This window comes from Ammospiza caudacuta, chromosome 8 (assembly GCF_027887145.1).
Source record: "Ammospiza caudacuta isolate bAmmCau1 chromosome 8, bAmmCau1.pri, whole genome shotgun sequence".
NCBI classification, from domain to species: domain Eukaryota; kingdom Metazoa; phylum Chordata; class Aves; order Passeriformes; family Passerellidae; genus Ammospiza; species Ammospiza caudacuta.
Genome location: NC_080600.1, coordinates 30,066,522 through 30,210,700, shown reverse-complemented (window position 1 = coordinate 30,210,700; position 144,179 = coordinate 30,066,522). Strand labels below are relative to the sequence as shown.

Here is a 144,179-nt window from a genome sequence, read left to right as displayed (position 1 = left end):
TTTGTGTTGATTAACGCTTGCATGTAATAACTAATTACATCTAGTTCATGAAGCTCAAATTTGGTGTTACTTTATGATGAGTAGCTGGTGCTAATCTATACTGGTGTTGAAAGAGCCAAGTGCCCTCTTCCCTGTTCCCATTTATTGAAATGTCAATCCATGTGCACTTACACAGAGATCCTGAGCAGATAACATTACTCACCATTTCCAACCTCCCCAGAGAAGTGTTTTCACTGCAAATGTTCCCAGCCTCATATAACACTGAGTTGTTCTTGTCCAGTCATGTCTCCAGAGTGAGCTGCTCACTATCAGCTCTGTGCATCTGTAGGCCAGAATCGCTCTCATGAATAAATAAGAAGGCATGATCAGTTATCAGGAGCATCAACATGCTGGAGAAGAAAGCACACTAGGGGAGGGAAAAAGCTTTTATTACTTTTAGATGCCCTTTTGGTCTTATTAGAATGGAAACTGTGGGGCTAGAATGTGGAGATAAAGAAGTGCTGGCAACAGCGGATTTTATTGGAAAAAAACCATTATATATACACATTGTCAAATTCCTGTTTTCACCTGGAAATCCTGTGTGGCCTTCAAGCCCTGCTCACAGAGTGTGGCAGCACCAGTTCCAGGAGGGGCTGTTAGCACAGGAACATCCTCCCAGCTTGGCTTGTGGAGGGCCTGGAGTACCACCAAGCCTGGGTTTGGGTCCCAGGACTGCAGCCAGCCTGCCTCCTTTTAGCCAGTGCATTACAGAGCTGCTTCTGTCCCTCCTGCCTGCACAGTGACCATTCCACTGCACTCAGCTGGACTCCAGACAGAGAACCTGCTAAATAAGAAGCTGCAAAGGATGTAGAGCCTGGCTTTGCATGTGTTTGTTATTCCTACCCATAGGCTGGAACTAGCTTTCAGATTTTCCTATAAATTCAGATATTCCAATGCAAGGACTTCAGGCTTGATTGTTCTCTGCAAGCCTTTCCTACAGACCTAAATAAAGAATTGAACAATACAACAATTAAGGTGTGGAGACTCTGCAGAGACCAATCCTGGATCATTGCTAAGAGTGCTTAACGATCCTTAAATTCATGAGGAAGAGAGAGGACCTCATCTCTCCAAAGAGCCCATTTTTCCCATTTGGACCAGGTCCAAAGAAAAATATGGCAATTTTCTTTCAGGGAAATTTCTGCAGGTTTGAAATTCTGCAAAAAAAAAACATTGAGATGAAAAGTAGTTAAATGAGTTGTTTGGTTGGCTTTGTCTTCGGCTGAATTTTCTGATGTCTGATAGATTGTGAGTTCTGAAGCGTTTTCCCAAATCTGGACAATGATAGCAGTGTAATCCTATGTGGACTCCACTGTCTAGCAAAAGCTGTGGTCATGCACTAACACAGAAAAATTCTCCTTAACCTCTTTCAGGTCTCTTCTTTTTACAAAATACATAGAAGCTGGCTATATTTGAGATCTCTATCCTCTGCCAAATCTGATGACAATTCAATCCTCTAAAAAAAATTCATGCAGGTAGAAGATGAATACACATACCTACACAAACACAGGAAGTATGGTCACACAAGTCAAGCACAGTGCAACAGAGCATTGGTTGATCCAAGATTTTCCTTCAATGCTGATCAATGTCAGCTATTTGAGGAAACATATTAGAACATGACGAGCGTTCAATGATACTTCAAGTATTTTTTCAGCCTCCAGGAAATCCTGTTAAAGGTTTTCCCAAACCAAAGGGGATACCCATTAAATGATTTTTCTCCCAATAAATCTGTTCACTTATGTTTTACATGCATGGAAACTTCTAGCGTTTACAGCAACTGCAGCAAGGAACTCCACAGCCTAAGGATACATTTTGTGAAGATGACTTCCTTTTGTTTTCTCTGAGACTGCACCATCACAGTTTCATGCCCCCATATTGAAAAAGGCATGGTGTTGTATTTCATTAGATTTAGAAACAAAAGATCAAACAAACAACTCTGATCTGTACAAGAAAGTACTTGGCCTGCAGGCTACTCCAGAGACCAGCGTCAGAATCTCACTAGTCACATTAGATGTTCAAAAACACACAAATCTGAAGGCTACTAATACTTGGTTTACCCATTCCTTGTGTCAAGACTTCTGAAAAAAAAAACCCTGAAACCCAGAAAAGAAAAGGTATAGGAATAAAAGTTCTCAGTCCAAACTCTCTTTCTACAAGCTATCCATCACACTGAGAAACATCAAAGATATTTGATTCTGGCTTTGGAGACTTTTATAAGCTCTTGTCCTATATAAGTAGCTGGGCCATTTTCTCTATGTACAATATATTAATATCAACCAGTGATTACTGCAATCAATGGAAGCCCTCCAGTTCAGCTCAAAATAGTTAATCAGGCTCCAAAAGCTGATCTTTGTTAATCTGCTTTGAAAACCTAAAAATCAAGGCTTATTTTCTCTTTTGAGGCCTCTCAACATCTTGAAAAACTATTCAATCGGGGCCCTCAGATTACATTATTTATTAATCTGCTCTGCAAACCTAAAATAGAGGAAAAAAATAAGATTATCAATGTCTCAAAGAATGCAATTTTCACTGATCCTCTGTGTAGGAAAACTTAGGGCTGCTAATACTGAATATAGGTCAATAAATCATCCTAGTAAGAGTGACCTAATTAACACTCAAGCACTGATTTGAATGCATGAAGCTCATTATCTTCACTTGAGGTTCACTCCCATAAAAAATTAAAAAAAATTAAAACTAAAAAACTCATAGAAAACTTTGTGGAAGCAAAGTTTCTGGACAAGACTAAAGGCAAATATTTCTTCTGGTTTCCAGTCTAAGATTCCTCCAGAACAAGAGGAGAGAATAGGAAACACTTTCAATGAGTCTGGTGCAGAACAACTGATGATGGCTCTGTTTGTAAATGCACTCTTTGCCTGTTTGAAAGGATCCCCAGAGCTCAAAGCACAGTCTGTTGCAGAACCCAAATAGCACAGTCTGTTGCAGAACCCAAATAGCACCTCTGCAGTGACCTGTCCCCATGGAATACACAAGCCCAGGCCAGGCAGGCAGTTTTCCAGACCTCAGGGTCTTTGGAGGAATCAATTCCATTGCTCTGCCTCCCTGATTCAAGGCCAAAGAAATTTGTATGATCACCTATGTACCTAAACCCAAAAATCCTTCCTTAAATTATTGTAATGGCTCGAGACTAAACCTATACATTTTCCTTTTACAACTCCTTCTTCCCCAACACCAATCAGCTGGAATAAGAGTTTTCTCATTGCTTTTGTACTAAAAGTTGAACAGTGAACAAGGGAATATACTTTGGCAGATGAACAGGGTAGTGTTGCTTCTGAGTATCAGGTGTCAATTGAGAAAGATTTGGACCAGAAAGTGACCAAGGCCTGCTCTTTGACAGACAAGGTGGATTCTCCCTGTGGCACAAATGCCCACCATTGCATCCCCAACTATGCATCAGACACAAGTGGCAATAACCCAAGCACAGACACTCAGCTCTTGGAAAGAACAGAATAATTTAGAATAAACTAAGTGCAAGGTAGTTTAGGACACTTAATCTGGAAACTAGGAATTATTTCTAGTAGAGGAAGGAGACAATTTCTGGATAGATGAACAAGACAAATAGAGATTACTGGTTTTGAAGCTGAATGCTGATGTATGACAGAGATTATATAGTGCAAAAACTTAAGTTTCTGCAGTGGACCAGAGCTCTTCTGTAACCTGTAGTCCTGTCTTCACAATGTACCGCTGTGTATAAACTCATGTACTCTTATTCAGACTTTGGAAAAGGTGTATGAAACTGGAAAATTGAATCCATTTATCTCATTAACTGAAAAAAAAAAAACCTGAAGTGGAATCCTGTTCCATACAGCTCACTTGACTTAATTAACTAAAGCCTGAATCAGTGCTTGTTTGCAAATACTGTCATTCTAAATCAGAAGCCAGACCCAGCAATTGTTCATTTTCTATTAGAGTCATTGAGGAGGGTACCATTCGATTAGCCTATGGCTTTATTGATTAATTTATCATTTCTTTGTTTGGCATAGATTTTGATTGATTTTCTGTGCTCTTAGCAAATGAGTAGGTTGTCATGAATACAAAAGCACTACACACACAACCAGCACCACAGCTCACCCATCTGTTGTTCTCCTGATGCTCTAGTCACTGAAGCTGCCTCTTTTTGCTGTCACCAGCTCTCAATAACTGCTGTGTGAATTAATGACTGCACCTGGGCTACCAAAAAAGTACAGCGTCCTTACTAGAGACACAACAGGACAGAAGAGCAGGTAGTCACAGTGCCCCTTCAGTATGAAATTAAGGTCTATTTAGACACAGGTCTCGTTGTAGCATGACACCAGATTGCTGCAGAGCTATGACATTTTTAGAAATTGCTGCTGATGAGCAATAGTTAATATTTTAGGAATAAAACAGAGATATGCTGGGCAAGACCATACCCATGTGGTCACACCAGCTTGTCCTGTTCGATTTTGGAATGGTAGAAACTCACACTGGTTCTGCAAAAGGAGCCTTGCCTCGTGAGTGGATTATGTGTTACAGCCCCTCTGTGGGAAATGGATTTGTAGAGTTTTTAGGGTTTGATAGAAGGGTTACACCTTCTTAGGATCAAAAGAGTTACTCCAAAATCATAGCCAGTAGTATCAGATAGACACACAAACAGAAATGAGAGGACCTCTTAAATCTGAATATAGAATAATGAGGTATTGAAAGTGATTTGATCTTATTGATAAAGTTCAACAGCTAAGGGACCTAGGTTTAGTTTGTGACTCTTCCTCCTGTGTCTTTAGGAAGTCAGTTCATCATTTGGGGCATACATTCATCATCAGCAAAAACAAGTATTGCACTCTCATCTCCTGGAAATCATTGTCTTGAAGACAAGCACCTTAATGCTGTGCTCAGGCCCTCATGGACCCATTGTCCTGGCACTTTGTGTTTAGTTATCTGAACCAGCAAGTGTTGTTAAATTACTGTTCTGTCCACAACATTGCAAGAAATCAAATCCCAACTGAGAATCCCGAGTCTTTTATTATCTCCTGCTGCAGTATTGGAAAAATTAGAGGGGCTGTGATAAGAGAAAATTAAACTGACTGTTGACAAGAAACAAACTGGAACTACTAAGACCAGTTAGAAAAAAAATTTTAAAAAATTGGGGAGAGGGGGAAAAACTACAGAATTAACCACTGTGCTTTTAACTGTGTGGCAGAAGCAGTGTTCATTAGAGCAGTACCATTAGGAAATGAAAATGGGAATTCTTATTTTGTATATATGTGCCTTTATGTACTTACCTATATGTATTCACATATTTATTCCTATTTGTCCATTAGGATCTCTTCAACTGACAGTCAGGAGTTCTTTATCTATCTCTGAAACATAGTTCACTGAAACAGAATGTACTATAAGATAATTTCTTACTAGCAGTGGTTTGAAAATATAGAACAACAGACAGCTTGAAGTGTACCCAATTCATCTGTGATAAAAAGCAGAACAAAGACAGTATTTCCAGGGTATAGAAAGTATAAATGTGATGCAGATCAAGTGTCAGAACCTTTTTCCATTTACACCCATAAAAGTTCAGTATTAAATTGAAAGGGTTATACTGAATTTTAACAGCATGGTATAGCCCTGTTCTATTGTTACTTCACTCAAACCTAATAGTAAGCAGACCACAGAAAAACAGAGAGGCACAACACGGGGTTTCATCCCTGATTAAAAGATTTTTGAGCGTGACAGAAAGCACAAAAGCTGCTGGGAAGTTGGGTATCCAAATCCCATGTTTTAGCGTTTGTAGCTTGGCGGGATTCTGATGTACCCAGGATGATACTGAGAAGCCAGATGAGTCACCCTTCTAGCCCTTTTCAATAAAAGACAATGAATGTAAGGTACTGCAGAAACAGAGAAAGTGGGATACTCCCCTTTTCACCTCATGAAATAAACTGTAATGTTAACAATCCTGGAACATCGATCTGTGCTGCCTTGCATTATAGAAACCCCATCAAAAACTAATTAAGAGCCAAATACCATGCCATCTACTTCAAGATGTTTCTAAAAGCATTTCATGCTTCTCTTGAGCTAATTTTGTGAATGCTATGAATGCTATGAAAATAAAGCATTCATCATTACTCCCAGACACACAAAGACAGAGGTAGGACCTCAGCAGCCCTTTCTGCCTGACTACTAAAATAGCACTTTCCTTCCAGGTTTAGAACTGATTCACAACAGAAAAAGTCAGAAGGTCAACAAACACAATTAGATTCAAAGCACAGGCAAGCAAATCTTCACTTCAGGCCACATCTCCAAGCAGCAGCCAGTTGGCAGGGAGAAGCTCAGCAGGTTAGCCTTGTCCTCTCTGCCCACTTGCCAGAACAAATGGTGCTATTTCAGTCGGCCGTGGCTGCAGGCAAGCGATTAACTCTCAGGCTGATGAATTGAGAACAGGACTAAATGGAGCAACCCAGTTTTTCCATGGGGTTCTCTAATCACAATTCACCACCCAGGAGGAAGAAGTGTAATCTTAGGTTTCTGCAGCCTTTCTGCTGGGTAACATGATTATATTGTAAAGCCATAATACTGTATAATGCTTTATAATGCTGTATACCTTTATGGAGCCTGAGGTGGCTGCAGCATTCTAGCAGCATTGTAATACAAAACCCAACCCACATTACACACAGAATATATTTAGCCCCTGTTACAGAGAAGTTGAGAAGACTAAGCTGTTCAATAAAGAGTCTACAAAACCTCCCTGCAATGATGCAATATAAGAAAGATGAGCTCAGGATTTGACAGAATACAAAAGTGCAGGAGAGAAATCCTAAAATTAAAGAGAAATAAGGGGGAGTCATCATCTGTGAGGTGAAGAAAACTATATAGGCAAGTTGACCAGGACATGGGCAAAGTGAAAAAGGATTTCCAACAGACTGAACTGAAGCTAGAAAAAAGGAGTTGTGGGGATAAGAGGAGAAGGCAGGTATTCAAAGAAAGGGACAAGAATGGTTGAAGTGTAGAGTAAGTAGAGAAAGCCTGAGAAAGCAATAGAAGAGCAAGAGAAGAAGGATTGAAAATTTTGAAAAGAGACAGGGGAAGTGAATTCCAGTAGAAAGACAGAGAAGAGCTGAAAGAAACAAAGAAATGGGTGCAAAGAAAAGAACTTAATTACATCCCAGGAGATATGATTCTTTGGAAAAGCCAATGGAACACGCTGGGGCATTCACACCTTAGTTCCTTTTTGATATTGGCTTTCAACAAGAGGTTCTGCCTTTGCTTCATCCATACCCCTAGAAAAAAAAAAGTTGAAACAGGCATTAAGATGTTAGGCATTTTTTAGTTCATTTTCCCTGGGACAGAACTAGGACAGGAATATTTCTCTGGGACAGGAACATTTCTCTGGGACAGGAACATTGCTCCTCACAGGGAGGAGCTTCTGACTGTCCAAGTCCTCTGACTCAGAGATAACTCCTCCCTTCAAGAAGTCCAACCCCACAGCCCTGGCAGCTCCCTGTGTTGGGATGCATAGAGCTGGATAAACCCATGACTCCTCAGATCTGCCTGGTTTGCCTTGTCTGTGATTATATCACTTTGCCTGGCTCAGAGCAGCTGGCAGGAACAAGCCTGGTGGGTATGTTCACATTACTCACCTTTCACCTCACCCCAGACCAAGCTCCTCACACCCATCCATCAACGTCCCCCAGCCTGGAGAGGCAGAGATGCTTCTGTCTGCCTGTTAACAGCAAACAGCCCTGGATTGGAGGCCTGCAGACTCCCTGGTGTTCAAAGGAAGGAATTCTCTCTGGCCTGTCTGGCCACCTTTCTGCAGGCTGGCTTTCAGGTGACTTTCTGCCTGCCCTGCTGTGCAGTGCTCACAGAATGAATAAACCTGTTCTGTACACAGGTCTTTCATCTCTGTCTAGGCAAGCTGGAAATGAAAGACTGGGCCACAGCATTCAGCTAAGGTTTCCAAAGCAATTGGCTTCCCATTCCCCATGGATAGACTGAGATTACACCTAGAAACAGTAATTGCCACAAGTTTGCTGTGATCAAGCCAAGGGACTGTTGATACATATTCTCCAGGCCCTGCAGTATGTGCAGACTGTGTCTAGAGGCAAACTGCTACGAAATTTAAACCAAGGTCCCCAGACCACACAGCTAAAAGCCTTGTGGTTTTATAATTTATATTTCATACAGAATTCCTGAGGGAACAGAGCTGGTTTAATTCCCCCCACCAGCAGCACTCCCTAAAGCACGAGTGACCCCCTTGGAAGAACCTCTCACCATCTCACTGCTAAGGGAGGAAAAATAGACAGGCTGATGTAGAAGTCTGCAGTCTGCGTGGCTAAATGAGCTCCAGTAACTGCAAAATGAACAAAGGAAACAAACAAACAAAACAAAACACCAGCAATGAAACCAAATAAATATCACAAACAAACAAACAAAAACCCACACAAAACTCTTTGGAATCAACTCTTATGGTCATTATAGTCCTGATTCCACTGGTCTTTACTGCAAGATTTTATCACAAGCCATTTATAAAGGGGAGGTGGGAGTAAGAAGATTATTTTTGCTTTCATTTCCTTGCCCAGGAAAGGGATCTTTGAGGTGATCTAGAGTAAATGTTGAGGGGAGGGAATGTATATGCACAGAAGGGAATCTTCCACCTTCAGGACTAATCAAACCTCTGTAGAAGTTCAGAAACTTTCCAAAAGCCTTTTCCAGTTTTTTGATCACTCCAGAAATCTTGTTTGCAGAAATACACTGCAAGTCTGATCTTTAAAAAGCTTTTCACTGCGTCTAAACAAAGCAAGATACAGACCTGTGGCAGTCTGCAGTGTACTCAATGTGAAATATCTGAGCATTAGCAGAACTTGCTCTGCAAAGGCAGATCTTTTGGGAGCTCGTGGGACCACCTGAACTGTCAGTAACCTGGAGAAGCCTGGCAAAACACAGATTCACAATTGCTACTAAGATGGTTTATCACAGTTTTCTATTGAAAGTCTTATAAGCTCAACACACCCATTAGTATGAAAATTGGACTCACTCATATCTGCTCAAAAGCAGGCTGGGGCCAAGTTGAAAAGGCATCTTGTGCATTACACCTCTGCTTAGAAACCAAGGCCTATTGGTAAAGTTCATTTTGCAATAGGAAAGAAATAAAAGGAGAAAAATTCCCTCCTCAAAGTCCCTACATGGCCTCTGCCAGTTACACACACAGTAATCCCTTCAAAGAACAAAAAAGTTCATACCTTCTCCTAAGCCAATGCTCAAGAAATGTAGGCTTTAGTTCATATTTGCTTTTCTCTCCTGCATCTTTTTTACAGTTAACATATTAAAATCAGAACTGGAAATGTAACAAACATCTCTTCTCAAACAGAGCAGAGATTTGAGAATATTATCAAAGTCAGTTCATAAATTCAAACAAGTCCCTTAAATTTTACTTGGATTATTTTGGTCTTGTGTGTGCATCTGTATCATCACACTTGAGACACAGGGCCTCACACTCGATTGTAACACTTTTAATGATTTGTCATGTGACTTGGTAGGAAAAAATTTCTCCTTGTGGTAATTTAAACAACCTGTCCTTTATTCTTATTCCTGTAATAACTTAACTCCTTATTTCCTACTGAACAGACAACACAGCCCAGAGATGTTATCCTTACACCACGACACGGGAGTTTCCAATGCCTCCGAAGTGGCCATGGGAAATTGGGAAAGGACTTGAGAGAAAGAGGACAGAGACTCATTCTTCTCTTTCAAAAGTGCAGTCTCAAGGCGTGGCACACAGCATGCTCAGGTGCTCTGAGATGGATGCAGTGCTACCAGGGCTTTAGAGGAAGGGGAGGGCTTTGAAATATCTGGGAAAGAAGCCCCCCCTGCATTACCAGCGTCAAGCAGAGCACTGTTCTCAGCAGGCAGGTAATGAGATCACACCACATTGAAAGTCAATGAAGACTTTGAAGTTCTGACTTTACAAAGGGAAAATGATTCTTACATTTTTTTGCCTTTCCCAAGTAGCAGTTCTGGCAGACACCTGAAAAGAAATGGTAACTAGACGTAAATATAAACAATTACTGTGTTTTACCCCTGTGTTATCCCAGTGGTACTTGGCATTTTAGGAGTTTAAAGTTTAATTACATTTTTGCTTTTGGTACATTGGATAGCCATTCACCTATGAAGAAGAGCATCTGAGAGGGTTTCAAGCTCATTTAAAACACTCAGAAGCAAAAACTGCTGAAGCGTGCGAGGCTGGCTCTGTGTTTTGATGTGCTATAGAATAATGTATGGAATTATTTATACATTCCCTAAGTGGTGTATTTTTCATTGTGCTTTCAGCTAACTTGCAAACTCCACCGGTCCCATCTCAGGAAAGCTCTCTCCACACTTGTTAATGCTTCAAGTAATATGCTGAATTTTTCCTTGCCCCATAGCACTATTGTGGGGAAGGAGATATTTGAAAGTCTGCTCAAATTGCAGTGTTATAAGAAAAGGGGGAAAGAGATGATCGAGAACATTTCAGTCACTTCATTGCTCACAGAATTTCTTATTTATTCAGATTACCCACTCCCAGCTTCCTCCCATCTCCTTGGTTTCTGATGCCTTTCCTGCCATTACCTCATGAGACAGGAGCTGGGGACCCTTCATCTTGAATCTCTTTGAATTTGTTCATCAGCAAGAAATCCCTGTTACAGCACTGAGCTCCGATGGTCATGTCCACAAAGTCACAATGTGCTCCTCACAAAAACTGTCAGGGCAGGCTGTTTTGAGGGACAGAAATGGCCATGTAGAAGTCAGCTTTTGATCTTCATCAGGTGGGCAAGGAGCCAGGGGAATCACCAGAATCACTGCAGAGGTTTCCTGCTTGCCTGGTTACATCCTGAGTTCCACCACCCTCGTGTGTTTGCCTCCTCCATCTCTCTCTCGCTGTCCTGAGCATCCTCCTGCTGCCAGGGGCATGGAGCCCCTGCTGAGCTCAGCTCCACCAGCCTGTGCTCCAGAGCAGGGGAATTGATTTTGCTAACACACGTCTAAAAACACAGCTTCTGCTGCTGTGGTAAATCAACACAGCACCGCAGGATCGGAGCAATAAAACACGGAGCAAGCTGGGGGTCTATTTCCTCTGCCTGAAGGGTGCTCCATCATGCCAAGCTATGATTACTACAGCCCCACACCAGCAATCTCCTCCATTTCTCAGGTCCAGTTTCAGTAGTTTGCTATAGGAGTGCATAGTTGTTTGTTTTAATCTAATCACTATTTGTTTTCAGTTACCCAGGAAAATGAGAAAATCTTTCACAATACACAATGTCTGGGATCCTTTACCTCTGCCTCTGAGTGGGCTGGTTGCTGAAAGGACCTGGCCACGCAGGCTCTGATTTGGGGAAAAGATAGAAAATGTGGTAGTGGGCACCAAAAACATAAAAAACAGAATGAAGAAGTATAGGAAAATGTGATATACTGTCAAAAATTTTATATGTGATCAAAAAGAAACTGCTAAATAGATGGGCTAAAATTTCTTATACATACATGTATATATATATGACTATATTTATATATGTAGTTGTTGTGTACTTATGTATAAAAATATGCATGTATGTACAGAAAATGCCTCCCTCATCACATGTGGGCTTCTCTAGAAAACCCATTGTTTTCATTCTAATCTGGGAGGGAAGTAGATAGCCTGGTGTGATTTTTCAAAGGAAAAACGGAGAGCAGTTGATGATGCTGACTCCTACACTGCCTCCTGCCTCATTCAGTGGGGCTTTTTTCCTCACTCAGAGCTGTCCAAGGGATTCACACATGCACACATACGCAAATGCTTCTGTCTTTGCTCAGATGCTTGAATGATTGTTCTGGCCAGCAGTTACCCTCTCAGTAACAGGGAAAGCTTGTCTTTCACCAGCAAACTTTGTGAGAAGCCTCTGGACTTCCTCACCATTGTTTCAGGTTTTGTTACTTTTTCTTATTTAGCTGCAGAAAATTGTTAAAGAGAAGAAGTCCAGCTCCCCACAGTGCCTTTCAAAATCATTTCAAATGTACCTTACTGGGCTGAGACAGCTGTTTTTATCTTCTTAGGAAAAAAAAAAAAAAAACCACGGAAAAAAAAGAGAGAGGGAGAAAGAGAGAGTTCTTTTGCTCCTTTTTTTTTCCCCCCACTCTACAGACTCTCTTTTAAAAGGCACGTGTGTTTCCACTTCTGACCAAGGTTTCACAGCAGGAAGACAGCATCTCTGGCACCACCAGCAGCCTCCCAGCCTCACTCTGCATCCTTTCCCTTGCACATGGAAAGGCTGCAGAGCTGAAGGCATTACCTCTGTTTCCCTCTGCAGCAGCCTGGGACAAACCCCAGGGCAGCATCACAGAAGAGAGGTTACAAACACACTTCCATTTCAGGATCACAAAGCCCAGTGCCCCATGCACCAGGACCAGTTCTTGTTGACTCTTTGGAAACCTCTCTGGGAAATCACGGTGCCTGTATCCTGATCCATGCATCCCAAGCCACATCATGACTTCGTGTGCTCCTCCAGAGCTGCTCCAGAGGAACAGCCAGGGTTAGGGGAGCACAGTGACCAAGCTGGACAGTCCTACCAGGTACCAACACAAAGTTTCTCACAGTTTCTCACAGGAATTCCTTCCTTTGCAGAAGGAATCAGGTTGTCTGCAAGATGGAGTTGAGTGCAGGCCAGCTGGATTAGACTATGGCAGCATTCAGGCTGCTGAACGTGAAAACCTTTACAGAACCAGGAATCTGTCACCTCACACAGGGCTACCAGGTCGATGAGCAAGCTGCCTCCCTGCTATCCAGCTTTCTTTTCTGAGGACTCACTTGTCACTAGCACGGGATGTCCCCAGCTCACACCAGGGAGAAGAAACTCAATAATTATGGTTTAGTCAATTAACCTTTTGGACTCCAGCTCTAATGGGGCTACTGCTGACATCAGGAAAGGGATAAGGGGTGTCATGGGATCAAAGCTTGCTAAACCAAGGGCCAGATTAGCAGAATTTTAAGGCATTGGAAAATTATAGCAAATATGATTTATAATCATAGCTGTTACAGAGCAGATCCAATGAAAAAAAAAAAAAAAAAGTCCTTTGACAAAAATAAAGGCAGCTACAAAATAGCCTTTCTGAGGCACTAGCATTCCCATGTAGGAGTCTGAAACCAAATCTATACTGCAATGAAATAGTTTTCTGCAAAACCATGCTGCAGTCCATTGGCTAGGTCATGCTCATGAGCTGAACTGTGACTCTGGGATCTAAAGGCATCAGTCACTTCTGCCAGAGCAGGGTTAGTAGTTGTGAAGCAGGAACCAGGATCTGATCTCTGCAAAGGGACATAGACAAGTTCAGTCAATATATTATTTGCTGTGTCTACACTGACAGCTGGATTGGATCCAAGCCCTCTGGCCACCCTCTGATTTACTGGAGCCTTTTAGTCACTGCATTTCTGCTTTAGCTCAGTGGTGAGCCAGAATTAGCAAGTCCTGCCGAGATCCCCAAAGAAGGGTTGTGGTAGGTCAGAGCAGCTGTAGCCATGGGGAGAAAAGGCAGGTTTCTGTCAGTGTCCAGTCAGGGATTGTGCAGCTCTGTGGGAATGTTTTCCAAAGATAAACTAGGTAAACATCTCATTAAGACCCTTTCCTGTTGGCCATCAGTGGATACTCACTTTCTCATCTTCTCAGAGAAATTCCCATACTGGATTGCCATAGGACCAACATCAAGTTCAGCTATGCCATTCCTGCTGAGACCTGTCTTGGTTCACCATGTCACAGCCAGCGTGGCCTTCCTGCAGGCTCTCACATCCTCCAGTCTGGAAAAAGCACAGAGTCAGGGCAGCAAGAAAACAGATATGTCTTAGAAAGTCCTCCCCAAGCTTAAGTAAAACACAGTGAGCTGTGAACCCACCCAGGGGACACTCAGACTGATCACACTCAAAGCTCAGGCTCAAAATCAGGCTGGAGCAGAACATCATGTTGGTGATCAGTGCATTATTACACAGCAGCTGGGCTACAATAATTGTATTCCTCCTTAGCCTTGGAACAGCCCAGATAGTACAGCATGGCTTATCCCCAGGAAAAAGAAAGGTTACATCAAGCTGCTCCAGTCTCAGATTAAAAGCATGTGAGCAGAGGGGCAGTCAGCAGTGCCCACCTGCCTCCCGGTGACATACTGAGCCACTTTAATTTGGAAAACTGTCTAAGCCCCATATTTCATGGTATTTCTTTTAATGTGCTGGAGGGTGTTTGCCATGTTAGGCTATATAGCTCAGGGCTGTTTTGGGGTCTGTTATAGAGCACAGTTTGTTAAAGTTCCTGTGCAGGTGCTGGGGAAGATCACAAGCATTACCCACCATGACAGGGACACATGCACCTCTCCTCTCAGCCCATCTCACCAGCCTCTCCAATTGTACAGGAGTGATCCCTGTGCTGTTTTATACATTTTGAAACCCATTAAGGCTGACACTTATGCAAATGTAAGTGTCTCATCCTTATTAAAGGGGACGTTTAACTTTGAGCTCCTATAAGAATATGTGTGTGCTGTGGCCATCCAGGAGCCTCTCACACCTTCTCCCTGCTGAGACAAATGGGGCATTTCAAGCAGCCACCCATCTTCTTCCCTGTGAGACCATGAGCTGTTGGCACAATGGGCAGAGGAAAGCCAGAGCCATACTGACACCAGCTGACTTGTTCTGTGCCTGCACCAAGGAACGTTGCACAGACATTTTAATCTTCATCAGCACAAAGCCCTGCATCTGGAAAAAAAAATAAAGCACAAGGGCAGGGCAGAAGAAGCCTGAAACATTAACATAGGGCCACTTCCCCACCCCTGTCTTTTCATATGAGGAAAGGATGTTCTATCGGGACTGTAAATGGGGCCCCCAGTTGTGAGAGATGCTGAGATGTGCAATTTTCCTTCATGCTCTGCCTCTCACAGCTGCCACTAAATGATAGTCATGGAAAGCTAAGCTGTCATCCCTTTCCTGGAGTGACTTCCACTTACTTTGCCTACGTGTGGCACTTAGGGATATGGTTGGCAATGTTAGGATAATGACTGGACTTCCAACCTAAATTGTTCTATAGCTGTATTTGGTCACATTGCACTGTTCATTAAGAGATCTCAAAAACCTTTTTAAAAGATGGTTCCTGGCACTGACATCCTTGCAGAGAGGGCAAAATGAAGTGTATTGTGGTAAGGGACCTTGCCTGTGGTCCCAGGGATTAGGGGTAATTGGAGATGGTTTTGGGTTTTGAAGTCTCAGATTAATTCAGGCTGCATAATCCAGGCTGGTACTAGGTAGCTGCTGGCACTGTCAGCTCTTGTTCCTGCAAGGAAATAATTATTTGATCATAAGATTTCTCATACACATATATCTGGTATGTACACATGGCATTAGTTATAACTGCTTCAATTCTAAGCCACATGAACTCATTAAAATTCATTCCAATTAATGCCAATGAGCCGAAAACAAACCCAACACCTGCAAGCCAGAGAGAAATCAGCAGTTACAATACTTTACATATGTCACCCTACCTTGGAAGTTTTGCTGGAGCTTTAATGTGCAGGCTGTGAATTGAAAATGAAAATTTCTCTGCTCAGGCAGATCTTTACAGCTAAGGAGTTGAGAAGGTTAGGGAAGCCAGTGCACAATTAACCTCATGTGGCACTCTGCATGCAGCTGGTCCAGCACTACTTGCACAAGTTTGGAAATCTTTCCCTCATCTTACAGCCAAGGAAAGTGAAGCACAGAGGGAAAGGCACAATGGCACTAAAATTGTTCTCCTGTGAGTCCCACCTTGAGGAGGAACATGCACACAGGTGTTGACTTGATCAGGGTTGAAGGGGCAGAATCTGCAGTTCCACTAGCCCACACTGCTTTGTCAGGGAGCTGGGAGACAGGAGCATCCTAGAAAATTGTCTGCCAAAAGCAGGGGCATGCTGGTGGTGAGAACAGCCTGACAGGCTGCTGAGGTGCAGCTGCAGCTGCAGCCTCTGCCCCAGAGCTCTATCCATCAATTACAGCTCTTGGGTAGGGAAGAGAGTTTGGAAGCACCAGAGCACACAGGTTATTCTCAACAGCCCCAAACATCACATCCTCTCCCAGCTCTGCCTCTGTACTAGAGATAGAGCTGAGTCCCTTCCACAAAACCATCTCCCTTCTGAGGGTGCCACACAGCTCTAGAAAGGTTTAGTCATGGGGACCTCACTTTTGCCTCATGCACAGGAACATGCAAATTGCAATGACAGCACCGTTTCTTTGTGTCACACAAAATCTGGGCTGATGGAGCTTCTTGGGCAGGAGACCTGAAAACAAAAATAAAAGATAGAAACTTCTGAAATTCATGTGAACTATTCCCCATGTTTCTGTAGCACTTCAGAGCAGAGTGTGCCTTGTGTTTGTTCCCTCTCCTATCTGCAGTGTTGATATTTGCTTTAATGATTTTTTTTTTTCATTTCTTCTCTAGGTGTTCACTGGGAATTGTCAGCATCTCTTTTTCCCTACCAGGACTGAATGAACCACAAGTGCATTTTGTATTCAACTTAGCAGACTGATTGACTTTAGACTAAGTTTCACTATTTCTCACCTGACTTTCATTACCTAGAATAAGATGGTAAGCCAACCTGAACTGAAAGCAATTAAGGGAGTTTTGGAAGGGGAGGGTAAAAAATACATGAAGAAAAAAAATCATTCTCTCTTCAAACACATAATTGTACAAAAATAACAGAACATGCAAATGACTTATAGATGAGCCAATCTGGCTCATTTGTTGTCACTTTGAAGATAGTAACTTCAAAGGGCTAATATTTGTAATCTACTGACACAGTAGTACTGCTAAAGTGTGCTATTTAGCATCTTCCAAAAACACCTCCTGGGTTGGTCTAAAAGTATCTGAAGGAAACCCCGAAGTCACTTCTCATTCAGACATTCCCCAAAATATCAAATCAAGCAGGATATGGGATAGACTCATGTGAGTTAACATTCCAGCTCTTGGATTTCACACAAAGTCAAGTTCAGCTCCTTTGCCAGCATGACTGGCTGCAAGCTCAAGGGTATATGGTTTTAAGAGCTCTGTTCAAGGCCAAAATATTTCAAATGTACCTTGTCCAAACTTGGATCTGCACATGAAAGGCAGGATTTTTTGTGTAGCCATTACCAGTATTAGGAGCTTTCAGTATTGGTAGATTAAAAAAGTTATCCCAGAGAGCTATAAGGGATATCACAGAATAATAATGTTGGAAATTATCTAAATGTATTCCAGTCTGCTTTGGAAAAAAACCCAAACAGACTCATAGGGACTACCTGAGTGTTGAGAATGCCACTCTGTAGCTCTAATTACTTTGTAGCTCTAACTACTTCATCCAATATTTTTTTTTTCAACAAGTGCCATTAAAACTCTGGTGGCAAACATTTGATGGCAAACCCAGAATTATTTTGTATAAGGATCAGGGAGAGAGCATACAGCAGGGCATGGTACACTTTGCCTCTAACACAATATAAATTACACTCCTTCAAAAACTCACTCAATGGCAATTTCAGCCTAGATCTGATGCTGCTTGAACCACAGGAAGAGATAACAGGCTCCGTACATGGCCCATCAGTCCCATTAACAGTGAGAGGAAGCAGCAGAGAAAAGTGGCAATGACAGCAAATCCCCAGGAATGAGGCAAGGACCAGCAGAGCAGGAGGAGGGATGCATGGCACCAGCTTGTTCAAGTCCTTACCCCTCATAGCTGATAAATGCCTGCCTTTGAATCACCTTTTGGTCACTCATCTAAATAATGCTTCCCACAGAGCAGAAGGCTTCAGTGAAACAAGAACTAATTTCTGACATGGAAGACTTTCTTCATCTCAGCAGCACAACAAATGAATTAAAGATAAAAATTGAGCCAGGGCTTTACTTTGGGGCAGGTCAAAAGCACAAAGCACAGAGATTTTCCTTTCCCCAAAACTTACAGGGTGTCTGCTGTGAGATGTCCATGAAAGCAGTGGATTTCTGGCCACTGTGTTTTACTCATGGTGCATGGACTGGAACCATACTGGAAGTGTGTCCATAGCCTTTGGGGACTTTTGGATGAATGACCATGAAAAAATATTTTCTCTCATTTCCAGATAACTGTGCACTGCAGGGATTTATCCTCTAAACAAGAAATTTATCCTCTGAATAAGCTTCTCTGTCACATTAAAAATAGTGAGACCTCTTAAAACAAAGAGGAATTCAGCTTTGAGTAGTGTTTTTAAGCATTCAGCATCAGGAAAGGGGATAATTTATGCATCAAATAAGGAGCTGTCACTTTGTTCTGTGATGGTGAACAGTGTGAAATTCATCACTGATGCTGCCTCCCAGCAGAAACTGTAGGGAACATGGATGTGAGTAGAGTGCCCTGGGTAGATGGAGTCTGCAACTTACATCCTCATCCAGTTTCCTCTCAGGCCATGAGACTCCAGCATGTCCCTTGGAAATTTCCAAGCAAGAATTTCCATAGATGAGAACGAGGCAGAGGATACAGGTGTGGAGCTGTCTGCTCACCTGGATTGTTTATAGGCTCTGTGTTTGCTGCTGCTACCCACATGCCTTCCTGACAGGTGAGAAACAGTCTGAACTCCTCCCATGCTGGATCTTTCATCAGTGTCTAAGAAGGAAAGTTATCCAATGTCTTGATTCATAAGGAATGTGTTCTGAGTTTCAGCAGAGGGCCATTATTCAGCTCTGAGAAAGCAAATAGTAACAGTCTGTCCTAAACCCTAGCATACATACCAAATGTATCTGTTTCTCTACCATGCATCATTAAAAGTCCTCCGGCTCTTTCTAGGGCACACCTTATTTCCAGCTCACATGACAAACAGCCTTTGGACAGCATGCCACGACACTGGCTGTCCTCTGTGCATTGACAGTGGCCAGACAACCCCTTCCCACTACCTGCTAATTTCTAGTGATGCCAGGTCCAGCTGAGCCAAATGGACATCAGCTGCTCAGAGCAGTACTTCTGGAAACAGTGGGGGTTGAGATTTTTAGCAAAGACTGTCCTTTCCTTCTACCTCTACAGCTGTCCTGTGACCTAAAGGACAAAAAAAAAAGCTTAATTATTTTTTCATTAATTGTTTTATAATTCACTGGATTCTCTGATCCTGTTCCAGTGCCTTTGCACAGACAGTGCTGTCTGTGCAGCAAAGGTAAGACCAGGAACAGCAAGAGGAAGGAAAGGTTTGAATGCCTGACTCAGTATCATCATGAATCCTTCACTTGGGAAATCAAACCTGAATGTTCCCACCTGTTTCTGAGATTTTAGCAACCCTTTTCGCTCTAATTGTTTCACTGATGACTGTAATTAAATGAAAGTATGACAATTGTCCCCAACACTTATTTGCCTGGAAGCTGTCTGCTTGTGCTTTAGGCCCAAAGAAAGGCTGTTGTGCCCACCAGTTCCTTCAGTATTTAATTTTTTTCTAGATATGGCTCTTGATCTAATAAGAAAATCTATTATCTCTGTCTGCCAATTTTTATCTCAAGTATTTATGGTGATTATGTTACATGGGGCTATAGAGTTACTTATCTGTCAATATATGCTCACTAATTTATATGTTCATAATTTTTTTTTCATTTACCTGCAAGGCTGATTTTTCCTTTTTCTTTTAAGATCTATTTAGCAATAGATCTTCTTTTATGACAATGTTTCCAAGCCAGGTTTGGTGCAGAAGCAGAGATCCCTCCTCCTCACTTTCCCTCTAAATTGTGGAAGTGAAAACACAGAACAGCTGCAGAACCACATTAATACAGCTGGTCCCACATTCCACACACCACTTGGTGGTTCCTACCTTCAGAGAGCTGACCTGAAGTCCAGAAATGGAGAGAAACCCATCCCAGATCAGATCCTGCACTTGTGAGCAGGACAGACACAGCTGGCAGCCACAGTGGTCTCCTCACAGAGAGTTATCTTCATTAAGGACACTTCAAACTTAAATTCTGGGCTAAACAATTAAAGAAAAATCAGGCTGGAAGCACAATTTGGGTTAAAGGCAAAGGCAAGATAAGAATTCTATGAGAATCTGGTAGGGACAAACACAAAGCCCTTAGGATAATAATGGAGGATCTCCTATCAGATCTACCAGGAAATCACCTATTTGACATTATGCAAATCTTATAGAGTAAAATCCTGAAATATTAGGCTTATCAAGGTGTAGTCAAAAGGCCTTTCCTTTCTTTTTTTTCCTTTTACTGTTCTGTCACACAAGAAACTCATGAGATCATAGGCCCTATACAGGCTTGAGCAGAGCCTCTAGCTGGAGTTTTACAGATTAGAAAATGTGTAAGGGAGGGGATATCAGCCTTTAAGGGTGCCTGAGTTGTGCTCATGCAGGGAAGCAGCTTCTGGCTGCTGGGAGCTTTATCTTCCATGCAGCTCCTTCATGCTCCTGGGGAGCTGGTCACCCTTTTCCCACTTGTCCTATTTCACATTCTGATGGCCAGTTTGGTTATTTTGGGAATGTTTCAGCACCCTTTCAGGCTCTTCCAGCTGGGATAAATAGAGAGAGACTTTAAGGGAAAAAAACAGCTCAACAAAAACACTGTCCTCTTTATTTCTGTAAACACAAAAGCTCCCCAAACCTTTGATTTGGATTTGCTTTTAGAGGATGCTTGCATGTCTGCAAGGCGCTGCTGGAACAGCAGAGCAGAGCAGAACGGACCCACATGCTGGGCAATTACCCAGCTGCTAATTCCCACAGCCAGAGCAGCCTCTGATCTGGAATGTGCTGGAAGGACTGGAGCTGCCAGCCGCTGTGGGCACACGGGGGAGGTTTGTTCCTCTAACTTCAGAGGAGCCATTTCATCTGGGCACCGCCAGCCAGTGGGGCAGCCCTGTCAAATGCAAACCAGCAATGAGCAATGCCTATGAAAGAGAGATACCATGAGAACTCTTGGGAACAATGAAAGGCTCGGGCAGGTTGCTCTGATTGTGCAACCTACCCGGGGCCTGTCAGCTCTGATAACAATGGCAGCCATCAATTCCTGCAAAAATGGCAATAGCATGAATTGAAAATTGTGAAGAACCATTTAGGGTCGAAATGAGATTTTCTTCAGAATGCGTTTGTCGGCGTGTTCCCATTCACTTGAAAAGCTCTGGACAGATCAGAACCAACGTGAAGTAGCCAGGGCTGGGAGGGGTTTTTTTGTTATTATTCCTCCTCCTCCTTACAAAGCAGTTTTAAATGCCAAGAGTTTTCACAAAACAACAGTGGTTTCAGAGCTGCCAAAGGGCAATTTGAAAGTGAAAGATATTCTCTTCAAATTACCTTGGAAAATGATACATGTTATGAAAGGGGTTTGCTTTTTGGAGTGTTAAAGAGATACCAAAAGTCCAATTTTATCGTCAGATTATGGAGGCAGGCAGTAGGGGACTGTGTAAAATTGCCAAATATCCTCTTTAGATTCCACAGATGTCTATTTGCCTTTCACTGACACCTACAATGAAGTATCAGAAAGAACTGAAAGGCACAAAAGAGATGTGGTTGTTTGGAAAATCTGTTTTGTTAGAATATTAACAAAAAGAGTCAGAGCTTACACAATTGTTACCTATTAATAGTGAGAAAGAAAGAACTGCTTGAGACAATGCTGGTCAAAATCCCTGGAGAGACAGGAGCTACAAGAAATTTTTGTATTGGTTAAAGGAGGGTTGAGCCTGAAGAGGAAAATAAGTCTGTGACCCTCTTTATCAGCTTTAGATAACAGTATTTAGAATGCAGGTTTTTAATAGGGTTTTCTCCCCACACCCTTTGGTGCATGGAAAGGGGATTTTTTCTTTTTCATTTTTTCTGAACAGCATGACATCTATTATTCCCCAAGGGAAAGAGCAAATCAAGTCAGCCTCCAAAATGTATGTTTTCTAACTTGTAGAATGGGTGGATGGAAAATAACAGCACAGGCCTTTGAAAAAGGAAAATTGAGTCTGAAATCTGAATAGGATGAACATAATCGCTGTGTTCAGTGCAGAGGAGAAGGCAAACCTCAGGATTGAATTTTGCCCCAAGATGAGCAGGGAAATGTAAACCTGAGGATGGGTTCAGTCCTGCTACACAATAGACTCCATTTGCTTATAAGTCCCAGTTCTATTTTCCCTCTTTCTTGTTCTTGAATTGGTTTTTATCCTTTAGAAAAAGATGGATCAGTAAAAAAAGCTACTTTTTGAAGAGCCTAGCACACTTAGTTCCCAGATAGTAGATATTCCTTTCTCTGAAATCACAGAAGAATTCTTTTCTCCTCTGGTCCAGGCTGACCAGTGACAGCTCTGTCCCTGTGGGCAGAGATGATGCTCATCGATCCAAGCCCAAACATGACAGTAATGGATGATGCCCTCTGACAGCTTCTAGGAGACAAATTCTAACTCAGCTAAGAGCAGTCAAATCCAGCTCCCACTGGGGTCAGGTGGTCCACACTGTCGTTTAAGTCCCTCAGCAAGCACCTAGCAGTCAGATGAAGAGGTAAGACTGGTCAGAAGTGGGAAACCTTTTCCATCTCTGTTTCTTGAAAGCAGAAAGTGACAAGCTGCTTCCTCTTCCCAGAGAGTCCCTTTTCAGGTGGAACCAAATCTGGTGGACCCTTCCCAGAGGACTGCCCCCTGGTTCTCCCAGTTGGAACCTTTTGCCTAAATTACAAGCCCCACTGGGAGCATTTTAAAGCTGGAGTCTGTAACCATACAGAATTTAAGATGCACAAATATTTGCTTTGCATAACAGGCAAGGAGCCACAGCCGGGGTTAGTGCTCACTATGAGCCCAGTGGAAGCAGGGGTTGAAATCATACTTACCTCTGAATTTCTCCTCCATCTGTGATCCTTAAAGGAACATCTGAAATACAGGAGCAGAGCTGGATTTGTGATTTCTTTGAGCTCCAAGACTTGCCTTTGAGGGAGAAAGGTTGCAGCATGAGCTGCAACAGTGAAACACCCTGTGTTCATACAAATCCAGGGTATTGCAAAGAACCATCAGGAAGAGAAACAAGCTTCCAACACCAACTCACTGCATTACTTCTAACTTATAGAATTTTGAATTCTACAAATTCAAAATCTTTCACTGGAGAATTTCTTCATGAATCAGAAAGGCCAAAAGAAAAATAAAAAGGAAGGAAATTGTTTCACATTTCCCATTGTTGCTTGCTTTGCTATTGAGGCTTCAAAGCAGGCTTCCAAGCAGATGGCAGATCTGTGTTTTCTGAGGCTGAAATGTACATGGGTGCACACACACTCTCACAAAATATCAATCTCTATCTGTCAGCTCCAATGAGCTCTTTCTGCCTGTGTTTTTCAGAGAAGGCTGAAAACCATGTCCCTCAGCCCATGCTGCAGTGAACTATGATGCAGCTGAGACAACAGAGTCAGATTAAGGGAGATTGAAAGCTTTTGGGGAGAATTTGCTACCTTAGAAAGATTTGTGAAGTTTACAAAGCCAAACACACCAAAATCAGGAGCTATTACCTTTTAGAAAACAAGTCCTACTTTGTAAACATCTGTGTATGTGTGCATACACATGGACATCCTCCCACCACCAGAAACTCTGATTGTACCTGCTCTTTGAAAGCCAAGATTTGTTGCTTCATAACAGCTCCATGAAGTTTCTAAGGAGAAACACAGCTTGCTTTGGGAATATGGCATTCATGATTCACATTGGTGGCCAAATTATTGCAGCTTTAGGGGCTGGGGGCATAGGGGGGCCATTTCCTTGGGTGGAATATTGAAAGCAAGGCAGTTGATGGCAAGCATGGTTTACCAGGAGCCTCACCCAGAGAGGGCCTGAGGGCTGGTGTGTCACAGACATCTTTTATGGCAAATCCTTTCCTCAGGATTTTTCCTCCTGAGAAGCCGAGAGGCCTCAGGAAAAAAATGTAAACAATGGTTATCTGCTGCTGTGGAATGCAACAGGTGCATCTGTGATTGGTCTCATGGGGTTGTTTGTAATTAATGGCCAATCACAGTCAGCTGGCTGGGACAGAGCCCGAGCCACAAGCCTTTGTTATCATTCCTTCTTATTCTATTCTTAGCCAGCCTTCTGATGAAATCCTTTCTTCTATTCTTTTAGTATAGTTTTAATTTAAGATATATCACAAAATAATAAATCAAGTCTTCTGAAATATGGAGTCAAATCCTCATCTCTTCCCTCAACCTGAGACCCCTGTGAACACCACCACACTGCTGTTCCTCTGGCTGCTTCTCAGCCTCCCTGACTACATGCTGCTCCCCACTGGCAGCTGCAACTGCAGCAATTTTTTTCCCTTCCTATTTTATTCTCAGACTCTGCTTTTTCAGTCTTACCATGTACAGGCAACTGATGCTTTGCTTTACAGTGAATAACATGTTTTGCAGGTAGAAAAGACAGCCTGGGGGAAAGAGCAGCTGCTTTTTCCAACCAGAGTCTTTGGGGAGCATTTGTTTGGAGCTGATTAAATCCTTGGGTACCTCCATCATAGGAAAGCCCAAAGAGACCAAACTGGAGAGCTGGATCTTGGTGACACCCACGAGTGAGTGGCCCTGGGCAGGAGCCAGGGTTCCCTGCTCGTGCCTCTCTGGTGGTGCTTGCACACAGCAGTTCCAGTCCAAGACAAGCCTGGGTGTCCTGTGCCATGCTTTGGTTGTCCCCTTCGGGTCATGGAGTGATGCAAATTCTGCTTTCTTCCTCTGCCAGGGGATTTCTAATAATTTTCATCAATATAATAAACCATCTTTCAGTGATTCATTCCTGCTGGAACCAAAAGGTTTAACCCTTCCTCCTATCCTTGCTTCCCCATCTGTCATCTGTGGTGGTACAGTGATGAAGCATGCATTAGAGCCTGGGAGATGCTCACAATCTAGCAGGATGCAGGAGAAGGCTGGCACATCTCCTTTTGGCCAGCTGGAAAAGGAATGCCTTAAAAACAGCTTGGGGCTCAACATGCGCTTCCAGAACAGCAAGAGCATGTGCTACACTATTCACCCATCTTTGATATTCCACTTCTATCATCATCACAAAGAAGTAATCGATTAAAAATTAATATCCCAGCTCTGAGATAGCAGTATTATTTCCTAATAAGTTTCTTGCCAGCCACTGCAAAGCAATAAATCTGACATGGCATGGTCATAAGAGGAAACATACAATCCTTCACCCTCTTTTTAAATATCTACTCAAAATTCATCCCCATGACTGCAGAAGTTTCCAGGTATAGGAAACCTTGTCCGTCCTTCTTAGGCAATGTAAGGAGCAGCAGTTAACAACAGTTAATTGTAATATTTGTCTTGAAACCTTTTGCAGTATTTGGCAACATCATCATCATCATTAGAGACCTCTCTTTCCCCTGGGGTGTTTAAGCATCATCATCTACTCACTGTCCAACAATTATTATTGTGTCAACTCCTGGCAGTCTTAGAAGATAAAAAAGAGTGAGAAAGGTCTCAAATCCTGAGTTACTAGTAGTAGGACCTCCATTCAACCACTTTCTTTAGAATTTCTTGTCCAAAACATTCATAACCCATAACATAGAATTTTAACCCATTATTTATTCTCTCTAAGGTCTTATTCTTCCCGCAACAAAAATATGCTGAGAGCTGATACATTGCTGCCCCAAATCCTCATGCTAAGAGCTAGAGCAGGGGTATCATCTCTTATTACCCCAATGCCTCCCCAAATCTAACTTCTGCAGTGCTCTGGCTGTCATGTGTCCCACAGCCTCAATACTCAGCATTCTCAGGCCATTTGCTAAGTACAAGCAGACTCTGTTCAAAGCAGGGCATTTCTAGGCAGAGGGGGGATTTAACAATCAAAGGAGGAAACAGCAGCAGTCAAAAGAAAAAAATATTGACTTGTCCATTGTGAGCTGAAAAGTCTAATAATAACCCATAAAGTTCCTCTTCTTTCCTCTACTCCCCAGCCTAAAATATGTCTGCTTTTCAGATTAACTCATTGCTACTCAGGCTCCCTGCCTTCATTCCTTTAATGTTTAACACAATATATTAAAGCAGAAAACAATGCCCTCAGGTCCATTTCAGGAAGCACTATGAAGTAAAGTATATCATAATCTGCTTATCTTTTCTCCAAGGGAATCTTTGCTCTCCTTCCCTCATAAACCTTCCTAGTAAACTGGTACTGCTGATTATCTCCTGCTCTCCGTTGGACTGGCTCTGCCATTTGTTTCTATTTAATGTGGGAGTTTTTTTGCTTTGACCTTTTTGCTCTGAGGTTCAGCCCCCAAAGTCCCAATAGCAAATAAGAAAACACCAGAGCACTTGGGGTTTGGACTGGGCACGCTGTGTGAAGTCTCTGAAGACAAGTACTTGAGACCTTCACTCACCTCCAGCTTCTGGACAGAGAATGAGATGAGGAATCACTCATGGGGACAGACCTGTCCCTTGCACAATGTGTGCATACACCTGGTGAAATTGTCACAGATATCTTTTATGAAAAATCCTTTCCTTGGGATTTTTCCTCCTGAGAAGCTGAGAGGCCTCAGGAAAAAAATGTAAACAATGGTTATCTGCTCCTGTGGAATGCAACAGGTGCATCTGTGATTGGCCCATGTTGGTAGTTTCTAATTAACGGCCAATCACAGCCCAGCTGGCTCAGACAGAGACCCAAGACACAAGCCTTTGCTATCGTTCTTTCTTTTTCTATTCTTAGCTAACCTTCTGATGAAATCCTTTCTTCTATTCTTTTAGTATAGTTTTAATGTAATATATATCACAAAATAATAAATCAAGCCTTCTGAAATATGGAGTCAGATCCCCATCTCTTCCCTCCTCCTCAGACCCCTGTGAACACACGGTGACAGTGAAATCCTTCATCCAGCAGCTCAGCGTCCCCCAGGTGCTCCTGGCAGGGTCTGACAGCCCCAGGAGAAACTGGATTCCATTTCACACTGGGAAGGGGCAAAGCTGAGAGCAAAGATGACCAAGGGCAGAGGGGGGACCCAGCCTCCCAGGTGGCAGCCAGGCTGCAGCACAGAGCCCAGAGCCCCTGTCTCTGAGCCCTCTGCCTAAACCACAGGGCTATTAAGCTAATAGGCATTAGTGTATGATTTTTCCCACAGGAGCATTTATTTCCTTGTGTGGTTAACTGCTTTGTCTTGTATTTCTCACTGTCATTGCTGTGTTGGCATTCTGCAAACCTCCTTATTTGCTGTTCTTTGCCCTTCTCTCGTGGGTTTCTGTCTGCACTGGGATTGAGGTAGACTGAGGTGTCTTTCATCTCACCTGCTAAAGTAATGATGTTTGCCATGAGAGAGAGGGTTTGATCAGGGAGAAGGAGGGGGAGGATTTAGAAGGAGAAAAACAGTATAAAGAACATGAAGGAAAAGTAACTCAGGCTGAGAGAAGAGATTGAAAATGTTGGTTGATTTGACATGTGATGCTTTGGAGAAATTCTTGGCCATATCTCCTAAGCAGGAGCCTTTGTGCTCCCTTTCTGGCAGCAGCAGGAGAGACACAGCAGCAGAGACCTGTGCTGCAGACAGTCAACAGAATATCTCATCCTCCAAAAAAGCAACTGCTGTCCTTGTTCTGAGGGATAAAATGCCCTGCCTGGATTTTGTGGGGTTTGCAAATCCTGGAAAACTGCATTTGGCTCCATTTTATGTATTGCTACTTCTCTTTAGTTTTTGTGCTTTGCCTTTTCCTAGTTCCAGCCAAGCAGTCTCTGTAGCCTCAGTAAAACACCCCTGCTGTTTATGCTTAGGGGAAGAGAATGCAGGAACAGACAGCAAGTCTCCTTTCTGATGGAGTTGTTTCCCTTTAGGCAACTCAGGATTTGATTCCACACAGCCATGGAGACACAGAAACCAGATCTGGGGATGAGTGGACATGTGTCCATCCCTGTGACCTGCCCTGCCCAAGCACTGCTGGCACTGCTGTATCAGCACAACCAGCTCACAAATGGCTCAGTTACTTCTTGCCTGTACAAGGAGCAGATCCAAAGCACAGCACAGGGAAAGGAGCTGGTGAGGGAAGCCTCCAGCTGGATGAGGAGAAGAAATAATGATTCAAACTCTAGGTAGCTGCCCTGGGCAGTACTAAAGCTCAGGGGAAGCCCTGATGCTGCCTAGAACAAGTGGAGATGCTTTGCTTCCCAAATCACCAAAGCTTCAAGGGTATTTCAGGCCTTAAACCTGCCACTTCACCAGGATGGGATGTTACCCCTGAGGCTGGGAGGTATTAATGAATAACAGAGAAGAAGCTTGGACATACACACATGTACTCACCTGTATGCTGTGGCACCCAGCAGGATGCCTGTGACAGGACACCTCCCTGCCAGGGCTCCTGGAATTCTCCCCTGCAAAGCTGACAGAGAGACACTGTGAACAGCAGTGGGTGGATTTATCATTCATATATAGACACACAAATGGATTTCTAAATCTCTTTACGCATCACGAGGGCTGCCTTGTTTCTGTCTGGGAGCCCCTGGACACATTTACATGTTCTTGAGCACATGGGCCACAGGTTTCACATAAAAAGCACAGAGCATCCACACAGCAGATATGTTGTCAGGGAAGAGGTAACAGCACAGCTTAGGTATGTTATATCAGACTACACTGGAAATCCACGAAAAACAGGGAAAATTCTTAACATCAAACTGAATGAAATGCCTAGGAGAAAATGTAATGTCCCATTGCCTTTATATTTATTTATACTGCTGTGTCTAATTAGGTAGGTGCATAGGTTTTATGGGATAAAGAGATTTGACAGATAAAAAATTGCACAGGAATATAAATGAAACATATTGAGTAGGCAGATTTTACATCATAGATCAGCTGCTTGGAGCTCCTCAAACCCATGAAATTGTGTCAATCACCCCCAGGAGACAGGTCAGTGCTGAGAGCACAAATGAAACAGCAAGCAGCACACACGAGGCTGTGTCTGTTCCAGATCCGTGTGCCACTGCTCCCTCTCAGCCAGATGATGTCGGGATGAAGAGCTGTCACTCAAAGGTGACACTTTTCTTTGGGACTAGACAGTGCTAACAATCAATGCAGTGGCATTTTTTAGCGCTCCTTTCCAATACTTCCTACAGAGGTTACACGCTTTTCCTTTCTGCCACGTACAGCAGAAATGTGTGTTTGGCACATGAGGTCACTTGAAATGCAAAAAATAGAGAAAATAGAAATAACCTTCTCTTTCTACATGGCAGTGATTTAATACTGCCAGATGTGAGCCCAAACTCATGCTTGCCATAAAGCCACTTGAATTCTAGCACAGTGTGACTGGAGAAAGAGAGATGTTACCAAACAGGGACTTTTCCAGAGTGCCCTTAATTAAACCCAGCATGGCAGGACACAGACTTCTGCAGTTTGCATCTGTGGACTATTTTGTATGAAACCCCCGATGCTCCTTCTGGGGATACAACTCCCCGTGTGTCAGCAAGAAAATGGAATAAGCACAGGGAGCAGTGCAAACCGCAGGGCAACACTGCCACCCTGAGCTGCTCCTGCGGAGCTGCACGACAGCAAGGCTGCAAGGAGTTCAGCTGCCCAAGGCAACAGGATCTTTGTGAAAGCCATGAAGAAATGTCTCAAACTGCTTTTGGCTTCAGCCAGACAAGCCACCAAAGTGGAATGGATGTATCTCATTCCTAAACCCAAGTAATGTGTTAACCAGGCATGGCACCCATGGCTGTGCTGTCCTGATAAAATCCTGTCAGGTGTCACTGTGACACCAATCCATCAGTCCAGATTCCCTGTGACAGAGCCATTGCTGGGCCTCCCAGTCTTCTTCACTGGGAGAAATGCTGCAGTTAAAAAAAACACACAGCATGGAGCGTTTGAAGAACAGAGACTTTGCTTGGCATCGTGATATAAAGTCCCACACCTGGACATTTATCTGCAAGCTGTGGCAGTGTTTCTACCCTGACTGTAGGATCTCCTGTCTCTCCCCACAGTGAAATCCCTCTTCTGCCAGGGCCACCCTTCAAGCATCCTTCCTTGCTCACAACCTGCCTCCTGCAGCCTTCCAATGGCTGAGGGGCTGTGCTGCTCCCAGGGCACCTGGCCACCTCTCCACAGGGACTCTGCTGCTTTCTCACAGGAGCTGAGCCACCTTGAAGGAAGAATGTGCCCTTTACACAAGCACGTCAGTAACACAGCAGCCCCCTGAAGTGTTGGTGGAGATCCCCTGTCTGCAACGCTCTGTGCAGTGCTCAGCAGGCTGACTCTTTAACATCAGGCTGAATTTAGGAGAAAAAGGTGTGCTGTTCTTTATAATGCACAGGTCAGTGCTATAAATCTGGCTTTTATAAGTGCCTGGTGTGATCAGTGCTTTCACAACCTTTCAGTGTGGCTATAACCAATCCTGTGGCTTTCACTCACCACAGGGTGCTGCAAATGAAGTACTTTGGTCCAGCAGCCCAGGCACTTTTACATCACTAAAATTTGCTTTGTCACAGAGTCCATTAAGGGGAAATGGTGCTGTGCTGCAAAGCAAGTCTTCTGTACCCCTGTAAAATCATATCAATCTACCAGTCTCACTGCTGGGAGTGACTGCAAACAGGCTGAGGGAGTTCTGCAGAGAGCCAGCACTATTAAGTGCTATTGACTGGACTTTCAAAAAACACAGGGAGTTGCTGGTTCTTTTAAAGTCCATGTTAATAACTATAACACACACACACCCCAGCTCCTCATCAGAGAAGCTGGCCTTGTCTTCTATTTGCACCACACTCCTGGGTGTGATCCATCCTCAGACTTTTATCCTCTGAAGAGTGGGTGATACAACTTGTTCCTGATGGTAAGAAAGCAGAAAAGAAATAACTCTGGCAGCTGTAGGGCTTTACCCTAATTACAAAACTCTTTTCCCCAGCTGAGATGGAGCCTGTTATCTTTCTCCCATCCCATCCCATGGACCAGTGACACCTGCAAGGCAATTTCCAGCCACAGCAGGAGACAGGATGCAAGAAACATGCTTCTTGCTGGGGCTCCACAGCCTCCATCCCACTCCAGGTTTTTTCCCCCTAAACCCAGAGCCGGGCTGCAACACTGCAGGGCTGAGGTCTTTGTGAGCTATTTCTGCTGAGACAGCAATGCTTTTCCTCTGCAGAAACAGCTCCATGGTGGCAGGATCATAGCAAAAGCCCCAAATGCCACAGCAGCAAGTCCTACAAGAGCTGTAAAGAATTGGTTTGCAAGCAAGGACTCACCTCTGTCAAAGCCGCTCCTGAGGCAGCCAGGACCCTGGCTGTAGTGGGAAAGCAAGATCTGAATGTCATAAGGAAGAATGGAGTCTGAAAGAAGCCATAAGAGGAGGGCATTAATTGTTCTCATATCCAACAGCTGGTAGCCCTTTGCCATGTAGTCTTGAATTTGAAGAAGCAAAGTCATACAGTGCTGTCCCTAGTAACACTGAAAGACACTTTTCCCCTTCTGCAGTGGCTCTTATTAGAGAGACATCTTCCTTCCAGCTGTCCCAAAAGGAAAATCAACCCCTAAGAGACATATCATGCTAGCCTACCATGATACTGCATCTGTGACAGGTTTCCTGCTGAGAAAACATGAATAATATTACTTCTGGGGATGAGAAGTCCATCTCATTGCATAGGAAGCTCAATATGTTAGTGATTTCTGACAGAAACTGGACACAGTGGCCATCCAAACCTGTTCAGGGACTAAACAGGACATGGGGTGAGAGACCTATAAACCAGCCTCAGCTGCTGTGCTCTAAGAGCCTGGAACTCCATGACCTCCTGTGGTTATGCAGAAGTCTGGAGCAGGGCAAGGACCAAAGCCAGCCCCCCTGAAGCCCATTGCAGCTGAGCTGCCTCTCCTGACTCACCTACCCTTATTCAGTGATGATCTTCAGTGTTCCAGAGGCAATCCTTTGTCAATGGCAAGGACACCAAATTTACATTTATCTTGTTTACTCTACCCTGGCGTTGGGTATTTCTATAGCTGCCAGCTCTCTGTGACACATGACCAACATTCTTGAAAATGGGACTTCTCAGAAGTGTCTTGGCACCTCTAAAAGCAAAATACCCATGATTTCAGTAGGATGTAGGCATGGAGAGTTCTCAGTGAGTCCCCACAAGTATTTATCCACCTAAACACCGTAGAAAATCCAGCCCAAACATCACACTGCAGCCTCCCACTATGATGTCTGAATAGTTGCATCATTGACATGAAAATGTGCAATTTCCCAGCTGACAGCTGCTTCCACTACAGCAGTGCCTACATTTGTGTGAGCATCAAAGGGGGACAGCCCTTGTACATCATCACATTTGGCCAGAAGATAACTAAGCAGCTTCAAAGCTGAGACATGTAACAACACAGATAACAGAAGGTGGTTTCAAAGTACAACAAAAATCACCCTATTCCCCCTCATTTTCTTTTCTTATTCTTCCTTTTTTTTACCCACTCAAGCAACTGCCTAGTGACTACCTCACACCTGAAGACAGGTGAAGCAGAGGTGCTTTAGGAGTGCTGCTGCTGTGAGACATTCCATGTTCCTGGCTGCCTGTCGTGCAGAGAAGGGCCACTGGAACATGGCTCTCTTTTCTGCTGTTGTGCCAACGTGTCCCTTCTCCTTGAGCCATGGAAAGCCCAGTTTTGTTTTCTGCAGCTCAAGATCTTTCTGCTCAGCAAGTGTGATGGCTGGCACCATCCCTTAGCCCAAAATCAACCCCTTAGTTTTAAAAACTAAGCTGGGTCTGGTCCTTCCTGGAAGGCTGTCATGGTTTGTTGAGGCATCCACGTCCCTAAGATGTGAAAACTGCTTGGATTAACATTACTGTGCACAGGGAGGGGAGGTGCAGGGATGACTTCAGTGCTGTGCACACATCCTCTGTTACCCACACACACACACAGAGGCTGCAGCTCAGTTGCTACAGACTCCCCAAAGAATGGTGCAGCCACAACAGCAAGCACCTGGGGAGGTTAGGTCTTCTTCAAGCTACATTTAATTCCTTTGCTTATAAACCTACACATTAATAAAAAGGGGGTATTGGAAGAACCTTTCATCTCCCAGTGCAAGTGTTTCAAGAGAGCATAAATGAGGCCTTGCAGGAGTTAAAGAGCACCAGAACAGCAGAAAGTTCAAGTGGAAATGAAAAAAAGTCATTACAGATTAAACCGGCTGTGTAAAGCCCCCAAAGCTTAGAATTAAAAGCTTTTAAAAAGCTTTGCATGGACTCACTGACTCATCAAAATTTAAAGGCAGAATTATTCCAAAGGAGATGCTAACAGACTTTTAACTCAATGATGGAGAAAGAAGTGGAGCAGGAAAGGATTTTTTAAAATAAAGAAAAAAAATTCCTTTAAAGCCCCGACAGACTTGAGCTGGTCAAGCTGCTGATAGCAGCACTGCTGAGTGGCTGCAAATTCAGTGTGGAGCATCAGGCAAATGCACAGCTGGGAACTGCTGGGAAGGGAAGGTGCTGCAAAAGGCTTGAGCACACTGCCCTCACACTGCCCTCTTCCAAGGCAGGGATCAGAGCACTCTGCCCTCATCCAAGGCAGGATCAGATCACTCTGCTCTCTTCCAAGGCAGGGATCAGATCACTCTGCTCTCTTCCAAGGCAGGGATCAGATCACTCTGCCCTCATCCAAGGCAGGGATCAGAGCACTCTGCCCTCATCCAAGGCAGGGATCAGATCACTCTGCCCTCATCCAAGGCAGGGATCAGATCACTCTGCCCTCATCCAAGCAGCTCACCTCTCCAGGGCTCACAGCCACAAGGCCTGAGGCAGAAGTCCCAGAAGGTCCTTAATCCAAAGGAGTTCATGCTGTATCCTGTGCTGTATCCACAGCTGCATCCAGCAGCCACAGCACCAGGAGTGCTGCTGGTTGTGACTCTGAACATTGACTCTCAGCAATTGACCCTGTCCTTTCATGTTCTTTAGCCTAATAACTGTGAGGAGTGTTGCATTTCTGGCCTGGATCGATATTTCTTGAGATTCAGAAACAGAGGTACAGACAACCCAACTTTAACCCCTGAGAAACTTCCATAGGAAATTTTCTTTTGGGCATCTCGATTCCTATCGAAAAGCTTGGGATTTAGCTCTTTCTATTTCTGGATATGTTCAGAAGATCACAGCAGTTTCACTTTCTTTCCCCTTGAGTTTCTCAACACACACTAAAAGCCACAGGATTCCCCCCTGCTGCTGGAGATAAAAATGGTGCAAGCCCAGGGCTCTGCTTGGCAGTGCTCCACATCTAAGCTAAGCAAAGCTGGTCAACAGCTGCAACACCTTACATCAAAAAAAGAAAAAGCTTAATTAACAAAATTGTAAAATTTGTAGAATGTTTGTAGTAGAAATACTATGTTCCACTGTTTTGATTTTCTACTTTTCACTTCCACAATAGCACTGTGTTATTAAAAAGCAGGAAATAGATGTTTATAATAAAAATTTAAAAGTTGGAACAGGAAAATACAAAAAACAGGAGTTCTGTGTTTGGCAGACTGATATTGTCCATCAGCTCACTGAAACTGAGTTTTAACTTTTAATCTCAATTTTCTTTTAAGGCAAATTTGAAAGTCTCATGCTCAGAAAAAAAAAAAAAATCTTTCTCAGAAATAGAAAATCAAACTTTTGTTTTAATTCCAATCCACATTCACTCCTACATCACCCAGAGCTGATTGTATCAGAATAATGGCAGAGGGAGACCCAATTCCTGGCTTTTGCCCAAATTTTCAGCATTAACAGGCAGTTCTTGAGAAAGCTGCAATTTCTGCAAAGGGACTTGGAGAATACACACAGAGCTCTCTGAGTCTGCTGCTCTGGCACCTTTGTGCAGCTCAGGTCCTTCGAGTTGCACCTAACCCTGCTGCAGATCCCACAAGAAGCCCAGATAAATCTGCTTATAAAGAGCTTGAGTATCAAAATTAATCACAGTGAAGAAACAGGCCACAAGAATGACACCTGGAAGGAGGAAGTCAAAAACACAGTCTAATTCCAGGCAGAGAAGGCTTTCCTGGCTGTCTCACACACTCATCAGGAAGCCATTTGTTTATTCATTATTATTATTATTTATGATAAATGAAGTGTGCTGTAAACCCAAGGCCGGAAGAAGCTGTGCAGCTGGAATAAGATGCTCCTCAGATGGCTGCTCTGGGGAGACTGAAATGTTTTTGCAGAGCTAATTGCCTCATAAATTGGTTTTATTCTCCTGGCTGAGGCTAATGTCTTCTTTTAAAGTTAATAAAAAGAACTCAATTTGCTGATTGTTCTGGACTGGTACTAGCAAAAAGAGCTGCTCAGGGACTCTGGAAGGGCCCAGACAATTCCTCAAAGCCATTGCAGCTTGGATGCTAAGTGGTGACAAGCAAGGTGTTCCCTGTCTGCTAGTTAATCTACTTTGCAGTGATGCTGTCACAGTGCATGCCTTGGGTATCCCCAAAAACATTTAAGGGGGAGAGATTGTAACTGACAGCCTCCTGTAGCAGACTCCAGTGTTGTAGTGTGTTTTTAAGTTTCTCAGTTTGCTCCCTCATTTTATGTATGTTCTCCCTTTGTTCTCCATAAATGGTTCCTCTCTTCCCAGTTTTCCCGCCACTATTGCCCCGACAGTTGAGTTACTATGGTTACCCCTGCCCCCGTTAGTTGTCAATCTCCCAAGTTACATAACTGCTCCTCCCTTATCCCACCATTTAAGTAAAGTTTTCCTCCCCCCTGGGCCCAGTCAATCACCCCCCACTCCTCCCTGCTTTCGAGAACATTCTTCTCTCTGGGGGTTGTGGTTGGCTGGCGTCCCGGGGCCCCTCCTTTGTTCTATGCTTATTGGATAAGTTCTTGTGTCAGATTTCTTATGTACAGCCCCACATGTTCCCCTATTGGTTAGCTGGGCTTCCCCTCCCTTCTCCACCCCTTCCCTGTAAAAACTTTGTCTCCCGCCGTGTTCGGGGCCGTTTGCTGTGGGTTTTTCCACCTGTTGGTTGCCCTTTTTGCTGCCTGTGGGCTCTTCAATAAACCGACATTTTACCCCCAGCAAGTGGTCGCCTCCTCACTCGTCTCGTCCTGCGTGAACCCAAGTCCGCAATCCAGCCCAGCCCGAGGCCAAGACGCCAAGGGGGGCTGGCTTCTGATGCGCAGGGGCGTCGGCCGCTTCTCCCCTTTTGCTAGCCAGACTTAGGGCCGCGCGCGCCCTCGTGCACTCCAGGGCTGGGATTGAGGGAACAGAGCAGGTGATTGTGCCAAAGAGTGGGATATCAGCAGGCATGATGTGAGCCCAGGTCCCAGCAGTGCTCAAGGCACAGCAGGCTCCTCACACCCCACCTTCCATGGCTCAGGGCCACCAGCCCGTGAACTCACCACTTCCAGTGCACCCCTCTGCAGGTCACAGTCTGAGCAGCCCTGCAGGGCTTTGTCAAATGGAGCCTGTGGAGTCACTCCTGAAGCTGGCACACCCTGCAAGCCCCATCACGGGCAGGGCTGTGTCCTGCCCCACCACCCCAGAGCCTGGTGCACATGGAACTGCACCAGCAGGAACGTTTTGGCCCTGGTCAGGTAAGAAATGAGCTGTTCCCAGCTGTGATCCTTACATACCCTGATATCCAGAGTGAAGCGTGAGCCCCTCACAACACATCCTCCCTGCCTTTCCATTTAGGAAGAGAAGGAAATCCCTATCCATGACCATGGCACATGCAGTGCCTGGATGCTGCATGTGATCATTGCAGACACACCAGCTGCAGCCACCACCCCTGTGAGACCTCTTTGATAATCTGAGATAAATGAGAATGTCACAAACCCACAGCTTCTTACACTGACACAAATTTCCCAGGAGTTAAGCAGGAACTGACTCTGGAAAACTTGAGCTGAAAACTTCAGCAGAGATCCAAGGAGGATGCTTAAAACTCAGTGCCCCTTGGCCCCTCATGCTTTGAAAGGATCAAATCCTCTGCTAGTGCTAAGCACAGGGAATTCAGCTGTGATGCTGAGCTTAATTAAATAGAAATATGAAGTAAGAAAGTAGGGCTAATTAGATAGAAATGCAGAGTTAGAGGATGTGAATGCTGATTAACCTAATAATAGACAATAATGCTGTTAAAGGGAGTTAAATGGATTGCTTAATGGATGCAATGATCTATAGTATATAGTATATAAAGTACTTAACAGTAAACATTTAATTACCTCTTCAGTTGCATTTTTCTTTACTGTGTGAAGAAAAAGTGCTTCATAAAAGAGTTATTGGATGGGAGTAATTTACAGTCCTGCAAAAACATCTGTATTGTAAGGGAAAGAGCAACAATTTGTCAGAGCCACAGCAGAAAGCCTGAGACACAGTGAGCAGTGACGGAGTTGCCAGATAGGGCAGAACAAGGCAAGTTAAATACAAGGCAAGTTAAATGCCTGCCCTCCTGGTATGGTAGAGCACTGCCTCTGTGGGGCAGGAGGCACAGCCTGCCCCAATGTGCCTCCCACAGGAAGGAGGGCTTAGGAAGCAAAGATGGATGGATGTGACACTTCATGAGATGGCTCCAGGTGAAATTCACTGAGGATTTAGGAAGGTGACCACTTGTCACAGAGGAGCAAAGCCAGCTTCTGCTGTGCGCTATGGGGAAAGTTCTTAGAGGGCTGGATGCATCTCTGGTTCATGTGACCATCAAGTGCAACGCTGTTGCAGTTACATTGCATGAGTTCTATTATCATTACATTGCAAGGGTTTCATATTGCTAGAGTTTTGTACCTCCTTGATGTTTCTTGTCGGCAGCTCCTCCAAGCACTGACTCATCCTCACAGCAGCCATCTGACTCCAGTTCCCTCAACCAACCAATCCACTTTTTTATAACACTCTTCTTGTTGGCTCCAGCTGTGGCCTGTTAACATCAGGGCTGCTCCTAATCTTTAATAACTAACCCAGCTGCAACTCTTTAGTAATAAGATTACTTTCTATACTGCCTTCATTTACTTATATTCTATCCCCCTACACAATGCCATGGCCCAGCCACTAAAACACTGTGACTGCTCCCAGCACAGATGAGCTTTTTTCAGTTTGAGCTTTTCCCAGATTTCCCCAGGGGAGCCAACCAGAAGTCTGGCATACAGAAGGTGTTTTCCAGACCTTAGGGATGTTTCACACTGAGACAGGGAGCTTGTGGATGTCACGAGTGCCTCCGTGTGGCCAGCTCCCTGCTAAAGCAGCATCGCCCTCAGCAGCAAATACAGCACTTTCTGCAAAATCAATAGTCAGGTCTCTCCTGGAGGCCTCTAATAGAGATGTACAGAGGCAATCCTGAACATTAGAGAGGGGAAGTCACTCCAGGAGGTTCTCACAGGTCTCTGAATTGGAGATAGGAGAAATTACAGTCTGTGGCACAGGGGTTTCTATACCTGCTTCACTACTGCTGTAATAGGCATAATTGTGACTGTCACAGAGCGTGCCCTAAAGGGGCACATGATCATGTCCCTTTGGGACACAGGACAAGGCTTGCACTCCTTACTGGCAGCACAGCAGCAGTCTCAGTCCCATCACATTCATTTCACACCCTGGGCTGTATCATGTTGCTCAAATGATGAAAACGTGTGCAATTTAATTTCTATACCTTGCACTCCTGCTAGAGTTTTTCTTTCTCCTATCTCATTGCTAAGCAGCTGGGAGAGAGGCAATCATTTGCACTTGGTGGAGCTCAGCCCTCTCCCTGGCAGGGTCACTACTAGAGTGGATTGCTTCCTCATCACTTGGATTTCAAAAAGCAGCCTTGCTTTCATCTCCTCATTACAGCACGGCTCTGTCATCCCCAGTGCCTGATGCAGCAAAGGTGGCACCTGAATTTCTAAATATTAATTCCTGAGGAAGTGCTGAGACAAGCAGAGTACACGTGAAGGAGTCAGCCTCAGTGAGAGGGAGCAGAAGCAGGACGTGAGGTAAGAGCAATGCTAGGGAAAGGAAAGCTGATATTAGCTTGGGGCTGTGCCAGAGTTGCCTACCTGACTTTGATAACTAACAAGTTCCCTTACAGATCTATTCCCCCAGCATCCAAAAAAACAATCTCACCCAAAACCTCTCTGCAGCCCATCAGAACAGCTCACAGAGTCTGCCCATTGCCCCTGGCAGGGGGCTATGCCTTATCCAGGGGGAAGCAATGCCTATTCCATTACCTGCACCACAGGGCCTAGGAGAGCAGCCTGGCCATTAACTGCCTGTGATGAGCTAATTAATCATGGGCACTTGCTGAATTCCTGTTCCCACACCATTATTAATGGCTCTGTGGATTGGGCTGCACAGCAGAGGCTCCTCCACATGCTGAAGCAGCAATTCTGCTCTGCAAAGGGCACCAGCTTCAGCCAGCCAGCAAACAGGAGAAATTGCTTAGTGCTGCCCCAAACTCCCATCTTCTCTTCCTCACCATTGTGGACTGACTCCCAGCTGCCCACTGGGGCTCAAGCTCCTGTCACGAGGTCTTCCCAGGTGGCATGGGCTCCTGCTGAAGGACAGCCCTGGTACCAGCTTGTCCCTTCATTTGTGTGTGTCATGAGGTGACTAACACCAGTCACTGCACCACAGAACACCCTGGCTTCCACCTTGTCACTCCCAGACACTCCAGCCTCACCTGGAGTCTCCTCCATTTTAGAGGCTTCCTTCTCCAGCTGTGTTGCCAGAGGGAAGCCCAGTCTTCCCTCAGTGTGATGAGTCTTCCCTCACTGAGGTTGGACCAGGGCCCCTTGAGCCTGACCCTGCTCCAGATGTGCTGCCAGAGCTTATGTGGCCACAGCCTGCACATGGCCAATGACACCAACTGCTGCTTGTTTGGAGCAACAGAGCATCACTGGGAATGAATTATGCAGCTGAGCAGAGACTCTTGACAATGAATTCTTCACTGTTCCCACTCATCTGTCTTCTCCCCTCTCATTTCCTTCATATTTCTAGATGATAGGAATGAAACTGTGTGAGGCAGGACAAGCAGAAGGCATGAACAGAGCCTCTGGGTCCTGCTCCTGCCCTGTGAGCTTCCACCTGCAGCAGATCTGGCCCAGCTCAGCCTCCCAGATGTTGTTTTATATATCAAGAGCTCTATTATCATTATAGCGCAAGGATTCCATACCGCCAGAGTTTCATGCCTCCTCGATGTTTCTTGTAGGGAGCTCCTCTAGGCACTGACTCTTCCTGGTCCTTGCAGCAGCCCACCACCTTCCAGTTCCCACCAATCAACTCTTTTATACCACTTGTTCTTATTGGCTACAGGTGTGGCCTGTTAAGATCAGGCCTGCTCCTAATCTTTAGTAATTGGGCCAGCTGGAACTCATTGGGGGGTAAGATTACATTCTATGCCCCCTTCATTTACCCATACTGCATCCCCCTACACCCAGGAGCCACCACACCAAGGCAGAGCCCAAGGCACCAACTGCAGTGATAGTTCCAGGGGCACAGCCTTGCTTGTGCCTCTTGCTCTCCCTCTGCCACAAGATGTGACTCAGGTCCATCCCAAGGCCATAGAGGTGAGAGGCTAAACCCTCCAGGCTGTCTGGAAGCAAAGGAATGGTGCAAGCACAGCTTAGACAGTTGCCTGAGCTGGCTCCAGGCTTGTGGAGCTTGTGCATCCTAAAGCAGTGGACTCTGGCAGTCCATTTATCAAAGTGTCCACTGGCACCAGTTTACAGCTGTGCCAAGCCTGTCTGGAACCAACCATCTGAGGGAGTGGCACCAAAACCAGTCAGCTATGAACTGTGAATCCTTCTCATCCTGTCCCTCAATCCCAGTGGCTCATGGGCACAAACACCCCTTTCTACCTGCAAAGGAAATGTCCAATTTAAAGAGAAGAACCCAAATCCAGCCTGGGAACTGAGCTCACACAGGTGTGCCAGCAAGTCAGAGGGAGCTGAGCAGAGTTTGGCCAGGTGGCACAGAGTGCCCTTGCAGTGTCATAGTCCCACCACAGACCTGCTTTAGACAATGAAGGTCACATCACTTTGGGGTCAGTAGCTAATAAAAAGGAAAGATCTCAAATCCTTCCTTACACTACTTTCATTTAGTGTCACAATCAGCTGGAACAGAGATGCTGCTACAAGAGCTTACCCTGCTCTTGTAAGGACCAGCATCACCCTCTCCATCCCATGTGATTGCAAGAACTCCCAATGTTAAAGGTGCCTGGACACCAAACACCTATGAAGCTACTCACCTCTGTGGGGAGAAAAATGTCCTGAATTGTTTCAGCTTCTTAATATAAAGGTAGGAAAAAAATAGAGAAACTGATGCAGGATTTAGGATGACACAAATTATATTTCTGAACATCACCAAGAAACAAGATGGGACAAATTCATCTAGTACTTGTGGAACTGGGTATTACAGCTCTAAATACAATTGGAATTGTTCAGCTTTGATTAAACAAAACAAAAAATTAATTAAAAAACCACTCAACCCCCAAACATGTTTCAGGTCATTGTGATTAAACTCAGAGACTGAATTAACAGAAGGAAAAGAGATTGCTAATACACTGCCAAAGTCGTTCCCACTTAATTCAGCTAAAGAGAAGCAATAAGCCCAGGGCTGCATCTGGCAAGTTTCAAGTAGGGACCATCTACATGAAATGCAGACTAGGGTCACAAGAGCAGAATAAGCTGCAGAAGGAGGTGAAGGAATTATAGCCATAGGACACATCAAAGTACAAGCTTATACAGACCAGTCTTCACAGCTGTAGTTTCTCCATTTAGTTTCATAAGCAAAATTTCCAAAAGAGCCTTTGATTCTTAGCCCCCATGTGTCAACTAGACCCGACGGATTGTGAGGGCTGGTGCCACAATCCAGCTCTGGGCACCATCCAGGACTCCTTTCCATCAGGAGTTGTGCAAAAAGGTGTGAACCAGAGCATGCAAGCAGAGAGGGGTCTGCACCAGTGCCAGGTGTGACAGTACCTGTGTGGCAAGGAGTAGCTTCCCTTTGGTGGCCCAGAGAATAAAAGCTGTTGCTTGTTTTCCTGGTATCAGCACTATCAAGCTGCATTGTGTAGGATTTGCTGATGGACATGTTTGTGCATCTTCTGGCTTTGCACATTTTGGCTGGTGGGACGTGGCCAATGCTGCCATCATCCTCAAAGAGCATGGGAGAGGCTGGGAGGTGAGAGGAGCTGGAGAATGGGGCCAGTGCTGAAATCAGAGGTGCCTGTGTTAGATGCACACAGTCCTCCCTTGTCTGTGGGAGATCCACAGGTCTTCCTAGAAAGGGCTGAGAGGCATCTCTGCCTCCTTCAGACAAGGACATTCACTGTTTTGGGGCACTGACTGCAGACCATCCAGAATACCTGTGACAGAGCATTGCATCTGTCTGGCACAGAGCAGGAAGCTCAGAACTCAGTGCTACTGGCAGGCAAGAAGCATCTGCTATCAGATTGAACATACATATCTTGGCCATTCATATTTTGTTCTCAACCCTATAGAGTTTCTCCCTGGAATTAAGAGGTGAGGGAGTCAGTACATCAACCCAAAATGAAAAAGATAATGAGTCATCCCTCCATCCTCCTCCATCTCCTCAGCCCTGGGCCTTTTCCCTCCAATTAGGATGCAGAACCTAATTGAACTGGCATCCCAGTTCCAGGTAGAATTTGGAGTCCTCAGTCCTGCTGCAAGTCCCCTTGGGGCTGCCTGCCTTGGCCACAGTCTTAGGGTATGGGGACAGGAAAGGGTTCTGCAGCAAACAAAGCTTCAGGGATTGTGGCACAATTCACGCAAAGCACTACCAGCTTTGAGCAGCTGGAAATGAACCTGCACAACCCCATTTACTGCCTCACCTCAACAGCCAAGCAGAACAAAGGTGATAAAAGCAGAGAGCTGAGGAATCCCCATGGAAAACAGCACAGAGTATGTGGGAGTCTCACCTGGAACACCATACTCTCTTCTTCACCCTGGGACTCTTCCTTAATTCTATCAAATAGATATATTACTGACACTGCTAAGATAGAAAAAGGGGTAAGAAACAATGTCTTAACTTCTTTCTCATCAGTTGGGTAAATATTAATTACCACTTCATACTAGGATTAGGCTCAAACTGAAGTATCATAAATCTGTAACCAAACTGAAGCCAACAGAGCAAGAATGACTTTTTAAGTCCAGCTACAAAACCAGTCAATGGCACGGGATGAGAGATGCTTTTATTTTTCACCCAGTAGAACAATCAAGTGGAAGATTATTAAATGGGGAAAACAGCAGCTTTGATGGGCCAGATACCAAGTAATCCCTGAAATGTGTCCAGTGTATCTGTCAGTGGAGCAGAACTGGGCTTCTTTGGGTTCTCTTCAGTGGATATTTGCAAAAAAACACAGTTTAGAGTTAACTGAAACCAGTCATCAGATTAAGAAAAAAGGCAAAGGCAAAAAGACTATTAACGTTAAAACATTTTCTTTCAGCATTTTCAAAACAAAAGGTTTCACATTTTTGCTTCAAAGCAACTTGTTACACCCTAAGACATAACATTTGTTAAAATGCAAGCCTAGAAATTAATGTTTCATTTTGGTATGAAAGGATTTGTTTGTTTCAATTTTTCCCTTTTTCATTCCACTGTGAAAATGGAAAAAAAAAAATTGTCTCAGGTCACCCTTACATTTTTTCTCAGATTTTTCAGTTCAGCCTGCAAACTGAAAAACCAGAAGGGTACAGCCTGCTTGAGAGTTTACTGTCCCTCTTTCTATTTGAATCAGATCTAAACCAAAGAAAAGGGGAAGTTCATTTCACCAGGTAACACCAACCAGAATCAAGGTATGTAGGAGATGTAAAAACACTGAAAATGGGAGGAGCCATGGCTGTTTACAAGGGGCTGAACGACCCAGGAGGACAGCTCTCCTGGCTCTAAACAACACTGCCATCTACAGGTTTCCTGCTCTGCCACCCTACTTTCACATAAGGCAATTTATAAACTGTGGGTCCGATCCTGCATTTTCAGAACCTGACTTGAGATGTGCTGACACCACTTATCTGTGAGCAATGCAAGATCCAGGTAACCCACCCTAACCTGCTCTAAGCCAGGGGGCTTGGGGGTTTTGGGGCCGGGGGAAGCAAATGGAGAGAGACACAACACTCTCCCCACCAGCAACACTGGAGCATCACTCACGTGACCTGAAAACAACATCCCTTTTTTGCAAAGTGCTACCACTTCTGCAGGGACAATACAGTACTGGATAGTTGCTCTGCAAGCTCAATAAAATGAAAAGGCCTTACAAGGATCTTTGTTGGGACAGTCATCTGGTTCAAGCACAGCAGAGGACAACAACAGCAAAAAAATAACCCCACAATAAATTAGGTATCAGCACAGCTTTCTAAATGGTCTAGAACAGTTACTACAAGACAAAAATCACAGCTCTGGTAACTTAGAATCTTGTCCTTTTTTTAAAAAAAACAAAGCTATTATCCACAGGTTTTGCATAAAAATAAACATTTTAAGCTGACAGCATTATGTTAATTGGATCAACCCGCTTTTTTATATATATATATTTATATATATATTTAAATGTATATTCTTATATGAATAATCTTTAAAGGAGTAATGGGAGTCACAAATGCATAAAAATAGATATTTTGAAAAACAAAAAAGAGTAATAATAAAGACAACCCTGATGAAAAAGGAAAAAGTCAAACAGGGCAGTATATTCTAAAGCAACAGCTCACCATACCATAATTTGTGGAGTCCAGTCCTTCTGTATTGTGAGCAGTTACTCCTAAATACTATTGGGGTTTTTTAACAGTGATGCAAAATAAATTCCTGCACATTTTTTCTTTTAAAAAGGAGAAGGGATTTGGGTATATAGGACAGATTTAATGCCTGTTACATTGCTGTAAATAACTAGCATGGATCATCTCCTAAGCTGAAAGCAGGAGGAACTCCAACAATGCTTGCATCTATAAGAATATATTTTCTAATCAAAATCAGATCTGTTCCTCCAAACAAAGTTTTTTGGTTGTTTTTTTAACACAATTTTACCCTACAGTATTTTTCGGTTGTTCTACAAATAATGCAAACAGACTGGAAAAGGTGAGATTTTTCAATACTCTGTCAGCATTTTGTGCAGCTTTGACAAAAACCAACTCCTACCAGTTGGGAAGATTATTTCAGAGTGATCCTGAGCATGGCGTAACCTCACTGTTAAAAGTCCCTTCAGGGCAAAACAATCATGGGGGAGGAGGGGAAGCTGTAAAAAATTAAAATAGTCTGACTTGCTTGCCAGCTGCATCAGTATTCAAGTAAAGTTTATAAAGTACCTTTGTGGGACTTTAGAGTCTTGGAGAGAGCCAGAGCGGCTTATATTAACAAGTGTAATATGCACTTAGAATATGCCTTGTCATCTGCTTGTCTAAACTAAAAAAAAAAAACAAAATTCAAAAACAAACAGAAGCAAAGGAAAGGTAAAGGACTCAGCATCAGTATTAGACTGCAGAGTGTCTTCTTGACACTGACACTTTGATATTCTTGCCTTCCTTTCTAATGCATTACAATAGCATGAAGTCACACAGCCATTTTAAACAAGCATTTCAAGAGTCCAGTTTTCATAGAGGTTAACTTGATCAGCAGCACAGCACTGGAGAAAGCTGATCTAACGATATTTCACTTACAGAACTCTTCAAAGGAAAATAAGAAATACAATTCCACAAAAAACAACGCCAATGAAAAGCACAGAAAGTAATTTGTTTTTTATCAGTGTTTTTGCTTTGATATTCTTACAGAAAAAAAATTCCCTTATCTGTCTTTAAAAGCAAATTTTCTAACCAGTAGATTTAGAGCTATTTTCCATCTACATTAATCTAACTTTTCTGAAACCACCAATAGGTTTGGGGTTTTTTGGGGGGGGGTAATGGATGGGGATGTGTGTACTAGAGGATTCCCTCTCCTAAATTTCAGACATCCAAATGGCATCTATTTGTTTTGTCTTGTTTCTCCTCTTGAATTTGTCCATTCCCCTTAGGTTTTCAAAGGCCATCACTACTGTGAGAATTTAGGTGTCCGCATTTGAAAGAACTTTGGACTGAGCACAGCTTCACACATTTCACCTTCTTCATGCCCTTTCCATGTAGTTTCTTCTCTCTTTATATGTATAAAATCACAGTTTATGTAACATTGTTTTAAAGGAAGAAAATAAAATACACACACACACACACATACATTGTAGTGGTGAACACTATACACTAAATTTTTTTTCAACAGCATAACAGAAAGTTTGGCCTACTGTAGGTTGAAGATGTAGGGAAGGCTGAATTTTTATGGTTGCCATGCAAGCCACCTTCAAGACAAAACAGATTAACCCACCCAAGAGCAAACGCAGCTCCTACTTTCAAACCATTCAACAAATACTGCCTTTCCAGGAATCAGACTGACATCTGACAATTCAGTCAATGCAGTACTTGGAGAACCTCACTGAGTTGCTTCTGCATCAGTCCTTTGAATCCAAATGCTGTTTAAACCAAAGGGGAAGAAGATATCTGAATTGCCTTATTATTATTAATATGTATATATTTCAGTAACACTTTGAATTTCAATTAACTTCTGAAACCTTGCCCTTTGAGAAGAACACACCCTTTAAGTTGACTTTTTTTTTCAGGCTTCTATTCCTTCATTATTCTCTCTTCATTTTCTCTTGTTGTTCTTTTTCAGTTATCTACCAGAAAACTTGCTTTCTTCCAGCAGAAACTCAGCTGGTGGGGCTTGGACTTTCACTGCACCCGTTCTGTGAAATTCTCAGGGAAAACCCCTCGGCATTGGTCAAGTTCCTTATGCTGGATCCAGTCAGACTCCTTCACACCCATCAGCCATCCTTCATCCTGCAGGGGAAGACAGAGATCAGATGCTAAGGGACACATGTGAGCAGGGATTTTTCTTACACAGTGCAGGCCAAGGAGGTGTCAAGGCATTACCAAAGCCATGCTCTTATTTGGCTTGGAGACAGTCCAGGAGGAGTATGGGGAAGAAGGAAAAACTGCTTTTGTTTCCTTTTAAACAGAGAAAAGGCTACATCCCACCAGAGTTCATACCAAAGCTCCCATCTGACCCAGACTGTGCAGACACAGTAAAAAATAAGCAAGTGTAACAGAAACATGTCATAATTTACACCCACTGAAACAGGAGAAATTCTGCCAAAAGAGACTCCAGAGCTACAGGATGGGAATAACCTATCTCACCCTTCACAATGCAAACATGAGGGGTCTAGCATTCTCCATAGCCATAAAAGAGACAGGCACTTCCAGCATGTTACTCACCCCATTCATCTCGGGCACAAGGCTTTGGAAAGGATAAATCAGCCCCAGGAGGTGCTCATCCCTGCTCCAGTCAGGGGCACTCAGATGACTGGCATTTTAGAGGTGGTACAGGCAAAAGGAGTCTTACTTGCTGTGCTGAAATCCTGATCTATGGGAGCTGGGAGCTGAGTAACCCAACCCATCTTCCCAAAACTCAGCAGTCTGTTTGGTTTGATGCAAGGTGAGGTTTGCAAAACTCCCAAATTTTGGTTACATGTGATTTAGGTCTCTCAATAAGGTCTTCCCTAGCCTCCAACCTGTACATCTATAAACACAGATGAATTTTCACTCAGGCAAAAGGAACCCTGCTTGGAAGAACCTGGTCATGAGCAGAAGCAGACTTCCCACCCTCTGCCTGGAGGCTGCCTGGCACTGAGGTTTCTGCACCATCCTAGGCACATGAGGGAGATATTCAGGGTGGGAGGGCTGCACTGAGCTTGCAGCTCAAATGTACAACCTCTCTATTCCCTGCATGCCTTGGAGCTGCCACAGGAGCTCCCCTTCCATGCACATGCCCCACTCATTTGCAGGGGGCAGCCGATGGGTTTAGAGTGCAGCATGAGGCACGGGAGCTGCACAGTCCCCAGGGCCTGCAGGCTCACTCAGCCCTGACTGCTGCCTTAGACTGGAACATTCAGGAGAATAACATGAGATGGGAGCCCATCTGCAGCAGCCAGCTGCAGAATCTGTGGAAGCATTGACATGCCATAAATCAGGGAGACAAACAATGAGGCAGAAGGCACTGGGCCCAAGTGTGTAGAAGGCAGCTCCCAGCACGTCAGGCACAAAAGCTCATCCATTTGCACACAGTGCTGTGCCATAGAGCATGCATGCATCACTCCCACCACATCCTGCTATGAGGGGTCTCCTTGGCTGTAGGGATTAGACACAAGGATCCAGATGGGGCCTTAACAATTTTAAACCACATCACTTGAAGTGCCAGCTTAGAAGCGTTGCTGCCCTCAACCCTTTCTTCTACCAAGAGAGATGAATCCAGGCCCGGGCACACCCACAAACTGAGACCTAAGCTGCAAGGCAGGGATGGGAATCACTCCAGTATCCTAAGCTCCCTCCACTCACCTGCACAGTTCATGCACATGTTAACAGCCAGCAATTCCTGGCTGGGTATGGTTGAGGTTAGGGAAATGAGTTGTAGCACAGGATACACTGTAGAAGGGTTAGAGGGCTTCAGTGCAGCTACAGAGTCATGTTAGCAACACTCAGAGCTCACCCTCTGCAGCTTGGAGAGTCTCGAGTTCATGGCTGTTGCACCCACATCCAGCTAAAGTGCAAACACAGGGCATTGAAAAACTCTGATCCAAAAACGCCATCTGCTCCACAAACGCCATCTCCTACCACAGAAACTGGGGGAGCTGACACTCACTTCCCATCCAGAAAGCTTTCTGAGAAAGAAATGTTCACAAATGCTTGTGCAGGGCAGTCCCACCCAGTGGGGAGTCTCGTCTCCAGAGGGAATCAGTGCCTGTTCCCCAAAAACCTCTCCTCCTCTAGCTGTGTGGGAACTGTTGGCATTTTATGGCTCCATTTCACAAGCATCAGCATGATCTGCCTCCATCGTTCACAAAGCTAACAGCTGGGCCACAAAGAGGATCCACATTTTCTGAGTTAGCGAACTACAACACCTTCCCTTTACCCCTTGTAGAATCCAGATCTTATCTGAACTTGGCCAAACCCAAAGAGCTGATCACTGCTCATCAGTTTGGAGAATTCTCTTTCTTTTCCAAACAGAAACCTAGAGATGTGAGCATTAATTTTATAAACTCAACACCTCTCTCAGTCAAAGTAGTAAAACTGCTGCAGATTGTCAGCTGCGTGCCCTCAAACACAGAAAGTGAGGAGCAATTACTCAAGGCTTCTAGCTCAAATTAAAGAAAAACATGAGCAAGTAAATTCAGGTTGAAGATGAGCAGCAAGACTTGTTCTCTGGAGCTGAGACCTGTTCTAGCCTTTGATTCTGCTGCCATCTCCTGACCAAACACAGTCATTTGGAAACAGCCACTGCTGAGCTAAATGCAAGACATCATCCACCACCAGCTGCTTTCTCAGAGCTCCAACATTTCTCAAAAGAGAAGAAAACATCATAAAGTATGAGTCACTTCTCTCAATGCCACAGTCTGTGCTGTAGTGGTCATAGAGAATATGGATCAAGTTTAGGGGCAGTGAGGAGGCAAAGTATGGGCTCTGTTGGGCACCCTGATCAAGAGAGCCACTGCATTGGCTCAAATGTTTTGATAGGGACAAGAACCCATGGCTACTCCACATGCTTTATGCAGAATAATGTCTCCACTTTCCAGGAACAAGCAGAGACTCCCCTCTGTTGCAAGAAGCCAGTCTCAAGCTCAAGGACAACCAGCTCTCTTGCCAGCTCCCAGCCACAAACTAACGGCTCAGGACTCAGCCAGCCAACTGTTAGTGAAGAAAGAAGCAGCTCAGGAAGCCCCCTTGGCTCCACCTGGCCCATGCTCACACCCTGCCTCCCCCACTCACCTGCTCCTCAGGGTTCTCAAACGGAATCACAAGCACCACGTCCCCAGCCTTCAGCTGCAGCTCGTCAGTGTCAGTGGCCGTGTAATCGTGCATGGCCTGGACCTGCAGGGACAGGAGAGCAGCACTTTGAGCACTGCAGCCTAAAATGCCACCTGAAACCACACTCAATGTTATGAGCCTCCTGCCATTCTTCAGGGGTTTGCCATTCTTCTGCTTTCAGTAGAACTCACAGAAAAAAAAATGGGAATGACTAAAGCAGGGAAGTGTTCCTATAGTAAGATGCTGTAAATTCTCACTTTCAGGACACAATAAAGCTGTACTTTCTGGCTACCACACTCCCTTATGCACATTAAATTTGTGGCTTATCTTCACCCAGAATCACTCCTTCCTCCACTCCTTTGCTGCAAGTGATCTTTGGCATATTGAGAATGCCCACCCAACTAACCTGCCTAGTCCTATACTTTTCTCTGTTAATTCTGACTTTTTAACATCCCTGAACACAGAGTCCACTGTTCCTGCTGGTGTTCCCAACTCTTCTCAATTTGCCAACTTGCACCAAAGTTTAACTTTTCCTGTCAGGAGCACATTTTATCCACTATCCAGAGTCTGTGACTGACACCACCACACCACCAAGACAGAGACCATTCCAGCAGAGAGAACGGATTTTGCTGCACAGTACAGCAAGACCTTTAGATGCTGATCTTCTTACATAATCATTTGAAACATCTGGAACTGCATGAAGCTGCACTGCTGGAGAGGAAGGTTTATCTCTTCTTCAACTTCTGTTCTGCCTTTCAATGTGGCCTAGCCCATGGCCATGCTGAATGAAAGCAGTTAATGCCTTACAGAGGAGGAAAAAACCCTCACCAGGAACTCAATGCTGCACAGCCACACACTCACCTTGAACAGAAATCCTGGGGGCATGTCAGCTCTCTCAGATGAAGCACCTCCTTCCACAGCGCCATTGACAGTCGCAGGGAAAGTTTCCACAACAACAGCAGGCAAAGAGCTCTGATAGGCAGTGGCAGCCAAGGAAGGGGAAAAAAAGACATTGAGAAAAGAGGATCCAAAACTGAAGCTCCAAGTCCACCCTGGAGGATCCAGACCCCAACCATCCCATGGCTTCAGTGGGTTTTCCAAGAACACCCCAAGGGACAGCAGAGGTAGCAGTGAGAAGGCAGAATTGGTGACTGCTGTCTTTCTCTGCCTCAGGCTGCAGAAAGGCAGGGATGAGTTGTAGGTTTCCTGAGACCATAATGCCCAGCATTTCCCAGTTGCTGTGATCACAATGCAATCTCAGAGCCCTCCTGGAACAGACAATTCAAATGTGACTGCCTGTAGGAACAAAGCTGCCATGAGACAGGACCTACCCCTGTCCCCTATAAAGGGCAGTAGTGTCACCAAGAAGAGAGGAAGCCTGGATATTCAGGACACAGCCAGAGCCCAGAGGACAGGGTAGGTAAAGTAAATGGCAACCAAGAGGGAATCCAGCTGACAACACAGCTTAGGACAGCATGGGCTGTGAGCTGACTTCATAACAAGGGACAATTCTCTTACTGAATTTTCCAGCAGAACTTCTCCCTAAGTATTACACAGATAAAATGCAACAACTAAGTCTGGTCTCTGAATAAGAGCATTGTAACTCCTCTGGTGGCAGGGATGTGTTTTTCCAAGCAGCCACACAGCTCCAGTCCCAGTCCAGCCTCCCACGTGTGCTGTGTAACAAAGGGATGGAGGAAAGGGATTGCTGTCCTTGAGGTGTTTACCGATCCTGAGTCAGCTTCAGCTTTAGATGCTTCAGCTCCAGCTGCTGCTTCTGATCCAGCTGCTTCAGCTCCTGCACGGGCTGCTTCTGCAGGCTGCAATACAAAAGTTATCCCAGTGGGAAGTTACTCTCATTCCAGCTACACAAGTGTGCAGAAAAGTGCAGCCCAGCCTGCCCAAGTGCTCTGTGCCACTGCCTGAGCCTTCTGCTCACTAATGGGTGAGACACTGCAGGGTCTGGCTGCACTTCTGTCTTCTCCTTTCTCTGTAACTCATGGAAATCACAACAAAGTCAGAAACCCTTAACTCCAGCCATGCCATAATTCAGAGGAAATCAATGAAATGCCAAAAATTCTCTGTGCCTTTTTCTCTTCACAATCCAAACTGCAGACCTACTTTACACACACACAGTACTTATTATTAGATCTAGATTGCCCACTTGTAAGAGAATACAAACTCTCTTGCATGCCAAAGAACAAGGATCTCTCCACAGTCTTCTTCCAAGGATAACAACCACAGAACATTTAAGTACTCACCTACTCCCGGAAACAAAAGAGCATGGAAAGAATGTGCCCAGATATGAAATTTAGTCCAGACCCAGCACCAACGTGACATTAGCACTGAATCAAACAGACACTGAGCTAACTTACACTCCCTTCAATTTTGGACAGGCCCAAACAGTTCTGAATTTGGATTCTTTTGTGAATATTCTATTACTAAGAATTTTCTATGAATATTCCAGATGCATAGCACATTTGTGTTGATGGAAAGCTTCTACTGCACAAAAGCTGCCACCACCAAGGAAATCCAGTGTCACCCACAAATCACTGCCTGACAAAACAAGCCTGGGGACAGGGGTTTCTGTGCACAACAAAAGACCAAGCACATGCCTATGATAGGCTTCCAGCAGTTCAAGTTTTTATTCTCCTTTATCTGGAGTCAGATCAACTTCTTTTTTAACACAAAATTAAAAGATATTCATTTGCCCCTCCCAAAAATTGCAACAATGCAGGAAGTACATTGGATCTGGTAGCACCAAGGCTGCAAATCAGCCCCCTGGGAGACTGGCCAGGCAGCATCAGGGAAGACTCCCAAGATTTGCCATTTTTAATACATGGGAAAACCCAGCTTTAGAATGCCTACATGTCTCATAAATTTGATAAAAATGTGTTGTCCTGCTTCAGCTGGGATAGTTGATTTTCTTCCTAATAGCTGGTACAGGGCTGTGTTTTGGATTTAGGATGAGAATAATGTTGCCAACACTGATGATGTAGTTGTTGTTGAGCAGTACTCACACCAATTCAAAGACTTTTCAGGTCCTCATGCTGCCCTGCCAGCAAGGAGGCTGGGGGGCACAAGGACATGGGAGGGGACACAGCCAGGACAGTTGACCCAACTGACCACAGGGATATCCCAAATGCCATCATGCTCAGCAGTGTATAAACTAGGGGAAAAGCTGATCAGGCACCACTGCTCAGGAATGAGCTGGGCATCAGTCAGCTGGTGTTGAGCAACTGTTTTTCATTTGCCTCACTTGGATTTTTTGGGGTTTCATTTATCTCTGTTATTTTTCTTTTCATTACAATTATTATTATTTGTTTGAACTAAGATGGTCTCATCTCAATCCACAAGTTTTATTACTTTTATCCTTCCAACTTTCTCCTCCATCCCACCAATGGGAGGGGAAATGAATGAGTGGTTGTGTGGGGCTTCACTGCCAGTTGGAGTTAAATCAAGACACATACACCCCTGCATACAATCATATTCAAAACAAGGCATTGTCCAGATTCCTTAACTTTATAATTCTCATAGTCCCAACCTTACAAAACCCCAGAGTAAAGCAATCACCATGGTAAACCTTAAATGTACCAGCTGGCTACTAGCCATGCACTAGCACAATGCTCCAAGCAGCATTCTAATAACAGCAGCCATAACAAAGAAATAAATCCTTGATTTAATAAAAATCCATTACTTTACCTTAAGCTGGTCCAGTGGTGTCATCTAACACATGCTTTCCTCCCCTACCACATCCTTCCTCATGTCTCCCAATCACCATGTCCACAGGCCTATACTGCCAGAAGATGTTCTAAAGAGCAGAGCTGTTCCCATCCTACAGAGGATTCCCTCAGCAGCTTTGGTAGAGCTAAGGTAAATATATGCCTATAAAATGCTACAAAGGATCATCCTGTTTAATTGGATTCACTCCCAGGTTTTCATTTGGATTCAGTGAAACTGGAACTGGGACAAATGCCAGGCCAGCTCTATCTGACCATGCATGAGTTTTATATGGACAAGTGAAAAGGACCTCAAGGTGAGGGTTTGGAGTTTTGTTGATTTTTAAGCAGCTAATTTGCAAAAATAGTATGGAATAGTCAGAGAAACTGGATCTACATTAATCCCCTGAATTTCAACAAAGGGCATTTTCATGTTAACTATTAATTTTTCTATTTTATATAGTAAGGCATCCTGAGGCCTATAAGAGCATTTACAGCCATGGAAAGATATTACAGGGAGAGGAAAAATTGCTCACTGCTGTTACCAGGTTTAAAACTTTGCTTATTCCAACAGCAGCACCATGCACACCAAATGCACATTTCCCCATCTGCAGAACTAAGCCAGTCCTGCTGCACTCAAGTTTCTATGCAGTTGTTAACCTCACGGCCCATGGGACTAAAGAACCCCAAAAAAAAGTCTCCACTCATCAACAGCTAAGAATATTTATAACAAAACCACTTCAGAAGACTTGAAGAGGGAGATTCCCCAGCCTTAGGAAGCTTTGCTCTCTGTGTATGGTATGCCAAGGTGAGAATTGGTACAGTGAGAACACCTTGACTAGTAGCATTTCCTGGTTGAGCAGATTCTCTTTTGGGTAAAACCAGTTTGCAGGATGAGAGATGTGGTCATAAAAAAAAAAAAACCTTTTACAGCCAAGACTGTAAGCACAGCTCAATCAGATGCAGTCATACCTTACCCCATTCACCTCAAAGGAATGAGATTTTTCCTAGCTAAACCAGTCTCTTCTTCCCTATGACAGATTGACAATGCACATACAGGGGAAGGACAGATGTTAAACACTGATGGCTGGTACAACACACAGGGGAAACCCTTCTTCCTTGACATCACCCAAGCTCATGGGAAGGAGAGTAGGGGCCACTGTGAGCCCTTAGGCCAGGGCTAAGTCATGTCCTTCCAAGTATACTTATTCTAGAGGGTGATCTGACCCTAGGGAATGGAAGGCTGGCAGGACTCAATTCCTCTGCACAAGCCAAGGCCATGAGCTTACTCAGTGAATACAGCCAGTTCCAGCAGCAGGCTGGAGAACCCAGATCAAGCATTTTCTGTCCACACTGCTGGCTGCCAGTCCAGGGACTCAGAAGTAGTTGTGCTTGAAATACCTCTCAAGGAGCTCATCTGCAGCAACCTGAGACCTGCCCAGGCCACATATGTAAGAGAGCATAAACAAGGGCCAGGTTTCTGTTCAGATGCAGGGCATGTGCAGGGTCTCCATGTCAGCAAGCTCCAAAGCTGAGGCAGATGCCAGGCAGGTCTTGGGCCTGCAGTCAACTTCCAGTGGAAACACAGGGTGAGCAAAATCACATCAGCCTTTCTGACAACGATGGTCAATGAACAGCAAACACCACAGACAATTCAAGATGAGTACATATCTAATGGTACAGGCAGTAATGATGATATATTTATGATAGCTGAGATATTAATGCATTGCACACAAGACCAACAGCACACAGAGAGTTCAGGAAATGTGTTCTGGAGAGTGAGGATGATGCCACAGGTGTTAAGTATGAGTTGAAAGTCACAGTATTATGCCAAGGGAAGGATGAGTGGGTTAGCAGGGAAAGGCAAGGCAAACATGTGCTTGGCCCTGGGGCTTCATACAAGGTGCATAAATGGGTCCAGCAGCACAAAGAGCAACTTTGGCCTGGGGTGTGCAGGAAGGAGAAGCAGTGAAGGAAAGGAGACAGGGATGTGAACAGAGCTGGCACAGGCATGTGAACAGACATGATGAGAGACAAAAGCTGTATGAATTTCTTACCTCCCATAAATCCCAAGGTAAAGACTAAGCATGTCAAAGAGCAACAAAAATAAAACATGTTTATACATGATTATTTCATACACAACAGACACTGATCAGACAGAAGCAGACATACACATTCAACAGCACTTATCTCTGCATGTTTTGAAAATATCTGTTAGTACATGAATTTATACATCCCTGGGAATAGAAGATCTTTAAGGTCCCTTCCAACCCTTTAACATTCCATGATTCTGAGGTGTCTTTGGATCAGTAGTAAAATACCTTAACCACTCTGCCATACTGCCCATCCTATAGGAAATAAATCTGACTGTTTAGATACCTAGGTGGTTTTCACTATTTTTTGGTTACCAATAGAAATTATTTCTTTTTTACTCTCTTTTAATGACTTATGAAGCTGATAATAATTAGGTTAGAACACTAAATATGCTATTGTTGAGTACTTTTGAAAAACCCACTTGGTGTAATATTTGTTGCTTACTGGAAGGATAACAATTTCAAGTCAAATTTATACTTGTATCCTATGTAAATATAACCAATAATCTGAGTTCTAACTGATGATTCAGAAAAAACAAGTAATTTTTATTTTTTTTTTCAGAAAGGCTTTTCCTGATATGCAGCTTGTCCTGAAGGCAAGTAGACACAAAATGCCCATGTACCCACATAAAGTTCCAAAAAAGGACAGCTTTGCCATTTTGGTGTGTATCCAATTATGATAATAAATAGTATCTTGCAGATACAGTATTTTAATTTAGGGGAATCAAATGCCTAGTGTTTGCTTGCTCTGACAAAAGAAGTCTTATTCCTACAAAAATCTGTGCCATACAGACCTACTTAACATGATTATACTGGAGATGTACTATAAACAACCCAATTATGTTAATTACAAATTTTAGTGGCATCCACAGGCAAAAAATAACCACTTCACATATATAAAATGGAAAACCTCAGTGAGGACAAGAACTATATTCAGGATGCACTGCAAAGCCTCCAGTCACATAGACATAACACGAGGCACACTCCACCTGCCTCTGACAGAGGACAGGACCAGGTACAGGCCAGAACAGAATTAGGCATCTCCCTTTATGATACCAGACTGTGACAGGCAGGAAGCCGCTTCTCAACTATGAGTGCAGGCTTTGTCATACATAGAAAAAGAAGAGCTTCACATCACTTGAATATCCATTTACAGCCTTATTCACCTTAAGTAACTGCAGATTATCAAAGTGTCTGTTAATTAAAAATTCATTTGAGAGCAATTTATAGCAGGAGCACAGAGCTCAGGCTGAATTCCCATCCAAGAGTAACAACTTTAATACATACAGCATACAGAGAATGCTGCTCTAGGGAGGGACATACATTAAGTGGATCATCAGAGCAAAGCCCAAGCACCCCACAAACACCTAGTGCCTGACTGTGGCCAGGCCAGCAGCCACTGATTCTTCCTGGTCTTTCACACCGAGCAGAGAAGACCAAGGTCCCCATACCCAAGCCCAGCCTCCCACAGCTCAGATCCATGCTATTGTTCAAGGTGGGTGCAAGTCAGTCATGAAGGGAGAAGGAACGGTGAGATGAACCAACCTGGGAGGCGGGTGTGGGGGTCTTCCCCACAGTGGCATCTGGTTTAATGGGATCAAAATCCAGATCCAACAGGCTTGCTCCCTCCTGGAAGGGCCCAGGGGCATCAAACTTGGCAGCAGTGAGGAAGAGAAGTAGTATGAGCGTTAGACACGCGCGTGTGCACGGTGGAGGGAGGGCGTGTGATATCCCGGAGCTGAGGCTGCAAGCGCAGAAGAAATGGTGGCAGCGCAAACACTGGATGCGAGTCCTGACTGCCTGGTGCCCACAATCACAGGCAGCTCACGTGGGGCCCTGCAAACCAAATCTGAGCCTTTTCCACAGCACTCATTCATCTTCCCACCTGGCCGAATGAGCTGACATGGTGTGAGCACCTGATCTGCTGTGGTCAAAGGGATCACGGCCACTGACGAGGCTGAGAAGGGCTGCTCCTCTATCTGCATCTACTCCCCACAGCTCACCCAGCTGCCTTTACACTGACAAGACCAACTTCCCCAGCTACATATAAAAGAGCTACCATCCATACAATCCATCTCAGGAACAAAAATCCAGGCAGAATACCACTGAAACTACTGGAAGGGAAGTCTGAGAGATCTCAGAGCTAAGTCCCAAAGCTGCTAATTTCCTCCTGCCTTCTGAGTCAGAAACACAAAATATGGCAGCTCACCCCAGTTAAGATATTTTAATCCCCTCCCAACTCAAAAATGTTGTTTTCAATAGTTTTCATTTCTAGACATCCCATAAACTTACACAAGTAAGTCTTCTAAAAAGCATACATTTGAGAAGCTTTGCTACTTTATTCAAAGTCATCAGAGTAACTCCCTTTGAGTGAATAATGCTCTACCTAGAGACAATGATTCCATATTTGCTGATCACCATTAATAAGAAATCTACAAAGGACAACTACAAAGGACACAAATTATTAGCATTTAAGACTGGACAATCACTTTGGTGGTTTAGATTTAATCTAACCACAAGATACTGTTTTCCACTCAGCTTCAGAAGAAGCTGCTGTCTCTGGGAAGTCAGGAAGATTTGCCCCTGTTTCCTACAACCTCCCAGCTCACTGGCCCAACTGCTTCAGCTACCTTTTCAATAACACAAAATTTGGCAGGTTGATCTCCACAATTATATGAAAATCCCACAATGGAAAAGCTTCTGGAAAGTAGCAAGTGACACCCTTTAAGGTAAGTCCTCTGAATTCCACCAACATTTTTGCCTCTTCTAATTTTCTCTTGCCCCAATTTTCTTACAGATTTTTCTCTGCCTTATGAATATGCCTTTTTTGAGATCCACAAGGATAAAGAACCAAGCTCTCTCATCTCATCTGACCAGCATGCAAAAACCAACTATCATTCTAGTAATTCTAGTTTGTTCTTCCAGCACATCCAAGCCACCCATCAGAGAGTTTACAACCCGAATCTTTAGCTTTGTTTAGTAGTGAAACCTCAAAAGGCTGCAGCCATGGAATAGTCTTACCTGTCATTCAAGACTTGAATGCAAGGGCTAACACTCCTTGCCTTTACCCAAATCTCCCACAAGACAGCTCATTGGAACTAAGGCATCTGACAGGAACAGCCCTGGGCAACACACAGAGTGCCAGGGGCTGCTGGGCCCTTGAAGTGAAGATTGTTCTGGAAACCAGAGTCCTCCCTCAGAACTCCCATCTGGTCAAAAGTCACAGCAGATCCCATCCTGGCTCAGAGCACTGATCAGGTGCAGAAGAGCATGACTAAGGGCTGGCATTCACATGGAAATACATGATAGAGAGCATGGGGCAGACAGAGCTGTCCATTGCAATAAAGGAGAAGGAAGCACAGACGATGATAAAGAGTTGCTCAGCTGCCTGCAGTCCCCGCCTTCCAGCAGTGATGTCAAATCATCTCTCCACTCTGCAAGTTTTATCTATTGCAATGCCAAATCTAACATGGACTTCCATCCCTCCCCACATCATCTCTGCCCCTCAGCAGCTGGGTGGAAGGTGGCAAACCAGAGGCAATGGAGCAGCGTGACGCAAGGAGAAATGAGGGAATGAGTCACAGATGACCACTGATAGAGATAGGATTTGTGCTTTAACAAGCATTTAGGGAATATATATATACACATTTGTACATACATATGTATGTATATATATATTTAAATAAAGTAGATGCAGGTATCCCATGATACAGCCAGAAATCTGGTCAGGCTCCTATGTACATAAGGACTGCCATTCTCCTAGATCCAACAGAGAACTTTCTACCTGGATAGCCTTTCTGGTAGTGACATAAATCAAAGGGCATATGAAAACATGAAAACGTATAATCTGTAAACTTTTTCAGGGCTTCAGAAGGTGCCACTTGACAATACTGACAGACTGTGTCAGCAGACTTTACTACAGGCACAGTCCTGCCTATCTAACTACATCAACTATTCTTTGCAAAGAGAACCTTGGCAATTCCTTGTGGCCTTTCCCGGGCTTTAAAACACAAAGCACATGAGTGAAGACACAGAGAGCACAAAACTGTCTTCTCCAAGAACTGGCAGAGATGCCAAGGTCAGCAGTTAGGGACGTACATGGGCAGGGAAAAAAAATGTTTCATCCACACAGGATCAGTGGCTTTGGAGAAAGCATAGCACACCACAGGACATGAAGGGAGTCATAATCTATGTGCACTGCTGCTGAATAAATGCAGCAATTACTTTCTGGTATCTTGACCAGGTGCATTTCTCCTGTTTCTTCTATGAATGAAAGCTCTCAAAGGACAACCTGTTACTGCCTTTCAAGTACTCTCCCCTTTAAGTCAGCTCCTAGGTAATCCTTTGCCTTCTGAGGTCCAATGCTGAGCTTGCTTTCCTCTTTCACCTGACCAGGTTTCATGGCTTGACACCTCCAAAAAGAAGAATGGTCTGAAGGAAGAGTTCAGAGTTCAGAGAAAAATTAGGCAGGGCATAGCAGCTAACCTGCGAAGGGGTTGTCACACTTATCTCGGGGACAAAATTGTCATCAAACAGACTGATGATGTTCTCCTGCTTGATCTCCTTGGAGGGGGTGACTTTTGGAGGCGGAGGCACCGGAGGCCCTTTCCTCAACTGCATGCAAGAGAGCACACGGCCACAGCACAGACGGCGACACCCAAAAAAACCAAAGACAGGAACCAGGTTAGTCACAAAAACTGAAGGTGAGGGAAATCACAACCACTGGCAACGAGCAGGGTCCAATCAACTCCATCTGAAGAGAGAGGGGAAGGGCTGAAGGGCAGAACTGAAACAAAACAAAAATCAATAACCACACGCCTCCAGAGAAGGTTTGGCATCATTAGTTACACTTCAGCCGCGGGCAAGTTTCCCTCTGCAGAGGAGAAGCGTAACACAATTAATATGCATTGACAGGACATGCATACATAATTAAACACGTGCAACCTTCAAAAGAACCACTGGGAAGGGAGCAGATCAATTACTGAGAACATGATCCAACAGAACAGGGCAGCACTGCCTCCCTTTGCCATACTTACCATACCTAAGGGAATGAGAGAAAAGACTCCGTTTGTCCTACAGTGGGTGGGTGGCATTGACAGGACAGATGGATCTGCCCAGTTCAGGACAGACTGATCTACCCAGTTCTGGCTCCCTGGTGCACTGATTTTAAGTGTGCTGTAAGAAAGGTCTCTTGATGGAGGAGCTCTTGATGGCATCTCAGCTTTAGGCCAGAACAACTCAAACTTCTGAGAAGCCATGACTGCTGTGAGCCCAACTCTGCTCTCAGTTTCACCAGTGAGCATTGACAGCAATGAAGTCATGTCTCCCAAATGGAGATCCCAGTGAATACATAAAACCACCTCACTCTGTAACTCTAACCCATTCTATTACCCCTCATCATGCTAAATATTCACCCCGACACTGCATCCACAACCCCACGGAAGTCAAGGTAGGTGCTGCCTAGATCATCCCATCCACATAACTTTTCATATTTTGCTTTGTACAAGGGTTAATGATTGTTTCTAGATCAAATCAGACTTTGAGGAGCTGCTGCTTTGTTGCAATACAGCAACAGCAGTATGTCAGCCATACAAGTTTCCAGCAACGCTTAGCAATGACAATGCCTCCCATTTACAATGAAGTTTTCCAGCTACTTGATCTTCTTATTGCATCCAAGGCAGCAAGACCCAGAGACCTGACAATGTGCACCCAGTGTATCAGTGTGAAGCCCAGATCTGAAATCCATTACTCCTAGGCCTGTATTCACACTTCTCCAGCACAAAACTAAGTCCTACACAGCCTTTATTCAGATTTTTAAGGACATGCCCAGTTTTCTACTGGATTATCCTACTTGAGAGAGAGTGATTGTGTATGAAAACACACTTCCCCCCCCCCCCAAAATAGCTAGCTAGGGGAAATAATGGAAGCAAGTGTGTTCACTTGTAACTTTTCGTTTGCAGAAGGTGGTGTATCTATATTCCCTGAGAACAATTCCTGACTGAAAACCCCCTGCCTTCCAGTTGCAAGATGGGACCAGGAGTTTCAGGGAAATGCTCTTCTCAGAACAGATCCACCCTCTGCAGAAATGGAAGGCTCCAATTACTAACTCTCAAGTCAAAAATATTACAACTCTTCTTCTGTTTATTCCTCTGATATGGATAGTCAGTCTCCTTCATTCCAATGCAATAGTGTTTTGGAAATCACCAGTTCCAAACTATTCCAGCATTACTTCCAAAAGCAGTCTAAAACCACATTTCAAAGACAAGATGATTGCATATTGATGTTGGGTTAAACCCATAAATTCATCATGCACTAACAACTTTGTTGCCTAGAATAGAACAAATGCTCTAAAATCCTTCTGACTTCGACCTCACAGAGATTTATCTGCCCAAATTCTGCACAGTTGCACTGATTTCAAAAGTCTCATTACAGAGTTTCAGTGGTGTAACTGAGAGCAGAAGTCTGACCTTTTAAGTTTCACAGATCCCCTCAAGTCTTGTTTCATCATCAAATTATTCTGCCGAGAGCTGAGAGCATTCACTTCTTCCAAAAGACAGAAATAAACTGTTCTTAAAAATTAAATGACAGCAAAAGAGTTTGAGGTTGCTTTGGGTTGTACAGGGAACAGTGCAAAATTTAGTTAGCATTTATTTGATCACTCCTGATCTTGTCTTTCTCTCCACAGCCTTTGCTCACACTCTGCATTGGTATTTCAGACACAAAGAGGCCAGGGAATTGTTCTTGTTCATTGCTTTGTGTTCCATCCTCCCAAAGAGGGTGAGGCCTCTCAGCCTCCCTTGGAGGACCAATAGAGAACAAATCACTTACCCAGAGGTCAAAAGTAATGACACCTGTGAAGATTTCAGTGTTAAAGTCAGGCACTTTGCTGTTGAGAGAGCAGACACTTGTGCTCCCAGCTGCCTGGTAAGCTAACACACACTTGGTTCCTAGATTTTATCCACACAGACACCAGGCTCAGCTCTGAATGTGAAATTCCTGCCTTTGCCTTCTCTGCCTCTGGAGCTCCATCTCTCAGCAGCTGCTGTGAATACGGAGTGGAGCTCTCCTCTTCATGATTCCTGAGGGAATGAATTAAACACAGGCTGGGAAAGAGCTGCCGGGCGGTGGCAGCATTGGCTGCAAATGTCATTTCAGTGCTGCCTGTGGCCCAGCCCAGCCAGGGCTGTGCTGGAATATCTCCTGCTTGTTCCTCAAGGGGTGCCTCCGGCCCCATTCCTGCGGGCAGGCAGGCAAGTGAAGGAGAAAGCACTTGCAGGCTGGCAAAAACAAGGGTTGTGTGTGCTATTTAAAGGAAAGGGAAGAAACCAAACTCGGCAAGATGAGTCCACAGGCAGGGTAAGTGAAGTCTGTCGTAAATAGCTTAATAAATCTCTATATGACTTCTTGTTCCAAATTTTAGTCAAGTTTGGAAATCTCTGGGGGAATAATAAAAAAAAAAACCTGCAACAGAAGGGCAATTTTGGATATTTTATCTTCTCTCCCCCATACACACAGCGTACTCCAGAGGTCCTAACCAGGTTGGTGGTCAGGCTCTGCACTGCTGAGCTTTTCAGAGACCCTGGAGAAGTCCTGAAAAGACAATGCCAGCCATCTACACATCTGACAGGGCTGGAAAAGAAATTTTGCCACATGTCCTCTTCCTGTCCCTCAATAATCGTAAAAATCAAATATGCAGTGGAGAGAACAATATAGCGAGAGGCTATCTAGAAACAGGAATAAAAACTACCCCACAGGCTTGGATTTGGAATCACACTGCTATGCATGGGAACAGCAAGGAAGTTCTGGGTTGCACCCATCTCTTCTCAGAGGCAGTGGGTTTTCTTACCAGTTTGGCCAGAACCCCTCTGAACTTTAATTCTTCCTGGAAGATTTCTCCCAATGTCCCACTTATTGAGACACAAGGACTGGAACCCAATGTAAATTTGGCCTAGTTACTACTTTTCCCTGCTAGGCTTTTCCCCCACTCAGCAACAGAGGGACATGAGAATGGAGTAAATGTTTTATTTTCCCAAAGTAAAACACATAGATGATATGCTGAGCAGCTGTGTCTACTGTTTTGAACATGCTGCTGGATATTTCCTATGTAAGGAAAGGCCTAATGAAGGCCATATGGAAGGTATCACACTCATACAATGGACTATCTTCTTCCTGGAACCCACCTAATTTCTTCCTAGCATAAAAATATAATCCTTTTTTTTTAGCATAATATTGTATCTTGATAGTAAAGTGAAACATCATCCAATGTACAGATGGTCTCCTTATAGTATTAAGCTTTGTTATTTTAACCTTTCTCAGCATGAGAAGTTCTTAAAAATAAACTGGACCACTGAATCCCACTGGTTAATTCAAATGTAAAGAACAAACCTCCTCATCCAGCTACAACTCCATCCTCCCTGGATCTTCTTGGTCATCCTATCAGACAGCAAAAAGTGTTACTGGCCTTCCCCCTGTGAAACCATTCAAAGACAGTTCTTATAATAGAAAGATGGCAAATAAGCAACTTGCATTCTCAGGAACTTTCTCAGGAACCAGTGGAAGAAAACAACCATCATGTGATATTCTGTGTGCTCAGTAGCAGGATGAGGTCTAAAAAAACAACTGATGGAGGTCTTAGACTCACAGAGCTTGTGCCATCAGCAGAGACATGGCCAATGCCATGGGGACACTACCTGAGACGGTGACTTTGGGATGCTTGCCCCAGGTGCTTCCAAAGTGGACGGCTCCAGCTCATGGTTGGCAGTCTTGGTCTCAGGGCTGGTGATGGGAGATCCATCTGGTGGAGGCGAGGGGCTTTTATTTGCTTTCGCTGGGGTGCTGTCACTGAAGGAAGTGGAGAGAGAAAGGAGGAGACAGGGGGAGAGAGAGGGGAAGAAAAAGAGAGAGAAGTCTGAGCCGGGCCTAGGAGGAGCTGTGCTAACCAGCACTGATCAGTGGCCTCCATTATCTCTTTGCTTCACTGCCCAGATACGCAATGAAGACATTTGGAGCTCCTGAGAAGCATCTCTGCTGAGTCACTCGCAGTCCAACACACTGCAGCAGCAGCACTTTGCGGCAGGCTACTCACTAAAAGCCTACAGAACTTACATACTTGCCTCAGACACAGAAAAACAAAAACAAAACAACCAGGCATCCTTCATTTTGCCAGATTTTAATGTAAGTGCCTGACATTAAATTATAGTCTTTAATACTGGGGAAGTAGATGGGGAAAGGAGTTCAGTGCTGCTCATTTAGTTTTAAATACCACCACAGATTAGAATTTTTCTGTGTGGTTGTCTATGGACCTCTGCATGGGTTATGACTAATAGATTCACAACACCTGAACTAAGGCTGCAATCACAGAATGTCTTATTCCTTGATGTGGTATGAACTGACCAAGCTAGTAGAGAGGCAAAGTAGCCAGAGGTTTCACAGATCACTCCAGGAACAGTGAGGTTCTGGCTACTAATATAGATTTCTCTATTATGAAAGGTCTCCCTAGTTGATCTCTAGTCCAAGACTGTTTCTGACACACAGTCAAGAGGGATTCTTCAGGAAATTAAGATGCAAGAAGCATATGCCAGTGGCATTTGTTGGTTCACAGCTTGGACAGATTTGGGCAGATTTTTCAAAGGCAAGAGGCACATGCCTTTCCCTACAGGCATGCCCTGGCTGGGTGTCAAGTCTGCTTCAAAACACAGAGTCATGAGACATTTAGCAAAAAGTTGGTTACCAGAGAATTTCAACTGGGAAAATTCACTGCTGGAGGATATTTTAGCAGAAGTGATTACAGTTTGGCAAAACCATACGCAGATGAAAATATAATATCACAGCATATTGGAAAAGGGCTGTGCAACCTCATCTACAGGGAGTGATATTTGACTCCAGTAAAAGTCACAGTTCCTGTGAAATTCAAGGCCTTGAGAGAAGCTGAAAGAAACAGACCCTTTCCTACAACTTGAGACACTAAACCCTGGCATAGAGCCAGCACTAAAGCAAGGCAGATCTGATTCTGCAGGGAGATGAAGTAATTTATTACCTTGCTCTGTCCCAAGAGAGCCCAGAGCCTCAGACATGTACATCCACTCACACTTGGATGCCTGAGTTGTGGTGGTCACTGGCCAACATGCACGATGGCCTCATTCCTAAACATTGGTTTTCAAGTGGGGGATAGCAAGAGGAAGAAGGGATAGCAAGGCATTTCAACAAACCTCCTCTCACAGGCAAGCATCTCACCCTGCTCAGCATTCCAGCTTTCAAGCTCCCCATCCCATTCCCTCTTCATTCACTTTGCCCTCACACATTCCCCCAACTTTCTCCCCCCATATCCACACCCCACACACACATTTCCCCACAAAGCACTTTTTCTCAGGTCCACATGCAGGCTGGACACTTCTGATGACACTGATGCCAAGAGCACACCAACATGATGCAACAAACCCAAGGACATTACCTGCCAGCAGTTCTCAACCAGGGGCACACACACCAAGGGAGAAAGAGGGACACGAGGAAGGAAAAGGGAGGAGGAGAGACTGAAGAACATGGATGCCAACCCCTGCAGCTCTTCAGTCTGATTGAACAGTGTCCTTCCTCAAAAGTTCCCAGAAATCACTTCAATACCTGGGGTCTGTAAAGAATTCTGAAAAAATCTACAAAGTTCTGCTACAGATTAAAAGTAGTAGTGGTTGGAGGGTGAAGGTAAAGTCCTGATGTAAACAGGAGTCACCAGGAAACATCAAAGAATATCCTCTAATGCTAGATTTGGGGGGGAAAAAGGTACATGTTACCTCCCTTGGAGTTGAAAGCACTTTGGAGAAAATGGGGGACACAGTGATCTACATCTAGAGTGCCAGGACTTCCCAAATGCCCCAGCTACACTGGGAACACTGGGACTGTGGCTATCAGCTGAACTACCAAGACAAGGGGAGACTTTTCCTTCTAGGGACTTGAAAAGGACAGTTCTCCCAGTGAGAAAGGAGTTCAGGCTTATTTTCTAAAGGCCGTGGAACAGTTTTGGAGTGACTTATTTCCAGTGCCTGGCAGTGACTTAATTTGGAGATATATTGGTAAAAGGCTCCCATGTGAGTCAGCCCCTGTAGGATGAGAGGAAGAATTGGGCTGTGAGGGCCCAACACTAAAGCCTTCATTAAGTCACTACTATTTACAGCTTATTTGATGTGTTGGCCAGCCCCCCTAGGAAAATGCCAGTGCTAATTTTGGCTGAGCCTTTTTCAGCCCCCTGAGCAGCACCTTCATTCCTGCATTTGTTGCTTTGTAACTTTGCTGAATTTAGCCAGTGCAACCAGCATCAAGTGAGATGGTCACCAGGATCCTCTGTCCTTCACACGTCCCCAGGGAGCACACACTGCCCACACAGAGCAAAATCTTGTCTCCAGCTAACTGTTTGCTCCAGGAAACACAGGAAAGAGCCAGAGTGCAGGGACTCTACCTACTGACCAAACATGAGCACCACAGTAAAAGCAAGCCAAAACCACAAGGCTACTGCTCTTTTTCCTTCCCATGAGCAAATGGGAAGTGATGCCAATTCCAGGAATATCAGGCAACGAAAGGAAAGGGGTGTCAACTTTCTTCTGCAAACAGAGAGCTGGGTCTAATACAGCTGAAGAGAAAGTCAAAATCCCCCAGCCCTTTTTAGTGCTGCTGAGCTCCCAGACACTCCAAGGTGCTGCCTCAATTGTTCTGGAAGGGCAGAGTAACATCTGCAGATGAGTTTCCCTTGCACTTGTAACAATCCTACATTAGAGGATAAAACCTATTTTCCAATATGGTAAAAACAGATCACTCACATCCTGCCAAGTTCTCAAGTTAAAAAAGAAAAAAAGACTAACATCTCAGTTAAGGCTCACACTGGGCCTTTCAGCCAAAGGTAATTAAATTTTTACCTGTAGAGCATACTGGAGAATTATTTTGAAATAAAAAAATTAAAGGAGTGGGTGGGAGAAAGAAGGAAAAAAGAACCTACATACCTAAACATATGGTGGCACAAATGTACATTCTTGCTGCAGATCAAATACGGAGTTCCAGATCCTCCTTCTCTGCACTAGGGATTGCACATTTCTGTGTGACCCCAGCAGCTGCTCTGACAGCACAAACCCCCAGCAGAGCCCAGGTCAGGCACCTTTATGGCCAGGCCAGGTCAGCTGAACTTTACCGGGGGAGAGCAGGAGCCCAGAACTCATCAGGGGGGGATTTACTAGCTCTCCTTCTCTTGCATAATCCATCCACTCTCAGGGACTGGAAATATCAGACTTCCTGCCTGGTACAGGTACAACACCAGTCCAACCAAGACCAGAGACAGACATCCAGAGAAGTACTCCAGTGAATCCTCCTTTTCCTACAGTAGAAAACCCCAGAATAGTAACAACACAATCTATTGCCTTATTACTTGCATTTGAAGATATAAATATCTAAGCTTGCCCATCAGCTTCCTTGTGAAATTACCACTCTTCACTCTCCAACTTCCCACCTTACAAAATATGCACAGCAGACACAAAGAGAAAGGCTGCATTACTTGCCCTAGTCAGTGGGAAACCAGATCAGGAAAAACAAGGATCTCAATCCAGCAGCACTTTCTTTTATTGCTGGCAGGACACCATCTTGACAATTATAATTTTTTTTCTCCCAGTAAGGATCCCATGGAGGAAGTACCAACACAAAAAGTGAGAAAAACCAAAATCAGAGGAATTTTCCACGTCATTATGGAACAGCTCCCACTTTGCTCCAGAGCATGTTCTTGTCAGAGTCCTTGACCTATGGTAACTCCAGGCATTGTAGCAATCCAGAAAATCAATGCCATCACTGTTTCAAAGGCAAGATGCAGATACTAGTCTTTATACAAGACAAGGTTCTTCCTATTTCTCCAGTCCTGCACAAAATCTTACATGGATGGAGCAAGATAGTGAGGATTCTCAAGAACAGAGCAAGCAAAGAGAAAAGCTGGACGTATCCTTCTCCCACCTCATCATTCTCCCAATTGCAACAGGTAGATAGGATAGGATAGGACTTCTGAGGGTGAAAGACCTGCCTACTGGTCCTCCCTGGCTAGGCAGGGGATGAGAATGCAGCATTTCAGACCTGCTCAAAATGACAAGCCCACTAGGTAAAACTAGAAGCTGTTAAAACACCAAAATTGATTATACTTCCCATGGAAAACCCAGCACTGCATTTTCCATCACACAAAAACAACTGGACAGACAATGCCTGAGTTTTCACACGGCCTTCTTAGATAGGAAAAGAAGCAAGGATTCAAACCAGGCATACAAGCAAGTTAATGGGATTATCCAGACACAGAAAGATCTCAGCAGGAGCCAGCAGGCCACAAACACATCTTATCATGCACAGGACCCCTCTCCCACCACAGGGTTAACACGTGCCAGGCTGTTAGAGTCCAGCAACAGCCTCTCCAGTTTTAGGAGCTCAATGAAACACGTATCGAAATGCTGCTCTCCATACCGGTACCTGCTCATCTTTTTCCTCAGCCTGGCGAACAGTTTAGTTTTCTTTCTGTTGAGGATGGCACGCAAATCATTTCAGTTACAGGATGGCACAGTCAAACCAGGGAGGAAAAGTTTAGCTTCCAAGTACCCATTTAGTGGGTGCCACAAAACTTGGTGTAATTAAGATGACAGGATCTCCTCTCTCTCTCACACACACATGAGTACACACAGACACACTTCCCTTCATTACTAGAAAGCTATGGCCTGGTCTAGAGACAGCAGAAGAAGGTTCTTTATGTCTGTCAAAGACATACATCTATATCTATATATATAAGCAAACTAGAACTTTCCCTGCACTTTGGAATATGGGGCCAGGGTGCAAATGGAGAAGAAGAAAAATGAAACTGTACAGACCACCAGAGTACTGTAAATGTCCTTTCACAGCTCCTCACAGTCCCCTGTGAATATTGCTGCAAAAGAAATAAGCTCCCAATTCTTCTTTTCTTATGTAGTCTGTGCAGTTCTGATACATGGAACCTACTCAGCAGCTTTCCTGCCATGTCTTTTTCCAGTTTACCCAATCACATGAGGATAATCCCACAGATCTCCTCGGTCTTCTAGGCATCTGAGCCCTGAACATTCCTACCTCTTTCAGAAGCAAATCCCAATCATAGGTCTGAGGTTCCCAGAAATACACCAGCTGTTCTGTGCTACACTGCCAGCTCCAGAGACATCAGCCACAGCAGTATTTGTGTAGGGCCTCACATGAATGCCATAATGATGTGCACAGATAACTGTCTCTCTTCTCACACCTCCTCATTCATTTCCTGCCATTGTATCCATCTCCAGTCCCCTTCCCAGTAGAAAAGGGTTAGGGAAGCATCTGCTCCTACTGCAGACCAGAATAAGCTGTCAGATGAGTGAGGGCTATTTCCTCCTGCACACTCTCACCCCAGCCCTGCCCCACAAGGAGAAGCCAGATGTGCAGCAGACACAGAAGTGCCTCACAGGAGTTCCTGGGCACTGCAGAGCCACCCTGGCAAATCTTTGCTACATCCTCCTACAACACCCTGCTCCAGTGTGCTCAGGAGGAAGAGATTCACTCTGGGGCAGGTCTGGCTCCTCAGCTGAGATGCAGAGAGTGGGTGATGAAGCAGCAGCTCTCAGACTGCTGCCCACACAGGGACCCTTCTGCGTGCACTCAGGTTTTAGGGCCACGTGGTCTCCTAGCCAGCCAAAGGGCACAGAACTGCAGCTGAGATACCCACTACAGCCCCAGAGCAAGCTAGCAGGCTGGGGGGAGAGGGGGGCAGAAATTGTACAGAGATGGGGCAGGAATTGTAAAAACAGGTGATTTGTTCATTGAAAGCTCTTTAAGGCCAGAAACCTTGCCACAACAGCAAGGAACATCTCTGAGCCAGGTTGCCACTACTGCCTACAATCAGTTCCTCAAGGAATAGAGAACGGAGGAAAAAGAAGCTGGGCAAAGCAATAGTACAGCCTTCATCTGTCCTGTTACCTCATCCTCCTCCAGGGACCCTGGAGGATGCTGCTAACAGAGACAACACAGCCAATGGCAGCAAGAAGATGGGCACCACAACCTCCTCACAAGGTTTCAGTCTGGTTGGGTTGTGATGATCAACAGACACCACATGGTAATTTGGGGGGAAGACATTTTCACAAATAGCATTCCAACTGGCATCACTGAAATCTGCTGTCAGCAATCCAGAATTCAGGGGCCAAAATTCAACCCAAACCTCCTCTTTTTTTAGAGTTGGCAACCACCACACTGGAAGAATTGCTGGGAGAAGACATGCAAGTCATCAATGCATGACTGCAACAGGTTAAACTGGGAGGAGACACAAGGGAGCACCGAGGTCTCAACAGCTGATCTATCCCTTCTAAACCAATGCACTCAGACCGCAGCGTGCCCTTACTTCATGCTGACTTCACCTCCTCCTTCCATTAACACAGCAGTCGAGGACCTGGGCTGTGCTGCTGCTCTCCCTGCACGTGGGATTAGCAGCAGCTGGAAGCCAGAGCTATTTCATCACTTGTGCACTTGGATGGGGGCCAGTCAGCCCAATCCAGAGCCCAATCCCTCCCTCCCTCCTCAGTGCTAGGGAATGTGCAGAGTTGCACTTAAACACACAGAACAGGACCCAGCTGAGAAAGCAAACTGAAGCCCAGAGGACACTCACTCCTTGCACACACACGGATTGGAAGTGCTCTGAGTTCAGGAGGCCTCCTATGAGTGATGCTGCAACTACTTCCACAACACAGGAAGGAGAAACACACTGCAGCTGGGTACACAGGATGGGCATAAGGCTCTGGCAAAATGGTGATTCCAGGTTTGGTGGGCCAAAGAAGGGGTTGGGGAAATGGGCTCTTGGTGCTGAAGCTGCAGGTACATGGCGGGAGCTTTTGAGGGAAAGAACAGGACAGGTGCTGGGCAACTGGGCCCAGAAGTAAGGGCAGCTCAGTAGCTGGAATTAGATTTTAAAAGCAGAGCTGAGAGTCAGTTGCCTAAATATCAGGACCTAGTGAACGTTCAGGCCTCCAGATGCTATCCTAGAAAGGTAAGAGGTATTGGATTGCACCATGCAGTGCTAAGTGCAATCTTGGGCATGGCTCTAGGAAGTCTCAGGAGGGCACTGGCAGGTGGGCAAATCACTTGCAACTGACAGCTTGGAGGTTTCAACACCCCTGGGCAGGTAGTGAGATCCCTGTCCCACCTCCCCTGCTGAGGGAAAGCCACTACCCACAGTTACTGACCTGGGCTGTGCTTTAACAGGGAAGGCATTGCCTGAGTACTGCTTGTCTAGACCCAGCAGGACATCGTGAAGATTTTGGTTCAACTGCAAAATACAAAAACAAAAGACAGAAAAATAATGAGAAAGGAGCTCAGATGCCAGAGAAGAGCCTGGGCTGGCCTGCACAGACTGACCAAACACAAGCTTGTGGCAGGACAAGCACAGTTCCTCAGCTATCCCAAGAGAGGACAACCTTAAATCTGTTTCCACTTCTCTGTGGGCTGTGCAGTGCTACCGCACTTGAGCTGTCAAAGAGCTGCTGGCATTTCTGGGAATGCTCTGTCTTCCTTAGAGATCATCCTCTTTGCTTCCCTATCACCTGGACCCACCAGGGTGCTGCCAGGCACCACTGCAGAAGCAGGTGGATTGTTTACCCAAGATCTGTGTGCTACAGCTGGAGCTTCACTCAGGATTTGTAGCCAAAAGCTGTTTCTCAGCTTGGGACACGGCCATTTCCATGAACAACCTTCAATTTCACCAGCTGCCTGGGCCATCTAGACCTGGGCAGAACCTGGATGTCTTTGCAGAAATGCACTGTTAGGGGTTAAACTCTCCCTGGCACTGAAGGCTGCAGCAGTGACTCCAGACACTCCTATCCTGGAACAGCCAATCCATGAACGAGACAAGATGTTGGATTTATCACTGGCAGGAGGAGGGATTCCATGAAATCAAGGTTGGAGGCAGTGTGCAGGCAACACCAGCAATTAATTGGAAGCTGTAGCAGTAATAAGAAACAGATGGTTCTTATGGAACCAAAGCAAAAGCCCTGCCCTCATACAAAATTCCTCAAGAAAGAAAATATCCTGACTAGAAAAATCATACAAGAAGAGAATTCCTGTCTAACAAGCATCTTTCCCATGTTTTGTTGAATGTGAGCTAGCAGCAACAAACCAGTAATTCTAACAATCCTCCCTATTCTTAACACTTAGTTCATCCCTCAGTGGAGAAGAGTAAGCTATTAACTGGAAAAGACCCCATAAAATGTCAGCAGGGCTCAAAATTGATGTGTTACACCAAGGCAGAGGGCCCCTGACTGCTGGGAATTGAAGGACTATAATGTTTCCTGTTGCTTAGTGGCTGTTTTGTTGTCAGGATGACATTAGGGAGCACAGGGAATATAAAGGTTTTCCAGCTGGGCTCTCACTCCTGCCTCAAGATTAGTGCAACATTTACATTTCCAAGCAGCATGCAGACCTAAGGAATTCAGGATTTCTCTAGCTCTTCCCTGAAAGAACAACAACATATCTGTAAATGAGACTGGCAATGGGGGACGTTCCCACAGACTGGTCCTGGGGTCTCCTGTGGGTGCTGCCACACAGCACCAGGATGTTGCCAACCCTGCTTTCTGTTGTGATTCCCAACTCAAGGCACACTGGGGGTCCACACAATGCCCACACTAAGTACTTAAATGCCTTCTTTTGGGTCATAGGGCAGGAAAGGAGCCAAAGCAGAGGGGTACTGTGGGGGAAAGCCTTTTTGAGGGACTGGAGTGAGGCATGTCTCAGTCTTCAGTCAACTTCAGACTCCCTGCTGGTTTTAACCCCACACCTGAGTACAGTGAGGGTACACAGCAACTGGGTGCAGGCAGCAGAGGGAGAGGAAAATGTACCAGGCTTAGCCTGGCCAGGTCATAGGTTACAGATCCACAATGCAGATGAACTAAAAATGGCAGCAAGAGACAGGTCAAAGAGTGGCTTCCCTTTCCTCTGCAGATCTGGAAATGAGTGCTGTCAAGTGACAAACTCCCCACTGCTGCCCACAGCTCAGCGGTCTCTTCCCTGTGCTCCATCCCTTTACATTACTGTGTCAGACTGCCTTTGTCCCACGTTGCTCAGAAAAATACTAAGGGTTTTTATTATGCTCCAACATAGGGCCATTTTCTACAACTGTGTTTTAGCTTGAGGTTTTGGGGTTTTTTTTTGGTTTGTTTGTTTTTTCTTTGGTTTTGTTTGAATTTGTTTGCTGGTTCTTGGGTTTTGTTTTTCTTTCATTAACAGTGAAGAGACAGTAAATAGGATAAGCTGTTGGTTGCCTTACCTTGCTCATTTCTTTATGGAAGTTCTCTTCTAGGCCAGCTATACTCTGGAATGTGTTGACATAGAAACCAACACGACTGTCAAATGAAATACAAGACAGAAGAACTTAATGGACACAGTGCTCTCTCAAAATCTTTCAATCCTGCTCTGCTACCTCCCACCCACCATTCCCATGCAAACTCAACTCAGATATGCTACATGTGAGAAGAGAGGGTGGCAAGGAAATGGAACCATGGAGCAAAGGCCAGGCACAGGACAAACATGTCCAGGGGAAGATGAGACTGAGTAGGACAGGATCTGAATTTATGCTGACTGAAGGGAGAGGGAGGTATAGGGTGGTCAGGAAAAAAAGAAATAAAAAATACAAAAGAAGGTTAAAAAAAAAATAAAGCACCAGCAGTAGGAAGTTGGAAAAAAAAAAAGGATAGAGGCTGTGATGCAGACAGCGCTGGGAGAATTAGCAGGGGACAGACATTAATTCATCCAGAAGTCCCTTAGCACCAGGGAATCAAAAACAGCATGAACTGTTTGCTTCAGGGGCAGAAAGAGTAAGAAAGCAAAGGAGAGCACAGAGAGCAACAGGGAAGCAGAAGGATCAGCTGGGAAGCCGGAGTCTGTGAAAAACCTGTGGGGCCTGAAAATGCCAGCAGCTGCCTGTCACCAGCCTGCCAGCTGCCAACAGAGAGTGCTCCACCAGCACCCAGCCTAAGGAGCAACAGCAGGAGGGACAGGAGAGGCTGTCCCAGGCCAGCAGCATTGGAGCTCTGCACAGGGAACCCCCAGATGCCTCTGTCCCTCCCAGCTCCTTCCCCAGCCAGGCCTGCAGGCTGCTGTGAGCACAAGTCCTGGCTCAGGCTGGTGGAAAGGGGAGTGAAGGCACACATCAGCACTCTGCTTTCCCACCCTGCTGCTGCCCACTTTCTCAATCCTCACAGAGCATCACTGTCAGCCTGGACATGACCATTGCATTTAAAAATAAGAAGCTGGGACACTGCTAGGAAGATTTTGCCAGATTTCCACTGTGTCATCCCCATAAATCAGCTTCTGCTGCCCTGCAGTTCATCCCCCAAGCTAAATGTTGGTCTTTGCTTCACCTCTCTTTTCATCACCACAATCTCTGGTATGGCAAACCCATGGTCTCTCAGGTCTTTCTTGAAAATGGAGCAGAGTTGGTAAGGTGCAATATAAAGACCATTCTGTACAAATCTCTAATAACTCTGTGCAAAATAACAACTAAATAAACTACTTAGGGCAATACAGCAGTAGGGCAAAGAGATTAAGAAAAGCAGAGAAATACAGTTTCTCTTTGTGGTAAAATCATGCTTTTCAGGAAAATCATGAAGTAAAGCACAAGAGTGAACCTGTGACTGGGGGGAATCCTAGGACAAACAGAGACAATCCAGAGGAAAAAAAAGAGCAGACACCCAGTCTAGGCTAAGAGGATTTGTGACCCTAGAGCTTGGATATTCATTTCCTTCCAACCAGGCCTCAGGAAAAGTTCCAGCACTCACCTATTCCATAGTGAAGGCAGTTCCTCCTGCAGATCAACATTCATCTCTTCAAACACCTTCTGAGCCTTTACCAACTCTTCTTCAGCCTTAGCAACAGAGAAAGGAAATTGTCAGCTCCAGCACAGCCAAGCACCCTGCAGGGCTGGAACAGCTGAGACTCTTTTCACTTCTTTGGGAGACCAGGCAAAATTCTGGCATGAGGTAACCAGCATCCCAAATGAGTCTCCCAGGAACCAGGGCTGCACCACAGGTGACCCTTTAGGTTGAATTTGTTCCTCTCAGGTTCTCTCAACAAATTTCCCCGTTTATACGCACAGCAATTCAAACAACCACTAATGTGTTTCAAGTTCTTTAAACTTCCCTGACTTCAAAACCTGAAAGGAATTGGTCAGGCATCCAGCCTCCAGCTCAGATACAGATGAAGGTAACAGGGGCCTCTGTCCCTTGCCAGATCTCAGAAAGAGTTGAAACCCATCCCAAATGGCTTTAGAGAAGAATCCTCCCTCTTGAAGACTCTCTGCTGAGGTCAGGTCATGCTAAAGCCCCATCTCCTTGAGGAAGAGAGGAGGTCTGCATCCTTGGCTGATAGAGCTCTCCCACAAAGCTGACTGGAGAAGCAAGGAAGGGTATGCAAAGCATGAGTTGTGCCAGAGGGAGGCCAGGCTGCAGGGCTTCAGCAGCACATCCTGGTTTCCATGGTCTCACACAAGCGCAATCCCTGGCTGGCTGTTGGCCCCAACTCCAGAAGGGATCTCCTTCTCCCAGATGAGAGTTTAAATTTGATCTGTTCATTGGACCCAGACACTGACAGATCCCAACACTGATGGACAATTCTGTCAGTTTTCAGCAACAACAAAAAGGATGTTCCTGGTTTCTGTTGCTGACAGCAGACACCAGCAACAAGCACATGCCCTTTCCTGCATCTGTCCTAGGTCACCTCTTTCTCTTTTCAGTGCCTTGACCTAAAGTTTTCTAATTGAAATATTTCTATCCTGTAATCTATAGCAGCATAGCATTCTGCCATGCAATGAGATGTAGAATGGAAAAAAGCCCTGGATGATCAAATTTGGAAGGTCAGCACAAGTGCCTTTATTTGTGACAACAGCAGGAATTTCACAACACCACAGGCCTCTGCAAAGAGCCCACAAGCTATGGAAGCTGGATCTCCCTACCAGCCTGCAGTCAGATTCCTACACCTTCTATGAAATCAAATTTTATCTTCTTTGTGTCAGCTTAATTAAAGAAATCCAGCTTACTGCTCCTTAGTGACAGTTATATACAACAACAGGAATGATGGGAGAAATGGCTTAAAAATATTTGGCAGTTCCAAATCCTGTTCCTCACAGGAATCACTCTCCATTATATGGAGCAGGATCCTTTCACTCTCCATTTCTCTCCTGACTCAAGAGCAAACCACAGGAGCTCCTACTTTCCAGCTAGCTTCACCTATCACAGGGTTGCTCATTGCTGCCAGAGGCAAGGCTAAGGCTCTGTACTCAAGACCAGGGGAAAAATATTCCCCTGTAAAGAGACACATCTGGGTATTCAGAAATTAAGACCTGGTGAGGAACAGGCAAGGGGAGAAGGGGTCATGGTGCTTCCACCCAGAAACCCCTGTTTCGCTGCTACACTCACTGAAAAACTCAACATTTCAAGAGGGTTTGCACAAAACAAACAAAAAGTCTTTTAAACAGAGACACAGCTTATGCTGAATGAGAGACAATGATCACAAAGACTCATTCTACCTTAAAACACCTTTATGAATGAATGCTACTAATGCAACCATTTTAAAGGGAGTAAAAAAATAAAAACACCAACAAGTCCACCCTTTGGCTTTATCTTTTTCTAACTTCCAAACTATACTGGAACCAGAATCAACCCAGGAGATGATGTAACACCATTGAATGCTGTTAGTTTTTCAGATGTGGTGATTATCATTAACATTCTTTCCCTCTCCCATTTACTTGTGTATAAGGTCAAAGAACCTAGAAAGCAAGGTGTGAATATTGTGACATCCCGAGGCAAAGGCAAAGCCAGGAACAGGCAACGTTCACTCTAGAGCAGTTGTAGGAATCAGGGATCCATCCAGCAGGGCCTGTGGCTCAGCTAGTGCTCTCATCCCCAGCTAGAGCATTGAAATAATTCTTCAGTCCTTAGTCTGCCCAGGGATCTTCTCACCAGTGGGATTTATTTTGCTTGGAAGCTGGAATCCTGGCACTTGATAGCCCTGACTGCTTCCAGCCAGAGCCAAAGCCAGACATCAGCCTGGTCACAAGCCCTTCTAGAGAAAAAATAGGAAACAGGATCTCAGAAAATCTCTGTCTCCTCTCCCTGCCTGAAAGGGGGAAGGTTTGAGCAGGAGATGGACAACAAATACTTTCCTGACCTTCCACCTAGCCAAAGCTCAGAGTGCCAAGCACAACCAGTTCAGTTGTGGCAGGGGACAATTTTTCCACACTGTTTATGCTACTACCACTCATTCTGCTACATCCCAGCCCTCCTGAGTGTCTGGTTATGTCCAGCCTTGTGCTTCCAGGCAGTCTGGTGACCATTTCACTTCAAAGGCCTTTGTTGTGAACTATGGTAATTAGGCACTGCTCAGTAAATAGTTTAGATATCCAAGAGGCAGGGATAAGGAAGAGAGCAGGAGGATTCCCTCCAGGCCCAGGCCCCACCAGTCCCAACCAGACTTGCCTCTCAGAAAGACTCAACTTGCTCACCTTTTCCTGCAGACAGAGATATTGTTCTGTTATCACTGGGATGTTGATTTTTAGTCTGCATTAAACATGTCAGCAGAGCTTAGTCAAAAGGCAAGAATGTGCTGTTCTAAGCCATTTTCCTCTTTGTTTCAAAAAGCACAGTCACTGACATTTCTAACTGGGAGTGTGCAATAGCAACTCCCACAGCAGACTTCACAAAAAATCCTCACTGTGTTGTTTTTGTTTTTTTTTTATCTGCTAAAGGCCTAAAGAGCCAGAAGTTTGCACACTGGAAGGAAGGACTTTGCTTTACACTAGAAACACCATATCTCACTGACCCCATTTTTGCATGGAGGCTGTAAAAGTATCAGGCAAGAAGAGACAGCAACACAGCTGCTGGTAAAAGAAGACTTTTTTGAGGCTTAACATTCTGAAGCTTCTCAATAAATGCAGTGTCATCAGCCCTCCTGGTTTTATTAGGAGGTTAATGAGATTTAGGGCTGTCATTAACACCTTCAGTCTTGAAATCACACAAATGTAAAAACTGAAGCCTTTTCTTCCTACCTACTCATTTTTGTGAAGGCAAGCCAGAAAACCTACAAGTTAAGAATACAACTAATGTTCTTTGTTAAGGGTTTTTTTTTGTTAGTCTCCAACCAAAAGTAAAACTAAAATAAAGAAAAAAGCAAAGAAAAAAACCCAAAATGCTTACACAAATAGAAAAAAAAATTAGGGTTGGCAATAGCATTACTCAGCAGAGGAATAAAAGGGAGCGTTTTGAAAATATCTGTGGTCACTGAATATATTAATGCCATGTACTGGGAGATTAATGCCCCCGCAGCACAGTGCCTGGAAAGATTACACAGTCCCTTGCATGTGCTGTAGGGCAAAGTGACCCAGAACAGTGAAATTATGGAGTGACTCTTGGTATCCTAAGATCCACAGGCAATGGATGAGGGGGCACTCATAGGAACTTCCTCTCTGGGCAGTCTGTGCTTGCTGCTATTATAGCAGTCACCACAGCCAAGCCTGAGAAGAGGAAAAACGCCCATGAGCTGATAGATTCATATATTTATTTGTGACTTGAGGAACTTCCCATACCTGTTTTCTAGTCCTCCAGAAAAACCACCAGTCAAACAGACCAGTCAAGAACCCCAACTGTGCAGGTAGCTCCCAGCTGGGCCAGCAGAGTTACAGGAAAAGCCCCCAGGAGGCTGCCATGTGTCCTTCTCCCTTCAATCTAGAATGAATACATATTTCCTCCCTTTGCTCTGCATCTTAAGCAGGGCTGCTAACAGCTGTTTGTTTCCCAAGCTTTACTGATGTGGTACTGGAGTCTTTTCCCTGATCCAAAGCCATAAAGTGACTGTGAGGGGCTTCATAAGGTGAGAGGCGTTTCTAAACTGCAATTCATTCCATGGACAAGGAATGTGAAAACACAGGCCATTTGAATGAGAACACATGAGCTCACCAGGAATTTGTGAGCAGGTAACTGGTGCTCTCTCCCAGTATGGTAAGGATTTATTATCCCTTGCTCATTGAAAGCATTTTCTTCTCACTGACTGTCTTCTGACAACTCCCTCTTGTCCCTTAAGGTGTTCCAACTGAAACACTGATCAAGATTTCATCAGAAAGTCACACTTCTATGCAAGTAGGATTGAAATTTTTCTTCCCTGCAGTTCCTCTGAGCTGCTTATATCTCTCAAGGTGCTATAGCCTAAGTACTGCTAGATGACACCACCTTGATCTCAGCCTGTTCAAATATGTCACACAGGGTACAAATTGCCCGATCTGGGCCCATCTCCTCTCCTGTGCAGATCGAAATTGGATCTAAAAATGGCTTTTAAACCACAACAGCCAGGACAGTGCTCATGTGGGAATATCACAGGAGAATGTTGCAAGCTAACTCAGCAGCCACAGAAATCACAATGTTATTTTTTTGTGGCTTTACTCAATGACACAAATTCATAGGCCAATTTTTCAGCATTTCCTTTTTCTCTTTTTTTTGAAACGGCAGCAATAAAAATTGACTGCTTCTCTTAGCGTAAAATGGAAGTGGTAATTGGAGGAGCTGTGTAATACATCACCCTCTGCCTCAGAGTTATTCCATAGCCTTTCTTCATCCACATTTCATCTCAGGGGGAGAAAACAACAGCCCAGTATTAACACATCTGACTAGAAATCAGTCAGGCAGCCACAGATTCATTCACTGGTCAGCAACTTCCCCGTGCCCACGGTGGCTAAGGAGTGTCAAGGACTTGTCAAGGCTCTCTTGACAGTCCAGAGAGGACTTGTCAGTCCTCTCTGATCTTGACACTGATGAGAGAGGACTAGAGTGAACGTTGCCTAGAGATTACTTGCAGGGTGCAATCTAGAGCCCAAAATAGCACATGCAGGGTTAGAGCCAGGTAGAACAGCAGTCACCTGATTTCGGAGCAGATTAGTTTGTGCAACGAGGTGAGCTTGTAGCTTCCCTTGACACCACTGAGGCGCAGCTTTCTCAAGCAGCGAAACAGGCTGGGGGAGGGAGCATGTTTGAGTGGGAAAAAAAAGAAAAACAAATAAACAGAGAACAAGAGAGACACAAACATATATCTTTTAGGATAAAAAAATTAAAATCACAACAGAGTGTGTATTTAGAGGCTGGGCCAAACCAGTATCACCAAGGCGAGAGAAAAAAAACAAACATCCTGGGACTGATCAGTTATGAATCCTTTGAAGCATGCCAAGTTTAGCAGTAATTAATGTCCCCATGTGGGCTGGATACTGCAGACCAGCCAGGCAGCTGTAAGAGCAACAAATACAGTTGTTAGTGACCTAGCACACAAACAACCCTACTCCAAGGCATGGCTGTGAAGTTGGAGCTCCTTAAAGAGAGGTCAGGATTAATTAATCATCATAATTATTTGCATGCAACAGCTGAAAGTCCACAGCGATTTATTTTAATAGCAGGATGTAAGTTTAGTAATAAGTGGCAGGGGTCCTGGGTGGGAAAAGAACATCCATATATTAGAGAAGAATAAAAGAGACCACGTAATGCCAAAAAGTATCTGCACTGCTGTTTCTGTTACTATACCATGAAACCTTAATTAAGTCAGTTCCCACTTGTATCCTGTGTCAGAAACATGAATTCCCTCTCCTAGGGGTCTGTCATCACATTCCCAAGTAACTTATACTGGAACAACCCTACTTCAAAGGTCACAGGCGCAAAACTCCAGGCACAGAAACAGAGGTGAACTACCTCCAGCAGCAGAGTGCACACTGAGCCCTGGCTGCTGCCCACAGCCCTGCAGAGCTGTGTGACTGCAAATGTCAGATCCCAGGCTGGGCAGTGAGAGCTGCCCCCTTGGGAAGGCCACACACACAACCCCCTGGGACTTGCTGCTCCCATCTTTGCAGTGCAATGTGTCACCTATTATCCTGTGCATGAGCTTATGGCCTGAATTCCAGAGGGTGGAAGATCAGATCCAGTGCATGCTTTGGCTGATGAGAAGAGTTTGATCAGGTACTGAGAGACCCTTTCACAGGCTCATGAATAGAGCACCAACTCCTAACTCTCAATATTTCACTCTTCAAACTGCACTTTCCTCCATACCTGTTATATCATCTTAGGTGAACATTTGGGGCAACAGTGACTGCAGCAGTGATAAAGGCAGCTAAACTTTGCTGCAGGGCACCAGGTACCAACCTGAGTAGATCAATTCCTACAAAACCATTTGGCTTTATCTTACACTGCAGCAAAGATCCCACTGGCATGCACCAATAAAATAACATGCCCCAGGGAAATTCTGCTCCTGCCCCAGACACAATGAATTACTGCTTTGAACTGAAGGCACAACCAGCTGGGCCTCATGCCTTGCATACAGAATCAAGACTTGCTTTGACACACAAGTGATGCAATGACACTTGGGCCATCAATCTCTCTCCCCTTTTGTCTGTCGAGGTTAATCACAGTGCAAGCAGCACACTGTAGATGACTGATGACTTGCAGGTTAACAATAAAAGTACTGTGGCTTCTAAATGCACATCTTTCACTTAGAGCAGGGATGCATCTTAATTTCTTCTATGCAGGAAAAACACCAGCATCACTTACCTAGCTCATATTCCCCCCTAGCAGAAATAACCCTAAGCAAAAGATGACTTGTCAGCCTGGTTAAAAGATACAGATCCAGGGTCTTTCTTTCCTCTACCGCTTCTACCCTGAGCAGTCACAATTTACCATGGCCCGCACTGAAGAGAATAAAAGATGTCTCCCCAGCCCTGGACTATTCTGTTGTGTCAAGAAGTGTCCTGTGAAAGGAAGCACATGGGTTCAAATACACTCCGGGTATAAGAGGAATCCATAGCTCATTTTAGGGTCAGTATTCAATTAATGCACCTTCTCTAGAACAAAATTAGCACTATTACCTTTTTCAGCTACATTAAAAAAATGTAAACTTTACTTTTAATTAAAATAAATCTCATTAAAAATAAAATCCTTTACTTGACTATTGGGCAAGCCCTGGATCAAGCTATTCAGAGGCAGGAAAGAAACCTGACAAGGAAAAACTCTTATTTTTCTGCTGTTGGCCATATTTATTATCCAGTAATTGTGACCAACAGACAATAGAATGCATTCATCAAATGTGCATAGAGTGCTTTTCCATTGATGTACTTGTAATTCACACTCCTAAGGTTCTCTCTGCTGGGATATCAGAAGGTTTCACAAACAGAACCAACTTCAAGTAACACTGAAACATTCCTACCACTGCTCTAGGATGGAGAGAAAGTCCCAAGAAGCAGACAAACTGTAACATTTTTCTGAAGCACTGCAAGATTTTGCTTCTCCAAGGGGCACACAGGCTTTTCTGTCAGAGGCTGTTGGTCCTGTGCACGTGACAAACCCATGCCCAAGCATTTGGCCACCAAGACATGCAGACTGCTGATAGTGGGTCTGAACCAACCAAACAAAGGCCATCCTGCCTTCCAGGAAAACTAAACAAATGAGAAGGAAATACCTAGCAAAACGTCACCAGTTCACAACACCCTAATGATCTTAAAGGTCCTTGCCAAAATGAATGAATTCTATGAAAACACAATGAACAGGTACAGCTGGCAAATGCAGAGCTCCCAAAAAGAAAGGAAGGCTGCATATCCTCCTGATTCCTTTACCTTTGCAATTTTGGTTTCATCCTTCTTCTTTGCAGTTTGCAGGGCTTCAAAGTGGTGCCTGGCACTGTCGTAATCCACAAGCTTCCTTCCTCGCTTGGCGATACGAGACTAGAAACATGGAGAAAAGAGTCACACCAAGAGTCCTCCCCAGCAGCCTAAACTGCAAAGCCTCCCAGGAAAAACACCCTCCCAACCTCCAGAACACCCCACACTCTGCCCACACAAGGACTCTCCCTGGATCCTCCACACAGGAGGAGGCCCCGGGAGCCATTGTGGCAAGCACCATTTCAGAGGGAGCACCTCAGGAGGAGAGAGAAGCCATCAAGGGAAGGTGAAGGGATCCACCAACAGGCCCCACCTCTGGGTGACATGGGTGTTTTCAGAACTTTAGCTCCACTGCCTCCTAAGCCCCACCATGGGCCTGCATCCTATTCTTCATTATTTTCAGGGCTTCCTGAGGCCTGCAGCCAGTCTCTAACTAACCAGCTCACTAGTTAGTGTGGAAGCCTGAAAGATTTAGTTCAACAAAAGAAGGCATTTCTTCTGCCAGCACAGCTAAAGCACTCATCCCCAATGCTCAGGCTATGCCATGGACAGCTTTTTGGACCCTGTGACAGAAGCTGCAGACGGTGGTGACCGCCAAAGGCAGAGGTTGCTGTCACCAGCATTCAAACAAGGGAAGTGCAAGGGGAAACCTGCAGCCCTGGGTCACCAACATACAACACTGAAGCCAAAACAAATACAAGGAGAGTGCTGACTGTGTACCAGACTTAAATTTAGGAATGGAGTCCTGACAAATCCATGGTTGAGAATCCAGGACAGATAGTCAGGCCTGTGGCCTGATCCTGTGTGGAAGTGAGGAGCCCAAGGCTCTCTCTCCCAGCCAAGTTGCACTTTATTGAGGTTCTGGCCCACTGGGTTTCCCTATTTTAGGAACTATCCATCCCCTCAGCCCCCTTGCCTCCCACACTGCATGCAAACATCCCAGACTATCTGGGTTGGAGCACACACCTTCCCAGCCTCACCAGACACTTCTCCCTGGATCACAGAGCCTGGAGCACGGTCAGTAATCAGCAGCCCAGAGACAGGCTGGATAATAGAGTGAAAAGGCATGGCAATGAGCCAGGAGCATTTCTAATTAACCACAAAACCCAGGGACACACTGCAGAAGGAGGAATCAGCACTGGGATTTACTTGCAAAAGCAGAATCTCCTTCTGTCCTGCCTTGGCAGGGAGCTGTGGTTTCCTCTCCCCAGGCTCCTGCAGATACACTGCAGAGCCGTGCTCAGGGCTGATCTGTGCCAGAGCAGCTCACACACCTCCCACACACACTGCTCTGCTCCTCCAGCAAACACTGCTGCAGCTCTGGGTGAGTCACAGCAGAGCTGCAGGATCTCAGCCACATGCACTCCCAAACTCTCCTCTAAATGCTCAGCTCACTCCAAGAGAGGAGTCATGAAGAAGCTGAGCCACCCCACAGCTGAGGTCACTAGGAGACACCTCCCAAACACCACAGTGCCAGCCAGAAGACAAAGTATTGGAGGGGGCTTCCAGCTGCAGAGCAACCTGATCTGCAGCTTAATGCATCTTACAAACAGACCAGAGGAAACATGACCCCATCTGGGATTTAAGATACCACTTTGCCCCCAGGTCAGCCTGGTAGAGATAGCTGGAGTTCTCCCCACCTCTGACATGGCCACACAGACACTTCAGTTTTTGGGTTATCCCACCAGGAAGTTTGATTCAATGTCACCCATCTTTCAAACAAAGTCACCCCTCCATGTTTATGCAGCTCCCAAACTTCTAACACCCCCATGTTTCTGTTTCATTCTTGCCTGGAGTACAGGGAAATGCTGCAAGGTACAGACACACAGGGTGTGAGCCCTCCTGGAGTAACCACTGAGCACACCACTGCCAGTGGTGGCACTAACAGGATTGTTAGGAAGACTCAAGGCTCCCTTCTATCACTCCAGGACAGCTGCAGGGACCCACCATCACCCAAATGTAACAGCTGAACTACAGCAGTCTTTACTACTTTGCAACAAAGCCATCCTAATTTGAGTCTCCTTAAAAAAAAAAAAAAAAAAAAAAAAAAAAAAAAAAAAAAAAAAAAAAAAGAAAAAACAAACTCAAGCCATCAAAAAAAAAAAAAAACTTTTGCCCTCTGCACTCTACTGATGTTTGGTTTTACAGCTATAGAGCACCAACTTTAGTTCAAGTCAGAAAATCCCCAATTCAACAGGTATTCAGAACTTGGGCTGTAGTTTATCTTCTCTGGGCTCACTGCAGAGACCTGTACTATTATTGCACATTGTGCAAAACCAACAAAAAACTCACGCAGAAATATTAAATGCTATGCAAGAAGAGTCCTACTCCAAGAAGTACAGACACTGACCTGCAAAGAAAGTTTAAAGTACTTTTTCAAGTTAGAGAAGATGGAGAGGCCTTGTTCAGGGGTTAACTTCCAACACTGGATAAATTATTTTCTTTAACACACAAAAATTCCTTACTAAAGGCATGCTCTGTTTTCACACTCCTGCTGCAGATCCCTTTTCAAGTCCAAAGAATCCAAGGGAATTTTTACAGCCCCTCAAGTAAAGATTGATTGAGAACATGCTAGAATGTAACAAAAAAATAACACATGCATAATCTAACTCAAACATTTTAATTACTAGGCTATTAATAAAAACAGGCCTTTTCACAACAAAATTAAAATCATCTTCTCTCCATTAATCAACTTATTTTACCAGAGTAATGCCAGAATTCCAGGAAAAGCAGAAAATTTCATTTTGTGGAAAACAAAAACCAGAAAACTAATACCACAACAACAAAAACCAACTCAAATATTCTGTAAATGACATGAGACAGGGAATTTTTTAATTTTTTTTGCCTGCAAATCTCAAGAATGCTAATTCTTTATGTGAGGCCTAGCTATACTTCTGTGTAGCTGGCAATGTTCAACAACTGATAAAATGTGATTTGGACCAAAGGAGTGCCAAAGCCTGAGTCTGCAGCAAGCATAAAGTAAGGCATCCAGCTGAGGAAGCAGCACAGGGTGCACTTTGACTGAGGCCCATGGCATCACATCCCAGAGAGATCAGCCCTACAGCCTCCAGGAGCTGGAAAGCCACAGCCCTTCCCCACCCCAGAATTCCAGGGGCAGAACAGGCTGGAAAAATGAAGCAAACCCAGGGAGTCCCAGGAGACAAGGCCACTGCTGTTCGGGGCTCATTTTACAAGCCTGTGACCTGCCCCCATCTGATACAGCACAGTCCTCCTGAAGCAATAAATACTGACAAAGGTTTTAAGAGACATGTGCTGGGGAAAGGGCTGCTCTCACTGGAAAGGAGCCAAGCTGATACTTCCCATATGGTGATATCATTACTTGTGCTTCCATATGGTGAAGACATTTCCTGCATAACCTCCAAATGAACGGAGGAGATAGCTGTGGGGGAAGGGAAGGTCACAGGCCAGCATTCAAACCCTGGTCCCTGGATACACTCTCTCCCAAAAAGACACCCATCCAGCACTCTCCCTTCCCTGAAAAAAGCTGGGTACAAACACAGCAGACTTCAAGGACCCACAGAAATTTGCCTTCCACACCAGCCTCTATTCATAAAGTACATTTGGCACTAACTGCTTCCTCAATTTTTTCTGCTTACAAGAAAGTTATAAGACAAACGGACAAAAAGAGATTGAGACCTTCTGAGCTTTTGTTGACACTGCCCCCCCTGCACTCTGATGCAATAGGGAATTTCATGGATCCTCTTGTTCAACACTTCTATTTTCTCTTCAGCATCTTTCCCCTGGAATCTTCACTCTCATTTTAAGCCCAAAATTAGAACAAGACATTTTCAATTAACCCAGGGCTGCAAAGATCTTGGCTGCTTTTAAAGAAGACCTTGGAGAAGCCCAGTACACACTCTCCTAAAGCAGATATAAGAAATTGATCTTCAGAGCTTTTATCTGCTGCAAATCTCTAGATCAAATAGTTCCAAGAGAATCTTACTTTAATATCTGGAAATTGGCCAAGGTATGTATCCATGGTCAGAAGTGCTTGATCCACCAGCTTCTGATGGAAATCTGTCCACAGGAGATCATTGTTCTGAAAACCAAAAGTAATGAGTTAACTATTAAGAACACAGGGCTCCACATTTCTGTTTTTCTCTGTGAGTGCTACAGCCAACAATCTTGGGCATTCAGAGCTCTTAAGAAACAGTAATTTCTTTGGAAAACTAATGATAACAGAGATCTTGGCAGAAATGGCAAAGCCTCATGCTGCTAATTCTGGTGACCTCTCCAAGGACAGAATGCCTTTGAAGCCCTATCTTTCCCCTGCAATGTTAAACTCAAATCTCTACAATGGAAGGTAATTGCCAAGCTGGTTTTGCCTCCTTCTCCCAGCAGCTACAAAAAAGGGACACCTGACACCACAAGCCACTATTTTCTGGTTTTCATTGCAACACAGCTTCCTGGATAATCATGAACAACAGAAAGCTACACTATCAATCTCACACCTCCTGCCTCCACAGCCCAATGGAAGCCACAGCCAAGGCTTTCACCTTGAGCTGTGCCCACTTCATCCTTGACCTTAACTCAGGCACAGCGATTTCCTATCAACACCTTGAATTAGGTGAAAATTACCTTCTCTCCTGTTTTTCCACATGAACAAAGGGTTTTGGCTAAAACATTCAGGAAAACTTCCCACTTTGTGCTTTTTATTTAGCAGGAATAATTCTTCTCTCTCACCTTCTTGCAAGCAAACTATAAATAAGGAATTAAAAGGGAAGGTGGACAGCTGGAAATATTCTTGCAGACCCAAAGGGTAGCTACAGTTAGTTCTAGGATTCATGTCCCGTTTGATGTCTCTGGCTCAAGTTTTCTGAAGGGTCAATGTCTCAGGAGGCACCACAGTTGCTCAGGAAAAAAACAAGGCCAACAGAGACTGCGTAGTAAAACCAGCTGAAATACAACTCCATTATTTACTGCAACAGCACTTCCTAATGCAAAGTTTCCATGTTAATGAAAAAACTGACCTGGAAACGTTCAGATTTTGTTTGAATTATCTGCTTTGAAGTCATTATTTCCTGGGCAAGATACAGATGTTATTTCAGGTGAGATTTCCTGCAGGGGAAAGAAGGAGAAGGAAAGAATCCTTCTCCTGTTTACTCCTTCACCACTTCTCCAATGGCACAGACAGCTGCAGATAAGCCCAGTCCTGCAGCCTCATGGCAAATGAATCCAGAGAGCTGAACAGCCACAGCTGCTGCTCAGCAGAACAGCTGAGCAAGAGAGCAGAGGCTGCTGCCTCCAGCTGGATCCACCCCAGGCACAGGCCAAGGGGATCCAAGCTGCCAAATGCCAGGCTGGGCCCTGAGCTCCACAGGAAACACCTGGGCAAGCTGCACAGGCATCACCTCGCCAAGGGATGACAACACCTGCAGTGGGGGTGACACATGGCTCAGCCAAACAAGGGAGCAACTGGAACAAGGCAGCTGGTGGTGCTGCCATGAGGGGCTGTGGCAGCTACACAACTGGCTGCTCTGAGAGCTTTAGCCATGATTTTATCTGCTCCTTTCTCTTACACAGAACATAAGCAGTACACCCAGCTGGCCCTCCTGAGTTTCTGTTGGAATCCTCTGTCCCCGTTTAGCCACTCAGGGGAAACAAACAGCCTCTGGGCATAAGTGTTCAGTTCTGTGTAATGTACAAGCATTTGGCAACAATCTCCTACAAAAATACAGGGCACATCCTTCCAGCCTTCCTTTCCTCACAGTGCTGTGTTTGTCTCCAATTCTTCTGCAAAGTGTTATGCCTGAAGAAATGTGGTGCACAGACACAGCTTCCAAAGCTCATCTCTGCTGACAGAGCAAGTCTGGACATCCCCACATCCTGGACAAAGTCTTACCTCTGCTATTTTATTTGTGTCATCTCTCCCAGGCCAATCTGGCTCATAAACTTCCTGCAAACACTCTGTCAGCTTCTTGGAGGCCTCGTGCATAGCTAGGAAAGAAGAGGGAACTGTTCAGACAAAGAAGAAAATAATGTGTTCCTCGCAGTTTAATCCTTACCCAGAGGCACAGGAGCATTACAACAGATGCTGAGCTCTGCCTTATGAAATGTCTGACCCTTGATGAAATGGAGATGGAAGGTAACCAGAGGGAGAAAGGAACCAAGGGTGCAGCTGCATCAAGCCCTTTGTGTCCATCCTCCCCTAGAAGAACATGTGGAGGTTCATCTGCTAAGACACCACCACGTGTTTGGCATCAAAGAATCCCTAGCTGGTCCCAAAGGACTCTGAAAGATTCCCCCCCTAACAAAGGTGCAACTCATGCCTGGGGTAACAGCAGGGAGGGGGAGGCTGCAGAAATCTCCCTGGGAGGTGGCACTGGAGGGGAACAAACCTCAGCTGGTGCAGACCTTACCTTTGACAGAAGCCAAGTAAGTGCGGAGGTCCTTCTGCAGCCTCGTGCCTTCAGACTGCCAACATAAGGAGATCACCAGTTATTCTCTCAGCTAAGGAGAGTCTGTAAGAAGCACTCAAGCATTTATAACTAAAGAAAACTGGTCTGGCAGACAGGCTACACACCAGTCCTATGATCACATGAAACTTCAAGCCATCGCATTTTTTGTATTTTTTTGCTCTGTGTTCTAGGAACTTGTAGGACTTTTGCAGCAAATGTAACTCCTCTCCTCTTGTACTCTCTTTGGGTCAGTTCCCAATGCTTCCCCAGACCAGAAGACTTTGTTTGTAAAACTGGCCAGCTTTTTCCAATCCCTCATTTCCTTTGCTGATGGCAGTAGGAAAAGAACAAATGCGAACTCATCCAGAACTTTCGAGGCATGGAAAACAATTTGGGCCATGCTGCTGGAAGCAGATGGATTTCTCACAAAGCTATGCTATCACTGCCACTTCAACAGCTGGGCAGATTTAGCCGCTGCTTAGAGAGCACAGCTGCACTGGGAACACAAAGGATCTCAGCATGAGCTCAGTTGAGACAAGAGGTGCCTGAGTGGTGGGGAGAGCTGATGGGAAACATCTGCTTTTGAAGTCAGTAGCTCTGAGGCAGCTGTTGAAGATGTCCCGTGAGCTCCCAGTCTCTGGAGTTGGCTTCAGCTGTCAAAAGTCATTATGCTGGGGTGCCCCCTCAATGGGGCACAAACTGGGAAGGAGAAAAACGATAGCAGGCTATGAGGTGCAATGGTTCTCTTTTCTGCATTCTTGTTTTGCACAAGATATGCAAAGTCCCACCAATGGATACATTATCATCCTGCTGTATCATTTTTAAGAATAACTAAATTTCAACTCACAATTTGGAGGTTATAAAAAACTGTCAGCAGGGAAAGTCCTCTGCAGAACTTGCCCACTACACACTTGGACACTGCAATATCTGGAGCAGTAACATTCAAAACTGTAACATCTAAAATCAGAAGCCACTTCTAAAATTGTGTGCATGCTTGCTCTAATCCTGCCACAGCAGCAAATGACACAAGCCAAACTCAGAACTCTTCAAGTCTCAATACCCAGTTCCAAAGCCATGGAGACAAAAGTATCCTCTGAGCAGAAAACCAGCACCACAATTAAATGTCTAGTCAATATTTTTAGATAGATCTCCTGGAAAAGGTAGGGCTGAAAAGTGGAGTACGCAAATGCAGCAATGCAGAACCAGCCTTCTGTGCTCTCCAGGCATCCTCACCAGTGGTGCTGCATCCTGCAGCTGGAGTGCTCTCAGTCACCTCTTGCTGATGTTTAAACTCAGCTGTGCACTCAGTGCACATTTGACATCTGAGGGGGCAGGAGATATGTCCTGTTCCAGATTAGATTAATGTAGGGCTGGAAGAGCAGACTGTGTAATTACAGGGAGGGGAAGCACTGAAACAACAGCTCCAGGTAACCCCCCCTCAGCAAAACTTCAGAGCTGTTAACACAGAGCATGAACTCTGGGAGGGAAGCTCCACCCTAGGGTACCACAGCGAGGCTGTTAAGCTTGCTTTGTCACATAGGGCTGAAATGGAAACTGCTGGGTGTGATGGGTTCTTGTCAGGGAAGAAACCCTCTCTGAGCTACTGACTGCAATGGGAACCTACTCTGTGACAGCAAATGTCCCCAGTGCCTGCCCTGCAGCAGGGGCTGTGCCCACCACAGTGTGGTGCAGGCTGAGGTGGGTGCAGCCTGTGCCAGCAGCAGCTTCCCTCTCATGTGCTCAGTGTGAAAGGTGTAAACCAGCCCAGAACTTCCACACAAGTGGCAGCTCATGAAGGGTATCAGAACCCAGCAGCTCTGCCAGGTAGAAACACACCTGGTGCCAGGTGTAAGAGCTGCCACCAGCCTCACACTGTCCCTCCAGTGAGTACTTCAGCTCAGAGCAAGAGAAGGCAAAGCCTGGCACACCTCAGGCACGGGCTGAGCTGCACCTTTATAGCAGGACTCTTGCTCCCAGGTCAGCATCTGGGACAGATCCTCACACCAGTGACTGAACACAGGTGACACTGGGAAAGTGAAAAAGGAGGGAACCTTCAAATGGCCATTTGGGAAGGTAAATAGCCAAAGAATCTCCATGAGGGAGTAGTGAGGGGCAGTTCTGCTGCTTGTCAAGCCTTCAGGAGACGCAGCTGCACCTGCGCAGCTCTCTCCAGCTCTTTTGCCACAAAGCAGATCCATCTGAGCCAAAAAGTTCATACCATTTAGGGACCTTAGAGTGGTGCTCTTATATGAACCTGATGGACGGAGTTAGGAAGTCCAGTGCCTTCCCTTATGTCCACTCAACCACTATTTGAGAGACCCACAAACACCTTGGTTGAAAATGACTGATTTTTAGACCTGCACTCCATTCCTCAGCAGACCACACACAGCAACATGGGTCAAAGTGATCCAGCACAGTCATTAGAGTCAGAGGAGCCTCTAATCAGCCAGTGAACAAGGTCAATGCCTGCTCACACCCTGGCCAGTTCCACAAGAGAGCAGCGCTGTCCTGTCACCAGCCTGCAGCAACAGGTCACTTTCCTCCAGACCTCCATTCCCCACTGGAGCAGTTTGTAATGAAAGGTCACAGAACTCTCAAAGATAACTATACTACACACACCTAATACATATAAAAATATAAAGAAGTTTGTATATATGTATATAAAGCTAATTTTTTATTCCCCTAGTCCTCAGCTCCGGATATCCTAAGAATCCAGCTAACTCACACTCATGGTTTGCCCTGTAAAACAGGCATTGTCTGCATTTATTTTAGTAATAGGGAAACTGAAAGCCTAAGAAAAACCAGCAGACCCCAAGCAGCAAATGCAGAGCAGCCTCCAGCTTCTTTGATTAATTATTTGGAGAATTTAGTTCATGGTCTGCTGCACAAAAAAGGAGAAAGAGTTCAGATGCAAGGGATACAAGAGGCAGTGCTTCTTAACAGGCTCCTCACTGGAACTTAGGGCTTTGGAAATTGAAAAAGCCATCCCAGAGAGTCAGAACTAGAAATGTGAATCTGAGGGTTTTTGTATTTCTCATTTATAAAGGTTATTTCTTAATTGCTTAAAAATTATACCAAAAAAGTCACATCTGGTAATGTCACATTGTCAGAAAGCAGTTAAAATATATTCTGCTGTCTACAAAACAGTATCATTGTGGACATGCTGCATGGACTTCTGGAGCAATAGCTGCTATTGCTGCCAAGAGAAGGAGCATTAGTGTCCAGGAATCTGCAATCAGCTCTGGTTACACATAAGTCAAAGCCAGACTGAAGGATTTTCATTACATTCAGCTGTGGCAAATCCCTGCTCAGCTGGTTTTGCGACACCACCACATCTGCTGAGTCTCAACAGACACGATGCAGCTGCCACTAACAGCTCCAGAAAAAGGTCCTAAATGTGTCAAGCCACAAAAGAGTAGCATTTATTCAGCACCACCTGAGCTACGCTGTGGCACACATTTCCTGCCACAAAACAGAAGCAATGCTTCCCCTACCAACAAGCACCAGCAAAATCCACAAGGTAACTGGTGTTTTCCCTGCTGGGAGGCTGAAGGCTCTAGATAAAAAAATAAAACAAAACACACCCAGTTGAAGATTGAAACCTACTGCTGTGGAAGTAGGAGGGTGGGGGAAAATTGCTACACTGTTAAAATATTTCTGTGCCCTAAAATACAGGGGATGAGGCAGACACGCAGAAGAATAATGACTCAGGCCTGACACAGTGATTGTGCAAGTAGGGGGAAGAAGTCAGATTTAGGTCTTAGCCATGGAAGGATGTTCCCTTTTCAGCATTTGCTTTCTCTGTCTCTTCTGCCCTACACTGTGCTTGGGAAACTGAAACTGCCTTGTTCCATTTTACTTTTTTATTTCTAATCTGTTTCCCAATTTATCCTTCATTCAGTGACACAATGTTGCTCTTATATCTCTGCTTCCAGCAGAGCAGCAAAAATTACATTACAAAGCAGCTGCTAACTGAAGAAAGTGTTCTGCTCGAGCTATTTCTTCTTGTAAAATTGAGTCTAGAACAAGCATTATTTTTACTGATCTCTTCATTATTTTTACTGATCTCTTCACTCTCATGACCAGTGACAGGACTGAGGAAACAGGATGAAGCTGAGGAGGGGAGATTTAGGCTGGGTATCAAGAAAAAGTTTTTCACCCTGAGGGTGGTTGGGCACTGGGACAGGCTCCTCAGGGACATTTTCACAGCACCAAGCTTGACAGAGCTCAGGAAGGATTTAGACAATGCTCTCAGGCACATGGTGTGACTCTTGGGGTGTCCTGCACAGGGATTTGATTTATGATCCTGATGGGCACTTTCCATCTCAGCATGCTCGATGATTCTCCCACTGATTCCATGAAAGAGACCCTGGAAGCCACAATGTCATTTCTTGTAAGTGAGAAGTTCTGAGTTATGGGTCACTTCAACAGGTCTATGTCATTGTTTAATTTAATGGCCTTTAATTGCATTGCAGCAGATGACTGGAGGCTAATACTGAAACCCAGGGTGCAAATTACATATTGACAATTATCTTACCAGCTGTTTGTTGAAGTTTTGCACACACTGTTCAAACTGCTCATCTTTTGTTTCATCTGCTTTACCAAGCTTCTGAAGGACCTGCAGAGAGAGAGGAGAAAGGAGACTTTAAACATAGATACAGAAAAGCATAGAAACAGTTGCACGTTTTTGGTCCCAAGGCCAAAGTTAAAAAGTCACCCTTATTCTTGTGCTCAGGATTTTCAGAATATTTTTCCACACAATCATAGTTTGAAAACAGATTTACAGATGAGTCAGGAAGAACTCAGACCCCTTACATTCTGCTGTACTGAAGAGCATGACTGAGGCTTCTCTTTCACTGATGCAATGTTTTTTCGCAGACAAGGCAACAGCAATCCAGTTATCTCCTGAACCAGCAAGACACAAACCACATCCCTAATATGCCTTGTGTTGTGCAGTTACATTTGTCCTGATTTAAAACTAGTGCCTAGTCCAGACAGGGTGGGGTTCTGCTCCCAGAACAGCAGGATTGGCCTCAAACAGAGCGAGTTGTGCAGCGATCTCAGGGAGGGAGGGAGAGTGGCTGGAGCACTGAAAGTCCCACCTTCCTTCCACCTTTTCTCACTCTGCCCATGCCTGGCAAGAGCTGGTGCTGAGAGCCATTGGGGACCTTACACCACTAATCTGTGTGACACTCAGGCCAAGTGTCACTTCTGAGAGTGTCAGCAGCCACATCCCTGCACAGCACAGCTCCCCACAGCCTGTACAAAAATCCTTATCAGGCTACTTCTCTTATCACCATTCTCTCTTAGTTCCCTCTCCGTGCAGCTAAGTGGATTGCTCCCAGGCTTAGAACAAAACAGCATTTCATGTTCTGGGCTGGCAGGTACATGCATCACAAGAGGTCTGGGCAAACCTGTGGAGGAGGGCAGCAGGTATTTGTCATGCCCCAAGCAACTCCAGCTGCAGGGAGACTGGGATATACCCTGTAATTGGTTAATGCTGACTATATCATATCTCTGAATCAAAACTAAAACCTAACCATGCCAAAAAAAAAAAAAAAAAAAAGGGAAAAAAAGCCTTGTCTCACAGGAACAGTGAAACCAGAGAAAAGCCCTCCCAGCCCTCAGCCACAGGAGGTTTTGGTGAGCCAGAGGTGAGCTAGAAAGGGAGCTGAGGGAGCACCTCAATGAGTGAGGCAGCCCTGTCTGGAAAGGGCACCAGTGCCCAAGAGGCAGAAGGCTCTGGAAAGCTGGAGTCCCCCTTGCTCTGCTGAGCACAGCAGAACAGCCCTTTACTCACAGACCCCAGCTGTAAATTCAGCTTCTTTTGGGGAAAAGGGGATTAAGGCAAAAAAAGCAGGTCCCTGATACTGACACCAGGTCTTCATGCAGACAATTACTAACTGTTCCCAGACTGAGGGACTGCCAGAGAGCCATGACAGTCACCCAAACCGGCTTCCTCCAGCTGCCTTTGCTACCCATGGATCTTCTCAGAGAACACAGAGAGAATTTTTCCCCTGCAAGGCAGGAATCAGTCTTTCATGATTAGTCCCCAAAATGGAATTGAAAAGGATCAGGCAACAGAATGTAGAATAGAATATTTTCAATTTGAAGTGACCTACAATAATAATTTAGTCCAACTGGCCATGCACCTACTGGCCCATTCTCATGGTTTTTTATACTGTTGAGGTGGAGAACACCTGTTATGCCTATTTGGCTAATCTCAGTTTCTCTCTCCCCAACACAGGAATGGATATTCCCATCTCACCCCTGACCACAGTAACGGACTCTAGTGGAAGATCCGATAAATAGTGCAGTCATTCAGCATTCAGCTCCTAAATCCCCTTATTTCAGCTGGAATTAAATGTCTAGGAGGGAATCACTATTTTTCATCCTCCCTCTGTTCAACAGCTTCTCTTCACCTCCAGAAATTGCTGAGGTATTCCAGTGTCAGCAAAAGGAGGGAAAAGGACACACAGACAAAGAGTACCCTCTTTGTCACCAAGACCACCAGAATTTTGAGTACAACTCAACAAACACTGCAAATGCCTGGTAAATCCGTCTACACAGCAGGACACAGACAGCATGAATATTCCCTTCTTCCTCACAAACCCTTGGCACATAGGAGCTTGCTGGAGAGAGAAGAAGCAATATTGTTTGTACTGGCAGAGTCCTGTGCACCAGACACTGGTGTCTCCTGTGCCCATCCACTCCAGCAAAGGGGAGCACATCCCATAGCAGCACTGCTGCTGAGGTTACACATTCCTCTGCCATGCCAGCAGGACACAAGTTCAGTATGGCCTCATCTTTCTCATCAAGTGGTATCTCCTCCAGATGTTGTTCAGCTGCACTCCCCTAGGCTGTCAGATCTATGGAGCAGGGGTTTCCCACCTGCTGGGTGACTTTCTAGGTATCCATAGAGCAGGCACACGATAGCACCCATCACTGATAAAATAAAGTATGCAAGCTGTAAATTCCAAAGAAGAATTACATTCTCTCTCAATGTGCAGATCAATAGAATTACTGGAGATACAAAGGAGATTTTTACAGGGCAATGCATCTGTCTGGCTGTTCAAAAGATGTGATGCTTTCAGGCCTGGAGGGGAGGGAAGGAGAGCATTTAACTGGGAGGAATCTGGAGTATGTCACCAGGGTCAAAGACTCAGAACAGCCTCAGTGCTTCCTGGTGTAAAACACTGAGCAGCACTCACAGACTATTCATTATGGAGCCACATGCCTGCTTCCATCATATCCAAGGAGTTAATTTCCAGTTCTACTGCCCCTTGGGGAACAGGCACACTTAGTCTGGGATCATCTGGCCAGCTGGGAAAATCTTGTTCCACTGTGCTGAGGCGTTCTGCACAATTTCTGTAAAACACTGGGCACTGCAGAGAGCTCTGACTCCCAGCCTATCTCTAAGGAAAAAGCTCCTGCTGTAACAGGAAAGCTCAGGTGAGGAGCAGCTCTGAATGGGGAGAGAGGAAGGGAAGAAACCCTGTGTGATTCCAGTGGTGACAAGGGATGGGTGAAACAGATGACTTGGGGATGCCTGCAGAGAAATAAAGCAAGGAAAACAAAATCAGGTACAAGAGAGAGCCTGTGAGAAGTGAATCCCTGGCTACACAAAAAAAAAAAAATCCCTTTTCTTGCTTCCTACACTACTCCCCAAGTAGATGAAGGCTCGTGCCCCATGTCTGCCAGCTGGCCCTGTGGGCAAGCCCAGCCATACAATGATCCCTTTTTTTACCTGCTATGATGCAGCAGAGAGACAACAGCCCTGGGCTGCAGCAGGACAGTGGTTATCTCATCACAGTGCTCTCCCTCATAGCCAGATCTGCCCTGCACAAAGCCCAGAGGTCAAACCGCAAGCCATCTGAGCAGCACGGAGGACGGCGCCTCAATGCTGGCCCTCCAGCCTACTCCCACACCCCCATCCAAGAGCTGTGCTGGCAAGCCATACTAACAAACCCCCCTGGACTCCCTGAAGCAGGCAGGGATGGAGCAGCTGGCCCAGGGCGTGCTGCTGACTGCAGACATGTCTGTGCTCACTGCTAATAACCCCTGAGCTCACAGGACAGCTCCCCTCCCCAGGCTGGCACTGCCGTCATAGGTCAGGCTATTCCGGGTGAGCCGCGGCTGCTCCCTCCCTTCCCCTGCCACAGCTTTAATCCTACAGCTCACTGCAAAGCCAGATAAAGTTGGGATGGAAACTTCAGGCTCTTTGATAGCTATTAATGGAGCAGCTTTACCAGGGCAGGAGACAGGAGTCCACCGCAGCTCCCAGATCTCGGGCGGATCAGAGACGGTGTGATGTGTCAGCTGCTGTCTGGCGCAAACCAGAAGCGGGCATGGATCTGGCATTTCAGAGATCAAGCAGCAACCATGGCCTGGCTCCTTGGTCTGCCCTTGACCTCAGGAGTCCTGGCCCTGCTAAGGACAGGGACCATTGCAAAATGGTGCAAGATAGGGTGAAGGAGGGAATACTTTGTCTGAATCCCACAGAACACCTTGCAAAATTGATTTCAGAGGAGGCTCTAGTGTTGCTGTGGGTTTCAGTCTTGATTTACAATGGCAATAGTAAATTGATTTACTATGATTTACTGATTTACTATGACAGGATGGGGCTGTCATCCCAGCCAGTGTTTTTCTGCCTCAGTGTTTTTCACTGAGGCAAAATACTTCTCCAGTGTTTCTCAGAAACCAGGTCTCTTCTAATAATTATAGCTAGACCTGCAAATGCTCTGCATAAACTAAGATCAACAGGCACAGACCAGCTACTGTAGAATCTCCAAGAGAGCCAAATTCCACTCACAGAGCCTCAGTTTTTCCTGCATTTGAATAAAAGCAACAAACAAAACAAGGAAACTCAGAGTTCAATTGAAGTTTTAAAAGCAGTTTAAGAACCTCGAAGGCAAGATGCTATTAAAAAAAATCAGCAAATAATCACATTCCTCTCATATCACACATGTGTTTGTAATCTGCTGTTGTGGACAGAACCATCTGCAGTAAACTCAGAATTGCTACACTTTGAGAACAGTAGAAGTGAAAGGGAAATATAAAAATCCTCATACCAGAGATGTGGCCTTTGCTAGCAATGGTCAGAGAAGTCAAGGCATTAAATAGCCTTTAAAAACAGCAGCTGTTCCTACCAAATTTGAACATTTGATTTGGGCTATCCAAGTTGCAGGTTCTCCCCAAAGACCATTAGATTCACACAGTGACTGATCGTTACCTAAATACCACAACTTGTACAACTCAAAATAAAGCATCTTATCTGGTTGCAGTTTTTTCCCAGGTTTGTACAGGTGCAAACATTCCTGAAGGGCAAGCCCCACAGTGATTAGCACAGGGTCTCCAGTGCTCTGATTCAAGCACTGGGTGGTAAGGGAATGGAGATCTGGATCAGCCCTGTGACCACCAAATTCTGATATAGAGCAGCAATCCCCAGTAAGGACAAACACTTGCTGGCAGTGCAGCAGCTGTCAGCACCAAGCAGCAGTATCAAACCAAATAAATGCAATTCTGCTTTGCTTCAAAAAGCAACTGCAACCACATTTATGCTTTCTAATAAAGAAATATATGCCAGCTGCTTAATGCAGCCACAGGCCTCAGTCAGCACTTTCCTTTCCTCCCTTTTGAAATATCAATGCCACAACACAGCAAAAGCCCTGAAACCCCAAATATTCTCAACACACCCCATGTAGACTCATTATGTGAACCAATAACCTAGCAAAAGCCTACTTTCCATGGCATATGGGTCACCCAGGCTAAATACCAGTTTAGGGAATGCAAGTGATGATCAGGAAGGCAATAAAATAAACACATTTATTTTGTGGCTCTCAAACAAAGCTAAATCTGCCTCTGAAACACCTGAATTTAGAGTGGTCCAGCCCTGATGAAGGGGAAGTCATCAAGCACAAACCCAGGCAACTTCAGCCCTACAAGTCCACATCTTAGTCCCCCCACAGTATCAGAGAGGGGCTGCACTTTCTGACATGGGCCCACTGCCCCTAAATCACTCCATCTCCTGACCTCCCCACCCCTTATCAACAACACCTCTGACTGCTGCTGTGTCTGCCAGCCCCAGTGCATAATCTCCAAGCACCAAATGGGCACTGAGCCAGTAAATACTGTGACTAATTTTGAATTGCAATAAATTGGCATGTGTCAATGGGTCAACCAGCAACAGAACAAACAAACCTTTGATCTCAGGCTGCTGCCTGCTATCCCATGGAAGACATTCTACTCAGAACAGGAGGAGAAGGAAATAGTGTCCAAGTCAGATGGAAAGCACAAAGCCATGTAACTTAATAAGGTACAAAGGAAGCTTCATAAGCTTTTTTAAGCCTTGTTTCTTCTGTGCCCACATACAATGTGACTTGTTCACTGAAGTAGACTTGTGCTCGTGGAATACTTTGGTTATTTCATTCAGATTTGGGGAGAGAAGCATGAGCAGCAGGGGGAATCTGCTCCCCCTCCAGCCCTCCCCAGGAGAAGGGCATGTCCTCCTGCCCTCCATGCCTGACTCCAGGCTGGTTTTGGGGACAGCCTGGCTTTCCTCATGCAAGCCTGACACAATCAAGTATTTCTTTCAAACAACTGGACAAAAGAAGATGGGGGTGGAGAGGAAGAAACTCCAAACATATTAATGCTTAATTTTAAATTGAGGAAATTATTCCCATAGCTGGGCAATCACCAAGGCCCTTGGATCACCGGAAGATGGGAAAGGGCAATGTCAAACTTGGCACAGACAGAGCAGTTCTTGTTTGCTTCTTACTTGCAAACAAGGTTCAATAGATCCCACAAAGACGGGACACTGCCTCTGCTACAGAGCTAAGTGTTGGGAAATGAGGGTCCAATACTGCATTTTGTTAGTAACTTCCTGAATGACCTGGAAAAGCCATGTCTAATGTCACACATTCAGCTGTAAGGAAGTGTTTGGTCAGCATGTCACAGAGTCACCAAATTTATCTCTGGCATTTCCAGCTGGCAAATAGGAAAGAGGAACAGAGAGATGAGAGGACCAGTTTTTCACAGGTGTCCCTATAGTTAAACTATGTGAGAATTTTCATGCTTAGAGCTATACTGCAAAACAGAAATTACTAAAAAGCCAATTTTCTGTACATATCCCCCAAAAATGTTTCCAGTGGGGAATTCACATCATTAGATTGCATGAAAGTCCTTTGCTAATGAAAGAATTTAAGACAAGCATCTCGAGTACAACTTAAGCCAAATTGATTCCACTCTACAAAAGAGTCAGTCCTTGTAAGGCCCTTACAAGGCTATTCTTTTCCCAATCCAGAAGACGACAGCTTCAACAAAGGTCAATCACTTAGTCTCCAAAGAAATAGATCAAAAAGATCTCATTCCTTTCTCCATATGATACAAAGTGTGTGACTAGATACTAACAACATGCATAGCCAAAGAAACAGCCTGTATGTGTCAAAGAACCATCATCTTCCCTAAATAGCACTATATTAAAAAATTTCTGTAGGAGCCAGTCATGCTGCATTGCCTTGAAGGCTCATCTCAAGTATTTGCCTCTGAAAGCTGTTAAACAGCAGCCTCACCATGACCTGCACCTTCAGGACACACCTCTCAAGTTTAACATGACTCAGTGTCCTCATATTGCAACGCCTTTCATGCTTCATCCTTCTCTCTCACTCTATAGTCAATGTAGAAAAAAAAAAAAAAAAAAAAAAAAAAAACCAAGTTTCAGTTTTCTCACTCAGAATTATTTCCTGGAAAACCTCCTTCCCCATAACGGGCTCAAGAGAAAGTTCATGGCAACAATTTTCACCAGGCTGAAGTCAGCATCTTAAAATACACAGGACATCAAGTGTCCTAGGACCATAGGTGACCAAAATGAGAAGAATCAGGTCTAACCCCAGTTTTCAGACATTCCTCCCAATGCTACCTCCATGGGTTTAGAGGATCTCAGGCTGTTCCTGCTCAAGATGCTGTCCTCCAGGCTGTTGTTGGAGAACTCCTGACGTGCCTGGCTGGTCAAAATTGCTACACCCAGAGGTAGAACCCTGCACCCAAGATAAAAAGCCCTCTCGGACACAGGGCCAGAATTCCAGTTAATCTTCTGCCCTAGGAAAAAGACCAGGATGATTTTCATTTCCCGGATTACCTCTTCTCTTTCTACTGCTCCCAGAATCTGCAATATCACCTGCTGACCCCATTCTCGGTCTCAGCAAGACTAATGTCCCTGAGGACCCACATAAAAAGCATCTTTGTTTTTGGAGTAGAACCTATGACAGTTTCTCCCAAGGCCATTCCCACTCTACTGACAATACTCAGTTTTTCCTGAAGCAGGTACCAAACACTTTGCCTCCAACCTCCGTGCTGTGATTAAATCACTTACCTAAAATGGGCTTTGACATTTCCCTGCCTCTATGCCACTCCCACTCTGGGAAGCATGGCTATCTGCTAACACTGTCTCTAACCATGCAATGGTTTAAAAAAACGTTCATAGTCCTTTACATTATTGCAAGGCTCACTGCTGCTTCCCACAGAACTGGGCTAAGTATCTCAGTGGGATGGGTTGAGCCTTGACTTCCCAGAACACAGCAGTGGGACTTGTGCAGAACTCTAAACCAAAAGGCACAGTAAGTTCTGTACCCCTAATCTGTGCTGACTCTAGTCTCATACAGACTCATTAAGGAAAAAGATAAAGATGACATTCGAGTGTACACAAAGCCCAGGGACTCAGTCAATTTTTTGCAGCATCAGCTTTGGCAAAAAGCCTATAAATAACCAGCTCTTTGAAGAAATGGGCAAGCTGTATATGTACTCCCTTGCTTTTACTTCAGATAAGCACTTTCAGTGGGAAAAAAAATTGTTCATATTTCTCTTGAATGGCTCCAGTTGAGTTTTAAAGCAAACAACAACAACAAAACAAACAAAAAAGTACAAACTTACAACCAAAACCACAAACTCAAGAGCTCCCCAAAATCACTGCGATATATTCAAAAGCTCCACCCCAAGCTCATTATTCCATCTAAAGTGTTAATTGAAGTATTTTTTTCTTTTAAAGAAAAGAATAAAGCCACAAATAGAATTGCTCCCTTAACAGTAGTATGTCCCACATTTTTATTAGCTATTCCAGCAAAAGTTTAAAATTTGCTTGCAAGGATTTTTAAAACTGATAGTGTAGGAGCCTTATTTTATTCAAGACCCTAATGTAACATCATCTCAGTGGTCAATTGTGAAAAGACATTTCTGAACAAATTAGCAGGTTTTTTAAGTCATATGACCAGTCCTCAGATGTTCTTCCATCTAAGAACAGATTGCAAAGCACAAGCTCTCTCCTTCCAGCAACAGCTCCTGTGAACACACCTGCATCGAGCAGATTTGCTCTGTTAGATGGACCCTGAACTTCAAGATATTCAGAAGGAAGATACCATGAAGAGATTAAGTCAAGACCTCCTGGTTGGCCTGGCAGCAAACGCTTTCATCACTGCAAAGGGCAGATCCAGAATGCTTCACTGTTTTCTCCCAAGAGCACAGATCAAGGCGAAGGACATTCACCACACCTGTGTCAGGTACAATACAAATGACATTTCTTGATTGCACCATTTGGGGAGAAGAGGGCCCTTCCACATTTCACTGCCTACATCAGGGATGGATTTCCCAGCAGTGTGAAAGGAGATGCTGTCCCCATGCTAGCAGTCACGTATGTCCCCACAGCAGGCAATGACATGAGGAGTTCAGCTGCCTTCTCTTCCCAAAGGATCACAGCTATGTCCTCAACACAGAGCTGTGCAGACTTCTTAAGTGTCTTTTTCTTTCATGGAAGAAGATACCAAGAGCTGCTGAGAGAGCCCAGCTCAGCTGACATTAGCACAGGGTAGCAAGGGTGCTGAGGTCCTGTCACCAGCACCAGACAGCAGGGACTGCTGAGTTGTCTGCATCTTGTGAGTTTGGCAAAAGCACCGAGATGCCTCTCCCACTCTGGCTCCATTTGCCATTTTTGTTTTACTGTTTTTTAAAGAGAGAGGGCTCCTTCATATGCTAAAGCAGCAGCAAAATTGTTTGCTAAATCCTTAAACACGGCACATGGGAAAGCAGTACATGGGAAAGCATGCTGTGCTCTGCGTTATCAACTCAGTCACTTCTGTCCTTCATAGTTTGCAGTTCTCAGATATCCAGATCTGGTTCAAGCTCAGCAGCTTTTATTTTTGACAGCAGTCTCAGAGCTCAGTTACCAGCCTTGGACAAGATGGCTCTGCTCAGCTTCATGCTGGAAGGGTGTCGACAGATGCTGAATATATTATGAACAAGTGGACATGAACTGTCACTCCCTAAGGAGAAGAAAATGCCACACTGAGGAAATTTGGTCACTATAAATCAGTTGGAGGGGGGTCTGTTAAAAGATCCTCAGATTGTTTTTATTCCTGCCGTGCACCATACATTAATCAACATTAAAACAGGTCCATGAAACAACACAGGAACAACAACTTAAAGCTGCTGCAAAGTACTTCAAGGAGAGCATTATACAGCTAGAAATGGCTCAAAACATCTCTTTATTTGATGAAGTGTGGTGGAAAGAAAAAATATTTCCTCTTTTTTGTCCAAGGCAGTACCAATCATAGGTATTCGTATAGGTAGATATCATAGAGATCTGTATCTATAGATGTAGATATCTTTTCACTCATATCTTTATAGATGTCACATGAATTGTCCAGGGATTTTAATACTATCCCATACATAGCTACTGAAATAACAAGATTCATCAACCAGAACTCAGTACCTTTCATTCACAGGTGTGTTGATGGACCAACTCTTCTCTCTCACCCTGGTACTCCATGCCCCAGAAAATCCCAAATTCAGGCAAGCAGGATTGCTGATTACAGCATCAGCACAGCTGCAAAGCTTGGTCTGCTCAGTATCATCATTTATTGTATGCAACCTCAAGGCAGAAGGCCTTTCTTGTTCCAGATTTGTTTACAGTGGGATCCCAACCCTGGAGCTTTACTCCTCACAAGTCCTGCAGTGCTAATGCACAATCACACTAACAAGAATGAAACTGGACCATGTGTCCAGCCTACCAAAGGACAGAAGGGTTGCAAAGCACACATAACTGAAAATCCTCAAGTCTCCTACAGACAAAAGATGCAGCTCACTCCACAAATACCAAGTGACAATGGAAACACTGCTAGCACTGCTCACATAGGTGCAGTTTTGCAAACTTTAAGAGCAAGGACTAAAAGAAGTGGAAACAGAGGGTCGAATTCTTCATTAGCTCAGGACATTTCTGGCTCAGCCATCACTGGACAAGGATCTGCTCCTCTCTCCCTGTGCTACCAGTTGCTTGAACATTCAAACAGAACAGGCTTCCCCTCCTAGTCCTCCTCCTTCAAGGCCACCTCTGCTCTTTTGGTCTAGCCTGCTGTGGGAAGCAGGAGAATTTCTGTCTTGCAACAATGTTCATTAACAGGAAACTCTTCTAAAAGAGTAACAGGGATGCAAGACAAGAAATGAAATCTCAGCAGTCAGCTAAGACCACATGCTATTTCCAGATGGCTTATGGACATACACCCACAAAGCATGTCATTAGCTGTGCACAGGTGGGGCCAAGGCTACCAGCCAACTCTAAGTTCAGCTTGCCCAGAAAACCCAAAACCACACAGTCACACTGACAGTCCCAGAGTTATGAATATCTACCACACACTTCAGGAGAGCCAACCCAAAGTGCCAAGATAGGTAACAACCTTTCAACACTTTGGTATCTTAAATGAGAATTTACGACAACTAGTCCATGAAAATCCATGAAGGTTTAACACCTTCCTCTTTCACATTCAGCCATAGTTTGGAATTCCTGTTACATTTTCATTTGCAGAAGGCTTCCCCTGGTTTTTTATCTTATACAGCACACACATGCAGACAAACACAAAATCACCACCTAAACTTAGACCAGAGAAGTTAACTCTGCTGTAAATGTCACTGGGTTTAAGCCTTGGCTGGGAGGAGGACAAGTTTGTGTTACTGTCAATCAAAAGCCAGGCAGAGACACATTGCTGTACCAAACACCATTGTCAGCTGTCTCCCCCAAAGCAAACACAGGGCCTATTCTCAGAATCTGAGAGACCTTGCTGTGGCCATTAATAACCAGGGAACTGTCAACAACCTGCAGCTCTCCCAAAGCCCAGCTCCACATGCCTCCACTTGATGTTACAGCCTCACTTGGAAAGGCCTGAAATTTCAAGTGGATTCACAGAAAACAAGAAGGTTTTATATAAGAATTAATGCAGCTGAAGGTTTGCAGAGCAGCACACATGAGTGGAATGAGCCAGGCATGGACTCAGTTCACCTGCATCATCACTCGGGGGTGTCACAAAGAACCAGCACTTGCTCTGTGCCATCCCAGTCACATCCTATCACAGAGTGACACAAGCAGCCTGGCACTCACAAGCTGTCATCCCTCCAAAAGGGCTCACTGAGAATCTAAGATTCTCTAGGAAAGTAGTAGATACTCAATAACCTGGGAGCAAACCCCCTTGCTTTTATTTGATTCCAGCTTTGTGGCAGTGCTTGTGGACAAAAGTAGGGCCACTCATTTTGTTTTACACCTAGGATACGAGAAAGTATAAAGAAGGGGATGTCTTGTTATACACTACAGACTTTAAATTTCCCACACAGACCTCTTAAAGCAGAGCAGAGACAGTACCTATAGAAAAAGTAGAGTAACCAGAAGGAATTATGATTTGTGGCTTTCTGCATGGAGCAAAGCTGGGCAATACCTAAAGGAGGGGAGTTACATCCATCCCTCACCTTGGGCCCTAGGCATGTACATCTCTGGAAATACAACTACCAGTGCCTGAGCACTCCCTGCCCACCACATTACTTATATTTCTGTTTATCCACTAAAAAAGCACCTGTATGTCTACAAACATCAACACCATTCTTTCAATCCTCTGTCATTATTACAATTATACAAATATCAGTCAGAATCATAATGGTTGCTAAGACACCCACGTGCCCAGTGACACCCCCCTGCTACTCTGTCCTGGCCTCCCTCTTGTTTGTGTTCTCCTGTTCACCATCTTCACATGCTTTTTGTATACATCTGGGGCCACAGCTCTAAATGGCACCAACTCCTGCAAGAGGAGTCAAGCACACAGTTCTCAACCTTCCTGCACAGCTGACTTCACCCTCAGCACACTTTCAAAAGGCGTTTAAGGGGCCTCTTGGAAATTCAGGCGTCAGTCTGGGGTTCTCGTTCACTCCCACCAAAAATGTGTAAATCAAAGTCCTCTGCAAAGCTCGAGTCATTACAATGAAGATAATAAGCAAAAGGGGAAAGATACAAGTTAAAAGGAGGACAAGTTACCTTGCCACAAATTAACTCCAATTGCATTTTCATTATCAGCCTAAGATCGCAGCTTTTAAAATACAACTCTCATCACAGTGTCTGATTAGCAAAAGACACCCAGTATTTACATTGGTGCTTCTCATTTTAAAGAGATGAGATTAGCTTCATTCCAACATAAGGAAAACCCCAGAACCATTTCAAAGAAAAATAGTCAAACAGGGAAAAAAAAATAAACCCACCACTCTTTCAATATTTGTGTTTAATAAAGTTGAGAGTTCCCACAGAAAATACTTGTCACTGAAGACCTGATTTTGTCAAAGTTTTCAGCCACAACATTTGTCATGGTAATGAAAATGTCTTCATACCAACCCAGATACAGAGATTAAAGATCACCTGGCTTGTTCTGTGAGTCATTTGGTGCTAATCTTGTTATACAGGCTAACAATAAAATCATAATGTCTGTCTGGAGCCCGAAGGCCTCGCTGACCTTCTGTGGTTAAAGCACACTTATTCCACTGCTAGCAGCACTCACAAAAGAAAGGCTGGAAATGCCTCCAGTTGCTTTTATCTCCTCTTGCCCAAGAGTTTATTTGTAAACGGTTACCAGGAGCCAGCAAGCCCAGATACAACTCAAGTTGTCTCTGTATCACAGCAAACCTATTTAACCACATCACTCCTGTTCAGATCTCATGCATATTCACTGCTGCCCACCTTTGGTTATGCCACCACCAACTGCACAGCTTTGTAAAGTCCCCTCTAACATTCAACATGGTCTGCAAGAACACCATCAGGACATCTTTATGTCTAAAGTCACTTTATGCCATCTTTAAATCTTCTATGCCAAGATATCTGTATTTCACAAACTTTTTCTGGATTGCCTTTGAAGTACCAAGAGCCAGGCCCTTGAAACCCCACCTCACACACTTTAAGTCACACATAGAGAACAGAGAAGCCCCTGCCAGTATTTAAGAGCATTCACATCCTCTTGCATTACATTTAATACTCGAAATGTTGAATTGACATGCAACAGACACTATTGCACTACCCTGGATGACCAGGAAGGATTCAAGTGCACAATCTGCTGAAGAAGTGGGACCAAAGAACCTCCTAACACATCTCCAGTCCTGGATTCACTTTGCAGCAGTACAGACATGTACATCCCAGCCTTGCAGCAACTCTGCCCTCAGAGCAAAGTGGCCAGGCTCCTTTTCTGTTCAGTGCTGGCTGTGCAATGCTGCTGCAAGACTCAGTGGCACTGTAAAAAAGACACAAAGAGCTGCCTGCACACACTGGAACAAGAGCAAACTCAGCACAGTATACTTTCTAACTCACACTTTGATGCATTAGAACCCTGCCCAGTAACCAGTCAGGCTGTGTTCTGAGTTACTGGCACTACAGGTCACCACCACAGTGACAAAAGCACCAAGCTGCGACCTCAGGTAGATTCATCACTGTAGGAACACTTACATGCCAGCATTCCATTCAACTCACTCTGCTGCACAAAATTTACCATGAAAGCCAAATAAAAAGAAGGGACCAAACAAGTTTTTGTGCTTCTGTCTCACAGGATACATTTAAATGCTTTGTTACAACAAGCAGGACAATTATCTGTTCTAAAACCTGCCTCATTTAAACATTAACTGTCTCCAGACAGTCATGTACAACTTTGTGTAACGATCAGTCTCTTCAACAGCTTTTTGAAAAGCGTGTCCCTGGAACAGAGCCAGGTTTGAATCTTTACTATAAAGTCAACATCTAAAGCCTTTTTATTCCAGATAATTACATTAAGCAATTTTGCCCTTCTTAATCCCACACATGAAATACAACAGAGGCCTTTTCCACTTGCCCAGTTCCTTGCAGTAAATTTTATCCATAGATAATGTAAGAAACTTTTCTTTTGACACAGACCCCCTTTATCCAGGTGGTTCCCAAGCCTGCTTCTATTCTTGCTGCTGCTGAAGTCAGGGAAGAGCAAGTCCCAGCTAAAACAGGGAACTAAGATGTCAGTGACTAGAGCGATTGAAAGTTTTGTTCACCTACCCAGAAAACGAAATTCCCAGAGAACAAACCCTGCAGAGGAGAGTCTATGCTCAAAGGGAACAGGAAGGGCAAGGGTTCAATACATGAAATAAGGCAGAAACCACAACAATGATCTGGGCACTGAAGGAAGCATCAGAAAGCAGCCACATGGGAATTGTCACAGAAGTTACTCCTTCTCTGATTATCCATGAAAGCAATTGTCAGTCAGGAGATGAGATGAAGTGCCAGGCAAACACAGGCGTCAGCCAAACAACCTCCACCATATATTACCAAAAATCATCCTTCTCAGAAGAGACAAGGGAGGGAGGCACTCAGTGCAAAACCATCTCACCACTCTGGGAGCCAGATCTGAGCAGGCACCTTTGCTTTGCTCATGTTTGGATGGGAGTGTCCAGCTCTCACCAAGATACTGTGCACCTACATAGTGGTTCAACACAGCATGGGTAGGGGTTGCCAGGGTTTACTTTACAAGTACCCCACGAATACAAAGGACACATGAAAGGTACACTGTCATTCATCCAACTTCTTCAGAATGGGGAGATAACCCCACTGAGTTTTCAGACCACTGCCACAAACAGATCAGTTACATCAACCCAGGATTCCAGATACAGGAGACCATGTTAGGAAAAAAAGAAATGCCTGAGCTCACTCTGCCACAGTCATGCTAGATTGTGGGATGGTGGTTCAATTTTTTTTCCCCCCAACTGTAAACAGCACAAGGAGTTACACAGACAGCAAGGCCAGAAGATACTGGGTTGAAATTACAGATCTGGCAATAAACACAAAAGAATGTCGCGTGATTTTCAGCATGTGGTCTGCAGACTCCAAGGGCAATGAAGAACAACTATGGAAAGCAAGCTGTATATCTGGCATTTACAGAGAAGGCCAAATCCCTGGAAAAGAAAATGAAGGCCACGTGACTCAAGAAAAGGTTTGAAGCCCTCCTCTAGTTCATCTAAAACATGGATGAGACTTTTTTTCATGAGGTACATTCCTCTCCTGGTTTTAAGGGAATCTCCTTCAATACCACTGACACATTCACATACAACTCAGCTATGGGAAGCCAGCACCTGGCGTGTCTGGAAAAAGAACAAGCACCTCATTAGGACTAACACAACACAATCTGCACCCATTATGAATAAAGATTTAAACCTGGAATGAGTGGGGTATTAAACAAAATAACCATAAAGATAAGATTTCTTGATAAAAACCTTATAAAGACTTCTCTGTTTTCTGTAATTCTCAAGCAGAAGTAAGGGGAACTAAGTAATATCTCTTTCTTGGTCTTTAAACACAGAGCCATGCCAGTACAGCTGTTATGGATCCAAGCAAGGCTGCTGCCCAGGACATGCAGCCACACCAGTGTCATGGCCATGGTCACTGCCCCTCAGCCCCGGGTGCTGCAGGCGTGCTGGTTCACATGGGTGTCCTTCCAGCACAGTCACACAGCCTCCTGGGCAGCTCCTACACACTAATTTTGGCTCAGCATGGTTTTAATAAAAATGAGTCATGACAGCAACCAGCAAGTGTTCCATGGCTGCGGCTACCCACACGGGTAGCTCAGGAAAACAAAAATGGCACACGCACACATCTCTGTGCCTGCCTTCCCACAAGGCAAGTGCCATCACCTGAATACTTCTGCTGGCACCTGCAAGAATGAGGGTGGGCCTGAGGCTGCTGTCAGCAGCTGCTCCATCCATTCCCCACCACATGGACAATGCTGCAGATACCTGATGGGCACGGGACACTGTTACAAAACCTCCCTGCTGGATCCTATCCTGCCACAGTTTCACTTCCCAGTCCTTAAACAGCTCTGCGTGACAACAGCCAAGCAAGCACAGGAACTGGAGTGCTCCCATGGAGGGGAAGAGAAACCTGAGAAGGGAGGAGAACTTCTCTCAGCAGGTGAGTGTTCCCCAGCTCATTCCCAAGTCCCAACCTGCTCCTCCAACACCTCTCCCCACCAACCACCACACTTTAGTTTCAATGATGCACAGCCTGCAGAGTTTCAATGGTGTTAAATGCTACTACTGAACACAGACAGGGTTTAGGAAAAACAAAACCAAACCCCAAAATAAACACACAACTGAGATTAGCTGCATAAAGCATATAAGAGCAAAGGTAGAAGAGAACAGAGAAAAACGTGTTTATCACTGTCTGTTCACTGTTACCTGCACCTGGCCACAAAGGCTCACATTCAACCAATATTGAGCTTCCTCCTGTGCAAACCTCGACCTCACTCATGCCTTTTTTCCTCTCCCAGAATGACAATAGGAAGCACTCTCTGGTCAGTGTGGTGACTCCAAGCTGAGACACACACACACCCTCCCCAGGAGGCTCTGGAATCCCTGCAGGATGCCCCAGCGAGAGGCCAGTGCTGGGAAGCACGTCCATGCCCCGGGCTGCAGCTCCCAACAAAAGGAGCCTTTGTCCCCCGGTGGCTTTTGCAGGACTGTGCCAGAATCAACAGGGATCGATTCCAGCAGCGCTAGGAAACAGGATGGGGCAGGAAAAAATAGGCTGGGCTGCTCCTACCTTCTGCTCACCTCTGACTTGCACTGGGGGGATGGGGGGCTGCATATCAAAGGAACCTGGCTTTTAAGAACTGTACCATCCTAAAAACCTTCAGGTGCTTGATACGAGACATAGGATCCATCTTCTGTAGACAGCTTAAATACACAAATCATTCAAAAGTACAGCCACCTAATCACTTCCAGGTAGCAGTTTCCAGAGTCAAAGTTCTGCTTTAATTCATCTCCTGCAAGAAACAATAGGACCTTCCTTTGAAGTACACTTTCCAGCACAGATGGGTACAGCATCCCCTCCACCCTCATTTCCAGAATGGAACTATCCTACTCAGGGGATAGAGAGAAAATCTGGTTTGGACTGGGGAAATTCCCAGAGTACAGAGGAGTCTTTGCAGAGGCCACAGTTTCACGAATACTTAAAAGTTTTCCCAAGAAGGCCACTGGAAAAGCCTCATTTCCCACTCTCTCTCCTGCCTCTGGATCACTGTCCCTCCTTGTGCTTCCCCAAGAACGCAAGGGCTAAATGCTGAAACAGGATTGACAACCAAACCTCAACTCCAAATAGCAACACAGGTTGGGCTGAAAGTAACCAATGGTTTCAATGTCCCAGCCTGGCTCACAAGGGGTGGAATTGAATTTCCAAGAAGCACTGCTGCACTTATGCCCTCCTGTAAATTGCTGGGCCATTGTTTTCACTAAGTCACACCAGTTGAGGGTGGATTCTGGGCTAAAGGACTAGAAAGGCTGGGCTGTTTCAGCAGAATGTCCCCTGTTTCTAGCACTCTGGAAAACACCAAGCTTGAGACTTGCTAAACTTGTATAAACTTGTATTTCAACACTAAAAAATTCCCACCCATTCCTAATGAGGAGAATCACTGCCAAGCCTTTTTCTTTTTCAAGATAAGATGTTGAATTCCAGTCTCAGCATTTCAAATTGTTTTAAACTCTTAATTATACAAGGGAGATGCAGATAAGACAGACAATTTGAGACAAACCCATTCAAATTCAGTGGTTTAGGAACCAGTTTATTGACTGAAAACTTTGGCTTTGCTCACCAAGAGTAATTCCAAACCTCAATATTTACATACCTTCTATAACACCTGAAGTTCTCACTGAGATTCAAGTGTTTAAAAAAAAAAAAAAGTGTTAATCTACTGTTCTAAGCAACACAGAGTATGACCCAATATTATGGAGATAAAACTGCAATGGCAAAGCTCCAAACCAACTTTACCACATATCTTCACAGTTCATGTAACTTCTGGGGTAGGTTTTTGCTGTCCACTCAAGACAAATCTCCCAAGAAACTGAGTGCTGGGTTTCTGAGACTTCATTACTGTCAGATTTTTAAAGCGATACCATTTCAACTACTACAAAACTATTTTCATATCTAAACTGGTTTTAAAATTATGTAGCTTTTTGAGACAGTTTCTCAGGCTGATGAGGCCACTCTGCAATTGTGACTACTCTCAGGATGTGTGCAGCTAGTCTCAGGATGAACTTTGGAAAGCAATTAAGAGCTTAAAATGACTGTATACTGCCCAAATCACTAATTAAAATTTTGAATGAAAGAAGACCCAATGCACCTTGTAATGTCATTTCCTCTGTAAGAACCAGAGCCCTATTATTAAATGCAGGCTAGGATCAAAGAGGCAGCCCCATCTGGATTCTGGTCTGATTGCACAGTTGCCACAGGCAAAGGTTAAAGATGATGGGAAGAGAAAGAAAAAATAGAACAATGAGGATATACATCAACAACTAAATAGATGTTACTGTGGAACACCACAGATCCTGAGACAGAAGTCTTAACTGGGAAGAGGAAGGGTCACCTGTGTTTTGGCTGGTCTATGATTAGAGGACAGAAAGCTCTGAGGAGCTGTTTGAGGTGACAGCTTCAGGTTTTCCAAGAGCAGGAAAACACAGTCAAAGCAGGGGCACTTTCTGACACCAAAAGGGAGCTGGGAGCACAGATAGGCTCCCAGGGCCTCCCTTGGAGCTCTCTGGGGAAAGCCCTTCTCAGTAGCTGAGGAGGGTATCCCCTCCTTAAGCACTTGGCTGTCTGCCACCCCTGGAGATGGCTGGGGATTACCAGGGGGGATTGGAAGGAAGGTGGGATTGGAAGCAGGAACTCCAAGATGCACAGCTGATGCTATCTAGGCCTTAGGTGCTTTGCTAAGCAGATTGAAAGGAAGAAATAAATGCACAGTCAGAGCTGATCACCAGTTTCTTGTGAAGAGGAGCATCCAGCTGCAGCTATTTTTGACACATGCACCTGCAGGCAAGTGTAAAATGCTTGGACATCTTCCTCTGAAACAAACACAGAACCTTCTTCTGTATCAAAAGAAACAAGCACATCACACAGCATCATTAGTCCTGCCCCAGTGCAAGCACAAAATACTTTCTTTCTCATCTCTGACTTCAGAGCAGGGACACAAACAAACCAAAGATGCTGGCTGAAAGCAGGCAGTCTGTCTCTGCCAATCTGCACCAGCACACACAACACAAACCCAGAACACTTCTGCAGCAGAGAGCAGGGCAGTCTCACCCAGAGCACTGCCAGGAGGAGAGCAGGCTACGTGCAAAGGCTTGGCCATCACACACATGTGCTCAAAGACTTTTTCATCCCACACAGAACCACTTCCTCTTCATTATTTGAAGATTTCAGAATGAGACCTCTAGAGAACAAGTAACTCAGCCATAGCTGTACAAGGAGTACTCAACACTGCTACAAAATAACCCTAAAGTACATGTAAGTCAATAATAAACAATAATGTTTATTATAGAAGGAATGGAGAAACTGTCACAGTTCCCTCCAAACCCAGGAAAACCTGCACTGAAAAACTGCCTCTGTCACAGAGGCACTGTTCAGTTTTGTACAAACCATGATGCCCTTCTGTATCATTACCTTTCCTTTCTGTCACAGTGAGGCCTGTACTCTCACACAGCCCCTGAGGAAGCACAAAATAACTGATATTAAAAAATCAGGCGCTTAATTTAAGAATTCCAAGCATTTTCCCTTACCACTGCTGGGGCCATTGTGTATGGCAGCACTAGTTCTTGCAAGATAATATTTCTGTCAGGTAGACAAGTCCAGCTGGCTTCTTCAGCTACTGCTGAAGGAGATAAAGATGCTGATTATGCTCCTGGCTCTCCTTCAGCCTTTTGGGTTTTAAACACTGGGTAATGGTGAGGGAGGAACAAAAAAACTGTTTACTTCTGCAACCTTGAGTCAGCTTTGCATGGGCTACATCTCAGCCACACTGGGGATTTCCTTCCAAAAAGCAAGGACATCAAGTAAAAAAAAAAGTGAAAACCAGTTTAAAGGGTTCCAAAGAACATTCCCAAGTGGTCATTCTCAAATTGAGATTTCCTCCTTGGGCAAGACAGGAGTGAAGCATCCAGGCTGCACAGATATTGGTCCCAAGATACACTAACACAGGTAAATAAACACAGCTACTCCAAAACTCTTCTCTTTTTTTCTTGCGCCCACATGTTCCCAGCAAGAACTAGTTCTGAAGCCCAAAGAAATGAGCTGCGCTGGTGCAACATGCCCCAAGGACAAAGCACAAGGACAGGGGAACTGACTAACCTTACATCATCTCCTCCTCCTCCTCTTCTCCCCTGCAAAGCCTCCTAGAGAAGTCACAGTTGACTGAACAAAGGGTATCCTGACTTGTACCTTTCTTTTCTTTACAAAAATGGCAAAATCAATCCAAGCAAGACTGATGACTAGAAGGAACACTAGAGAGAATGACAGCAACAAACAGAAAGCAGATCAATGGGTTTTAGTAAGGAAGCTGTAGAGCCAGACAGCAAAGCAGAAAGCACTACGCATGAATTTTCATCTCTCAGCCTGTCACCACAAAAACAGATTCTGTTTTCCTATGTTTTCATCATGTTTCCAACCACTTGTTAACATCCCTGCTTATCCTGGCCACAGTTTCAGGATAACACTAAAAATCTGTCTGGGTTGGTACAGGCACATGGGGTTAGAGTAGCAGGGCTACCATCACTACTGGAGACAATATCCTGTGAATAAAAATATCACCAGAAGGTTACTACAGTCAGAAAACTAAGGGAGGCAGCAGCAGGAGGAAGAAATTAAGGAAGAGTTTGTTGTCTCAACACACAGCCTCTTCTCCACATTGTAATCTCCCATCATCCAGAGACTCATTACTGGTGAGAGCTTTAACCATGGCACAGGAGTCTGCACATCTTTCAGACCCCAGTTTCCCCTTTTTGCATCTTCCCCAATAGCTTCACCAGAGAAAAAATGTTAGGGATGGGAGGAAGGAACAGAGGGAACAGGTCAGGGAGGGAACAGGAAGGACTTAGGAATTATGAACAGCCTATCACTGATAACCACCCCTACAGTAACAGACCAGAGCAAATGAACAATGCTCTCTGTTTGAACAGCCTTGCCTCCAACTCCAACCCTACTTTTTCTAAAAAAGAAAGGGACATTACTCAAGTCTTTTGATTTTCCACATGGGAGGGAGCGGATTTTTACGTTACAGTCATGTCTTAGTGCCACAGATCCACCAACAGCTCAAGGAAAAACAGAGGAGGGAGCTCCAAAGGAAGCAGGTTCCAAACATGACAATTTCACCTCCAAAAACAAGTACCTGTTTCATCTGATGAGGGAAAAAAAAAAGCTTTTTTGTCTGTTCTCCATTCCATGAAAAAAGGACAACTGGTTCCTCAGCACCAGGAGAGAAAAAACCACAGGAATAATTTTTTTTTCTGGCCCCTTCAACCCTTGCCCCTACTCATTCTGGCTAAAAATATCCATCAAGGCTCTTGATACCCTTCCATACCTACAGCATGCCTGGCTTTGGGCCCTGGGCTCCAAGAATGTGCTGCATGGCTTCTCCCTCAACACAGAGGTCAGTCAGCTGTCCCTTTCCTTCCCACAGCCATCACTGCAGGCTCTCAAGGAGGTCTTTACTCCCAAGGCCTGCCACTCCACTGTCCCATCCTGGCTTTCATTAACAACTCCATTCATGATGGTGAAACCCTAACTCACACCCAGGCAGCCAAGCTGTGCTGTGGCTCCTTGCTGCCTGTGGGGCCCAGGATCTGTGTCTGCAGGGCTCTGAGCACAGGCCCCGGCGGCACACGGTCGCACGGGCAGCCTCTGCCAAGGGCAGCAGGGGTTTAGGAACCTGCTCCAGAGCAGGACTCAGCCCCCACCAACACCTGCTGCAGAAAAACGAGGCACACCATCACACTCCAGGGATTTCTTTGGCAGTCCCTTTCTTTCCTGTCCTTCTGAAGTAGCACTTTCCTACATATGAGCTGGCACTAGTGCCATTTCCCATAAAGCAAAAGGCCCCATTTCCTCCCCTGGAAGGCCCCCTCCAGCCCTCACTCCTCCTGTTCATTACCCCGGTTGTAGCTGGACCCTGTTTTTCTATTCAGCCCCTAAAACACATTTGTTCCTTTTACAGGATCAGACCTCCTGTGACAAGGAGAACATTTCCATTCCCTTCCCCAAGCAGCCTGTGCCAGTCCCACCAGTCTGCTGCTCTCAGACACTGAGCACCACAAGGTTTCTGAGGCCAGGTCCCTCCTTCAGCCCCTGCTGCCCACCAAGACACAGCAGCTCCTCACTGAGCCTCCCCACCCAGGGATGGCAGAGCCTCCAAAACTCCCATCTGACACCCTGCTGTCCCACCAGGCAGGACTCTGCTCCTGACACCACGGCAGAGGGCTGGAGCTAAGAAACATACACATTTTAGAGCAATTCCAGCTTAAGTTTCCAAGACTTGGCAGGGCAGAAGGGACTATTTATTTTTCTCCTGTTTTATTCCAGAAGACTTTACTGGGTGCCTCAAACACCACCACAACTCACTGGTGACAGTTTTAATGACACAGCTTCCCACACAAACACTTTACTATCTGTCTCCTCAAGCTCTTCAGAGCAGAGCAGTTCCCCAGAGCTGCTTTTTGGGTGACTTTTTCCCAAGCAGACTGCACTGTTTTGCCAACTAACAAGTCTGCCAGCTCATATTCACCTCCTGAGCACCTCTCCCTTCCTTCCTTCCTCGAGTATCCATTAACTCCCATTAATCCATCCTCCTCGATAATCAGAGTAATGCTCTTTAAACACCTGACACAGGGCAAAGCCACTCTCTGTCTGCAGGTTGTGTTAGAGGGCACAGTGACCCTGCAGGTAACATGACTGGGAATATTGTGCTCCAGAACCTCCAAATAATCCATTTATGGAGAGAGGTCCCCAGAAGAGGACATGACTACTGCAGAAAAGGCACTTTTGCTGAGTCTCCTGGCATACTCAAATACACCTGGCTAAACAGCGACTTACTGCAGTCCTAAAACAAAGTGTTCCCTCCCCTCCTCCAACCACCCTGGACAACATCTCATCTAATTTAAGAGTGACATTGGATGAATCATTTCTGTCTGTGTGAAAGAAAATCATCTTGAGAAGAGCTGGCAGCATGATTTTCCCCTCCTTTTCTGATAAATTGTCCAGGTCATCAGCATCCATACTACACTGAATTGTCAAAAAGCCAGTGCATGGGAACACCAAAGGAGAAGACAGACTGGGACTCTTCACCATCACAAAAATCTGCTCTTCTGACTCCCTGACCTTGAAGCAGGAACTGAAAATGGCTTTGGCACCCATTGCAGGAGAAACCAAACTGGTGCACCATGAACCAGGAGAAATGGAAAGCTACTGTTAGCACCTATCAAATACCTTGGAATTAAGGTGGCAGGGAACTGTAACATCATTTAATTCTCTTATGTTCCAGGAAAGGAGCCAGTTAGATTCATTAGTCGGTGAGCTGTATCCTCATCCCTCATTCCCCCTTCTGTGCAGTCACAGTCAGCTCACCCCATGCATGAAGAGGCTGGAAGGAGGGCAGGATTCTCACCCATCCCTGCCAGCTGAGGAGTTCAGACTCAGTGAATTCAACAAACAAGGATAAAGACAAAGATTTTAATCCAACAGTAAAAATTCTTTTTTTGCTGCCACTTAATATTACAAACAAAGCAAATTAGGGTATGACATTAACATTAAGGATGTGGCTTCTTACATAAAAAACTCTCAAGTGACTGAGATGCAGCGCTAACCTCTGAAACTGCTCCAACAACAATAAAAAGGTCAGTACAAGTGGAAGACAGGCCCAACAGCACTGCAACAAAAAGCCAGCCTTGGAAATAGGTGAACAGCAGCTGTTTGACCTAAACTAAAATCTGAGTAGAAGCAAAGATTTATCTTAAAAGTCTGTGTTCACTTTTGTAAGAGAATATTAATGCACCTTCTATATGTCCAATATCAGCCATTATAAGGGTCACTTTTCTCTAGAAAACAGCCATACTGACAGTTTAGGAAAACACAAGAACAGATCTCCAGGATGCAAGAGTTATTTTCCTCAAAGCAATCTACAGCATGTTTACAGAAAGATACAAATAAACCCCCAGCTCTCCGGATGTTTTGCAAGCACTCTCTGCAATGGCCAATCAGTGAGGATGAAAGGTTCTTTTACCTTCATAACCACAGGCTCAAACCAATCATCTCCTCTCCCACAGAGGGCATTTAGAAACAAGACAAGCCTCAAGAAGGTGAACTGGCTGGGGACCCTGGTGTGCATCTAGTACTGACACAAACACTGACATATCAGGATTTTTTTATATGAAGATTTTAGTCTCTTCACCATGTTTAACATTTTAGGTATTTTCTCCCCCCCTCTTCACCCACAGTTTTTGCAGCTTAGCTCCATTTATCAGTCAAGTCTAAATTAAGTGATGCTCCAGCAGGAGTGGGGCTGTGACAGACAGCATGGAAAAGCAGTTCCCTGTCTCCCTGGCAGGATGCTTGGTGTCTGCACTCACACACTTGCAATGCAGTTCAGTGTCTGCCTAGCCCGAGGCCACCCAAGCACCTTCAAAAGCAGGTTCCTTTTAAGGCTCCTCCTACATTAGTTGATGTATCTTGTTACTCCTCTCTCTCTCTCTGTTTAGGTCATTTTGCATTGTGCCTGCCCTGCAGGTACAGCCCAGGCACTGTGTTTGTACTCCAGCATGAATTCAAGGGTTGGTTCTCAGGTATAACCAACATTATATAACAAACTGAAAAAAAGAACTATTTCCTCCTTTTTTTTTTTTCTTAAATAGATCTATGTTCCCACCCCCCATCCATCTCCAAATATTTGACTGATATGTCAGGTTCCCTGCAGGTCTAACTCATTGTGTTATTTAGTGGAGTTTTTTTCTCCCTTCTATAAATGAACAAGCTTGCCTTGCTAAATAAAAGCTTATCAGGAAAAAAATAGTGGGGTTTATTTATCTTTTCTTGTTTCTTACAGATTTTAACAGTTAAAAAGAAAACATAGATATTTCCCTCTTCTCTCCTTTACTCTTCACACACATGCCCCATTTATATTTAAGGACATGAAAAATCCTGGCAAATGTGATATAAACTTCACTTCCAATTTTTTCCCCATCAATTTTATAGCCTTCAGTCAGAGGTTTCAGAGAGTCAAAACATAAGCAAAAGAGAGCATAAAATTAAGAGGTTAGGTGCTAGCTACAGGTCTAGTTGAGCTGAGCTGGGACAGAGGCAAAGCTCAGGCACCATCCACTGCCCTATAGTCCTGTGGATTGCTTGGCTTTTCCCTGTCCCCACACTTTTTGCTGCCCTCTAGTCCCCCATCCAGAATTTCCCATTTAGTCCAGCTATGAAAGGAGAGATTTGAAAGAACACCAGGTAAAGCAGCACAACCAGAGGGTTGATAATGGAGCAGCAGAATGCAGAACAGAGGAGGAAAAGGTGCAGCCAGAGATGACACATCTCAGTGGCAGAGGTGCTTTGAGAGTGATGTGAAACAGCTGCCCCAGCAGGAGTAGCTGGGTCAGGTTAAACTTCAGTCTGTAAAGACAAGACTATTTAAGGCAGGCAGATGGAGACACAAAGAAAGTGCTCCAGCAGCAGAAGACAGGGCAGCACGATAACTATTCAGAAGTGGTCACTTCTCCCTCCAGAACAAACTCAATGCCAGAAGCAGGCACCTGCCTCAAGAGATGTGGGAGATTAAGAATATTAAGAGCTTACGCCAGAGTTTTCAGACTTTGAATGCTTTAATCTTGACACCTTAAGCAGATGGCCCAGTTCCTGAGGTGCTGACAACACAGCTCCACCAGGAGACACAGCGCTGCAGGGTCAGCCTTAGTCTGGCATGGCTGGGGTCCCCAAACTGCACAAAGGTACCACTCTACCATCACTGTCACTGCCCCCTCAGCCCCTGGCTGTGCTGGTGACACCTGGCCATCCTCACCAGATGCTGTTGTATGCCTCATTCATAACTTTGGGGGCAATTGTTTTCTACTTGGTTTGCTCTTATTCAAAGCAGGCAGCTAAAAATACTGCACCCCCGAGTTCATGCTATTCAACAAAGCAGAAACTGGAGAGAATATGTATTTATCAATACTGTGAAAATTTCAGTCTCCAGAAAGCAGGTAAATTTCCACCCTCCCTTCTGTTTGCCCCAGCCCTAAGCAGACACCAAAGAGAGACCAAAAAAAGTGGCACAACTGTGGAGCTACATCCCAGCTCTGTAGTTAATAAAGCCAAATGGCATCATTTAATTCAGCTGGCATCAATGTGACATTCCAGGCAACACAACTTCAGCAACATCAACGTCTATTACTTGGGTAGGCATTTAACATAGCTTAATTAAACCCTATCTATAGCCAACAGTAACACTAGCAAGAGGAATAGATAGTATAAATAGTGTTGTTTGCACAAATTCCCCGTCTCAATTCCTCTGCCTCCTCCTCTGCAACACTCATTTTCAATGCTGATACTTCTGCATGAAGTATTTTTATTTTTACACAGGCCCTGATGCAGAATGAAGCAACCAAATCAGGAGAACATAAAAGGCATTTGAGGCCATGATTGAGCTGGAGAAAGAGATAGAGGAGCAGGTGCATGCTAGGAGGGAGGGGGCCAAAGAGCTCTTCTAAGGCAAAACAATGCTAGGGGGGGACTCCAGAAGGGACAGGCTGGATGCAGAGCCCTTAGAGGCCAGTACAGCTCCTTCACAGGTTCACAACCACCTTGCTGGACAACAATGAGAGCTTCCCAAGTGCAGGACAGATTGGGAACACGCGACACGCAGTGGGGCACAGGAAAGACATGGGCATCTGGGTCAGCTATTGCCATTCCCTGAGCTGGAAGGTGATAGCAGCAAGGGACCAGCCATGGGGGACTTAATAACAGTGCCCTCCAGGGCCAAGCTGACCTGTAGAATGTGGTTTGTCCCATGAAAGTGTGAATGTATGGATCAACAGATGATCAGCTCTTGGTCCTTCCCTAGCAGCTTTTGAACAGCTCTTCTCCTTTTCAGCTTTGCTTTTTCTTCAGCAGAGCTGAAGGGCAAGGAACAGTAAATTAGAGAGGCAGGCTTGATAGGGCAAGTCTTTTGGCTGTGAATGAGTGTTACGTCCATCAGCTTCTTTGCCAGAGCACTTGTTAAGGATCTGGGCTACACTGGTTTTGGAGAGGAAAATCACCACAAAGTGCTCCCCAAAGAGCCTCCTCAAAAACAAAGGCCTCAGCTGGAGACTCAGGACTGCCAGCTTAGGTGACATTCTAGCTAAAATATCCCAGCTCCAAGTCACCTTCACCCAGCATGACAAAGCAGCTCTTTTAACCTACAACATCCACAGCCCACGGTAAGAGCATCCAGCCCTGATAACGCACACTTCCTCCCTGAATTATTTACGGCCACCAAGGGTCATGGAATAAGGGGAGCAAAACCTCCAGCTTGGCAAAAAGCTCTAGTCTGGCAACTGCCTCTGACATCCATTCAAGAGAAGTCCCAGACCATGAGCAATTGGGTGCAGCACACCATTCAGAGCTCTGTGACTGATGGATCACGTCACCCCTCTGACCTTCTGACTCCACCACGGCCAGGTGAACAAACTCTACTGTCCCAGCCCTGCACAAAAACTCTTCTTCCTCTCCAAAGACAGACAGTCTTTTTCCACTTTCTTATGCTATTTCCATAAAAATTTTACTGGTCAAAAACAGTCCTGAACCTTTGCTTACAAAACCATCCATATCCAACTTCTGCAAAAATATCTGAAAACCCTTTTACGTCTTTTGGAATAAACTTTTACCGAAACAAACCAGAATCATCTGTTTTAACTGAGACTGTCCAATATTTACATTGGAATTGTTTCAGAATAGGGAATGGCCTTTTTTGGCAATACAGAATGCAATCACACTGCAGATGCTAACAAATAATCACACTGACTGCTTGCATGATGTAGGAAACATTATCAGAGAGAGTACATCCTTTTAATAGCTCATGTTTATTAACACACAATTAAGCTTGGCCTTTCACAATGGCTGCCCAGTCTAAACAGACCAAAAAAAAATCCCTACTATCCCTCTACTGCAGAGGTCAGTTCAATACACTGAAGAATGGCCATTTCACTCCTCTGCTGAGGAAACTGTACCTAAGGAGTGTTTCAGTCAGAACCCAAGTGTATTTCTCCATCTGAATGATTTTACACTCTGCTTGAGCACTGTTCCTCTTATGGAAGCTGCCTCTCTCTCAACAGAATTTTTCCAAAAACATATTTTCAAGCAACCTTTGAAATATGCTGTCCCTCAGTACAACAACTCAAACCCTTTTTGTGCCTCATGTGTCAAACTCAACACCTGGACCAAGGGGTCACATTGCACCCACAGTGGGGAAAGACAGCAGCTTTCCAGGACAACACTTTACTGCCTGAAAATTGAAAATTAACGAGCTGAACATTCAAATGCCAGGAAAGGAATTTCCTGCATTTTTTAAAGCATACTCTTTTTTTATTTCCCCCTCAATGACTGTAGAAGTGGGGATAAGGAAATAAGGTTGGTCTTTCCACACTCAAGACTCACAGAGCTGGCAGGATCAAGACTTAAGTAGTTACAACAATTTACAGGAATGGTGAACGTCACCTACAAGGGTACTGGAGAGCTACAAGAGCAGCATATCTGTTAAATAAAAAGATTCAGAGATGTACATTTTCTTCAAATGTCAGGTATTTATACCTTCTTGGTATAAGTTTGCATCTGTTGCGGGCACCATTCCAAGTAAATCCAATGGGAAGAATTGTTGTTTCACTCTGCAAATACCATCCAACTCAGTTCTGAGTCAGTTAAGTCGCACATTATTGTTCCTGGCCTGATAAAATGTGCAATCAAGCCAAGTAGTACAAAGGAAAAAAAAACCCCAAAAGTGTAAACACTTTTAGCTGTGTTTTCAAATACTGCAGTTTCTGTACCATTGAAGTTCCCTTTCCATCCCTGCTGGCAAACAAGCATTCAGCTCTGTCTAATACAGTTCCAAAGCAGAGTATTAGCAATTGCCCAGTGAAAAATGTTTGCACTTCAGCTGTATCAACCTCTAATCTCCCTCCTGAAGAGCTAACTTTGAAACAACTGAGAAACTAATGCGGCTCTTAAAGTTTAACAAAAAGCTCTAAACCTATTTAAAATAAACAAACCAAATCCGATCAATACAGAATTACAAAAAAAAAAGAATATCAGAACAGGTTACCAACTTTCTGAAACTGCCTGTCAAACCCTTGCAGAGAGGGCAACACTCCTGCATATCAAGAGATTAAGTACAGCCCATGGTTTTCACAGAGGGATTAGTTGTTATTAAGCACTGCTTTCTCCTTATTGGTGAAGTCTGCACTCTCCATCCTGCCTGGCAGCCTATATTAAGAACACACTGCCACCCAGACTTCTTCTTTCTTGTAAAGAATGGGACAGAAAGAAAGGCAACACTGTCTGGCTTTCAGGACTGTCCCAGCAGTACTTCTGTGGAAACACTGACTTTCAGAAATTTCAACCTCCCATACCTCCCAGGTCTGAGTAAAGCTCACTCCAACCCAGTCCAAACAGTAGAAAATTCTATGTTGCACATGTGTACTAGCAGAGATCTGAGCAAACACAGAACCTATTTCTCATTTCATAAAGCTGCTCATAGTGACTCTGTGAGACCTCTGTCTACGTTTGTGAATGCCCCAAGTTCATCATAAAATGCAGCTCCCTGCTCTGGCAAACCCTTCCTGAATGCAGGCTCCCAACATAACAAAGGAGAAACCCAGGGGGAAAAAAAGGAGAGAAAAAAAGGAGAAAAAATAAATTAAACAACTGTCCAACTTCAGCAGGTTGAAGAATTTCTATTCCCTTCTTTTCCTTCACATCACAAATCTAAAGAGAACTACAAATCTACAGAGAGGTACTTTCTGAGCAGCAGCTAAGAAACAAAACTATGCAAGCAAGTTGGCATGATGAAAATATAACCCAAACAAAAAAAATACTCATCAATCCTATTTCCTGCTAATAAATACACTTTAAGTTTTTCTCCAGGAATGTGGCACAGGACCTACCCTGCAGCACTTGCCAGCTTCATGAAGATCAAATGGCTTCAGAGGCTAGGAAAGTGCCTAGGGAAACCTGAACAGTCTGAGGTTCTCCAGCCACTTGGATGCACCTGCTGAGGAGACACCTGACAAGATTTATTCATTCCCTGTGCCACCGCCAATAGCTCAGGCAAATTTGCAGGGGTTCCCCTCTCCTGTTCTGACAGTATTAGCTACTCAACGAATTCCATATTTAAAATTGATTTTGACTAGCAGGAAAATGGAAATTACTTTCTTCTCTCTCCCAAACCCTTCCTGTGAGAGATGTCCCCTTTTAGCTCAGTAGAGGGGATGCCAGAATGGCACAGGTTTGGTGGCGCTCATGCATTCAATATTGTAGTTGCTGGAGAAACCCAAATAAACAGTCCCTCAAGAGAAGGCTAAAACAGCCTGAAGTCAGAATGAGCCTTTTTGCACAATTCTACCTTCAAGGAGGCTTTATTCATATTTAATGTTTGTTCCCATCTCATTGCTCTGGGGTAGAGAATGCACAGTCTCCTGGTCAGCATTAACTCAGTCTCACCCCATTAGAAGCTGCTGGTCTGCACACTCTGAATGGGCCAGCTCAGGGTGACAGCCCTGCCTGCTCTGCTTGGCAAACTGAGTCTGGCTTTGTGATCAGTCAGGGTGCCAGCACAGAACTTTGGGAAGACAGGCTGACCCTTCTGTGCACAGGTAGGCAGCCAGGGCTGTAAGATGATCCTTGCAAAGCTGCAGAACTCACACCACAGGCAGCTCAGGTGTCTGGGCACCATTGCAACAGCAGAAAAAAATAACCACTCTAATACCTGTTAACCTAAGGGACCCTCTTGTCATCCCAAATGTTTCTAAACCAGAGCTTTATTATACATTTGATCCCAAGCAATAGGGTCTTGTGTCTCTGTCTAGGGAGTCATGAACAAAGGAAAACTTGTGTTATTTCTGAAGGCCCTAGTCCAGTTAGATGCTGAACGCAGCTTTCCCCATTGGCTTGGCTACAGCCACGTGCAAAGAACAATCATGATGTTGGAAAAAAAACAAACATCTGAGCCTGGAAATACAAACCTTGCCTAACAGCATGCAGGATGGAGGGATAGCCAGACAAGCTTTGATGTCACCCCCAGAGAGATGAGGTCTGTAACACTCTGCATGGTCTAGAGCCTCTTTAAAAGCCCACAGAGAAAAGAGATCTTCCAGATCCTGCTTCATAAACCTGATCTCACAAGAACTGCACTGAAAAGGACTGTTTCCAAGACTAGAACTTACAGGGAAGATAAAATGACAAGGAATAGGGTTGGGCCTTTTCCAATCAGAAAATTCATCCATCCATGAGATTCTGCTTCAGATAAGAAATCTGTTGCCAATAGCCAGACAGAAGGGCACCTTCAGCACGGCACTGTAAGTGCTCTGCCAATCAAACCATTCCATGGGCAAGGAGACATGTGGAGCCTGGTTTCCTATTTCACCTCCTCCCTGTGCCATGCAGATTATCTGATACCAGTAATACAGTCTGAGCTCACACTGGAATCATCTGAACGTTAGGGGCATTAATTCAGATCTTCCTGCAGTATGCAGTGCCTGTTTTCCAGCAACCTTTAGGCATGAAGTACCTTTGAGACTCTACCCATCCCCTAAGCCCTGCATTCTTAGGAAAGCAAGCTAACAGACAAAGTAAAAAGCCCCATCTTTGTCATCTGGGGAGTCCCTCAGAAAAAAAACAAAACATCAATTTTCCTGCCAGATTAGAAGGCAAATAATACTTGCAGCTCTTCAGGCTATTTGTTCTTCGCTGGCACAACAAGGCAGACTGCCACCAACCCATCCTACCCTATGCAAAGGCAAGAAAAAAACCATAGAAGTTTTGCAGAGACAGGAGGACCCGGAAGGAAAACCAATAAGGAATTTCTCTCAAGTAGGTAGATGGATTACTATTTCCCAATAACAGAGCTTTCTGCATCTACCATTTTTACAGAAAGGCTCCCTGCCCACCTGCAGAGTTTCTACAGAGCAGGGAGCCTCTGACAGGCTGGTAATAGCTGTATTTAAATTTGCTTTAAGGTTCTTGGGTACTGCTCATTAGTATGGACTCTCACCTGCTTCAACAGGGCTGAAATTTTATCCCAGGTGTTTCCTTCTGCAATGCTCCACCTATTGGAGCTTAGAAGGACAAAAAAATGTCTTATCAGGGCAAACTCAAAATGCAAACCATGCCTCCTGCAAACCCAGTTCCACCCAAACCACAACGTGTGAGACCAAGACTGCAGCCCAGGCTCCTCTGACTGTGCAGCCAGAGGAGAGCAGAACTGTGCTCTGACAGATGGTTTAACCGGGAAAACTTCAAATACACCGGGGCAAACATCGGTGGAATTAACAAAGCTGAGAACAGGAAAACAAAGTGACATTTCACAGCAACAGGCAAGCCAGAGTCTGTGACTATAAACGGCAGTCTATGACCTAAATGTGACCCTTTAACACAAGGGAGTTGGGATTTCCAAACTAAGCTTTGCCAGGTCCCACGTGGAAAGCAAAGCTTTCCCCTTTGGTTAGGGATGGAGAGAGAGAAAAGGGGATGCCTTGGTTTGTTGGTACATCAGAAGATACCCATGACAAAATACAACAGTCTGTTCATGTCCCAGAACACAGACTCCTCATTTTGCACAGCTGTGTAACAAAAAGAGTGAGAGACCACCACTACTATAGGATAAGAACTTCCCACACTCAGTCTAAGTAAAAACAAGTCCATTCCTTTCTAGTCCATTCCTTTCTACTCATCTCCACACAAAAAAAAAAAAAAAAAAAAAAGCTCCCAAGGGAAAAACAAAAACCTTTTTTTCTTTCTGATGTCAACATTTCATCTCCTCAGACAAAGCTTTTAACCTGTATGCAGCTTAAATCAACAGTTGGTACCCATACAGCCAATACATCTTTCCACCCTGAACCTCCACCTGACATGCAGAAGGAAAGCAAAGAGCCTGATCCTGTGACAAGGACACTGCCAGTCAAGATATTAAACCCCAACTCTTTGCTCCTTGAGCTCAGCTCCCTGCTGGAACCTACAGAGTTACTCTCACCCCAGGATGGCATCAAGTCATCAAGATGCTGTTTAAATTTGTTCAGAACAGAAACATGCATGTGCAAGTAGACACATTCAGAAACAGGACATTATTAGAGGAAAATGAGAATTGTGGAAACTGGGGAGATTTTTAAAATTTTCAAAAGTGTTAAGATAAAACACCAACTTTAACCAAGATAATGGATTACAAGCATAAAGAATAAAAAACTTCATAGCCTCAGTGGAAGAGTTTAAAAGAGCTGCAAACATCAGGCTCCCTCTAAGACACCATGACAGTGGGGGCATTACATTTTTAACTCATATTTAAGAAGTTTAGAATTATGAAAAGTCCAGAGCTCAACATCTCAGTCTGAAAATTCTTCAGCTAAATTTCAGATTAATTGATCATGATTTCCAGTCTAGATATCCTAATTAGTTGAAAAAGGTGATATGAGTTAGAAACAGTTGCATGGGCTCCTTCTGCAAGGTCTGTTCCTCCGGATAGCACCATCAATTTGATACATTTCACTGGACAACTGGGAAATCGTTGCCCAGTATTATGCTTGAGGCTACCTCTGAGTAGAGATGGAGGTTAAATGGGTGTCCATCCCCTTTTTAAAACCACAGTTGACCATTCCACCATATATTTCCTGCGGGATTGCTCGAGTGCCTTCCAAAAATAGCCAACAGTTTTGCTGAAAGGCTCAAAACAAACAGCACTTCTGAGGGAATATCTTACATAGTTTACATAATAGGCATCTCAGAAGGGAAAAAAGGATGCGTACAGTGTTTCAATGTGAATTCTGCACTGAACAAAAAGACATCATTCTTGGCTTAGCACAAGGCTGAAATTCACCAGGAAGAAAACTGCTGAGGTCAAAGCCTCAGGGCTCACGTTGAGAGGGAAATATTCTCAAGGGAAGAACTTTTTTATCCTTGATTCAAATGAAAATACGATATGGAAAAGGAACAGTCAGCTCTTTAAGCCTCAAAAAGGAAGAGTTCGACCCTAGCCAAAATATATTCACAAAAAATCTAACACATATTTAAGTTGTTAGCAGATCCACCTCTGCACATCTCTGCTTACCGTTTTTTAAATTATTTAACACCTGGTCCTTATCTCCTGACCTATGGTTCACCCTTCCTGCTAAACACAGTATCTCAGTTTATAACTAAATGCCACAAGTGTAGAGTGTCATAACCACTGGTGTTTCCGCATCACTTCAATTTCAGCTGTATCTCTCCTCAGAACCTGAAAGTGAACACTGACATATATTCCTCACTGAAAGGCTGTCCTTCATGGGTAAAATACTGAATGCTTCACAAAAGAAGAATTATTACAGAGAATCCTGTAGCAGTATGAAGAGGCAAGTCAGATGATGAAGCTAGCAATGCCATTTTTTTCTTTTTTTGAGAGCCCAGAGATTTAAGTTGTACTGTTTGCATCAGGGTAACAACAACTGAAAGGTCTAAAATTTGTATTAGCAAGTGCTTTGGGCTTGTTTTCCTTTTCTCCTTAAAGCAAAACAAGCCGTGCTTTTCTCTTCCCAAAGAAACAAACAACTGCTTTCAGATCGTGCAAATCACCTGCAATAACCAGCTAACTCTCGATTATTATTGCCATTCCCAGTCCCTAAACACCACCAGGGAGTGAGCAAGGAAGTGAGCTAGATCAACAGCGGACAGAAATTTGTGGAAAATCCTCCCTAGGAAAAGAACCTGTTTGTGTTTGATAAGAGACAGGGCAGGGCTTGGCAGGACAAGCTTGGTTCCAAGCTGCACCACTAAATATAACAACTCCATCAGCAGGCCCAGGAGCTCTACACCTACCCTGATGTTAACTACAAATATGGTTGCCATCTGGTGGCTAACACTGAATGAAGTTTAGCATCTGTGATGAGTTCAAGGTGGACCAGATTCCCTGGAATAACAGTAGGATAAAGAAAACCACGGATGTGGCCATCTCATTCTTGCGTTCAGAGTGAAGCCAGGACCTTGTTGCTGCAGTTCCACACTGGATCTGGCAGTCATTGGGGAATTTTACAAGCAGTCAGACAAGTTCAAGGGATGCTCCTCGTCTCAGCAAGCGAGCTAAAAGTAGTGGATGCAGCATGGGCAACATTAAATAAAAGTGGTTTGGGCTGCCATTCTGACCCAGCGTTTTTGAGCAGGGTCAGAGATTGGTACAAGGCTCAGGCCAGCACCGCGTTTAATCCAAGCCCTCCTAGATTAAATCTAGCTGCTAAAGATAACTCGCAGGGAACACGAGCAGCAGTGGGCAGATCTGCTCGCCCGCCCTCCCTCCAAGATGCACCAGTCCTTATTCAGTCAATGTCATCTCACAGCAAACCACTGAAAACCAAGACGAGCGTGCCCGCAGTAAAAGCAGCTGATCAATGTCTCTGCGTAAAACGCCCGATAATCCCTGCCCAGAGCAGGCAGCTGGCATCAGATGCGGCATGCCAGAGAGATGAACAGGAAAAGTATCCATTGCATATTCCTGGCACCTTCTGCCGGCACAGGGGTGGGCGGAGAGCAGCGAAAGGGCTCCCGGGATTCAAAAATCCCCCCCTCCCTGAGCAGATCGGCACAATCTTTAGAGGCCGTGTGGCTGAACCACCATTCCAAAACGAGCAGCTCAAGGTCAGCACAGCGAGCAGCGATGCTGCTGGAGATAAGGGGCGAGTGTCCGTCTGTCTCCCTTCCCTCACCATCTTTGGTGTTACGCATTTAGCGCTATGGCAAAGCACAGCACCGCTCCGAAAACGCTGCATAAGCGCACCCTAAATGCCACAAGGAGAGATCTCCTCCTGGTGAAACAAAAAGCATCCGCGGATCCCGCCCGGGCGAGCGGCGCTCCCGCCGCCGGCCGGAGCCGATGCCATGTTTCCGGCGAGCCCGCAGCGCCCCAGCGGGGGCACCCGGCATCCCCGGGATGCACCGGGAACCCGGCTCCGCAGGCAGGGAACGCAGCTGCCATCCCCTCGCAGGGACCCACTGCCAGACCCATCCCTGCTCCGGGCAGGGCTGTCACCATCCCCGGTGCCCGCGGCCCCCGCGCCCAGCCCCGCATCCCGGGGATGCCCCCCTTCCCCGCTACCTTCTCCTGCGCCCGGGTCAGCTTCTTCTGCACGTTGCTGGCGATTTTCCCGGCCGTGACCCCCTTGCTGCCCAGCTCGGCCATCTTGCCTGCTCTTTTTAACGGGCTGCGAGCGGCGGACCGGCAGGAAGGGGGGGAAAACCCGGCGGGCAGGCGATGGCCCCGGCCGTCACCGCCGCGCCGCCCGCCCGCCGCCTTTTAAAGGGACAGCGCTGCCTTACAGGGACACGCACGGGGCCGCTTCGGCACGGATCGCCCCCGCACTGACTGCTCCGGGTCCTCACCGCTGCCCGGCCCAGGGGAAGGCAGCAGGGTGGGAAAGTCCGGGAAGCATCGCAAGGGATTCACATTAGATACTAAAATGAGTTTGCTGGCATCTTTCATCCCGCAGCAAAACGCCACTCTTATTTTAAGAGATTTGTGCCACTAATTGCTATCACTGATTGTCCAAATTCATATGACAAAGGCACTTTCCAAATTACTCCTGGATATTCACAAGCACAAAGAGAAATTTAATTCCTTAAGGAAGGGCACCTGGAAATTAATCAAACCCCCGATTTTAAAAGGTGACATGAAGTTTCAGAACATTCCATCCTTTAATCATGGAATTATTAAGGTTGGGAAAGACCTCTCATAATTGAGTCCGACCATTACCCCAGCATCACTGTGTTCACCACTAAACCATACCCCAAATGCAACATTCCCCCACTCTTTGAACACTTCCAGGGATGGTGATTTCACCACATCCCTGGGCAGCACACTTCAATGCCTGATCATCCTTTCAGTGAAGAAATTTTTCCCACTATCCAATCTAAAGCACCAACAGCACATCCTGAGGCCATTTCTGCTAGTTCTGTCACTTGTTACCAGGGGAAAGAGAACAACATCCACCTTGCTACAATCTTTTTCAGGTGAGCACAGAGAGGGATGGTGTTGCAGTTGAGACGGCCACAATACACAGAGTGTCACCATCCAATTTCAGAAAGCTTCAAGCCATACAGAGTAACACCATACCTCATCAGAAGGCTCCAAGCATCTGCCCTTCTTACTCTTTAGCCCAACCTTTTAAATTCTTCATCCTACATGCTTTACACCTGTGTGCCCTCTGATCCCTTTGGTGGTTGCTCAGTGCCCCTGGGCACTCCATGGCTCATTGCTGTCAGTGCTGCTCACAGCTGTGCCCATTGAGGATGAGGCTCGGCCTCACTCGCAATCACCACAAACTGTGTACCCACATGATGAGGTCTCCCTTGAGACTCCTTTCCTCCAGGCTGAATCCTCCCAACCCCCTCAGCTGTTTCTCATGGCACTTGTGCTCCAGACCTTCCACCAGCCTTGTTACGCTGCTGTGGATACCCTTCAGCACCTCTGTGTCTTTCCTGAATTGCACAGCCAGGAAAATGAGCACAGGATTTGGGGTGTGGCCTCACCAGTGTCAGGTACAGGGAGGTGATCACTGCCCTGGGCCTGGTGCCACACGGATGCCATTTCTGATGCCATAAGCCACAATGCCATTTCTGATTCCATTTCTGATGCCATTAGCCATGATGCCATTGGCCTTCCTGGCCACCTGGCTTTGGTTTTGCTTTGCTAGGTCTGCTGGGCAAATACCTTTTGTGAAACTTTTTCCCTTTACACGTCAGGACAGAGTTCTGCTTCCTGGAACACAGGAAGCCACCTCAGTGCTGTTATTCACATCCTAATCCTCGGCCCCCAGGCTTCCCTCAGTACCACACACCAGGGCTTGGGTGAGTGCTGGGGAAGCTTCCTTCCTTCCTATCCTGCTCCTGCACACTCATCCCAGCTCTTTGTGGTGCTTGGGACTATGTGCACTCAGTACCCAGTAGACTACCAACCAATCCAGTGCTCTGCAGAAAATTGAGATACATAACAAACTTGCATTTACCTTTAAGATGGGAACACCTATTTTAATTCGACAATGGGACCAAAACCTCTGTATGTCCCCAGAGCATTTCACACAGTCATTATTTTTCCAGATGAAGACTGTTATCTCCAGTTTCACACACAGGGAATAGTGTAGCACACACTACTGCAATGTAAAGCAACAGATAAATGTTGAAGATTATAACTTAAGACAGCTAAACCAGGTCTTCCAAAATATATGTCATTTATTGTTTTCCATTTCTGCTTCAGTACTATTTCTGTTCATTCAGATCAGAAAATAAAAATAAAACCAATTAAAATAAAAACAATTGTCTTGTCAGAGCCCTTAGAAACTGTGAGCAGAGAAACTGTCAACACCTCTTTGTAAGGCTTCATGAGACAGTGCCTCTGCATTTCTTGCCTGTTTTGATAACGGCTTTTTTAATGACAAAACCTTCATTCAGAATCTAGTTTAAATCCATGGTATACTTCAAATATGTTAGTAGACATACTATTCCTATTTAATAAAATACTAGGACATGTGTTCCAGTTGTGCATAAGAAAAGTGCAGAGACACTGGACATAGTGTGTGACTACCCATGATGCCAATCTGTATTGCAAACTGCAAATTTATTCAATTCCTTCCTGGTTTTATATCTAGTATTCATCTATCTGCATGATTAGCATTTAGTATTAATTTAGTACTCATTTTCTATAGTACTTGTCCCAAATGCATCTGATTTCTTCCATAATTTCAGCCTTACTAGTTATTTTCACATTACCTTTCTTCTTGGGTATCATCCATAATTTTTCTCTCACCCCCACCTCCCCTGCCTTAGCTGAGTTTTTAAGGTTGAAAGATGCACATGTGTTTAAACATTTGTAACATCACGTTTAAAAGAGCAGATGTTTCAGGGTCAGAACACATTCCTCTCCACCCTACCTCATATATTTGCTTCTCCTGCTTAGGCTTTTCTTCAGTGGAACTGGTTTTGAGGAGATTTTTGTCTGATTATGTCCTTTCAAGTGAAAAGCAAATTAGCTGAGAAGAGAGTCCACAGCAAACATCAGACAACCGTGAAACAAAAGCAGCCAGACACACACACACACACACACACACACACACACACACACACACACACACACACACACACACACACACGTTCACCACAATGAAAAATGATGACAAACTGTGTACACTTTAAAAGCTGGGATTAACAGCAAGTATCCACCTCTCAGCATGAGTCATTTCCCAGTTATTTCTGTACTTGATTGGATCAGCATCAAAGCTGCAAAACATTTGCTGGGCTCCAGGTGTGTTGCAAAAGGTACTCCCCTGGCATGACCCACATACTATGAGTGGCCATGCACCTGAGTGACCATGTAAGCCATTTCAGCCAGGTCACATATGCAGGAGGTGAGCAAGAAAGGCTTCAGGCTCATATCTATCCACCATTGTTCTGATCTCAAGCTTACTGTGTTTTACAAGGCTATAAATGTAAATAAATTCAATTGGACTGCAGTGCAATTATGTAGTTATAAACATACAAGCTGGTAACTTAATGCTTTTATATATGTTTATGCTTTGTGTCATTGTGTGACAGAGATAGCAAGCCTTTTGGAAGCCATTAGTGACAGATTCTGCACAATTGGAGTTAATATAAATCAAACTGAATGCTTATGAGTATCATCTGAGATTAAGTTCAATATGTGCATAGTTGTCTAATCTATTCTAACACTGGACCCAGAACACTTCATTTTGCCCAACTGTAACCAGCTAAACATATTTAATTTCAGCTGAGTCACCTTGGCTCCTTTTATAGTCAAAAGAGAGAAATCTGTATCTCAAAGCTGAGGAAAGGTAACCAGAAAGGTCTCCCTTCCCCCTGAGCCGCAGAGGGAGATGAGCTGGATAGCTCAAATAGCTGAAGCTGAGGAAGCCAGATGGGTTATGAAACCCACCTGTAGTCCATCTCCCTGGTGACAGCATGACTCACTGCCACAGTTCAGAGGGAAGAAGCAAATCTGTCAGACACCCCAGCACAAACAGGCATATCTAACATGTACATAGCCACCACTGCCTTTTTATGGCTCTCTTAATTGATTAATGCTCTAGTCAATAATAACTGTGTTAGGCCTCAGCCCCACAAGTGCATTTCACTTCTCAGTTGTCTCATTAAAGGGAGATGAACTGTTCACCTGTTTACAATTAAACATATGCTTAAATGCTCACTGGCTTGGAGTCTATTATTTTGCAGCTTAGGTACAATTTATTTCCTTCATTGCACAAATTGTTGTTCCAGCTATTTTTTTCATTATTATCAGTATTCCTGTTTTGCCAGTTTTGTCCATCTGGGAGCAGGATGTTTTCTTCATGATTAGAAGAGTGATTGCAAAGAGTGATTTCAGCAATGTATCCATTAACTGATTTTTTATTTTTCCTGACTTGAACCTTTTAATTCTAGTTCGTGTGTTTAAAAGTACAAGCTATGATAATCAAAATCTTCCCTGCTACTGATGGCAAAATCTTTCATTTTAATAAAATAATTTAAATAAAATAATTGTAAAATAATTTTATTATTTTACAATTTTCAAATTATTTTATTATTTTAATTTAATTTAATGAAAATAATAATTTTCACATAAATAAAATTATTGTAAAATAACAGCAGAAGTTGTTTCTACTATTCATGGAACTAGAAGTATATATTCTCTGTTCCAATTAGACAGAAGATTAAAAGCCAGTTAAATTGATTTTTGTTTCTTTTCAGCAAGGAGTTCTGATTTTCAGTGTATAATTACAGTTTTTAGAAAATATTTAGTAGAGTTCAATTAATTAAATATTTATGGAAATATTAATATATCAGTATTGGATTCTTTAAATTCTTATAGTTAAGAATAATATTTGCAGTAAACTATTTGAAGAACTCTAAAGCCCTTTACCCCAAGTACTCATATGATGCAAAATGGGTCTATTTCAATCACAATTTGTTGCAGAATTCAAAGCTGAAGTTTGGGTATTAAACAATACCTGGTTGTTTGGATCTGTAGCTCTGTTCTGACCCTGGCTGTAGCACTGCAGGCCAGTTGGCCTCACTCCCTCCAGCACCACTCTCTGCCTTCAGTGATGTCAGCTGCAGGACTAATTTAAGAGAGTAAATCCAACATCTTGAAAACAACAAATTGCACTAAATATATTATGTAACAAAATCCAATCAAGTTCTAACTCCAACCCTGCCCACCTTTTTCTTTCCATTGCAGATCATGCATTCTTCTGGGACAGCATTCCAGAGGAGTTTGCAAAGGTGACTTCTGTCTTTTTTTTTAACCTGATAACATTGTCAGGGATAATTTTGTTATCAATTTCACCATTATCTAGTTTGTCTTAGAATTCCTTCCTGACTGACTATAATCTCTTGCAAACTCTCCCTTTGTTCTCCCACAGGAAGGTGCAGGGAAGAATCAGGAAGTTTCTGCCATGAAAATAATAGATAAGAACTTGCTGATTACATGTTCTCTCCTTTAAAACAAGTGCAAGGTGAAAGAACTTTGATTTAAAAATAGTGTCCGAAGGTGTTCCCTCCCACACCCCTCAGACACAATTCCTGTTGAATCTCTCCATTATCTTTTGTGAGAATCAGATTATACCAAATTTACTCTTCTCATGCTCTAAACACACAAAATAAACCAACAAAAAAACCCTAATCCTATGGCACTGGGAAGGCTCCAAAGCTGAGAGCTTTGCCTGTCTAGCCCAGACTCTCCTGTTCAGAAACAGGGAGAGGCAGGAAATAAAACGGCATTAAAACTTTGTCTCATGTCTCACTGAAGACTGTCCTGTGGTTGCAAGCTTGGTTGAATTTTAGGGAATTATTGGGTGTTCATGATGTGCCTTACTGGAACCTCTAAATTTTGGCAGATTTTTCAAAATTCAGAGTGCATTTCTTTTCCATCCACATACCTGTTTGAGTGCTTGATACACATGCATGTAATTATTTTTTTCTCTGCCTGAGTGGATTTAGCCATTACAAAGTGATCTTTGGCCCTGAATTTGTGACAGATTAGCCACACTTCACTATCAAATGAAGTGAGTAAAGAATGGCAAAGGTCTGTAAGCTTTGCACTAATGTATATCCAAGAAGCTTGTCAAAAATTCTGTGTACCCTATTGTGCAGGAAAAGAAGGGATTTAGCAAATATTAAATAATTTTGGTTTTACTTTTTCATTATCATCAGTCAGCAAGGAACAGGCAAGTGAATCATGTGCTTCCTTTGGAAAATATTCTGAGAATTCTGGAAGCCTTCAACTATTTATTAAAATATCTTAAAAAATCAGAAATAATTATATACTCAAATGGACTCAGTTTATACACAGTTTATCCCCATCTATAGCTACAGTAGAACACATGGGCCAAGTGGTGGAATCACACAAAGGATCTCATATCAACAGCACAAACTGTCACTGAAGTGCAGGAGGTATTTGATATTTTCTATCAAACACACATCCACAAGTTCCACACTTGTGATAACCATGCCAGGTGGATTATGTAATGCTAACAGTTGTCCCAGTTGCAATGTCTTCCTCCTTGCTTCCCTTTACCAAGAGCCTCATTTTATTTCCTTGGCAACGAAATAGAATGACTTATTCATACACATTACTTACAAGAGCCATCTCTCCTTCAACTACTGCAAGCTTGCTATCAATACAAATCTTTGCAGTTTTTAAAATTATCCAACTCTTTGCTTTTGAGGTCTGGGATTTGATTTTCCCTAAAATAAGGATGGTGGCTTTCCAGTCTGGGCAAATCCTCTTTTCTCCACATATCTAATAAAACATTGGATACAATTTATTCATACAATCTATTCTATTTAATAATTACTGACATTTATAATAATGTTTTCCTAGACGTGGATCAGAAGAAAATACAACACAGAAAAATGTAAAAAAAAAATCATTCTTACCTGTAACAACTCAGCCATTTCCAGAGCTCTATCAAGTCTGTAAAAAGGCTTTCATAAAGATTCAGCAAAAAACAGTGAAGGCCTCAAATAGTTAGAATTAGTTAGAATTGGTATATTTCTCTTCCCAAATTATGTGACATTTTAATGTATCATTCAGTGCTGTGACATCTTCAAGTTTCCCTGCCAAGTTTAGCAGAGAACATTCAGTCCTAAAGGAAGCATCCTCTACAGTTTAATGAGTCAAAGCCATGTGTATACAGATATCAGGGTCATCAGCATGTAGAAGAATAAACATAAATTTCAAGCTAAATTTCTGCTTTGTTTCCATACTGTATTTTGAAACAAGGCAACATTACCAAATAAATGAACCAAATGTAGTAAATTGTGAAAAATTTTCTTAACATGTCACTCACTGCACAAGTGATGGAAATACATGTTATTTCTACTATTTTACTCTGAAAGACAAGGCACAAGTCTGGAAATGTTGCACATCTGAGCATTTTTACTAGAGATTTTTTAATACAGGATGTTCCCTCAAAATCCCACCTTTTGGAATCAGATGAATGGGTGTCCAGACAGGAGAAAAAGTAATAATCTGAATCACAAAAACTGTAAACCAAACAAGGGCAGGGGGAATTAAACCACCACTTAAACATTTTCAAATATTTTAAAGAATTCACAGCCTTGAGTCACAAGCTAAGGAAAGACAAAACGTGACACTTCTCTCTTGGACATGGAGGTAAATTTATTATAGATATTGCTGAAGTATGCTGCTTGTAAAACAAGCTTCCAGAAACTGGTAGCAAATAGAAAGCCAAAAGGCAGCTATTAACAGAGAGCAGTATTTTTGGTCTACATAACAGCAGTGAGCTACATCACAACAAAACAAAGCAAACTGCCTGGATAGGAATAATCTTGCACAGCATTATCCCCTGGCTGTATGTGTGCTGTCACATCTTCTGAGATCCTAGCCAACCAAACAAACAAAAATATCCCTTCCTAGCACGCCAACATGATCCAGATTTACCAACTCTTACACAGCAAACATTTAGAAAGGCAAGCAAGCCTACATTCCCTAGACAGGGCAACAAATATGTACAAATCCATTTGCAGATCCTACCAACACTGCACCGACTCATAGCCTCAAAAGTGTGTGGTGATCCTGGGAACCACACAGTTCTTTCCTGCTGAAATTACACATTTCCATTCTATTTTTTTCTATATTAGCTTTTCTATATGAGGAAGAACAAGAAGGTTTGACCTTGCCATTAATGAAATATTTCCTAGAGATATTTAATTAATTCTCCTATCCTATCCTATCCTATCCTATCCTATCCTATCCTATCCTATCCTATGCTATCCTATCCCATCCATTATCACAGCAAACAAGTCTTCATCTTCTTATATAATTATCAGAACATGTAAATGGAAATACACACAATTAGTGCTTTATATTGTACAGGATGGAACAGTGCCCCACACAGGTTTTGATAAAGGTAATCTGATCAGTTATGATCTTTTTATTAAAAAAATATTTTACAGATTCCTGTTTGTTTATATGTAATATTAGAGGCAGTTCTGTAGACACTAGTCCCACATTAATTATCTTGCAATTAGAGGTTGCTGTTCATCTCACAGGAATGTCCAGCTGACCACAAAAACTTTATTGACTCACTGCTGTCTTTGATGCATTTCTCTTGGCCCCTTGGTTACAATCACTAGTCACTAAAAACACCAATCACAATCACAAAAACCAGCCAAAGAAAGTATCTTCTAGCTAGCAGTTCTTACTCATTTATAAGTTGCCATCCTCTTAAAAAATACTTCGATAAATATTAAAGCATGACAAGCCTTCCTTGTTTTAGTTCTTCTTTACTGATCCTGAGAAATAAATAATGGATTCTCATTGCTCCCTGGTGCTGACACTAAACATCCCTCTTTCCAGTCAAATTGTTCAACATTAAACTTCCAAACTTTAGATGTCGAGTGCATGATGATAACCAATAAAGAGAATGCTTCCATTTGTTGCCTAAAGACATCTAAAAATAATGAGCTCTTTTCTCCTCTCTTTTTTCTTATCACTGTGCAGTTACATAATAGTCATAGAAGTAAAGCAAAGGCCTAGGAAGATTTTCTCCTCTGAGAAGTAGCCAGCTCAGTGGAAAAGCCTGAGGACCTTGACCTAACTCAGCATCTGGGAATGTAAGGTTATTCCCCATCCACTATATGTTTTTCTCTAATTTAATTCATTTTAATTTTACATGAATCGCACAACTGGTATTTCATCACTTCTCATGGCAGAAAATCATTAGTAGCTCACTATTTTCTGTTCCAGTAGAAAAAAGACAATGTGCTAATTGTAATTATTTTCTAGCCAAATAACAGCATAAATTTCATTTGGTCTTGCCTCTAGTATTGTGCGGTGGAATGCCAACATCAAAAATAATAATGAAAGTACTTAATACCAAATTATCCATCAACACAATTGCAGTAATTACAATCAGTACTCTTGCATTCCAATGTGACCCAGAATCATGACAGATTAAAACATTAATCTCTACCTATGCATTTGCCAGTGAAGCTTTGTCAGTTGAGATGACCCAGTCCCACAAGATGCAGAAAGAGGAATTCAAAACAATGAAACTGTTCAGAGTGGGCCTAAAATTCACAGTCTTGAAAACATACAAACATTATAGACATCTGCTCTGATGCTGTATTAGATTTTCCTGCCTCAATTTAATCTGACATAACCAGTGGATGGAGAAGTGTAGCCATTCCCTGCAGAGGTGATGATTGATCTCTGCATCACAGGAGGAGTTAGAAAGCTTTGCCAGCTGAGATTTATGTCTTAGAAATCTGCAAAGTTGGGATGTTTTTTAACCATTTTAAAAATACAATGTAGGATAGAGGTGAGACAAATGGCTGCCCACACTTCCTGGAGCTGATTTCTATTTATATTGCAAAACTAAGCTGACTAGCAACCAGTGAATGATTACTGCTTGGATGAATTTGGTGCCTTCATTCTTTGTGGAAAGAAATGCATGTTATTTCATACAACCTCCTCTGAAAATAACAGGTGTTTGGTAAAGTTATCATGATTGCTATGCATTTATTATGTATGAATTTGTGACCATAAGAGAAGCATCGATAAATGTGATAGTCCTTAGGAAAATTAGAAATACTGACTGCCTTTTCAGTGGTATCTTCTTAAATGAAGATGTTTAGCCAAATCCCTCCAGATATGTGTAACTGATTCCCTGCATACCTTTCTGATTCTCTAATCCACTAGACTTAATTCTTCGTTTCACATTTGGGATGAGACTGCCTCTGCATTATTTGGGAATCTTCAAGCAAATTCAAGTGTTCACCCCTGTCTGCATAAAGGAGACAAAGAGCTTCAGGAGTTGAGCTGCTGAAAGTGAGAAAGGCTTGTCCAAATATTTCTTATCCCATTCTTAGCTGTGGTGGCAAACATTCTCTTGCAGCCGTTTATCCCTTAGACACTTCTTCCCAGAATCCCTGACTCCAGCCTTCCTTTTGTCTGAGTAAAGTGGGCTGCTTCAGTGAGTTTACACTTCAGTGAGTTTACACTTCAATGTAATTGTTTCCCAACTAGATAAACATTTGACAGCAAACACAGAGTTTCAAACATTGCCAAGATTGCTACAACACCCTCTAAATGGTGTCAGATGATCTCCTGTTTGCTGCAATGTTTACTGCAGGAGTGTCTGAAACACACAAATATCCCCCTCAATTGCTTCCTGTCTCCTTCACTCTTATCTCACCTCGGCTGTTATCTCTTCAGAGTAGGAACTGGCTTTATTTTGAATTTTGCATGATAACAGGTAGAGTGTCAAAGCTCAATGATTAACAAACTGTTAAAGACAAATCTCAGCAGGAGCCATACAGGATTGCAAAGGCTGGATTTTCTCTAACAAAACATTTCCCATATGAAACTTTGGACATGCTCTATTTTTTCCCACGTGCAAATTCCCATTTTGAGCAAGGATATACAAAAGATGAACAGAAATTGAGACTGTTTACATGTACAGGGGCAAAGAGACTTTGTGAAACAAGTGTAACCAAACTCTTCTATCTTTAAGAAGCCATAATAAGTATATATATTATATATTTATTATATATTTATATTTTTTCTTTTTTTTTCCATAGATATATAATCCCAGACTTTCACTAAGGAATACTATAAAGGCAGCACCACCTAGTGGTACCAAAACCAAAGTGTAGTATTTTCAGTGGTTTGCCGAAAATCCTTTTGGAAACACACGGGAAATTCAGCTGAAATTATTTTTTAAATACCCACATGACATTTACATGTTTTAGTCTTTTTTTTTTTTATCTTGCTTCAATAAATACAGTCCATGACAGAGGTGCTCACTTCCAAAAATCAGAAGGGTCCAGTGTGTCAGGGCCCAGTTTTCCTCCCCAGAGATGGTATTGGCACATGGATTTACATCTGTGCTCAGTAGCTGTGCAGTGCTGGGAGTATCTTTAGATCATCCTACCGTCTGCTTTTCACTTGCCCCTGTAAATCCTCTATTGACACTTCAGGAGGTGAAAAACCCTCGGATTCATCTGCATCCGTGGGAGCCTGCCAGGGCAAACTACCATTGTTCTGAGCAGCGAGAATCAGTGGTTTGTTACAGCCCTTCTGAGTCTTCCTCTGGGCATGCACTGGTGGAGTTTGGCATTACCAAAGATATAAATCTTAGCAATTCTATGAAATTATATGATAGCATGTTTTAAAGTTAGAAACATTATGTGACGTATGGAATTCTTTATCATTTCATGGTTGTGGATATTTATTTTTTTTCAGTCTTCCCCACGTCTCAGAATGACTTCATTCTAAACTCTAATTCTCCTGAGAGTTTGAAACCTTCCACACCAGTTTATTGATTCATTGTTACTGGTGATACCTGTTTTGAACAGGCATTGTCCTTTGCCTTAAGGAGTAAAGAGCTTAACCTGAAAGTATTTGAAGAGATTATGTCCTCTTACAATATTCACTTTTCTAGACTAATTACATGAACTTTTTGAGGATAAATTTAATCTCTTGCAGATATCCATGTTTCCACTACCTGTTATCTAATCCAACTGGAAAGAGCAAAATCAACTCAGCAGTTTTGTGTCCAACAAAACAAGTTCTCCAAACCCCATGGTTACATAGCTTCCAGATGTGCCAGGGCTTGATCTGCCAGCAAACCACAGGGAGGCAGAGCACAAACCATTATAGCACAACCCTTTCTCCACTCACAGAAACTATGAACCTGATAACCTCAGTGTATCCTCATCTGCCCAAATCAAACTCCACCCTTCTTGAACAGTGAAGCACACTGTATTACAGCAGTTAGAAGTACCTCTGACAGAAGTTGGGGAAGAATAGGTCAGATTGCATCTCCTACATTGTAGGCTGTATTTCTCATTATTCTCACATACTTGCACTTTCTAGTCACCTGTGATTATCTAAGCCTTCCTCCACATATTACATTTTCAAGTGGTGAGCTCCTCAAATAAATTATTTTTATTTCCCACATACATATATTTTGCTATTAAGTTCCAGCCCATTTCTATTACATTCTGGGTTGTTTAGGTTTGATTTTCACACTTTTTGCCTTTTTTCTTTATATCTTTAATACTGATCTGTGTATTAAGCAGTTAATCAAAACATTAACATTAGAGTCAGTCCTTGGGTATTTCTTGGACAACTTTGCCAGTACCTTTCCTCCACAATGACAGTACCCTTAAGATAATGTTATCTCCCCTTTTGCCAAGTCATTACACATCTTAAATTCTTGTAAGAATGCCCCTCTTTTCTAGCTGAACTATTACCTTTCCATGGAGTAGTCAATCTTTCAGTTCAATACAACAACTTAAAGACTTGAGGCTGCTAAAGAAAAATGCCAATATAAATAGTAATTAAAATAAGAACAATGCCTCGTAAATTCTGTATAAATATTTTATTACGTATAAAAGACAACTTACATGGATAGGTGCTCTATTAGAACAAAATACTGGCTGTTTTCATTAAAAGATTCAAATGCTACAAAAAGCATTTTAGAATGTCTCTTCCATCTTCTGCACTGACATTTTACTTAGGGACTCATACCAAGCAGCAAATGTACTGCAACATACCAGTGGCTGGTGTTTCTAATGATGCTGTGGCAAAGCAAAAGGAAGGCACCATATGGCATCCAAATTTGGATTCAAGGCAGGAGCTCCTTGTCTCCAAGTCAACAA

At 44.3% G+C, this 144,179-nt stretch overlaps 1 protein-coding gene across 10 annotated transcripts; it reads right to left on the bottom strand.

The window, feature by feature from the left end:
- Window positions 1-41,141: 41,141 nt before the first annotated feature.
- On the bottom strand, window positions 41,142-131,258 carry BIN1 (bridging integrator 1). 10 transcript variants are annotated; one of them, XM_058809772.1, is made up of 20 exons: window positions 131,080-131,258; window positions 94,152-94,232; window positions 89,576-89,630; window positions 89,059-89,153; window positions 87,160-87,255; window positions 83,151-83,258; window positions 80,424-80,516; window positions 75,301-75,386; window positions 73,791-73,866; window positions 71,716-71,798; window positions 68,957-69,007; window positions 64,177-64,327; window positions 59,972-60,100; window positions 57,032-57,139; window positions 55,451-55,474; window positions 51,402-51,494; window positions 50,536-50,646; window positions 49,636-49,737; window positions 48,359-48,409; window positions 41,142-46,653 (listed from the first exon to the last, which is right to left on the bottom strand). In XM_058809772.1, exons 1-20 carry the CDS (start codon window positions 131,161-131,163, stop codon window positions 46,546-46,548), a joined length of 1,785 nt encoding a protein of 594 aa, XP_058665755.1. In that variant the 5' UTR covers window positions 131,164-131,258; the 3' UTR covers window positions 41,142-46,545. The 10 variants fall into 10 exon arrangements, with proteins under 10 accessions (XP_058665755.1, XP_058665756.1, XP_058665757.1 ...); XM_058809773.1 differs by lacking the exon at window positions 48,359-48,409; XM_058809774.1 differs by lacking the exons at window positions 48,359-48,409; window positions 68,957-69,007.
- Window positions 131,259-144,179: the final 12,921 nt, after the last annotated feature.

Coding starts and splice junctions, on each gene's coding strand:
- BIN1 (XM_058809772.1), bottom strand. CDS start 131,163: ATGGCCGAGCTGGGCAGCAAGGGGGTCACGGCCGGGAAAATCGCCAGC. Junction 89,154..89,575: donor TTACTTGGCTTCTGTCAAAG/GTAAGGTCTGCA, acceptor CTTCTTTCCTAG/CTATGCACGAGGCCTCCAAG. Junction 50,647..51,401: donor CTGAAGCTGACTCAGGATCG/GTAAACACCTCA, acceptor ACTGCCTATCAG/AGCTCTTTGCCTGCTGTTGT.